This window comes from Ischnura elegans, chromosome 6, assembly GCF_921293095.1.
Source record: "Ischnura elegans chromosome 6, ioIscEleg1.1, whole genome shotgun sequence".
In the NCBI taxonomy this organism is placed as follows: Eukaryota; Metazoa; Arthropoda; class Insecta; order Odonata; family Coenagrionidae; genus Ischnura; species Ischnura elegans.
In genome coordinates, this window is record NC_060251.1 from 116,326,449 (window position 1) to 116,470,627 (window position 144,179).

General features: G+C 38.2%; 4 protein-coding genes across 7 annotated transcripts; 2 read left to right on the forward strand and 2 right to left on the reverse strand.

The window, feature by feature from the left end:
• The first annotated feature begins 2,719 nt into the window (after nucleotides 1-2,719).
• Nucleotides 2,720-37,662, forward strand: LOC124161565. Its single transcript, XM_046537947.1, has 6 exons — nucleotides 2,720-5,024; nucleotides 25,192-25,382; nucleotides 25,466-25,645; nucleotides 25,735-25,873; nucleotides 26,035-26,200; nucleotides 37,576-37,662. Exons 1-6 carry the CDS (start codon nucleotides 5,003-5,005, stop codon nucleotides 37,580-37,582), a joined length of 705 nt encoding a protein of 234 aa, XP_046393903.1. The 5' UTR covers nucleotides 2,720-5,002; the 3' UTR covers nucleotides 37,583-37,662.
• On the reverse strand, nucleotides 30,384-49,035 carry LOC124161563 (farnesol dehydrogenase-like). Of its 2 annotated transcripts, none has more exons than XM_046537941.1 (7): nucleotides 48,930-49,035; nucleotides 48,121-48,323; nucleotides 45,929-46,100; nucleotides 42,548-42,683; nucleotides 37,591-37,720; nucleotides 31,495-31,644; nucleotides 30,384-31,094 (listed from the first exon to the last, which is right to left on the reverse strand). In XM_046537941.1, the coding sequence occupies exons 2-7, from the start codon at nucleotides 48,250-48,252 to the stop codon at nucleotides 31,053-31,055; spliced, it is 762 nt and encodes a 253-aa protein (XP_046393897.1). In that variant the 5' UTR covers nucleotides 48,253-48,323; nucleotides 48,930-49,035; the 3' UTR covers nucleotides 30,384-31,052. The 2 variants fall into 2 exon arrangements, with proteins under 2 accessions (XP_046393897.1, XP_046393898.1); XM_046537942.1 differs by having other exon boundaries at nucleotides 48,121-48,326; nucleotides 48,930-49,017.
• A 2,567-nt stretch (nucleotides 49,036-51,602) lies between these two features.
• LOC124161564 (farnesol dehydrogenase-like) lies at nucleotides 51,603-68,112 on the reverse strand. Of its 3 annotated transcripts, none has more exons than XM_046537945.1 (7): nucleotides 67,113-68,112; nucleotides 65,574-65,768; nucleotides 61,895-62,066; nucleotides 56,612-56,747; nucleotides 54,602-54,683; nucleotides 53,638-53,787; nucleotides 51,603-51,733 (listed from the first exon to the last, which is right to left on the reverse strand). In XM_046537945.1, the coding sequence occupies exons 2-7, from the start codon at nucleotides 65,703-65,705 to the stop codon at nucleotides 51,692-51,694; spliced, it is 714 nt and encodes a 237-aa protein (XP_046393901.1). In that variant the 5' UTR covers nucleotides 65,706-65,768; nucleotides 67,113-68,112; the 3' UTR covers nucleotides 51,603-51,691. The 3 variants fall into 3 exon arrangements, with proteins under 3 accessions (XP_046393901.1, XP_046393899.1, XP_046393902.1); XM_046537943.1 differs by having other exon boundaries at nucleotides 54,602-54,731; nucleotides 67,113-68,111; XM_046537946.1 differs by lacking the exon at nucleotides 53,638-53,787 and having other exon boundaries at nucleotides 54,602-54,731.
• An 8,325-nt stretch (nucleotides 68,113-76,437) lies between these two features.
• Nucleotides 76,438-94,175, forward strand: LOC124161566 (farnesol dehydrogenase-like). Its single transcript, XM_046537948.1, has 7 exons — nucleotides 76,438-76,519; nucleotides 82,718-82,913; nucleotides 84,410-84,581; nucleotides 86,684-86,819; nucleotides 88,309-88,438; nucleotides 91,100-91,249; nucleotides 93,988-94,175. The coding sequence occupies exons 2-7, from the start codon at nucleotides 82,782-82,784 to the stop codon at nucleotides 94,024-94,026; spliced, it is 759 nt and encodes a 252-aa protein (XP_046393904.1). The 5' UTR covers nucleotides 76,438-76,519; nucleotides 82,718-82,781; the 3' UTR covers nucleotides 94,027-94,175.
• The last annotated feature ends 50,004 nt before the right edge of the window (nucleotides 94,176-144,179 follow it).

Consider the following 144,179-nt stretch of genomic DNA (forward strand, 5'->3'; position numbering starts at 1 on the left):
TGTTTCCTTCGATTCTGTAGGTACAGCAATACTACCACACATTATATAAGCATTGTTAACAACTTATCCAATATCGTTTATCTTAATCTAGCAATAAGTCGTAATTTCCGCAAATAAAAAGATTGAGAATGACGACAACAAACTGTGCCAATGAGTCTTCACTTGTTTTTACCCTTCTTTCATTGGTGGAGACACGTGAAACTTCGGATATATTCGGATTTTCCCTGTTTGGGAAGGAAGGGGAACCGTACCGACTGGTTTGAAACCGACGACCTTACAGAATCGCTGAAAGTGTCGTCGTCGGTGCGGAATCCGTTGTCGGTACGGTTTGATGTCCAGTCGGTGGGCTTGAAAGGGAAACCGACCGGTGCGGCACCGACGAAATACAGAATACGGCCCCAGGAGAGACTTCTGCGGATACCGGAATTATCTCTGGATAAAGAGCATCGAGATCTGCAAGGCAGCGGAGATGGGGAAACATCAGGCTGAGACCCTGCAAGGAACCAAACCCGTGATTGCAGTCACCAGGAAAGGGACGAGAGCTAAAGCATTGAAGGCTTCAGTGAGGCATACTGATAAGTACTTACCTAAGTCAGCAGTAAATGATGTCTATTTGTGTAAAAAGTGCAATTATATAAGCAGAAAAAAGGAGAATGTCGAGCATTTGGTATAATTTGCAATAGTTGTGGAAAGCAAAATCATTTTCCAATTGCATGTAAAGTTTGAAAATTGTATAATAATACTAAAGTAAAATCAGTTGACTTATCTGCCCAAGGTGTTGAACACGATATTGATGATTTTTTAAATGAAAGTGTTGTGAGCAGTTTAAGTATACAGATGATTCGAATGTCTGGTCTGAGATTATTAATGTTAATGGTGTAAGCGTCAAATTTAAACAAGTACCAGTGCTCAAATGAATGTTCTGCCTTACAGAGTACTGACACATTGTAAAAGTGATAATTTGATGAAGGTGGAATTGAAACCCACATCATCAATATTAGAATCATTTGATGGTCATAAAGTGAAGCCACTTGGAGTGGCAAGTCAAAACACCACGCAGAGGAATTTTCAAACGTTCTGGATTCCAGATTTGAGGTCCTCAACTGTAATATGCTGGGAAGGTTCATCAAGAAGTGCTCTTTTTACTGAACAGGATGAAAATGAACAGCTAAATCTACCTCTTTCATCATCATCACTGGTCAACAATCCTAGGATTGGTTTGACGCAGCTCTCCACTCAGTTCTCCTATCAGCTACTCTTTTCACTCCTACGTATTTCTTCTCTTTCACATCTCTCTTTACTTGTTCCATATATTTTGTTCGAGGTCTTCCTTTTCCATTCTTGCCTTCCACCTGTCCTTCGACGATTGTCTTCATCAGGCCATCATGTCTCAAGATGTGGCCTATAAGGTTGTTCCGTCTTCCTATTAAGGTTTTCATGAGGCTTCTCTTCTCTCCTACCCTTCTTAGGACTTCCTCGTTACTAACTCGGTCGATCCATTTGATTTTCATCATTCTTCTGTAGCACCACATTTCAAAGGCCTCTATCCTTGCTTTCTCCGCTGCGGTCATTGTCCATGCCTCACTTCCGTATAGGAGCATACTCCAGATGTAGGTTCTTATAAATTGTTTCTTTACTTCCATATTTAAGTTTCCCGCTGTAAGCAGGTATTTCTTCTGATGGAATGCTCTCTTTGCCTGGGCTATTCTGCTGACAATTTCTTTCTTGCTTCTCCCGTCACTAGTTATCTTGCTTCCCAAATTACCAAATTCATCCACCTCTATCAGTTTCTGTTTCCCTATTTTAATGTTAGTCTTGGCTTCTTCTCTTCTGCAGCATACTAATATCTTGGTTTTCTTCGTGCTTATTTTCAGTTGATATTTACCCATTACCCTACCCATATTAACCATAATATTTTTCAAATCCTTCTCTGTTTCTGCTATAACGGCTATGTCATCAGCAAATCTTATCACGCTAATTTTTTCTCTATGGATATCCACTCCCAATGATTTTCTTTGATTTCATTAATGGCTTTCTCATTGTAAACGTTGAAAATTACGGGTGACAATGTACAGCCTTGTCGCACTCCTTTCTTAATTCTTGCTTCTTCACAGCTGGGCCCTGATTTTATCACGGCTACTTGGTTTTTGTATAAACTGTGGATGATTCTTCAGTCATTGTAAAGAACCCCAATTTCTTTTAGGATTCCAAGTATTGTGCTCCAATCCACGTTGTCAAATGCCTTCTCTAAGTCCACGAATGCTATGAACGTTGGTTTGTTCTTTTCCTTTCTCTTCTCTATGTGCAGTCTAAGGGCCTTCTTTATAATATTGCTTCCCTTGTGCCTTTATTTTTTCTGAATCCAAATTGGTCCTCATCCAAATACTCTTCTGCCCTTCTTTTTATTCTTCTATAGATGATCCTTGTCAGTATCTTTGACGCATGTGTATTTAGGCTTATGGTCCTAAAATCTTCGCACTTCTCTGCTCTTTTCTTCTTAGGAATAGGGGTTGTAATGTTCCTCTCGAAGTCCTTTGGTATCTCACCTGTCGAATACATTCCACTAATGATATTTTACAGCTTGTTCGTCGTCTTCTCTCCTGCATTTTTAATTAGCTCTGCGGGAATATCATCAATGCCAGACGCTTTATTTATCTTGAGGTCTCTTACAGCCGCATCAAATTCTGATCTTAAAATTGGGGCTCCCAGGTCAGTTGGGGCTCCCTCTCGTTTTCGATAGCATTCGTTCTTAGGCTGCTTCCTTAATCTAAATTAATTAATGAACCAGAACTTAACAAAATCACTAACTCATGGAAAATAGGTGGTAAATTTTGCATTTTTTCACTTTAAAGTTATGAGAAAATGACTGAATGAGAAATACCTTTTTTTGTCATAACTTATCTTTTCCATCCACTTACAGAATTACCTGATAGAATTGTAATATTGGGTCTGACTGAAAGACCACATTGGAAATGGGGCCTCGAACCTGATTTTTTTTTTTTTAGAAGTTTGCGATGAAGATGGAGCAGCCTTAACTCTTGCAACTGAATGTCGGGTTGAGGGAAGAGCATTGGGGGTTTCACTCCCCACCAAAATTTTTTCCTTTACGGCAACTGCCGTTGATACATCTGTTGAGGAGAGCACTAGCCCAGAGCAATCCATCCTCAAATACTCCATTTTTCCAAATACATTGGAGTCCAGCTAATACAGACACATGCAACCCAAACATCTGCTTAATGAAAACGGCTCTAAGGCAAAATATTTTCAAAGAAAATTGACTTTTTCATTTACAGTATAGTTATTTTTTTAAATATTTAGGTGCTAAGCACAGTATAATAATTCTTTCATGTACTCATTTTAAATTATAGTGCATAATATAAACTACAAAATCCATACAATATTCAATATTTTATTTAAAGTCAATAACAGCACAGTGTTGTAAGTCATTAATTTAGAACAAGGGAAATAAAAAAATTAAATGAGTGAAATTAATGTCTATATGGAATTCTGATACTTGGGCCCACTTGCTATTAGGCATAAACTCAGTACATAATTGCCGTTTGTCTCAGTATCGGTAGACTCTAGGCCTATGTGTAGTTTTGCCACTGCCTCATTAGTTATATTCCGTATCTAATATCTGCAAAAAAAACTTTGAATTTAACTTTCAGCAAGATTCCAATGAAAAATATGTGTAGCTCGTTTAATGATGTGTACGATTTTCTAGTGTAGGAATTGCTAAGCTCCCCGGGAGAAAATTGCTGGCATCATACCTGTTGGGAGTGTAAGATGCCGTAGATAGACAAAACAAAAAAGTAAGCTTTTCTTACTTTTGAAAAGTATTAATGTAACTGTTATTTTCTCTTTCTTGTTCCATCTCTCCCTCCCATTGCTGGCCTGAGAAGCGTATGGATTCCCACATAACTTACTCACTCGTGTGGCCATGTGAACCCATGATGGTTTTTGGCCTTGCAAACAAACCGCATTCACTCACTCTTCTGTCATTTCTATTTCCAGTCCATATCTCTTTACATCCTTTGGCACTTGGTCTCACAAACGCAGTCTTGGTCAGTCACTTGTCTTATCAATTGGTGTACAGTTAACTGACTGTTTTATCATACCGGCTGTTAGTTGACTATTTAAAGATGGGAAAATATAGCGACTATAAAGAAATGGCCAGAAACAGGAAATAATGGAGACAGCGTTGGCGCAAGGGACCTGCCAACAGGCAAAACTCCAGATGATGATCCAATTTAAAAAAATTGCTTTTTATTGTTGCAATTATATCTGGCTCACTACATATAAATCTCTCTCAGTTATCTATTTATTTCTGATTCTTAAAACTACCCTTCCTTGGACTACCCTTCTTATACCCTTCAGCAAGGATAGATAGGAAGGTATTTTAGAACATTGGTGGGTAGGCCCTATCCTTCCTGGAGTGTAGGGTAAAGGTAGAGGAAGGGTTGGGCCAGTCTCAATGAAGAGTAAAGGAAGGATAGGACTAATATGAAAACTAAAAATCCATAAACTAATATGAAAACAAAAAAATTTCTAAGCAACTAAATTAAACGAATGGGGATGAGTTGTAACAGTGGTTTCTAAAATTACCCTTCATGTGGACTTGAATCCAGGACCCACACACTGTGAGAAGACGAAGTAGCACCTTAACACCCACGGCTACCAAGGTAGCCTTGCCTATATAGTTTCAGAAAATAGCTTCAGCATTCAAATCTCGAACATCACTCTCGCAATATCTCCTTGACAGCCACATAGAAACATTAGGTTCTTTTCACACAATTATGGTAACTACTTTTCCTTAAGGAACTTTTAAATATTTGTTGTGCAGTCCGTCTAGCTTTGCTATCAAAGGCTGCTTATGTTCTTTTACAGAGAAGAGGTTCCAAGGAAGGATGGACGAAGGATAGTTCTACACTTGCCTTACCGTTAATTGATTGTAGAGGAAGGGCAGTCGGATGGCAGGGGAAGGAGTCCCAATAGATGTTGGATGAAGGATAGACGAATAGTAGGTAAGTGAGGTAGTTCCCAGGAAGGGTAGATGGAAAGCAAAGAAGTTCCCAGGAAAGGGAGAAGAAGGTTTGTTCTTCCCTTCCCTTACCCTCCACTGAGTGTAGAGCGTGGGTTGAACAAGGGTAACTATATACCCACCATGATGGCTACTACCCTTCATTTACCTTTCTTTTACACACAATGAGGAAGTTTATTTTTATCATGTTGAAAAACCAATATGGAAAGTTTATATCAATTTCTTAAATTTAATTAATTGATATTCTTTAATAAACTTTACAAAAATTCTTAAATAAAATAAAATTAACTCTCTCGTTATTGCTATTCCAAATTGTTGATTGAAATTATCTTTTTGGAACTTGCTCATGGTAAAGGAAAGTAATGATAAATTTGTTATGTTTATTCAAATGTCTTCACCAATCGGTCTTGGAATTGGCATGTTGCAACTCTCCTGTCAGTTTGGTAGCCATGGGGGGGGACCTCCCCATAAGGCTTTAAAAGAAATGCTTAAAAACAAGAAAGATGGCCTCAATAAATAAAACAATAACATATATACTGTTTTTGAGTCCTTGAAAAACGAATTCCAACACCTATTCGTTCGGCAAAATATCTCTCTTAATTTGTCGTTTCTGTCGGACCCAGAAATGTAGTGGCGTTCTAACATCATATTATCAGTGTCACTGTTAAAGATATCCATTCTCAATTGCTCAAGCAATATAAGCTTGGCTCGTAGTCTTTGATCTCTAGCGGCTCCTAACGTAATGTGCTAAACATTTATATAAAGCTTCCTGCACACCCGTGGCAGTTTTTGACTAATCTCACAGTTTTCCTTTGTGTTTTATTAAGTTCAACAATTAAGTCTTTCTACACCACATCCCCTATCCTCGTTGCATATTTTTATATGGTCGGACGAGTGCAAAATACACAATACGCTTGACGAATGCTAACTTCTTCAGGGCTCTCAACAAATATTTTGTATGTGTGTTCCCAGCAATAGGTTCGAAGCCATCGTAACTCCTAGATACTTCACTTCATCTGTTGCCTTTATGTTTACCTCAAAAATTACCCGAAATGAAATATTCTGTTTTGGTTTTACAGATGGCTCTATTCCAATTTTTAAGGCTGCAAAAATTACTCTGTGATCACATATACCGTCTATGACATCAATTTGTTTTATCAACTTAGGATGGCTTACTGAATAATGGTGGAATTTTATTTCCTTTTGCGAGCTTGTCAACTACTTGTGCAAGTGAGTGATTTGCTAGTGCCTTTACTAAGATGTCGGTTTATATATTCCTTGATTTAGATTTTAGAGTGTAAGAATCAAAATTTATTGATAGGAGATTGATAAAGGAAATGCAAATATTTAATAAAGGGACCGGAAAATTGGCACTTCGTAAAATCGAGTTTCGTAATTTCAAACCTTTTCGTAAGTCACGAAAAAATGTTCTCTTTTGTTTCTTCCGCCGTTTTTTGTCTTTAGTGGTCTTATTTAAATGTTTTCGGTGGTTATTCTCGGTATAATTCACAGAAAAGGCTTTTTCGTATCGATTTATGCTGTGAAAGATTGTTAAATAATTATATCACCATAAAATTCCCATTTCTTGTTCGCACTTCAACATCAACGATCGCTTAAGAAATTCCCGACCAGTTTAGAAAACGTAATCAAATAATGAATTGCAAAGTTTATTATAAGAATTTAATGTTATAAAATTTGTGGTTAGGAGCGAATAACAACTATTAAGTACGCGTAAGATAGATATTTGTTTCTAGCACCCACGGAATTTTAGCGGCAGCCGGCCTAACCGCCATTTATGTCGCCCTCTATCGCTCAGTCATGAAAAAAAATAAAAACGAGGGCCTTAACCCGTTTCCAAAATAACCTTCGTAAGTTAATATTTCGAGTTACTCCGTATTTTCAGCTGAATGTGCTATCTTTTCAATTAGTTATTTTCATTGAGATTAAGTTACGATCATAAATTACGTAGGAAATCTTCTGGTGAATATTTGAAGTAAATTCTGTTTGAGTTCTCCGTCCGGATACTGTGCTCCATCATCTTTGCAGACGTTGCTACGAAAGACTTTATTCTTCATCAGGACCATATTCTTCATACCGGGTGTGAAGTGCTATGTTCATCTAGTATTTCTCTCTTCTTTTATGCCGACAGGAGCAAGGTTCCAACCGGAAAACGGCAGGAGAAACATCTTCCATTATCGGAGAAATAAAGAGAGAAACGTTATTATCCGCATTGATTGTTTTCCTACAAGAGAAGTTTCATCATTTCTCAATGTATGTGAAGTATTGGTTCACTTGCGTTATTCCCAGAAATGACACGCAAAAACCTTCACCTCATTTAGTTTTCGTGTTCGTTTCTCCGCTGTATTGAAAGTTATGCAAAGAATCATTGACATAGAGAAAAGATTTTCTTAGCTTTAGCACTAAAAATAGTCGCGCCAAAATCGTAAACAAATATAGTGTGGAAAGAGCAAAGAAAATAATTTCAATTGAAAAATCAGCAGAGAAGAAGAGAGACAATTATAAGCCCTGCACCATTTTCCCGATAGTGGAAGATACTTCTTCAGCCTCTCTCCGATTAATAACTTACCCCCGTTGCAGGTGAAGATGAACCATGCCCTTCTCCACAATCGGGGAACGTTCCCAGTGGGTGGGGTGAAAAAGAGTGGGATGGGATTTGCCTGAGGAAAAAAGTAGGGATGAGTCGATTCCACTTTTTTTCGATTCCGATTCCAATTTCGATTCCTTCAAATCGATTCTCGATTCCGATTCCGATTCCATCGATTCTTACTCCTTCTGACAGGTGGGATTTTGATTTATCTGTAGCATTGCTGCCATTAAAATTTAAGAATTGAATGGAATAAGATAACTAGGGATAGACGGATGCAGGATTTTTGGAGCCAGATCTTTCGAATCTTATATTTTCGAATCCTAATGCATTTTCAAATTCCTGCCGTTAAACAAAGTCATTATTCAAGTTTATTGGGGGTACATACAATCAATGGAATGCTTCTTAGATTTTCATTCACATTTCAATATTTTTATAAATTAAAAATTATTTTATGGGCTTTCATGTTTTTTTTGTACATCTTTACATACTCAGGGCCTAAACTGTTACGCTAGGGTTTGGAAATGAAAATAGGAAAAATCTTAGGGTGAACCACTGTCCAGTGGCGTAGCGAGAGGAATATAAATATAAAAACATAATTAATTTTCTTCATGATAGGAAACAAAATATTTAAAAATCATGAATTTACAAAAATGAAAAAAAATGAATCTTTGAAAAATGAAGTTTTTTCTATTATGAATGGCGTTAAAATTAGTTTGAAACCCTCTCCTTTGTACCCTGTTGTTTAAAAATTTTCCCCCTGGTTTTGGATCCCCCCTCAACAAAATTCCTGGCTACCCCCCTGCCATCAACTGAATTCCAATTTTCCTCACGCACGTTTCCCCCGAATTTTACTTACTCATCGCTTACGGACTTGTGTTTCATCCGAAAATGCTTCAGTATGGTGAGGTGGATTTAGCACATCCTTGCGATAATTTACGCCACAGTGCACGCACATGGCATTCATTGGTTCTCCTTATCTCAATGGAAATGTTTACTCACAATGAAAGACATTTTTATCGGCGTATCATTAAATTGAATTGCAACTGCGCAATTAGCAACACAATTAACAGTATTTAAAACGGCATTAACGTCATGTGCGACGAGGTGCTCAACCGCTCAGCATGAGGAAGAAGTGGGCAGCAGAAGCGCGTAAAGGAGAGGTGGAGGGGTGGCGTAGCTAGGAATTTCATTCCGGGGGGGTGGGGGGGATTCAAAACCATGGGGGAAATTTTTTGAAAAAACCAGGCACTAAATAATGGGTTTTAAACTAATTTTAACACTTTTTCTAATCGAAAAACTTAATTTGTTAAAGAAAAAATTTGTACATTCCTGATTTTTCAATATTTTGTTTTCTTTTGTGAAGGACAATAACTATGTTTTTATATTTCGGGGGGTGGGGTCCGGACCCTCCCCATGGCTACGCCACTGGGAAGGAGCACGTAAAGGAGAGGTGGAGAGGAAGGAGCACGCTCCCTCCGTATTTCGAACAACAAGGCTACAAAGGAGGGAGTCCGACGAAGAAATCAGATCTTGCTTCAGTGACGTCGTTGCCTTCAAAGCGAAGCCGGGCACGCTACGTGATATACAGTAAACTCTTGATTTTACGAAGCAGGATTTTACGAAGTTTTCGATTATACGAAGTGATATTGCGGTCCCGGTGAAAAGCCTATGCTAAATACATGGCGCTATTCGATTATACGAAGTTTCGATTATACGAAATTTTTTGAATTTACGAACCTCGGCTCGGTCCCTAGGAACAAATGGCATTCGTTTATACGAACTACGGCGAAAAATTTGTCAACAAAACTAGTTACGCCGGCGGAAGTAGCTAAAAAATCAGCGCTTCCAACTGTGGTCCATCAAAAGTGCGAAATCGTAAATGATAATGCAACTTTGGAGAGAAATGGGTCGCCAAAAACCTCACTGTGGGAATTTAGGGGGAGTAGGAGTTCAGTTAAAATATCGCGGCTGACATTATGCCCCTATTTACGTGCCTGTTCGTAAACATAGCATCGACAATAATTCGTAGTTTAACATGTCAGGAAGGTCGCGCGGAGTATTTCGTACACCCCTAATTAACCCTTTGCACTGCTGTGAACGTACTTCGAAGACTACTTGACTACTTTTCGCCGAAGCACTTCGAAGGGTCCCTAATCCGGGACCCTTTCCTCGACGAGCTCACCCTCGCTGGCCCCTGAAACTGGGCTATTTTTTAATGCATTACCTGACGCAACCCTAGGTTTCAAAGGGCAAAGGTGCCATGGGGGGAAAAAGAGTTAAGTGCGTGTTACTGTGGGGCTGTGCGTCAACCAAACGGGCACGGACAAAATAAGCCCGTTGTCATTGGGAAATTTGAAAGGCCACGGTGCTTAAAACATGTAAAATTGGAAGCCCTCCCCGGTTTTTACCATGCAAATAAAAACAGCTGGATGACCCGAGAAATTTTCCAGCAAACGGTTATACGTCTACAGAGAAAAATTGCTGGAGAGAACAGCAAAATTGTTTTAATAATGGATAATGCCACCGTTCATAAATACGTGGAAGATCTAAAATTGGCTAATGTTCGAGTCCTCTTTTTACCCCCGAACTCGACTAGCAAGTCCCAGCCCTTGGACCAAGGCATTATCCAAGATTTTAAAGTCCTGTACCGGAAGAAGCTTGAGCGGTATTACTTGCGATGGATCGTTATGTATACATTCATCTATTTTGCTCATGTGCGTTTCGATATCGATTTAGATATTTTTATTCATGATTATAATTCTTTCAAATCTATTTGCTACTTTTATGAATGGGAACAGAAATTAATAACATCCCGAAATGGACGTTGATACATGCAATCCACGCCATAATATCTTTTCGTGTATATATTGGCCTTTGTGAATGAACAACTTAAATATCTTAAGTATTGGGCTCTATTTACCGCCAAATTATATTTCAGGCTTCTCGTAATGAAGACGCACTTCCAAGTCTAACCATGAACTTTCTTCTCACGCGCTTCCCCGTTCTCCCATGCTGGGGTTCTGTCTTTCAAAAGCCTTTGTCCCTTCCCTCCTGCCGCCTTTGGCTGATCTTGCTGACACCCACCTTAAGCATCCCAAACCCCTCCTTCCCCAGCATTTCCCATTCACTCCCTCCCTAAGGTGACTGAGCTTGTGTGCGTCGCAAAAAAATACGGCCCCCAAAAGTAGACTGAGGCAGAGCTGAAGGCCATTTCCCCACCCTTCTTTGTCCTGCCCACTTCACCAGTCCTTGTGATGACCACACTTCTTCCCTCAGGAAATCCCCATCCCACTCTTATTCACCCCACCCACTGGGAACTTTCCCCGATTGTGGAGAAGGGCATGGTTCATCTTTACCTGCAACGGGGGGAAGTTATTAACCGGAGAGAGGCGGAAGAAGTATCTTCCACTATCGGGAAAATGGTGCCGCGCTTATAATTGTCTCTCTTCTTCTCAGCTGACTTTTCAATTGAAATTACTTTCTTTGCTCTTTCCACACTATATTTATTTACGATTATGGCGCGACTATTTTTTAGCGCTAAAACTAAGAAAATCTTTTCTCTATGTCAATGATCCTTTGCATAACTTTCAATACGGCGGAGAAAGGAACACGAAAACTAAATGAGGTGACGGTACAGGTTTTTGCGTGTCATTTTTTGGGAATTCACGCTAGTGAACCAATACTTAACCACGTTGAGAAATGATAAAACGTCTCTTGTAGGAAAACAATCAATGTGGATAATAACGTTTCTATCTATATTTCTCCGATACTGTAAGATGTTTCTCCTGTCGTTTTCCGGTTGGAACCTTGCTCCTGTCGGCATAAAAGGAGAGAAACATACTATATGAACAGGTCTCCTCACACCCGGTATGAAGAATACAGTCCTGATGAAGAATTAAGTCTTTTATGGCAACGTCTGCGAAGATGATGGAACACAGTAGTCGGACGGAGAACTCAAACAGAATTTACTTCAAATATTCGCCAGAAGATAATCACATCCTACGTTATTTATGATCGTAATTGAATCTCAGTGAAAATAGAGCACATTCTGCTGAAAATACGAAGTAACTCGAAATATTAACTTACGAAGGTTATTTTGGAAACGGGCTAAGACCCTTGTTTTCCTTTTTTTCTCGTCGCTGAGCGATAGAGGGCGACATAAATGGCGGTTAGGCCGGCTGCCGCTAAAATTCCGTGAGTGTCAGCAACAAATATCTATCTTTTGCATACTTAATAGTAGCTAGTGGCTCCTAACCACAAATTTATTACTGTAAATTCTTATAATAAACATTGAAATTCATTATTTGATTACGTTTTCTAAACTGGTCGGGAATTTCTTTAGCGATCGTTGATGTTGAAGTATGAACAAGAAATGGGCATTTTATGGTGGTTCAATTATTTAACGATTTTTCACATCATAAATCGATAGCAAAAAGCCTTTTCTATGAATTATACCGAGAATAACCACCGAAAACATTTAAATAAGACCACTAAAGACAAAAAACGGCGGAAGAAACAAAAGCGAACATTTTTCCGTGACTTATGAAAAAGGTTTGAATATACGAAACTCGATTTTACGAAGTGCCAATTTTCCGGTCCCACTGACTTCGTAAAATCAAGAGTTTACTGTATGTAGTTGGCGTTTCCAATCCGTCTCTAATTGTTCGAGGGGTTAATGCTGCGCTTGTTTCTTTGAAAATTATGCTGTTTGGACAATGTTGCATATCAGTAAAGTGTAATTGTAGAATTGTAGATAGAAAACTGAGTGGCCATCAATTAGCTGAAAAATAAACAGAAATATCGTCAGGAATGCGTCTCGTTTGGTCTAATTCCTTTTTAAATCCCGTGCATATCATCTAATTTTCGAAGCTATCAAGATATCTTCAGGCCCAGAAAGTCACTCTCCTAGCATTTGTCGTCTAGAAACGGAGAATTGAAGCAGGTAGGCCAAAAAAGGTCAGTTGGTGCGACGAGTTAGGGATGAAACAGGCTTCAATTGTTTTCGTGTGATTTGATATTTTCCTTAGAAGACAATGATTTTTGGTCCGTGTGATTTCGGATACGAAAAAAAAACAACAGAGGCACGGGCTGATGGACGGCCGAGGGTGGTTTTCTGAAATCTGCGATGTAGTTACTTTTGACGTGGTTATTATCCTACGGCGCTGAAATTCCTCCGATGATTGTTCAATCTCTTGGGAAGAGTCACACTATGTGCCAGTCGTATTTTGCCATTTTTATTTTCTGGCTGAAAATCCTGGCCACGGCTGAAATTCTAATCGCAACCTCTGCGAGAGCTTTCAAACAAAACGGTTCATGAGTTGGACAAGAATCGCATGCGACGACGCATTCGAAGAGAGAATCGGAACTCTTTCCACCCTGATGGGGCGTTGCATTCACTGAAGCTATCATTTAAAATTTCGGATCCAGATCCGATGTCTTCCGCGACTTTGGATCCGATGTATCCGATGAAGGGCAATATCCGCGGATATTTGGATCCGAGGTATCCGATCTGCCCATCCCTAGAAATAACAATAGCCGCGGTGGCTAAATTCTCGTTTGGCCGCGGTGGCTAAACAATAATGTAGCGTTCATTGCGTCCATACATACTGGAGCAGCCTGGCGGGTGCGCGGTGGCGGCCGAACGCAACCTGTCGAGTCCGCCCGGAGGCCGCGGCGGCTTGTGCCAAGCAAGTATCAACTTCCTCAAGGGTTGCATTGATGAAACTGGGCTATACAAACGCGAATGTGTCTAATTTCTTTATTATTGACGCTGACGCGTGTTAGTCTAAAACAGTTACTTACATAAAAAAACCCGCTCTCAGCGCGTATTTATAAGAAACTTTTTTCACAGGAAAACTCGCTCTCTGCACGTTTTTATTATCATCAGACTTCAAATATCATTCGAAAATAAAAAAATATATTTTGATCTATTTTATACTTTAAAATTGGTGGTCCAGATGAATGTGATTCTCCGAAATTCTCCGAATGTGATTCATAATAGCAATAATTTGATTTGCCGTGACCAGCGGTTAATAAAAGAGCGGAAAACGCATGCATTGCTTCCCGATCCCGAGGTTTCCAAATTTTTTTTCTCTGAGAGTTGCTCATGAACACGCGCCATTTCAGGGTTCGTCGGTTTGTCGCTCTTTCCGACATTTTCATGTTTCCGAGGCCGCTTAGGTATGTTCGTCGCAGCACCCGCGTGCCGGGCGTATCCTCCGCGCGGGCAAGGCCACAGCCACCTAGAGATAAGGCCCGTTCACAGGCGTGTGACGTCACTCATTGAAGTGCTACCGCCAGAGCATGGCAGAACAGAAGTATTGTGGTGCTGTCTGCGACGGTGGTTTAGCCGCCGAAGTGAAAAGATAATTGATACCTAATTTACTCAGTCAATAAGAAAATAGTCAGCGGGTTCCGAGAAAATACTGACACGCATCAACAAAAATATTTTTCAATCTCAAAGTTATTCGTTAATAATACGTCTTATGGCACGTAACATATAACTTCGCCGTTCTCAAGAAAAAACTATCTATAACTAATTCATAAATTGTCGTTGTGAACTAGAAGTACTACATAACAATATTATAATCTGAAATAACTATGTAGAGAAGGCTCTTTGCATCCAAAGAGCATTTATTATTCAACATAAAACCGTCTCGAAATTCGATAGCATAAAGTGGTGATGGCAAGTATTTGATTAAACCTTGTTGCACTCCATATACTTCCCTTGGATAAATAATTTCTTTCTGGCAGAGTAAAAGGTGTTCATACAAAGTCCCAAATGGATCTATTATTTAAGAGTGAATTCTTCTTTATTTTGACATTAAATTAGATATGCCCATGGGCTATGAAAATCTTAGCTTACCGTAGAGCCTGACGAAATAAGATTTTCAATGATAGTTACTTGTGAAATTTGGTATCGTTGACACATCTGCCATTATTACTCTCGAATGCATCAAAATGCAAGCCAAAATTTACGTATGGTCCAGCCTCGGCTAATAAAACGTACCCGTCCCAGGAGCTTAAGTATTTGAAATATTATTTGGGATGAGCAAAAGTTTCAATCCCACTTCATTAGATGTATCAATCTAATACAAAATTTGGAAGTCCTGCCATATCACCAGCATTCACATTTGTATAAAGAACACGACATCTCTTAAATCACAGCTCAGATCTTACTTAAAATGCATGAAGTAATCACCACAAGGAATTTTGGCGGCAGGAAAGAAAAAAAACAGAAGTAAAATACAAATATTTTGTATTTCCATTCGTCAATCAAAATAATACCTACAATTTTCTCTTATTACGATGAACTAATTTGGTGAAACAAATACTGGTATTTTCTTTTGAACAAAAATCATTTAAAAGAGCACTGGCAGAAGCCACAATAACTATCTTCAATAGTTTTTCAGATGAATGTCCATTGTCACATGAACCATTTATAAAAAACAAATCTACCATAGTCCTTTATGTCACTTCAACCACTATGACATTCTGTCTTCTAGATGACAGTTTCAAATGAAGTAATGGCACCCTCCTCCTATTACACTTCTAATTCAACACGAGTTATCTTCCCCATCTTCTCCCGCAAGGCCACAGGTTCTTTTCTGATGTCACTCGCTGAGAAGTGAAGATCACACGACTAAAATTAATAAATAAGAAAAAGTCATGAAAATTACAAAGTAGTTATTTCATATCCAATTTTTGGCATTTCTGCATGAGATACATCTAATGACTAGGCCAGTAAATATAGGAGATCATTATGTACCTTAAAGATTTTTTAAAATTTAAAACTAGACCGTGAGATAATTTCAGATGATGAAAGCCGGGCATAGATAAATTACGGTTCATTGCACCAATTGTAAGAGAAAAACGCAAATTTTCATTCACGGTTGTTCAGACACACCAATAACATAGTATAGCATAGTATAGAAACATACGTTTCTGACGCGACTTATGCATTTCTCATGATTAGATGCTATCCATGCAATTTATCAAGTAAATATCGTTGGTCTTACGGAATTATGTATAAGCTGAAATTAATTTGAACCCAAGAACCCTAGAAATTTATGTGCTTTACCCCCTAATATAAGTTACTACGCCAAAAATAAAAGACTGGTAGTTTCATGGAAAATACCTAAGCACATAAATTATCGCGTAGATAATTCGCATTGCTTTTCAACTATGAGTAACAAAAGTATAGTTAAATAAGCACTGTTTTGCTGAGTTTTTAGACGCATAACACAGCAGAGGGAAAGATAATAAAGAATATTCGATGCTATAAACTTGGCAGCTATATTATAATTCCCAAGAAACTCCTTCAACCTCACGTTTACTGAACGAAATAATACAAAAAATTCAGCTTAAATACAAGAATTTCCAATTGAAATGCCGCTTCTGTATTTAAATCACCACTTTTAGTACTGTCAACATCCCCAAGACACATCTACCTAGAAATTACATCCAAATAATTACAGCTAGAAAGAGTACATACCTTAATGTTTTCCGTCGAGGTGAAATTGTCTATTTTTATCCCCCATATACACTTCTTCTTCAGCTCAGGATCTTTTGGAAAGTTAAAAACTTGAACCTCGGGTCCACTCCTGTGGAGTTTTCTTCACATCCCGGCACTACACACGTGAAAGGAACTTTTTAACAAAAAGGCCTCACAAATACACGTTCATGAAGTCCAGCGAATGAAATTCAATAATAAAGGAAACTTCACTACCCTCAGAAACTTAAATTTTCACCAACTAACACCACAAAAGTCCCTAAAATGTGGTAAAACGTAACGTAAATACACTCGTAAACAAAGTGGTCTCCAACGGCAGCCGGAACAACACAGCACTTCTCGTGGTGACGTCAGAGCCTCAGCCGTCGCTTGTGACGGGGCCTTTTCTCTAGGTGGCTATGGCAAGGCTGACACCGCGGCCGCTTAGGTGTGTGGCAGCCTTTGTGCCCCAAACTTATAGTCTATACTCAAAACATTTATCTTCCTGGAATTGATGGAATCGGAATATTTGAGCGAGGGTCAGGGGATCACCTAGAGGTCTCAAATTTTTCAGGCCTTATTTTTGATCGGTCCCACAACTTTTTTTCATTGGGCCAGATGGATTTGAAAAAAATCGATTTTTCCGATCCGCCCTACTGTACATATGAACATACTTATTTATTTTTATCCTAAAGAACTCCACCTGCGTAACACAAATGTACTTGCATGTTGCATATGTTTGGAAATGTGCAGGGGTCGTTTCTGTTTTAGCTACATATTTATTTTATATATTTATTATTACATATTGCTACAAGTAGGCTATTGCCTAATTATATGAATAAATTAATAAAAAGTCTACCAATATTATAATTATGTTAAGAGATGGAAAATACTCCTGTATTATTTAAATAAATACTTCTTTAAAAAACTTTTTTTTAAACACGCTTTTATTTCGCTTGGAACAAGTAATAAAAAAATATTTCAAAAAATGGACTAAAAAGTAAACAATAAATTTTATATGAATAGTTCAAAGAACCTGGGTAATCCATAATATTTTCACTTATAAATTTTTGAAATGATAATTTAAAGAACCTGGGTAACCTATAATGTTTTCACTAAAAATAAAAGCGTGGGGGCCTCGCCATAACATATTACTCCATTACATAAAAATACTACTCCACTAAATTTCTATAACATTTATATCCGTGAGGCCCCCACGCTTTTATTTTTAGTGAAAACATTATAGATTACCCAGGTTCCTTGAATTATCATTTCAAAAATTTATTAGTGAAAATATTATGGATTACCCAGGTTCTTTGAACTATTCATATAAAAATTTATTGTTTACTTTTTAGTCCATTTTTTGAAATATTTTTTTATTACTTGTTCCAAGCGAAATAAAAGAGTGTTAAAAAAAATTTTTTTTTAAAGAAGTATTTATTTTCTACTTTTTAGTCTTCACATCTTGCAATCGTATACTTGACCACTTTCATAAGTTTTGTTTAACTATAAAAGCCCACCTCGTTGTATTTTTTTCGAAAAAATCCGCCATGTTGAAAATTCCGTATTTAAAATTAATATGTTTATAATGATCAAAATACACTCTTTAGATGTTCGAAAGTGGTAAAATATTGTATTGTCACCGGGAATACGACTTCCTGTTAAGTTTCAGATCGATTGGAAGTCAGAAAGTGGTCGAATTTTTGATTGCAAGATTTGAACTAAACATACAAACAGACAGAGTGAGTTAAATAAAAGCATGTAAAAATACATTAATTTTAATGCCATTCGACTAACAAATGAAGTTTGAACCAAAAAATACAATTACTTACACCCCTAATAAATCATTGTGACATCAACCGAGAATCAATCAACGCTTTCTCTTTAAAATTTTAGCATTTGTGTGGAAGATCTTAAAAAATATAGTCGTTCTACTCCATTCCTCTATGTAGGAAGGATTTTTTCAAAATGTGCATTTTCATGTGTATACAGTTACGATGGTATTGTGATGATAACATAACAATGACGTCATCAGCGTACATAACAGGCATTGATTATTGAAAGTCTAGGAGATGGTTTCAGAAGAAAGAAAGATCCTTACCATGTATCATAAAAACAAGTAAGCACTGTTGAACTCTCAGCTACACCACTAGAAACCCCTCGAGGTAAGACGTGAACCAATGAAGGGGGATAACTCTTATTTTCAATGTTCATAATTCTATTAGCAGTGCATCTGGATTAGCACCGTCAACAACTCACAATCACAAAAAACAGTTCTAAAGTGTTATTTTTAGCATTCATGGCGTTCAGCGACTGGATAAACTGGGAATTATGCAAAAGTATTCATGAATATTTGCTCCAACAGGGAATTTTAAAATATTTTGTTTCAAATTCATTTCAGATAAAACTTTTCCAGTCCAACACTCATTTTGTGGCCTAAAACGTGTTTGTCGTAATTTAAACGCAGTATCTTAGTGGAATTTTTACAGCCACATTGAAACGTGAGACTAGATGACAGAGTCGAAATGTACAGCATTCGTGACTCAAGTAAGATTTGAAAACATGAGGAATAGAATGGCGTCATTTACTTATGAGGTTGAAGCGGCGTTTTGGCTTGTATTGAATAAATTTAAATTTTAAATGCAATGAATGCTAAGTGACCTATTCCTTGTTCTTGTAAATATATTAGCATAATATAATGTAAAAGTATTGAAGTAATTTTGGGTGTTTTAAAATTCTTATCTATCACAGCAATCACCTAAGATTAACCTAAAATTGTGAAAAAATTCCTTGGAAAACAGATGAATCGTGCTTGAATTTTTTGCTTTGATTGGCTGCTGGACCCCCTGTCATCTTATGAGCGAAGCATGCAATTAATTTTCCCGAAACACAGCAGTGTATAATGCCTAAAAAGCCTGCTTACTGAGCAGTAGTGTGCAAAAAATAAGGTTATAACCTACTTACAACATTATCGGCGTCACAGCTTTTGGGAGCTTGGACAGCAATTTCCACTGTGACCATTTTTCCTTCCAACGTAACACTTGCTCATCCAATTAGCAATATTCTTATGAAAATATGTTCAGTTGAAATATACCTTATGCATCTAATCTATTGTATTCTTTGAAATTTCCTACAGGCATGGAAATCATATATTTTATTACAATCTACAAATATTAATCTTTGTATGATGGTGGTGTTTTTTTCTTGATTTCAGTTTATGCACTAAAATGTATTCAATGTAGAGGTTAACGGGCCCTGAAATTTTCGGGTCGGGCCTTTTCAAATCTCGGGTCAAAATCAGGTCAGGTCAAAAATCGCACGACTTAAATGCATCTCAAAAAATATTTTACTTTTCATTCTTTCATTATCTTTGGCAAAGTTTAAAAGATAATTTGGTCATTATTTGAGACATTTCTCTGTTTCTACTCTCACAGTCAGGAAGATTAGTTTTTGGGATGTATTAGCAACTGCAGGAAATACAGTTTGGTGTTTGTTTTACCCTTCATTCATCTCCCAACTTAGCATTGTATTTTTTTAAATCTATACATTGAGTCCTCGTTTAACGCCACTTACCGTTCCTGTAAAATGTGACGATAAGCGAAATGATGTTAATCGAAGCATAATATCCCATTAAAAGCAATGTAAAAAGTGAATAATGGCTTCTAGACCTCACAATTCCTACGCGAAAAAAATGTTAGCATATTATATCTGGGGCATTTTTTATGATGGAATGCCAAACTATTGCATAAATATGAGTTCCTGTCTTCATCGACGACAATAGCAGCGGTGACGTGAATCCTTCTCCATTTTTGTATCTTCCAACATTTGCTTTCCGGCTTCGCTATGGTGGTCGTCCGGGCGAGCATCGCCTGGGCATCATCATCGCTGAAACATCGTCGCAGTCACAGGAACCAAAATTATTGTGAACTCGGCAAAAAAAAGTGACGACAAAAACTCCGAGTTCTACACGGAAAAATGCCTTGAAATCACTTTTTAGGTTCCTGAAAACCATTATGTCAAGTAAAACCTTGCGCACCTACGCAAGGATTCATTTTGCAGAAATTTTTGCTAAAACTGTAATCGCAATTAAGAAAAAATACACGGTTTTACAATTTGCTTAGACTGACTATTACTGCCCACAAAACGAACAACCTGCAACGCCCGCCACTTCGCCTTTTTTTTCGCGTGAAATTTAAAAGACTTGACGTTATCGCGAAGCGTAGGTGCGATAAACCAATGACTGTCTCAAAATTTTCGTGACGTTATCGCGAAATGACGTTAAACGGGGTGACGTAGAACGAGGACTCACTGTATAGATAAAAGAAAGTCGAAAATGTTTTAGTTACATAATTTATAACTCGATAATGACTGCACCGATTTTGATGACACATATTTAATTTTTGGATTGGCGTCAGCCCCGGATAACAGAATAAATATTGAAACTGTGATGGGTTGGGCCGGTACGGCATACCCCCTAAAATCCAAACTCGTTATAAGCGTACGGGTTAAAGTAGTATTTTAAATCTGCAAAATAGAGCTCTACTGCAAATTTTGTAATGAATTTCAGAAAGAAAAATTGGAAATGATAATTTAATCTCTCAGGTTATCTCGTGGCACTACTTGGAACTAATATAAGAGTTGAAGGTTGACATTTCAATTGTGGCCTGATGAATAATACATGTTCGGCTGTTGGCAATTTTTGGTGAGTACTGCCTAAATTGATTTCCCAACCACAGAACTGCATTGAAATAAGGTGAAAGTTTGTGAAAAAAATTAATTTTGAACTTTGGAGTTGGTAACACTGGGAAAGCTGTCGAGTTGGTCAAAACTGTATGATTTGTTTTTTTTTTAACCAATTAAAGGAATGAGATTCATAACTATGTTAAAAATATTTTATTAACTAAAACATATTTAAAATATTGAAATAATATTAATCAAGCTAAGTCAAGTTGAGTCATCAACAAAAACGTCACTGCCATGTGTGTAAACCAGAGTTCCCACTCAATCTTGAAAACCTTAAAACCATGAATTTCGTATACCATGAAAAAAACTGGTAAAATCCGTGAATTTCGTCATACAACCTTAAAAATCTCTCAATCTTGATTTTTTGATCGTAGAACTACGATAGGTGAATTGAAAGAAAAATGGATATTTTGATCATATTTCAAGGTCAGTCACTCACAGACATGGCTACGGATTTAAATGGACAGGTATACACCCATGTCTCGTATAGAGCAAGGGATGCGTTCATTGGGGTCTTTGCGCTATACGAATTTGCGTTATACGAGAGCGTTTTAACATAAGGAAGATAGGGATGCGTTCCATAGGTAGCATAGGTCTTGGGTATTGAATTTCCTCTAAAACATCTATATTCCCATAAAAAGCCTTAGAAAACATTATTTCTATAAATATTTATAGTTTAAAACATCTTTAAAGATAGTATTCACGCATTCAAAGACTTTTATTCACGTTAAAAAAAATTCTTACGTGCTTTCGAAATTCCATCCTGTCGTGCGGGTGGGCTAACATCTGCTATCTCAGGGGATCGTAATGCGTTGCCGGCAGTTGACGATTTTTCAAACTAGTCTAAAAACAACTATTGTGTCACCCAGGCCCTTTTGTCGCTCATCGAAATGACAGGAAAATGCTACTTTAAATGCCATTTCATAGCTAGCGGAGTTTATGAATGATAAATCATTTTAATTTGAAGTCCTCCGAGTCATTAGCAGCTACGTGAAACAGTCTTTAAATGCCTTGAAACCTGACCCAGGTTTTCCTTCCCTGAAAATGAATGAATGAGAATGCATTCTTTTCCAAAAGAATATCGTCTCATCAACACTAAAAACTAGTTGAGGGGGAAAGGAGCCACTTTCAATAACAGCTTGGAGTTCATCAGAAAATGTTGTGGTGGCTGCGCTATCAACACTTGCAGATTCACCTGATATCGCCGCACTGAAAATACCTGCTTGCCGTTTAAATTCTGGAACCAACCGGAGCTTTCACTTAATGTCTCGGAGCGATTACCACTCTCGTCTTTTTGTACTGATTCACCATGAACTTTCCGTGTGTGTAGACCGCTTGGTTGAAGTTGGTGCGGCTGAGGTCACTGATATTTTAGCTTCGTCTTTATTCAGAATAAGGCATCGTGAGTTTAAACTTCCGCGCAATATCGCTTTGACGCTCTCCATTTTCAAAGCAATTGACCTCTCTCAAGTCCTCTTCTAGGTTTATAGTTTTTATTGATAAATTCTTGATTTTTCTACACGCATTCCTATTTTTTGCCATATTCTCTTGGTTTTTACTCTGTATGGCTCTATCTAAATCACCTTCCACTGCTGAACTGTATTCCTGAGACGCAGAAGGCCTAAGACTGCGGGGAGGGAACGAAGCCATTGTGTTTGAGACTCTATAGCGGACCCTTTTATGTGTTGATGCTATTCATGCTCAACTCGGCCACCGCTCCATTTCTCCCCCGTGAATACCGATGACCTTGAAGGCTTTAGCGTAGACTCTCTACCTGGAAGTCAATCGCCCGGTAACCTACGACGGCAAAAATACGTCTCAAATCGTATTGCTGAAAAAAAAACTCATTTCCACTAGCCCCACGCTTAATTAACGATCTAAATTATTTATTATCATTCTGTTAAGGAGACGAGATAAATCTTCGGTAGTCCGGCTATCTACACCCAATGACGAGTCATACTTTTGGCAATTGCGCAGCAATGAATTTCGATTAATATATAAACAAAAAAGAAGATTTGAGGCAAGAAATAATATTACTATGCGTAAATTGATAGAAATTTCGTGTGTACTTAGCGCAAGTTCACGTTTTATCACGAGAGCGTTTAAGATTTTTGATTAGGCTACACTGCATTGCAATGTTTCCCCGAGGAAGGTATTTGCGCTATATCGAAATTGCGCTAATCGAAATTGCGCTATACGAGACATGGGTGTATTTGAAGCGCAATTATTTGTCCGTGTGCCATGATGACACATTGACCTTAAGGCTGTACCAAAGCTAGAAGACTGGTCACTGGTAGTCATTAACACTTGCGAAAATTCAGACACTTCTTAACTTCCCTGGCACCCTGGTCCCTCCATTTTCCCACTCACAACCTTTAGCCGGAGCTGAATTTTGCAAACGATATGGGACGTCAGGAGAGATAGCACTTTCATTGCTGCTGTGTTTACATTCACGGTGTCTATCACGTTCGTTAAATTTGTAGTTAACCTGTGGCCGATGATTGCTACGTGATCAATATTTCTCCCTAAAATGGTTTATCTACAAACTGTGAATTTGAAGACATTTAGACCATGAAAACCTGGAAAAACTGTGAATTTTACGATTTAGATTGCGTGGGAACCCTGGTGTAAACAAATCTCCAAGCAATTGTTGACTATCAGTAAAAGCCATGTTCATGTCAATAAAGCGAGCAGATTGATTTGGAATTTTTGCGATTTTGTTCCATTGAAAGATGAGCTCATCAAAAAAGTGTGCCGAACCAAACATGATTGGGAAAGGCAATAATCACTGGTGGTTGAGTGAGCGAGCCATTTTGGTGGCTAAGAACAAAGATGTGGATGACTTAAACTTCATAAATTAGAATAAAGTCATTGGTATTCTGCAGTCACTCAAATTGACTGTGACTGTGAAACAAAGAAAAACGAAGTCACTAACCATCCACCTGAATTTTTAAACTTCTTCGACATGCCTGGCAGAACACCACACAATTTACAGCTGAAGGTGGGCTCAGTAGTCATGATGCTTCAAAACATAAACCAAACTATGAAATGGAACTCATTTAGTGGTAAAAAAAGCAATTTGTAAGCACGGCTTTCATTTAGTTTATTAAAAGCTGCGAGATGATGGAGAGCCACCTTGAAACGGACTTTGTCTGAAACCCAGCCATTAGCACGACTCCACAGACTAGGGCTGACGGCTGATAGGGGAGGTAGTCATAGTTGGGCAGCGGAATAGGAGTGTAAGGCTTGGGCTGAATAAAGTGAAGCTGCTTTGTGTGAGAATTTGGACTTGTTACCTGCTTTATTTCCCCCGAATCCTTTTACTGTCAACGAAGGAGACTTACAATTTATTGGTACTCAATGATGTTCAATTTGATTCATGCGGCTATATTGAAAGGAAAATTCAAAGATGAGGAAGTTCTCATTTGAGGATTCCCATGACCTCAACCGATATGCACTTGGCAAGTTTAACTTTGAGTTTAAGTGAATTCAACTTCCAATTCATGTTGCATTCATGATTATTATTATTATATGAATAAAGTTTCTTCTCCTGACCTTCCTTATTATTACAACAATATAGTGTTTATGATCTTGGAGTATAGGTCATGATAAATAAAATACACATTTGGCCAACGTTTCGGAGATTTATTCTCCTTCCTCAGGGCTCTTAATTATAATGACAGCTGAAGGTGGGCTCAGTAGTCATGATGCTTCAAAACATAAACCAAACTATGAAATGGAACTCATTTAGTGGTAAAAAAAACAATTTGTAAGCACGGCTTTCATTAAGATTGAGATCAAAACAAACAGAAAATTGGCCCTATAGGGCTTTACTTTTACGTTTTACATAGGGATAGCACTTTTTGACCCCAAAAAACTCAATTGAGGGTCCTTAGTACTTAGGGCCCTTGGGGCACGGGTTGCCGTTATTTTAAAGTAACCAAATTTTAACACGTGAATATAGATCTCATTTGTATCATTTTGAGACCAGGAAAACATAACTTTTCGCAATTCTGAAAAATAAGGGCCGGCCTAGTAGTCAGTCTTCTGTGAAATCTGTAGTTTTAATACAAATTCTAGTAATACAAATGAACGTAGAGGACAGAAGGTCAAAAGGATAATTCCTTTCATAGCCATTCTACTCCAGCCTTCTCTACTTTCATACATATCCTATTAGTAGAACAAAGATTAGGAATTATATTGTACTCAGGGGCTTTGTGAGGATTGGTGATTCCTTTAAGGTTAGCACAAACTCCTTATTTCTAAGTTTCTACCCATTTAATTTCTTCCACTTGATGTGTTTTTCAGGTGCTAAGAAGATCTCCTATCACCGAAGGGAGGTGATGCTGGAGTTCATGCTGGCAAATGCTGACCTGGCTTGTGGCCGAATTAGTGGGCCACAGGCAGGATTGAGGAGGTCTGAGCTGTGGAGGGAACTTGCAGATCTCCTCAATTCCTGCCCCACTGGAGGGAGCAAAACCCCAGAGAAATGGTCTAGGGTAAACTTCAACACTGCATTAATCGAACTGTGGTTCTATCACCACGTAAAGGTATTTAAATGGTATTTCCTGTTTTATCATAGTCATGGATGGACTGGAGATCAAACACGAAGCAGAAGGCCATGAAAATAAGGAGGTCGGCCCAGCAGACAGGGGGAGGGCCATCAACTGTCGTGCCACTGACTGCCCTCGAAGAAAAGCTAATTGCTTTTATCGGGGAAATGGCAGTCAGTGGCATTCCGGGAATTGTAGACCCCCTAGAGGTGAGGCACCATGTCATTTATCGTAGCAGTGAAGGTAATATCCAATTGATAAATTATGGTGTAAGTTTGCTTACTTTATCGCATTTCAGATTGTGACAGTTATGCCCGATGGGAGCTTGCCATTTTTCATTGAGGAGGGAGAGGCGTCAACATCAGCTTCCACCGTAGATGGTTCTACCCCGTCCACCTCGGGAATGCCTCCTCCTGCAAAAAAGAGGAGGATTTGTGGTGAGTGATGGTTCAATTGTCAGTATAAAGACTTCTAAAATTTATGTCATGTACCATAATATTGATACCCATTGATTAGAGTTAATATTTGGGCAAATTACCTGACAGCAGCTTCAGTGATAAGGTTGCTCATGTGAGAATTTTATTTTCCTTCTCTTTAGATGCTGATCTCGATGAAAAGGAGGAGAGGGCCCTGGCTGCAAGTGAGGCTATGGCAGATGATATTCAAAGAATAGCATCTGCTGTAGAGGTTGTAGCAAGGAATTCGGAGGAGACGAGGAAAACATTAGAGAGCCTCACCTCTTCTGTAAAGGAGATGAAGGAAATGTAAGTACAGTGGAACCTCGATTTATCGTTTTTCAGGGGGATGGATGAAAAAAACGATGAATGCGGGGAAGTTTGTCCGGGTTGCCTATGTCCCAGGAAACGCTGGATTTTTGCGAATTATTTTTATTTATTTATTTTATTTTTATTTTATTCTCAAACCACCGGATACAGCTCTTATTGGCCATTTTACACCGGGGTGTTCAACAAATGTAACAAGTAAACGTACACAAACGACCATGCCCTGGACCGGGGAAACCTACCCAGGCGGGACTCGAACCCGCGACCTCTTGTTTGGCAGGCGAGAACGTTACCCCGCCGCCACCGAGGCCGGCGGACATTCATTAATGACATTATGACATTCATTAATGGATTTAAAAAAGATTTTAGCTGATTACAGGAATACTATATCTTTATCGAAACACTTAGGTCATATTGTTGATTCGGATTATATCTCTTTCAAATATCCTGAAGGAACACGCCGCTTTGCTAAAAAATGTTTGCACTCCACTCGAATTTTCACTGCTATTTCACTGTAAAAATTCTTATCTATCAAATGCCATTTCAAGTACACGTATTTACGAGATAAATGTGCATGTTATGCCTCAAACAATTGATTTCACCGTGAGTGATTGGTTATGAGATGGATCAAGAAGGCCAAAAATCTATCTAAATTAATGATGAAAAGTTTAAAATTCCACGAAACTGTCTGTTTAAGGTAACATGATTTTAGGAATGCCAGTTTTGTAAGACTTACCAAATGAGGTCAATGCCTTATTTTTGTTTGAAGCACACGACTTATTTTATTAAACTGCTATCACAAAAACATGGTGAATGATTAACATATATGTAAAAGCAATACCTAGCAACCTAACAACCAAACAAGGTTTCCATGGCAACCGTATCCTGCAACGTATACAATCGTAGTATACATCGTGCTTATTCATGGCCCACATCAAACTCCCGCATCGGTTAAGTAATCTATAGACTCGAAACAGACAGATTTTATAAGTCTACAATTTTTTGTGTGCTCTTAGGAATATATATTAATAAGTCTCATAAGAAGAAGCCTCAACTTCTTGGAACCATTTATGTCAAATACCATGCTGAAAACGCCAAAAAATTAGCAGAACATTACTTAACAAAGAGTTATATATTATTTCCAAAAAATTCTTATAAGAATTTCTTAAATAATTATCAAATGCCAACATAAGTTATGGTGACTTAAATGCCTGCCGGATAAAAACCTAAAAGTTATGCAACCTGCGCAACATTCTTATAGAATTCTATAAGAAATGCAAAGTTCTAATAAGAATTTCTGTAAGAGTTATAGTATCTTATAAGAATTTCTGTAAGACTTATAGAATCCTACAAGAATTCTGTAAGACTTATAGAAATCTATTTCCGTGAACCTCCAAAATTTTCCTCTCTCTTATCTTACCCCCTTCCCTTCCCGCATGGTTTCGTAAAGTCTATGACACAGGTCTGAGCCAACAGCACGTGAGAAGGAGAAGTCCTCTGCCAGGCGTACGTTCTCCTTCTTCCTCACTCCTCCCCCCCCTCTTGGTCGCTTCCTCCTTTCCCTCGGATGCTGGGCATCGGGCGCGGATGACTAGGCACACAGGCAAGCGTGGGGTGCGTGATGGTCAAAGGGCGCCTAGAATATTCGAGAGAAACCTTCCCCTCCTTTCCCTTTTTCTTTATTTCCTAAGCTGATGACCCCTCTTCGAGGGAGATAAAAGGGAAAGTCAATTTGGGAGAGGAATTTTGCGACGACTGGGAGGCTGCAGTCAGACGAAGGGTTAGTCCATGGGGAGTGGGACCGTTAGCACGGGATTCGACTCATCTGAGGGAGACAAATAACCAGTGAGAGCTGCCTAGCACCAATCTTTAAAATGTAAGAATAAAACTTTGTGTTACTCTCGAGGGAATGAGGTCTCTCTTTCCGCTGATCTAACTCCCCTGTTCTTAACCCAAGTTCGAGTCGGACGCCCTCCTACGAGGGCGGCACGACATTTGAGTTGAGTTGAGTAATTGAGTTTCACGGGGAAATGGTATGATTATGGGTGTCAACCGAAATTTACATTCATGATGATGAGATTTATAAAAATTCTAACTCTTCAGAGCTATTCCTCGCTTCTGGAAAGACCTTGCTTCAAAATATTGAAGAAATGTGGATCACACTGCTCTCATCACCTCACCACGGACATTTTTTTAAGACTGCTAAAATGCGACCCAATAAAGTGGCAACAGATATCAGCCTTGCATGTGTATGGGATGGAATTGGGCCTCCCTCTAGGCAGTCCTCATGACCACCACTCAACATTTTGTTCATTTGGCGGTCTGATCCTCAACTGTTTTGAGAAGGAAATTTTGGATTTTGCAACCAGTGGACCACTTTAGCCCATTGGAGACAAATTTCTGTTTATCATTGGATTATTAGCAGATATCCTCTTTTCTAGATGATTGCTGTGTTGTTGTAATCTCTGGAGTTCACAGGAGTGGGGAATTCTGAAACTGCATTCCATCAGTTAAATTTAGGCATATAAAGTTAAGTCGAGAATATTAACTGTGGTTAAGTGAAAGTTAATTATACACCTCTACTAATTTATAAAAGTAATGTTATCTTTCAACTTAAGCTGCTTGGATTGATGCAATCATTTTTCAATTGGAGTTTCAACTCAAATCAATTATTTGAGAGTTCACTTTGTGGAATATGATGACCTGATATGTACATAGATTCAAAAATAAACTTTGTCATACTTCATAGAGTATTTATTTTTCAAATAAAGGGAACCAATGTCGCAAGCAATAAACTCCAGTTTGGCTTCATTAACATATGCTGAACAGCCAATACATTGAGCTCTTAAAGATGAATGCACATATATTCCAGCTCCTCCACGTTTTCTTCACTAACCTTCCTGGAAAATGCATAATCAGAAAAAGCATGTCTTATTTGGTTGTTGGTTTAAGCCAGGTCTCACTCACACCAATTACCTGCATATTGTTAGTGAAATAAAACAATTTGAAATCTTTGATGTGAGTGGGAAGCGAATAAGCACTTACAAGGGATACATATATATTTGACAAGTCAGAGGAGGATTTTGTATTGAGTTTGAGTGGAGAATTGGTTTTCACATCATGGGCCCTGGTATCAGTTATTTGCACACAAGATGAATCTCTTATAAAAAAAACTTCTAACTCTTTTTCAGTATTAATTACTGTTACAGGACAGCCCTCTGATTTCTTAGCTAGAATATTACCATTTCTAACCCAAACAAACTTCGATTTACCTTTCTGTTTTAGATCTCTGGTGGACGTGAAAACCCTTCTGTTAAATGGGGTGAGGGCCTTGTCAATGTAAATTAACTTTACGTTTTGCATTGAGTCAGAGGACCACCCCATATCTCTGCTGTTTAAGTATTTCCTCATCTGCCATTTGGAAATGAGTTCATTTCTTTTACGTTGCCTAGTGAAGCGTACGATGATAGGTGGTGGGTGAGGAGGAATGGGGGTCGCATTGTGAGGTCGTGGCCTGAATATGCAATCTATATCCTCCACAGTTAAGGGCACATTAGGAGTTGAACTAATTTTCAACACTATACTTTCAAAGCTTTCGTCAATCGTTAAAAGACACACCTCTTATTTCTACACTATTTTTCAAAAGTTCTTGTTCTTGTTTTTTCAACCTTTTTACAAGGTTATGCACATTATCTTGAAGTGTATTTGCTAGTACTTACCTTGGCTGATAATTGTCCATTGCATACACCATAGACACTTTGAGGATCTATCTTGAAGTACAGCTTAAAAACAGTGAATGCTGAGCGTTAAAATCTAAACAGTTTCAATAACCTTACCACATAGCAGTTAATCCAGATCCCGACATGCAGAGACAAACCCTGCTGTGCAATTGAAGAATCAATTAAATTTCCAGCTTGGCAAAGATATTTCAAAGTTACCAAATATACACTGTGATAAATCATCAAACAATGCTTAGATGTGAGTTACTTAGCGTGACTTTGCTGAACACCCATTTGAAACTCCTACTAAATGTAAAATTTTGTCAAAAAACAATATCCCCCATTTCGTATTTGCATTGTAAGAATAGATCAAAGATATTCATTAATATTATGGAAATTAATAGAAAAATATCGTAATAACATATTACATGTATAGTTTTTTATTTCGTAATAATCCATCTTTAACTTCACCATCTACTTCATTTAGAAGATTTTTAAAGAAAATTGAAGATGGGCATTTTTATGGAAATTTGCTCAAATTTGAGCCTCTCTATCTCAGTTACGGGTGTGAATCATGTCAAATGAGGTACATTTTAATAAATTTCAATCATTTTTGACTTAGCATGCGAAATTTCAAATTTCTAACCCAAAAAAAGCCAATTTGTAATTTTTTACTGCTTTTTCCGATTTCCAGCCCCCCTGTGTGATGTGGCCAATTGAGGTCTCCTGTCTTCTTCCTTGGGACTTAAGAACACTCCTCTTTTTATTCACTATTCTGAGAAATTGCTCACTCCATCGATACGTTTCAATCATTACAAATTTCTTAGAAGATAAGTCGACCGATCAGTGCTCTATGATAAAGGACTCTTGAAAAAGCTATCAAGCAGTTCCTAAATTTCCCGCTTAAAAATTAACATGCACATGATCTCGTGCTTTCAGAGCTACTTTGTACGTTTTAGTCTTAGAATTTAAAATGCTTTGTGTTTATTTTTTAAATTTATTAATGAGAATATTTATTTTTTGTTGGATAAATATTGAAATTGATGAAATATTTATCCAAGTAGCAGTCTCTCCCAACAATAAATGAAATCTTGCTTTGATCCTTGGATTGATCCTCAGGCTTCCTCTCCAACAGGTCGGACGATAATTTCAGCAATCTACATCGGAAAAAGAAAATGAATGTATTTGATGATACTTTTACAATATGTATGGGGAACATTAATATGTACTTGGATAAATTTATTATTAATTATGGCTTGGATTAAATCGGATTTAAGCAGTAAATAAAACGCATGAGTTGAAATATGGTGCTTGATCTCCTGCAGACACATACATGAGTTAAGAGCATTTACTTTCAGAGTTACTTTACACCAGCGTAGTTCTTGTACTGGGCAAAGGAGTAAATGCTGAATTTGTCTATTTAGTTTCGATCAACTATGATTTCCACTTGAAAGTATAAAACCGAGAGTAATGTTGGTATTTCAGTCTTAACTGGCTTATCTTATTCATTTACTACTTAACATTTATTCGCCATTCGCTAATGCCGAACATATTTACCTGGACATCGGCGGGTGCCGCTAATGAGTGAATTACTGAGTTTGTGACGTCATCCGTCCTTAGGATGGGACTATTGGCCATGATCTCGTTGCGGTTAGGAACTTCGATTCCGTCCATAATGTTGGTCAGCACAAATCCTGGACTGATGCTCTGCAGGGAGAAAGGAAAAATCATAGGTATGGGGCATATTGTGCCTGTTGTAGTGGAATTGCAGGAAAAAAGGTTTGCAGGTATCATTCAGAAAAAAGGATTTAAACGGGATTTCGATTACTAAGAGATTTAGTGTTTTTGACACTTGGGTTATTTATTCCAGCTTTGATATAGTTTGCATCTGTGCCCCCTTCATGACACGTGGTCAAATTTAATAGAACACCACTCAGCAAGGATAAATTCTAGCACTAAGTTCTTTTCAGGATATAACATGAAATTAGTTTTGTCACCAATTAACACCCTATTCGGATCAGAGAGGATATGACACTTGTTTTGTTCTTTAACCACTCATCTGGGTATTAAATTTTCCCATGTCCAACCCGTGGTGGGTATTTAATTTTACACTAAGCCCAATTTCTATTTTTCTTGTAGGAAGATAAAGCACCAACATTTCAATATTTTTGTTCACTATAAAACCAATATGTTCAGCATCGGTTTGAAATTTTGAACATTTTTGGTTTGAAAATTAAATTTAATAATAAACATTAATTGTTAAAAAAAGTTACAAAGGAGAATAATGATCTATTTCGTTCAAGTGATGAATACATTGGCGTAGAATGAATACTAACTATTTTTTGTCTGCTTAGTGGTGCCAAAATGTTTATAAAGATGTCAACAAGTAAATTGCAGCGTTAGAAATTTTGCCAATTCAAGGGGCAAAGTAGGCAATCGCACATTACAACCAAATTTTTTTTTTACTCTTTCCTCTTCTATGATAAAAGAAAATTTTAAATGATTACAAGTCTTCATTTCTGCTAAAAACACTTCATATTTTACAATACCATCGAATAAAAACTACAAAAAATGTAATTGTTTGAAGTAAACAAGATGAGAAATGAAATTATAAATAATTAGGATGGTAAATCATGACCATTGTTATAAATTGGCTGACCATCTGATATTCTAGTGCAGCTATCTCACAAAAGAACATTTATTTAAAAATCAATGAATGTGTATTTTTAGAAATCACTTTGAACGTTATATAATTTGAAGCATAGAGCAGGACATAGAACAGAACAATCAGGACACAAATATTTTGTTTCCTTCCTTTTTCCCTCTTTGAAGCACACAACACATCTTTTTATATGGGGAACTTTGTGGCTGTTGGGGGGACAGTATCAAAAAAATCTCTCTCGGTAAGGCGAGAAGGCTTAGGGGATTTAGATGGCCTTCCCTGGAGTACTAGGACCTCTACTCTATACTTTGCAATCAGTATTTCAGCAAGTAAGATTAGAAAAACTTGTCGACTCAATTTCCCCTTGTTCTTTTTGTAAATCGCATAAGCATTCAGTAATGCTAAGTCTATCAAGTGCCGAAATATTTTTGATAGTATTTTGTTGGTCGATTTATAGCAATTTTTTTACATGTTCATGAGTCGATCGCTTCCATCAACCCCACCCATAATTTTATTGTAATCTGGTACCGCAATTGGTTTCACCACTTTTTTACCCAATTTTTTCCGTTTTGCACGTTTCAGTTTCATGAAATAATAATAATAAAATGCCTTTATTCGGGCGAGGTTGAGACTGAAAAGTCCCCTCTTCCACCTGAAATGTGGTCACCATTACCACATCTCCTTCATCCTTCCACTTCATCACCATCTGTATCCCACTAAATGCCGCCACCATTTCTCCTTTCTTCAATTTGGCAGATTTTACAGATTTAGGAAATTCTTTCCTATTTGACAGAATCGCCCCAACCACATCCGTTCTATTCTCGGATAACTTGTCCATTAATGTAACAATGTCAAGTGCACCAATTGTCTAAATATATAGTATGCCCTTACCTATAAGATCATCGACTGCAGCATGTACGATCCTGGCGCTGAAATTTTATCCTTTATATTTGTCGGCATACATTGTGTCCTTTCCCGTATAAATAAAAAAAATTCCTTGCGTAGCGTGACTCACTTTCATATAGCACAAAAAATTTTATATCAAATTTACTCCACTTTGATAGTATGTACTGCTTCCAAGAGATCATACCCATCCACATCAGATGGGATTCATCGACAACAATAGCCTGATTGGGCGAGTGAATTGATGAAAATTTATTTTTCAAAAACTGAAGAACTGGCTCAATTTAAAAAAACATCCTATTGCTGATATCAGCATTGAAAGTTTTGTTATCCACAAAATGTAAAAATTTCAGAGGGAGAAGGAACCTTTTTCACTAAAATCTTTAGGAAAAAAGGGAGTAGCGATGCTTCCTCTTTTACTAAAATATATCGCATAATCGGGTTTCAGTACAATACCCTGTAGTATAAAAACTCATTGCAACACTCTTATTTCATTCCCAGTTGTCTCAACCGATCTCCGTGCCCTAGAGCGTGGCTTCAAGTTAACATTTGCCACAAGAACTTGCTGAGCATAAGTATTCGTCTGCTCAATTATCATAGTGTACAGATTCTCATCCACAAATAATTCATAGCAATTTGGGATGTCATTCTCAGCCTCAATATCCACATTCAATCCAGATTTACGTGAGAAACTGAACTTCTCTCGCAATTCCTCTCGAGCACTCCTCACGTAAGGATACCCAGGTTGATTGGTAACCTTCACCTCCAAAAGATCGTCGTTTTCATCACTTTCGCTGTCACTTACATTAGTGTTGACGTAATCGTCATCCAGATACTCAGACGCACTTTCATCTTTGCTCTCTTCTAAAATGTGAGCCATTTCATCTGCACTAGGTTCAGATTGCTTTCTTTTATTCGATGAAACCATATTAGAAAACGTGAGCAAACTTGATAGAAATTATTCCTATTCCAAAAGCGAGAGAACTTCAAAACATTTATAAAACATTCACTTGTCATTCACACTACAAATCCCCAAAACCGCGAAAAACCTTCTAATCCAATGCTCAAAGACAACTGAGGACTATTTAGGGAGCTAAAGATATCCAATTCAGTTACCCTGCTCATAGAGAATAACTGAGCAGACCACCATCTGCGAAGGGTAGAGAAACAATAATTCCTTTCGGAAAAAACACGCTGCTAGGTAGAGAAGAGTACGCAATAAAATGAGTCTTTCTTGTTACTCAAGCCGTCGAGATAGCATTCAATTTTCCTTGCCAAGGAAAGAGGCAGTATTTGTATACAAGTAAAGGATTTGTAACACGTTCCTTTCCGCCGTATTTTCGCCGAATTCACCCACTGGAGCGCCGCTTCAGTCATTATGACCAACGCGGAGGGTGCTTATCTTGAGAGAAGGTTAGATTACAACACTCAGTCTCTCAGTTTGGCAACTTCGTTCCCAGATGGTTGCGCAAGCTAATCGTATTCATAACACTTTATAGTTTATCCTGATCTACGGTATGCTACAAGTGGCAAAAAAAGTTCAATCAAAGCGACCAAAGCTGTGTTAAAAGAATGGCATCGGTAATTATGACCGAAGCAGCAAGGAGCGTTTACTAATAGCAAAGATTTCAATAAAATACATGCAGGAGAGTGAAAATAATAGATACATTCGCAAGTAAATCGGAGAAAATAAAGGTATAAAAATACGTCAAGGGGCAATTAGAATGCAACCCGCAATGCAGATACAGAGCTACGCTACGAGACACATAAGTACATAAAAAAATGTCTGAAGTATCATATACCGGGCAGAAAGTGACCTCAATGGAGCCATCTACGAGTTGCAGTAGGTGTGTGATGAAATATCACAGCATATCTATTGTAAATGAACATTAAATCGGCGTGGCGTATATATACGGCATACCCATTGAGGGTTAAACCCCTCATGACGAATATATACGGCATACCCAGATGAGTGGTTAAGAATGTCCCTCACAGGTTTAAACATGTCTCTGATATGATATCGCTCAGGCATGCACTTGCATCAGTTACTCCTTCAAGTGAACGGTAAGAAATTTCAGGGTGTCTGGGTAAAAAGTCATGATACCACTTATTTCCAGGAGTAGGTATTGCCCTTAAAAGTATTTCCGCGATTATTTTTCTCGAATTCTTTGACATTATCAATTATCGATTATTTTGCTCGGAATTCTTTGAAATTATTAATTTGACTATATCCAATTATTGGCACCCATTTTTTTAGTTATCGGCACCCATGCCAAGTACTGGTTGCACTCATTTCCATCCAAAATTTAAAATATGCATTTATTCTAACAAGGAATTTGGCGAACAAAAGAAATATATAAGTGCAGTTGTTGAAATTTCCAATACTTGGCACCCCATGCCAATCAGTGGAAATTAACAATATTTACATACCAGTGATTGGCACCCCATAAAAATCAATTTTAATTACGATAACAGGCTCTTACAAGGGGAGACCACGAAAGTTGCTCCGCCTTTTTCAATGCCGTATTTTTTATGGCCTTCGGAATGGTGAACACATCCCTGAACTAGTAGTGGTTCCGTTGAATGGGCCTTAGTTTGGCTGTAATTAATTAATTTTCATGCGGTACTTTTCACAAGCTGCCTATAGTTTCATGATATCGCTCCTTCATCTGGAGGGTCAGGTGGAGTAGTGGTTAGCGTTCACAGCTACCGCTACAAATGTTGTTGGTCGCCGCGAGCCTTTAATGGCATGTGCTCTAGAAAGAGTGGTTTCCATTTTTAATGTGGAAGTTGATCAGTATAAGCAATGAAAAAATTTACATTTTGGCGCACACCAACCCTTGCTAGTGTAGTCGTCGTATCTCCGTGTTTGAAATGACACTGCTTAAATATCTAACACCATTATGGTGATAAAAAAATAGTCTCATGTCTATGCTTGTCGGAATTAAAATTAATTAAAAAGTTGACGCCATATGATCACAACGGAGACAAGAAAATATATAGTCATCACGGAGCCTTGAACCCTGGTCCCCTGGGTGGTAGCTGTGAACGCTAACCACTACTCCACCTGACCCTCCAGCTGAAGGAGCGATATCATGAAACTATAGTCAGCTTGTGAAAAGTACCGCATGAAAATTAATTAATTACAGCCAAACTAAGGCCCATTCAACGGAACCACTACTAGTTCAGGGATGTGTTCACCATTCCGAAGGCCATAAAAAATACGGCATTGAAAAAGGCGGAGCAACTTTCGTGGTCTCCCCTTGTTAGTAAAAAACTCACTCATTGAGGTATTACTATCATCACAAATATCTAAGTTTCATACTATTTAATGGCATGATATTGATAAAAAACACATCCAGATGAAGTTATATTCTTAATTTTCCGCAAAGGAAACCTCCAATTTCTCCAAAGAAAATGCAGCGCTTGGTGATATGGTCCGCAGAAACTTCTCAAATGATGTAAGGTGGACGGAACCACTGATACATATATTGAGTAAAACTACTTTGCTTCTAAATACAGAAGCATCAATAATGCAATGCTTCTCTGGCTCTTAATATCACACAATTTATTTCCGAGTGCCAACAACTGGGGGGGTGCCTGGTTGGGAGGCCTGAGGATGACCCCCAAGTTGGAGCCTGAAACGTTGGCCATTATGGATAAATACACCTGGTGGGGATTCCAAAAAGAGTTTACCCATATTGTTAATTATGTTCGTAATCCTCCCCAAAAATAGCTTCCTCTGGCTATTATTATTAGTATAGTTATTATTTTGCATTTTTTGGAATTAATTCGATAGTTCTTGTTGAATTGCACTTTATTAAAATCACTTTAATGTAAAAGTTTGGAGCAGTGGAGAAAATTAATAATATTATAAAAGTCAACTTGCAAGCCAAATGGTCTTGGAAATATCACACTGTTGTTGGAACAGTATTTTTTTCATTAAAATGTTTATAATTCAAAATCAAAGGCAAAATGAATCTGTCATTCAGATTAATATTTTCATAAGCATTGTTTTTGAAGGAGAACGTGATTTATCAAAGTCACATACTAACAAAGTATTTGTCTTTCAGGAGATAGATGCTCACCGTGACCCGTATCTTGGACTTGGCTTCGACAAGTTCTCGTCGAAGACCTTCGGTCAACACTGTCACAGCATGCTTTGTGGCATTATAGAAGTGTATCCCAAGTCTGCGGGATATGAAGTGTCCAAGAACACTGTGGGATGGAGAGGAAAATCAGACACATTATTATTATTATTGCTATAGTTTCATCAGGGATTTCAAATACAAGGTAGTATTATCGTGAGGTACAATGAAGTCAATTCACTTTCCTACAATCAGAGTTGATACCCTAGTGGTTATCATCTATTCATCTATGATGGAAAAACATGATTTATGTCAAAAGTGATAAATATTCGTTTACAATCTTTCAGTTGTCGACATACATCATTAAGGAAATGATATCTATTCATTTTCATATGATATCTATTAGGGATGAGTCGATTCCACTTTTTTTTCGATTCCGATTCCAATTCCGATTCCTTCAAATCGATTCCCGATTCTCGATTCCGATTCCATCGATTCTTATTCCTTCTAACAGGTGGGATTTTAATTTATCTGTAGCATTGCTGTCATTAAAATTTAAGAATTGAATGGAATAAAATAACTAGGGATGGACAGATCCAGGATTTTTGGAGCCAGATCTTTTGAATCAGATATTTTTGAATCCAAAGGCATTTTCAAAGTCCTGTCATTAAACAAAGTCATTATTCAAGTTTATTCTGGGTACATACAATCAATGGAATGATTTTTAGATTTTCATACACATTTTAATATCTTTATAAATTAAAAATAATTTTATGGGATTTCAAGTTGTTTTTTAAAAACATCTTTACATACTCAGGGCCTAAACTGTTACGCTTGGGTTTGGAAATGAAAATAGGAAAAATCTTAGGATGAACCACTGACCAGTGGCGTAGCGAGAGGACTCCCCAAAATATAAAAACACAATTACTTTCCTTCATAAAAGGAACCAAAATATTTAAAAATCATGAATTTACAAAAATGAAAAAAAATGTATATTTGCAAAATGAATTTTTTTCTTTTATGAAGGGTGTTAATTTTAGTTTGAAACCCTCTCCTTTGTACCCTGTTGTTTAAAAATTTGCCCCTGGTTTTGGACCCTCCCTTAACAAAATTCCTGGCTACCCTCTGCCATCGACTGAATTCAAATTTTCCTCACGCACGTTTCCCCCGAATTTTACTTTCTCATCGCATACAGACTTGTGTTTCACCCGAAAATGCTTCAGTATGGTGAGGTGGATTTAGCACATCTTCGCGATAATTTACGCCACAGTGCACGCACACGGTTCGGTTCGGAGTCAGATTTTGCTTCAGTGACGTCGTTGCCTTCAAATCGAAGCCGGGCGCACTACGTGATATATGTAGTTGGCATTTCCAATCCGTCTCTAATTGTTTGAGGGGTTAATGCTGCGCTTGTTTCTTTGAAAATTGTGCTGTTTGGACAATGTTGCATATCAGTAAAGTCTAATTGTAGAATTGTACAAAGAAACCTGAGTGGCATTCAATTAGAGCTGAAAAATAAACAGAAATATCGTCAGGAATGCGTCTCGTTTGGTCTAATTCTTTTTTAAATCTCGTGCATGTCATCTTATTGCCGAAGCTATCAAGATATCTTCGGGCCCAGAAGTCACTCTCCTAGCATTTTTCGTCTAGAAACGGAGAATTGAAGCAGGTAGGCCAAAAAAGGTCAGTTGGTGAGACGAGGTAGGGATGAAACACGCTTCAATTGTTTTCATGTGATTTGATATTTTCCTTAGAAGACAATGATTTATGATCCGTTGGATTTCGGATACGAAAAAACAACAATAGAGGCACGGGCTGATGGACGGCCGAAGGTGGTTTTCTGAAATCCGCGACGTAGTTACTTTTGACGTGGTTATTATCCTACGGCGCTGAGATTCCCCCGATGATTGTTCAATATCTTGGGAAGAGTCACACTATGTGCCAGTCGTATTTTGCCTTTTTTATTTTCTGGCTGAAAATCCTGGCCACGGCTGAAATTCTAATCGCAACCTCTGCGAGAGCTTTCAAACAAAACGGTTCATGAGTAGGACAAGAATCGCATGCGACGGCGCATTCGAAGAGGGAATCGGAACTCTTTCCACCCTGATGGAGCGTTGCATTCACTGAAACTATTATTTAAAATTTCGGATCCAGATCCGATGTCTTCCGCGACTTTGGATCCGATGAAGGGCAATATCCGCAGATATTTGGGTCCGAGGTATCCGATCCGACCATCCCTAAAAATATCAGTAGCCGCGGTGGCTAAACAATGATGTAGCGTTCATTGCGTCCATACACACTAGAGCAGCCTGGCGGGTGCGCGGTGGCGGCCGAAGGCAACCTGTCGAGTCCGCCCGGAGGCCGCGGCGGCTTATGCCAAGCAAGTATCTACTTTCCCAAGGGTTGCATTGATGAAACTGGGCTATACAAACGCGAATGTGTCTAAATTTTTTATTATTGACGCAGACGCGTGTGAGTCTAAAAAAAGTTACATTTATAAAAAACCCGCTCTCAGCGCGTATTTATAAGAAACTTTTTTCACAGGAAAACTCGCTCTCTGCACGTTTTTATTATCATCAGACTTCCAATACCATTCGAAATTAAAAAAAAAATATATTTCGATATATTATACTTTAAAATTGGTGGTCCAGATGAATCCTCCGAATGTGATTCATAATGCCACTCTTGCCGACATTTTCATGTTTCCGAGGCCTCTTAGGCATGTTCGTCGCAGCACCCGCGTGCCGGGCGTATCCTCCGCGCGGGCAAGGCTGACACCGCGGTCGCTTAGGTGTGTGGCAGCCTTTATGCCCCAAACTTATAGTCTATGCTCAAAACATTTATCTTCCTGGAATCGATGGAATCGGAATCGACTTTAGGCGATCGATTCTCGATTCCGATTCCGTTCCTGAGAATCGGTGGAATCGAGAATCGACATTTGGAATCGACTCATCCCTAATATCTATTCATATCTATTTCTAGGGATTCGAAGCATTCATATTTTATTAGGGAGTCAAAGCTTTCATATTTAAGATGTAAACCTGTGTCACTACCATGAGATATTTTACTAGTTACCTATGATTGTTAACATTTTTAAAAATTTTACCTGTAATTGTTGAGAATACTTGCCCTCAAATTTTCAAGAATACAGCGTATGCTTTTCAAAATAAAATGACGAGAATTAAATGCTACCACTGGTCGAATGTGCCTTCTGGCAAGGAAGGCAATGAAGCAAAGCAATTATCAAATAGATGAAAAAAGAAGAAATACAAGGACACAATTCATACGCCTGTTGACACAGCAGTGGGAGAATTCCATTTAGATCTGTGTGTATTCTATTAGTGTTATTAGTAGTATCGCAGAATACAGCGAATATTTTTATGAAATATTTTTTTTGTATTCATAATGTGACATTGTTTCTTAAATGAAATCTCACCGTTACTCATTTGAGTTAGTGTTTAAAATATGGCAAATAGGCTTCCTAAAGCTAAAATTCTTGCTTCTAAGATGTTCCCACTTGTCCAATCTTTATTCCTTTGAATCTTTTTTGATTTTCTTGGTGGCTCTTTTAAGCATATGGTTGTGTCTATCGCGGCCATAGTTAATTGTTTTTCCTGTAGTGTGGCGTCTAATAGTGTCTTGGTCGGTAATTTTGTATATATTATGTTGGTTTTGATCTGTGTGTTTGTCGGTTTTAAGCCACCTTTGAGGGGTGGTAGATATAGGATGGTTCAGGCTATTTTGATCGGTCTCCAGTGCCAAATGAAGCTTTTACTCGTTACTTTTAATTACTCGTCCAAATGACATACAAATAAACTTGCTCCGAGAGTGATACAGTCTGTGCATTTATTGTCTAATTTACACAAGAATTAAATGTTCTTACACCTATATTACTCTAGCAAAACATCCACACATATCAACACACATTAAATGAAGTGGTATTATTTCATGAGAGTCAAATAATTAATAAAAAACAGCATCATAACAGATCACCATTTGCAACCGGAATGACTTTCCGGCACCTATGGCCCAATCGACTTCTATCCTGTCGGATAGCCGTCCTTGAGTCGATAGGAAGCAAGTCTGAAATGCACGGGTTGCCTTGCCGATAGTAAGTGATGTAGAATCTGCATCAAGTCTCCCGGATTGCTCGGAAAGGGAGACTCTGAAACACCCTTGTGGAGACTAAAACATCGTGGGCGAAAAGCGCTGACTGGATTTTGCATGATCTACTTTTCCTGAATCCATGTTGAGTTCTCATTAACAAGTTTTGTGAATCTAGATGTTTCATTACTGAGCACACCACAAAGTGTTCAAGGACTTTGCATGAGATGGACGTTAAAGATATTGGTCTGTAAGTAGATGGCTGTTCCGTGTCTGCGCTTTTGAATATTGGCATTAAATTAGCAATTTTCTAGTCATTTGGTACTTCGTGTTGCTTGATGGAATTACTGAATATTAACTGCAAGGATGGGGCAATTTCTGAGGCTAGCTCGAGAGCTCGAAGCTATATGCGAGAAGGGATTTCGTCTGGACTAGGTGATTTATTTGGACTGAGTGATTTCAATACATTTTCTATTCCGTGCGAGTTAATGTCAATAGGCAGCATCTTTCATATGGAGAGATTAACAACTGTCTGGGATGAGTTCTTAAAAGGCTCTGTGAACACGCTTTTACAGGATTTGAACCCAGATCTCCTGGTTGCCGAATTTTGGCTACCTGGCCATAGAGGACCTGATGGAGATGGAGATGTTAACTCCTTGTTCGTGAAACCAAGCCTAAAATTCGCCATGGAGCAATAATACTTTGTGGTGTAATGCACCTGACCAAAAATTGGGGGAATCAGTTTCAAATTGTGGCTAACTATATCATTTATTCATTTCAAATTTTACCATTGGTGTATGTCTATTCTGGTGAAAAAAATCCCAGGGACAATGTAAGTACCTTAGGTACCTGCCTGTTAATGTTGATAATGTGTCCGTCAACAATTCCTTTCTCCCGCATCAGTTTGATTGCTTCGTTTGAACACATGACCACTCCCATCACGTTGGTATTGAGGCACGCCTGAACTCTTTTGTACTCCTCCCGGTCCACTGTTAAAAAAAAAACATTGAAATTAAATGGATTTAATGAGTGTGAAACAATTCACTCTGTTACGTACATTAATTTTAGTATCTATGACAGAAAAATATTTTTGGAAAGAGAAAATATTTATTCTGCCGGAACTTAAAAACAAACACATATCTTCATGAATTCATTCTATGATGCAGGGGAACAACATGAACTGATCTAAACACTCTTCTCGGGATACTGCGCGGGTAAGATTATATGAGAGCGCCGACGAGAATATCACGAGACGACGCCAATGAGTAGCCGTGAGAATGGGTAGTGAGTCGGTACCCGAAATGTCGGCGCTCTCATATAATCTTACCCACGCGGTATGCCGAGAAGAGTTTTTACATGCCTGGAAAGTGTAAAATCTTATATAACGTGAACTGATGCTCCACTGCTTCAAAGCGTTGCATCAAAATAATTCTGGCATTTGAATAAATTTGTTACTTATTGCTGGTTTGAAAACATTGCCAATTGAAGCGATATGCCTCGTCAAGAAAATACCTAAAAATGTCTTTTAATAAGAACATCACATGATGTGCAATTTTTGGAATGCCATGCAAATATTAACAATGTTAATTTTCTGATAAATTTTCAGGTGGACCATTTGACGCTGAAATAGTTAGAGACCAAGGGCATACCCAGGATCAAAACTAGAGGGGGGGGGGCAGCCGTGGTCATTCAAGTTGTGACACAGAAAAGGTTAAGGAGACCAAAACAGGGATTTATTATTTTCTAAATGATTTGCTCGGAAAAAATATATTTATTTTAAATACATGTTTTATGCTAATATCACTTTCCTTCCATTAAAATAAAATTGTTCAAAAATTTTGTTTTGAACTAAATTTTCCTTTGCTTCTGGTGGTGGGGCAGTGGTGCAGTGAGGGGGGGCTTAGGGGATAAACCTCCCCCCTCCAGAGCTCAGACATTTTTAAAAGTTTAATCCATTTTACTTAAGTGGATTACTTACAGAATGAAATAAATATTAATAAAATATCCCTCCAAAAGCGGTAAAACTCACCATTTAGAACCATATCGTGAAATTTTTCTAAGGGAGTGATCCAGCACCTCCCGCTTACCCTGGCAGATATGCAATACCCCACACCACTTACTATACAGTAAAACCTCAATGTAGTGAACCTCTTTACATCATTATACTTCATACCAACACTATGGTCCCGTCAGATTTACATGTAAATTTATAGGCAAACCTCTTTGTAGTGAACCTCGTTATCCCATGAAACCTCCACTTATCATACCAAGGAGAGACCCCTAAGACTGCCTGACTACCTCTGCAAATTGTACTGAGACAACTAGGGACCATTAATGCAGCTGCTATTACGTACATGGAATGACATTTTCAGCAATAAATGTTTCACACTTATTGTTTTTCTTTTACACCTTTAATATGCTGTAATTTTCACATTGACCATTAGTTATGGCCATTTTGTTCCATATGAGGGCGTACCTAACAGTAAATAAGAAAAAAGATATTCAACTGTCCTAATCATTTTAAGTGACTGATGAATGAAGAGAGAATCACATCGTTTCCTCTCAAATCATGGGAAAAATCACGCAATAGCGCTCCCTTTGTGCTATCATTAAACAATAAATATATGTTCACTAATGCATGCATTTTTATTCAAATGCATGACTATAATGGTTTAAAAGAGAGTAGTGCCTTTCATTTCCAAAGGATATGAACAAATGATGCATATCACTAAAACCTCTCTATAGTGAACCTCCATACATCAAATTGCCCAAATTTTGGTCCCCTCTATTACGATGTAAAGAGGTTTTACTGTATTAGTTGCACTTAAAACCCCCCCTAGCCTTAATTCTTAGCTGCGCCCCTGGAGGCAGCTGCCCCTCGCTGGGTACGCCCATGTTTGAGACGTTGATGAAACTAACCATTTTCTAATATGTATAGAAAATATAGTTCATAACACAACAAATTTCAAATGATATCCTTTGGGAGGGGTTGGGTCAAAACGTGAAAGTGCATTTTATGTTTTGACCAAACCCCTACGAATTTGATCTCCATGACCTGATTAAGACTGATAATATTATCATTCCCTCTCTCCCTTTGTTGGATCTATAAGGCTCGACATTACATGAGGGGGTGAGAAACTAAGAAGTAAAAGTGATTTTTTTTTATTATGATAGTTACATTCAGAAATTCGATAATGAAAACAAATGAGATGAACTTAATTTTTAGCTGTGAATTTGATTTTCCACTCGATGTCAGCACAGAAGAGAGAGACACTTTTATCCCTTGGCCACCAAGTTTTTGTACATTTTGTCCATCAATTTCTATAACTAACACAATTTAGAAAAAAAATCACTTATACCCCTAGACTTTAGAACCCCCTTCTCTCCCCGTATATGTGATCTATCTGTCTTGAAAATGACACTATAGCCGTTGAAAGTAGTTATTACCAATATGAAGTTGGTAGAACTGTACTTTGTGTTTGCTTTGTTTTAGGATGGGTTCCCTAGAATTGTTGGCTATCATAAGTCCTCGCTATTCACATTTGTGCACGTAGACATACGTTTCTTGCGTATTGTTGGCCATGAAAGGAGCTAAATCTAATTAAATCTAGTTATGTTTGGTCTGATCAGTTTGTAACAGACCTGATACACTTTGATGGGCCTTGATATAATTGCAGATCTGACCTCGTTTAAATTGATGAAATTATGCGCTGGGACTAGTCAGGAATTATGTCAAATTAAATCTGATAAAATTAGTTCAGATTTCATTTTAGGTATTCTTTACGAGACCAGATCAACTGTGATTATTTAATATAAGGCTTGATTTGATTCCTGACCAGACCTGATACATTCGCTAGTGGGGTAGCCAGGAATTTCGCTCGGGAGGGGGTCCAAAACTATGGGGGAAAATATTTGAAAATCAGGGTACTAAGTAGAGGGATTTAAACTAATTTGAACACTTTTCATAATCGAAAAAATTTCATTTGTCAAAGAAATCTTAAGTGAAATCACGATTTATCAATATTTTGTGTTGTTTTATGATGGAAAGTAATAGTGTATTAATATTTCAGGGGGGTCCAGACCCCCACCTAGATACGCCACTGTACAATAGATATGCTTGATATATTTTCTGATAAGATCAGATCATATCATATCTGGCCTGAAGTAATTATATCAAACTATTAATACCTGATCAAGTTGGCTCAGAAATTTACATATGTATATAATTACGCACTATTTGACAGAAGTGAATAGGTTCCTATTCCAGCATTGTTGACGAGAACATGCACGCCCCCGAGGTTCTTGCGGACCCAGTCGAAAGCTTCAGCGACGTCATCCTCTTTGCCAACGTCAGCCTTCACTGCGAACAGTTTCCCCTTGCGTCCAGTGAGGCTATTGGACAGATCCTACGAATTAAATAAAACAAAACTTTATAGCTAAAATGCATTGGCAGTTCAGTCTCAGAAATGCTAAACATAAATACCCCGATGAAAAATTTGTACACAATTTCTATACGGGATGTGTACAATTTATACAATTTGCGTAGATTATTAATACATTTGTATTGTCCGTATAAAATGTGTATATTCTATACAGTGTACACAATTTCCATACAGGATGTGTACAACTTACACATTTAGTTAAAATTTCTGTACAGTTGTATAGCCTGTATAAAATGTGCACATTTTGTGTAAATTTCTGTACAGTTTTATAGCCTGTATAAAATTTGTACATTGTATACAGTGTACACATTTTATATACACTTTCACAGCCTGTATAGAAATTTATAAATTGTGTACATGGTATACAATTGACACAAGTGTACGCAATGCACACTAACCAATGCAAAAGGTTCAGTTTAAAATCCGTACTAAAAGCAGTTACTTCTATGATAACGATAAAACTGGAAGGTTGATTATAAGGTGCTACTAATATGTACTTAATCAACATTTTAACACGTTGCGTACGGATCATGAGAATCTTTGTTTTTCCTGAGCCATGCGTCAAGGACGGATAACGAGGATTCTCGTTTTTGCCGTTGACTCCTTTTATTTGCCAATATAATTTAATTATATCATGGTGAGACAAAACTCAATACTATTCCACAAACTTTTATTATCTGTCAACCAGTTTCGACGTTTATACCGTCATTATCAAGACTAACAGAGCAATAGCGTACAACGTCCATCCTTATGTACCCAACAATAGTGTGAGGGAAGGCTCAGGGGTTGGGCATTGTTGGTTGAATTGGAGGGTAATTGGTCGGATAAATCCACGTTTTCCGGCGCTATTTTTGGAAGTTCGCCTCATGGTCTCAATGCTTCCAGCTATCAGCCGCTGTGGCGTAAGGACTATCTCTTTCCTATCTGAAAGTCGGCTGTTAAATGTATGCTTAACAACCGTTCGAATTTCCCAGTACGGCTCTGAAAACACGACAATCTTAAAGTAAAATAATGATATATCAGACTGCACTTCTAAAGTTGCTTAGTTTAACTCTGACACGAAAGGTAATTACTTTCAGCCGTAGCTTTGAAGGCTCTTTTTTCCGTAACAGAAGACCGTAATGTAAATTAATTATAACAATTAAAGGATTCCTTACAGTAGGGTGGTTTCCTATTTTATAATTGCCTAAATCGAAAGATTATTACTCCTGAAGTACGTATTTCACGATTTTGGATTTTTAAATGACGATATCTATTTTTCGCGATTAAACGAAAAGTGAAAATATTCAAGCGCGCGAAAATGCGGCGGCTAAGTATGAATGTTGGGAAAGGCTCGTGTGACGTCATTCTGGTTCTTGCTGCCGCTGTGTGAGGCCACCTTGGTGCGGGGCATATGAGCGCCGCTACGATGCAGGCTGCTAGCAGGCAACTGAATACCCTGCTAGCAGGTAGCGCTTGGCTTGAATAAGGATTACTAATAAATACCCTATCAAACGAAGGAAACTATCCGACCTTCGGCAATTTTAATAGGTGATTATGAAGACATGTTTCCCTGAGTTCTGTGCCTCATGCATGCAATGGTAATCTCAGACGATGTAAAACTCCTATCTACTCTTATCGAAACTAGGTCCCTGTGACGTCATGTGGAGTGGCATCGCATGGGCGCCAATATGGCCTATTTCGAATGAGGTTAAAATTGACCCTTGCCATTCGTCTAAACCGGTATTTCTAAAACCAAATAACTTGTATATAAAGAATACACTAATGGTGGGTAAGGAATCGCAATCAATGCCTTTCGTTTTCTTTGATGAAGGAAACTACCCTATTGGAATTATTTCTAAAATATAAATAATTAATGTTCTGCTGTTTTGTCTTGCTAACATTTGTCGATCGATTATCATTAGGTTTTTTCCTACTTTTCATGATCATAATCTCCTTCATGATTTCCTTCGATGATTGATATGAGGTGTAATCCTCTTCTCACCTGCACCAATTCCATCCGTCGCGCCAGTCCAACCACGATCATTCCCCGCTCCACCAACTCCGTCGCTATGCTCTTCCCGATGCCGGAACTCGCGCCCGTGACAACCGCCACTTTACCCTCCCAACGGTCCATCTCTCAGTGGCGTGAATGTCTATCAATTTACAATAAGTGATGCTATGTAAGAGGTGATGGACGTTGTGATCCTGCTTAAGAAGGATAAAAGGATCAATCAGTTGAAATTGAAAGTAGAGGCTGCATGGTAAACATGCGTTAATTCCAAGAAAAAATATTCACCAAAAACACTAACCGCGCACTTAAATGGGTTTAAGAAATCAGCCACTGAGGTCGCTGACGGACAGAGAGACCCAAATTTCACTGGGTGCTTTCCATTCATGCGACTCATGCGTCGACTAGTGATGACTCGCGGTAACTGTTTATAACTCTTCAATTCCTTCGCGTAACGGTTTGTTGACTTGTGTCACAACAGTCGCCGACACACACAGAATGGAACACGAAAATCGCGATGCAAGTCGACTTGTGTCGATGAATGGAAAGCACTCACTGAGAAACAAGGTATAACTAAGAACGTTTAGCGAAATTTACATTCGTGGTGATATGAAATTCCTAATTCACATATTTTCATTGTTATGCTTTAAATATTGAGACTAATTGGATCGCTCTACTTTCAGCGCTGCACCGCGGACATTTTTGAAAACCGATTACAATCCGCTGTAAATTGGGACATGAATCAAACTTCAACGGGACGGACTGGTGTATCCACATATACATGCTGTCCTCTTGGGCTTTACCTTCTCTTGCGTTGCGTGAAGTTCCCAGTGGAAGAGGAATCAGCGAGGCAGCCGCTCGGCTCCCGTCCCGATCTAATCTGAGTGTCAGAGCGACTCGCCGCGCCCCCACTCCACCAATTGCCCTCTTCCTCCGATTACGACTGCTTAAAAGCCTATTATCACCACAGATATATAAACTCTTTCACTGAACCACCACCATAGCAGCGACAGTGGTGGGATTAAGGAGTTCTACCACGGATATGCGATGGGAAACTATTTTAATGCTTCAACTCGCAGTGAATATGTTTAATTACCCTACCCATGACATGCCGAAATATGTTTGTCGTTTGATGAATAATTCTCGGGTTTGCTGCCAGGTTAATGCCTTTATACAAGACGACGTTTCGGGAGACGATTCGTCTCCCATCCTCAAGGCTGTGTTACTTTATGGAAGTCCGAGTGAAATTATTAAATCTTCTATATTATTTCTACAGTATAAATACCTTTTTCTCAACTTATACGCAACCAAAATCTACAAATAAGGTACCAAAATGCACAGATTTATCAGAGAATGTGCGACGGCATATCTTACTTCCTAAATATTGCTATTGTTTCCTAAAATTGGTTTTTAAATAATTAAAACAAAAAAAACAAAGACCGGTATATATTCCTGACGTTAATGGCGCACAAACTGATACATTTGTTCATTTGCAACAATATCTCGCATTCTTCAAATAACTTTTATCAAAATGCGGCTAATTCCACCTTCAAGTCTCCTGTTGATACGTAAGTATGAGTCATCATGTGCGTTTAACGGAGGATAGTGTTATTACTTCCAATGTTATGTTTAAAGAGGTCCTCTGACCTCAATATGTACATGAACATTCCAATTAAATTTGTACATAAGACCATACCTTTTTTTCATCATTTTAAAATTAGAAACGCGCCTCTGTCCCTCTGTGGACGTGCATTGAAAAGAGCGGGGGAAGCCCGCTGTGAGCTGGCGCATCACGCTCGTATGAAATTATTTATACAAGTCCACGTTGGACTTCCTTAAAGTAAAACAGCCTTGGGGATGGGAGACAAATCGTCTCCCTAAACGTCGGCTTGTATAAAAGCATTAACCTGGATGAGAACCCGAGAAATATTTGTCAGAAGTATTCTCCAGGAATAATTAAAATCGTTTATCTTTGTGGTTTGGATGCTTGCTGGACCAAATAACAATAGTCATCAATATAAATGAACCTATCCCTGGAAAAATTGAAGTACCAAATTTCTCTGATCCAATAATGGAAAATAATTGATTGGATAGAGTAATTAAATCACTTAGTACGTTCCATGCTTTATAAATATATGTATTGACTCCGACCATGATTTAGATATATCATTATGAAGGTCCGTGATTCAAATTTAAGTACCGAAATCATGATCGGTGGTTGTAAACATAAATTGTGAAATGCATTAATTTATTCTTTTCTCTACATCGCGGTCCTTGAAAGAGAAGATGGAAACCTTACATAGTATTGAGTGGCATTGCGGACCGGTCAAAACGAACGGTTCTGGGATTAAGGGAGTTCGACGAACAACTCGTAAGTTAATGAATTATTCATAGAGAACTAATAAGCCATTAAAAAGTAGGGGTCGCTGAATTCCAACTCACTACAATGAAGGATGTTGAAACTTGAAATATCAGAGAAATAATTTTCCTCGCCGTTTAAAAATGCTCGGCTACGTTGCCATGGTTGTGAGACTTAAATGGTGGAGGTAAGCGTTATGTAACATATATATTTCTCTTGTGGCCCATAATTATCTCCATTCGTTGGTCTATGTGCGGCATTCGAGTTGTAAACATTCGGAGTCATTGGTTGGAATGCGTTTACTTGTTGATAAACGAATTCTTATCGCGACTGAAGTTACTTTGGAGCGCGACTGTTGGCCCCAACGCGTGGAGGTTTTTGTAATGTTCGTGTGTGATGGATAAAAAGCAGTTCCTCTGTTGACCTTGCTCTTAACATTCATCGACCAAAAAGCTCAAAGCTTTCTTAAGGTTTCTTTCATAAGTAGTTTATAACCTTCTCTAAAACTTTTTGGGCGTTATAATGAATTTAAGTCAGCTTTAACCTTCCTCATAAGCTAAGGTACGTTTAATTAAGTTTAAGAGTTTGTTACAGTAATTACCTAAGATAACTTTTCAAAACTCAGTTAAGTATTGTGCACTTGCGTTCCACAGCAACTTTCTGCAAGCCGTTGACTTAATCCGTAGACCATTTTTATGCTTCTACTTCCAAACAATAGTCACCTCCATGCCCTTCAGTTACTCCTCCACTGGGCGATATCATAGCAGTCTCTCTTCTTTTGCAAGTCACCTTCTTGAGCGACCACTATACTTTGATCCCAGTGGTGGAATTTTGTGTTTATTTTTTCCATTGATTTGATGTTCTCCCAGTATATTGAGGGAAGACATTTTAAACATGACGAAAACAATTATTTGGCTTGAAAAATGAAATTAGTCTCTCCCTTACAATGCAACAGTTCTTCTCAATGTAAGAGTGGCGACACGTAGTGCTTAACTTTTTCTTCCTCACCATCATATCGGGAAGGGGGTCAGGGGTCGGGCACGTTATGGATAATAAATTTTTAAATAAAATTTTCTTGTTTGGTATATATTTGGTATAAATTTCATTCTTATAAGTATTTAATGTTGATGTTATTTTATTCAGAGATAAGAAAACAAGAGTAGAGGTCAAATCCTTTTTCCGGTCGGTCATCCTCCATCATCTGCATCAGGCATCCTCTCCCACAGGTCTTACCGTGATTTCTGCGATCTAAAATGGAATAATCAAAGGATAGTTAGAGATTATTGGTCAGGCACTAAATTTTACGAATAACATACTTTTCCAGTTTGATTCTTTTTTATCTCGCGTAAATTATTTGAGATTGTTAATAAATAAAAATGCACTCTTGTGAAATTGATTTTTCTAGATTCGCCGGCGAATGCTCTTCGTCTTTGATCGAAAACTACTTCTCAGATATGTGATTCGGGTCACTGAATTCTTCCTGCCATTTGAATCTTCAAGAGGAAGAGTTGTATCCCTCGAGAAAAATATTATTTACCCCTCATCTGGACCCCAACTTTTTAGTCAAGTACTGTGACCACTTACGGTGGCATCATTCCGAAGTAAATGGTTTCAGTCTTTAGCTGCTGGAAATCTAATATATCTCTCTACAGTCCCGAGCTTAGCGCTTTGATTAAAAAAAGCCATTATTGCTAATGAAAATCCACCATAAGAAGTCACATGAAACTAATCCACTTGACAAATATTCTTATCAACTTTATTCAAGCCTAAATTTTCGAAAACTGACGTCCTAGCGTGTTGAATTCAGGACCCAACTATGTATAATGAACAGTCTTGCCAAATCAATAATTTTATTTATTTTTACGGCAATTATTGTGGAAGTTGTTCTGAATTTATATTATTTAACTCTAAGACCGTGTATTTAACTATAAGTTTAACGATCGTTGATTTCGTTTACTTATTTTTTCACCTAGCAACAATTTTTCTTTGTTTTTAAAAGATATAATATGGACAATGCGTGGTATACATTGACTTTGAGGCATTTTAAATTGTATATATATTCTACGCTTACCTCCAAAAAATGGTTTGTCAAGATACTAGGAGAAATTTTAAGGAAGGGTACGATATTGATTTGGTTGGAAAGCGTTAGTAAAATTGACTGATGATTTTTAACAAATGAAAATTTGTAGTCCAATTCATTGTTATTGTCATTCCATTCAATTTTATTACTATTAAAGTAATAGCTTTTTTACTGCAGATTGGAGACTACGGAGGTTGGGTCTAATTTGGGAGAACCTAGTTTGTATCGAGGTTATGACAAAGGATTTTGTGAGTGGAATAAACCAATAAAACTTTGTGGAAAGGGACCAAGATATTTCATTCCAAATTATGAAAAATTGTATAATGGAATAATAGGTTTTGAAATTTTCAAATAATATTTTATCTTAGATTAAAATCGACTTATCTTTCTATTTTTTTATGAGAAGAGGATATTTTGATGTAATAGGGTAGTTTCCTTCATCAAAGAAAACGAAAGGCATTGATTGCGATTCGTTACCCACCATTAGTGTATTCATAATGTACAAATTATTTGGTTTTAGAAATCCCAGTTTTGACGAATGTTTATAATAATTTTAATCTCATTTGAAAAAGACCAGATTGGTGTCCATGCGATGCCATTCCGCGTGACTTCACAGGGACCTAGTTTCGATACGAGTAGATAGGAGTTTTACAATTGTCTGAGATTACCAATGCATGCATGAGGCACAGAGCTCAGGGAAACATGTCTTAATAATCACCTATTAAAATTGCCTATATGTAGTCGGAAAGTTTCCTTCGTTTGATAAGGTATTAATAATCCTTTATAAAGCCAAGCGCTACCTGGTAGCAGCCTGCATCGTATTTGCGCTCATAGCCTTGCACCAAGGTGGCCTCACACGGCGGTAGCCAGAACCCGAATTACGTCACTCGGGCTTTTCCCATATTTCATACTAAGCCGTCGCGTTTTCGCGCGCTTGAATATTTTCACTTATCATTCAATCGCGAAAAATAGATATCGTCATTTAAAAATCTAAGCGTGAAATACTTACTCCAGGAGTTATAATCTTTCGATTTTGGCAATTTAAAAAAATAATAGGAAACCACCCTATTACCTGGACATCAGCTGGCGCTGATAAAGCGTGCATCACTGATCTTTTGACGTCATCTGTCGTGATGATGGGTCTAGTGGCCAGGGACTCCTCGTAATTCGGCATTCCAACTGTTTTTAAGATGTCTGTGCGAACTAGCCCAGGACTTATGCTCTGAAACCAGATGAGGAAAATTTATGAAAGCAGTTTAGATTTCTATGAGTGCAATTGATGTTCCGATGATGGATTTAGATGAGGGTTGCGCATTCAGACGTGGAATTGCAACTCTTTAAAACTTTTCGGAAGATGGAAGGTCAAGTTAATTGTCACCGCTAAAAATATATTTTTTATATTCAGCCGCTATCTCGTGCAATTTTAAAATAAGAAAACACCAAAGTTCCCACCCACCTGTCTTAAGCTGTATACTTCATTTGGTTATCTGTGCTTTCACGTCAATTATGCAGAAGCATGTTCATCATTTGGCATTTATCGGTCCACTGCATTGATCAACCTCATTTGTTGCGTTGCCCGTAAGAAAGCTTCTTAAATATATCTCCAAAGTTTCCGTAAATCGAGGCTATCGAAGTAATCTGGATGCACGTTTGAATTTTCGTGGGCATATTTGCCATAAGAACCGTTTCTACTTCTGTAAATTTCTACTTCAGCCTTGCTAGTACAATGTGGCATACGGGGTGATCTACAACGTCCCCTGGCTTCCCCTGTCAACAAGTATTAGGAATCCATAGCGCCCTTTTCATGAATCTCAATGGCTTTCACTAAGCATGCACACGGAATTAAGTTGCCTAATTACAACGCTACGTACTTCCAGCATCTAGGATAATGCATAAATGCATATGAATTTCATCGTTTAACAAGTTATTTACACATGGAATTTAATGTAATCTGTACTGTATTATCATTCAGTTCGTCTTTGCTGGTTGATTAAAAAAAGTAAATAACTTTATCATAGTCGTATAGATATACTCACCGTGACCCTTATCATAGACTTTGCTTCCGCAAGCTCCCGTCGAAGTCCTTCTGTCAAGACCGTTACGGCATATCTCGATGCACTGTAAACGTGTAAACCACATCTTCGGGTTATGAAGTGTCCAAGAACGCTAAAGTGGGAAGCAAGCGATAACATTAACCTCATTTGGTACGTTAATCAGAGAAATGAGCATATTCATGAATGAGAAACATGTCAATTACGTTTTCACGGAATAATATCTAAGGTCATTGCTCAATACATTTTTTTCACCAAAATATGTGACGGTTTTTATCGGTTACATAGCTTTGCCCCATTTGTGTAATATAAAGTTTACGAATAATTTTCATTGTGAAATAATGATGTGTCTGATTACAGGTGGTTATTTTTATAATGTGATGCAAAAAGCATAGGATTTTGATAAAGTTCTATGAACTTCGAAATGGAAGTATATGCTATTGAAATCAGATATTTATGCAAATAAGATCGAGAGGTTGACAATCGTTAAAGGCTTCTTCATTTTTCATACTCTTTTGGCATATATAGTCGATGAGGAAGTGCGAATAATAACATTCACGTTGCTATGAGAGGGACTTAACTTCCCCCCTTAACCCTAAAAATAAAAAGATCTCATCGAAACAATCCTACCTATTCAAAATACAGCAATAAAATGTTTTAATGTATTTTTAAAAAGTTATTAAGTTTAGTAGCTAATTCGCATAACCAACGGATTCTAAGTTTTTTTTTTAAATATCGTGCAATGAAACCTGGTGTGGTGTGAATTCAATGGATCCATCCATGTGCAAAGGAAAGAGAGGGGGATTTTTACTTGACCAATTGCTTCCATTGACAGTAGTGATACACAATTTTTAGGATTCCATGTTCGCATCGCCTTTGGTCACTTTCATCACGTGCACTCTAGTTTGTATTTACGGTGATGGGATCATAAACCCTAGATTAAGGATAAAGGTAGAGACGGCGCGGCGGGTAGAAAAGTCTTCAGTACACAGTATTCATATTTTTCAGGTGACATGAGAAATATAAACAACAATGGGCTACTGAGAAAAAAAATTAGATCATATCAAAATGAAATACCATGCAATGAAATATTTTCTACATTACTCCCTCAATGGTCACTAAGCTTCTCTTGATTAATTTTTTCGGCACCCAAACGAACAGCAAAAGCGCATCATTTCGCTAATCGTATGTAAGTCACGTGACTCAATTCCACGTCACAATAGGGTAGTTTCCTTCATCAAATAAAACGAAAGGCATTGATTGTGATTTGTTTACCATCATCAGTGTATTCATAATGAACAAATTATTTGGTTTTAGAAATACCGGTTTAGACGAATGGCAATGGTCAATTTAAACTGCATTTGAAAAAGGCCAGATTGGCGCCCATGCGATTCCACTCCACGCGACGTCACAGGGACCTAGTTTCGATACGAGTAGTCTGGAGTTTTACATCGTCTGAGATTACCAATGCATGAATGAGGCACAGAGCTCAGGGAAACGTCTTAATAATCACCTATTAAAACTGGCTAAGGTCGGAAAGTATTCTTCGTTTGATAAGGTATTAATAAACCTTATTTAAGCCAAGCGCTACCTAGTAGCAGCCTGTGTTGTAGCTGCGCTCATATCCTCGCCCCAAGGTCACCTCACAATGCGGCAGCGGGAACCAGAACGACGTTACACGGAGTTTTCCCAGCATTCATATTTAGCCGTCGCGTTTTCGCGCGCTTGAAAATTATCACTTTCCATTTAATCGCGAAAAATAGATATCGTCATTTAAAAATCTAAAAGCGTGAAATACGCACTCCAGGAGTAATAATATTTCAATTTAGGCAATAAAAAAATAATAGGAAACCACCCTATTGAGACTTTGGGTATTTGTTGGGACCAAAGCAGTGATGTCTCCCGCCCTCTACTAATATATTCTCTAGTATACGATAACCCCAGCGGCGAGGGGAATTACCTGAGTGAGTGGAAGAATTGCGTAGAAGGAATTACCTGTTTATGTTGATGATATGTCCATCGTCTATGCCATTTTCCCGCATCAACTTGAGCGCTTCACTCGAACACATGACCATGCCCATCACGTTGGTGCCGAAGCACGTCTGGACTTTCTCATACTGCTCCCGGTCCACTGATCGGAAGAAAATGGAAGTGAAACTAACCTGGAGCGCTTTTTAACAACTTATGTTTAAGTCAATATAATTAGAGATGCGTGAAAATCGCAAATGCGATAAATGCGATGTGCGCAAATAAATGCGACATAGATGCGATGACTGGACTTTTACGATATTTTTACGCAAATTTGCCTTTTCGGTGGCAAAATTCGTACATTTGTGCAGAGCGCAGTTTAAATGCTCCGCCGACACTCAACGCTTAAAGCATGTGAGCGACTGGCCAGCTGATAGTTGGCTGGGACTCTACGTGACCGCGGACTACAAGTGGGCGCGGGCAAGCTACACCTCCGCCACTATATGTCTTATTCCTTAATTTATGATTGTTCTACAAGATAATTATTTCAAATATTCTGTATTTTGTCATATATCTGTGTTTCACTACATTTTATCGTCATCTACGAAAATAAAAAAATAGACGCTACAAAATGCGATAAACTGTTATTGAAAGTGCGATAGAATAAAAATGAAAGTGCGATTTTCTCGTATCTCTAATTATAATCGAAAGATAATGATTTTAGTACAAAGGAAAGCCACGTCATCCGGACAAGAATTGCACTAGGCGAACAGGGAGCGGTTCACACATATTACAGGTATTAAGCCTGGAGCAGCTAAAAAATCGGAGGCTATGTGCTAGGCTTAGATTGTCTGTGCTATTAAAAAATTATATCTTTCAGAGTGACACAGAGAACATCATATTTAAACCTCAATACATTTCCAGTTCTGTAAGAAACAATAAAATTAAAGAGATATTTCGGCCTACGGATAAGAATAGGATTCCGTTTTTCTATCGAGCAATAAATACTTCGGTAAATACTAGGTGGGACTCAGTAGTCAAATATCTCCAAAGCGTATCTTTTTGCAGACGGCTGGCGTAATAACACCCTCGTCCACGGGCCTATTGGCAGTTGGGGAGGAGGGTGTTAGCAGTATTTAGATGCACAGTGTACACCTATCAGACGATGACTGGGTTGGGATCTAGGGGATTTTTGAAATGCACGTAGGATCATAAATTATCCGGGAGAGTGCATTTTTTAGTTGAAATGCAATTAACCTCTTCCAATTCGATCAATTTTCCGAACATCGTGCTCCTATCCTCTATTTATTTTTTTTTGTTGTTCTCTTTTATATGGTAGGTAAGGAAATGAAATTTTGTAATTTGTAATAATCGTACAACCGTGAAATAAAATGCGATTTTTAAACATGGAGAACACAGCTATCGCTACTCGAATAAAATCATTTTAATCCTATCAATGCATCATGTTTCATTGAATATGAATTATTCCTGTATGCTATGAATGTTTTAACATTGCTAAGCTTTGTTATAAATTTATTCATATTATTTCATATAAATAGTGCTAAAATTATGAGAATCCGATGATGAGATACACTCGTCATTGCGCGGTTTGGCATCGCAAGTTCATGACGAGCTACACTCGACATTACAGCGCAAGGGGTTCAGTCAGCATTATGTAACTTATTGGCCCTGTGGGAAGAGCGCTTCAGAGTCTTTTAATGGATATGTGGCCATTTCAAACACGAGTGATTTAATGAATAAACTTTACTCGGGTTTGCGTGCGGGTAAGGAAATCTAAGGTAGCCTACGTTTCGGGTTCCGTCTCGTCACCCATTCTTAATAAGAGTGATTTCTTTGAACGCCGCTAAGCAAAAACATTCGGCACCTGTGAGATGATCCCATAAAAGTAACTGACTCGTATTTTTTGTTTCACCCGCTTGTACCCAGGGAGAGAGTGCTATTAGGACTTATACAGCTTCTACACGGGCATAAACAACCCATATAATTCGTTTATCTTTCCCAAAAATATTATTTGCTACCTTCTAAACATGGGCGTAACCAGCAAGGGGCAGGTGGGGGCAGCTTCCCCCCCTAGAAGCAAAAATCGCAGAAGTCTTAAAGCAAAATCAGTAGTGAATTGAAACGAAAGTATTCAACAAATTTTATTTAAACCTACGAAAAATGATTTAAATGAGTGTAAGATATGTAACTAAAATAAAACTATTTTTTCAAGGAAATAATCTCATAAAACCCATGGCTTGCCGCCCCTAGATCATGGCTTGCCCTCCCCTAGTTATGATCCTGGGTACGCACTTGCTTCTAAACACAAAGTTAGTTAGCGCAACATCGTTTTCTTAATTTTTTTTGTTGAGAAAAGTATATGACATCGACTTCGCGTAAATCTCTCGATGGAGAGTTCTTTCTGAAAGTAATGATTGTCATGTATTAGACATAACCCTTCCCCGTCCCGCCAAAAAATAAATTTCTGGATACGCAGATCATGGGGACATAATGTTTATGATAAAACAAACGAATTAAAAGGAAATGTGTTTTATTACTATGTAGCCAATATTTGCAAAATTCCGATGTGTAATGCCGATAATAAATGCCAGGAATAAAACTTTCGTGTAAATGCCGAAATAATTGCTTCCGTGAATCATAATACCTCGAGATCTTAGGTCACCATTGAGAGATTTTTGTCACATCCGATCTATTTACAGGTGTGGAGAAGAAGAGCTAACTTTCAGTCACATGCAAATGAAGGGGACGTTGACATTTTGGATATACCGGAAAGATCAAAGCGAATGATATAAAAGAAACTTGTCAAGGTGGCTGGAAACTTAATGGACTTGGCTATGCAAACGCTTCAACATAACAAATTTCGAATCCGTCGTGCGTGAAGAAAGTACGAAATTCATTTTTTCCACATATGAGGTTGGTACAAATATGAGAAAGTGGTCGTGTGACTACAGCTTTCGTGAACTCAGTAATTCTTATTTTAGTAATTTTGGCTCTTTGCCTACTTCGGACTGAGCTATACCCTCGCTTAAGAAGAACAAACTTTACGTTGTACCTTTGTGTGAGTGATATCTACAAACTACCCCGTAAGTCGCCTAAAAGGCGTGTGGCAGGGGTGTTAGGTCACAAGCCGTCAACACATAAAAAGCAAATGCCCAAAAAATTACGACCGGCATTTATTAAAATCCTTGATGGTTCGGCGGAAAAACGAATTCCCACATCTACCCATTCTGAAAAATATCTCTCTTAATTTATCGCTTCTGTCGGACCTGGAAATATTAGTAAAGGAAGATTCTTTACATAGATCGTAAGGCATAAATTAAAAACTAATTGTATTTCTATTAGGGATGGTCGGATCGGATGCCTCGGATCCAAATATCCGCGGATATTGACCTTCTTTGGATACATTGGATCCAAAGTCGCGGAAGACATCGGATCTGGATCCGAAATTTTAAATAATAGCTTCAGTGAATGCAATAAGGGTGGAAAGAGTTCCAATTCTATCTTCGAATGCGTCATCGCACGCGATTCTTGTCCTATTCATGAACCGTTTTGTTTGAAAGCTCTTGCAGAGGTTACATAGCAGAATTTCAGCCGTGGAAAATAAAAATGGCAAAATACGGCTGGCACGTAGGGTGACTTTTCCCAAGAGATTGAACAATCATCGGGAGAATCTCAGCGACAGGAATTTGAAAATTCATTTCGATCCGAAAATATCCGATCCGAAAGATCCGGCTCGGAAAATTCAAAGATCCGATCCGAATCCGGATTCGAAAAAAATCCTGGATCCGTCCATTCTTAATTTCTATGAAAACAAATGTTTTCCCATGTAAGTAATATGCTTTCCGAAACTTCTACTGCTAGCAGGAGACCATACCAAAAACAAGGTTGAAGGGCTCCGCACTTCAACAGTGCTATAAAACGACCCATCACTCTTCAGGCTTTTAAATAGGTATGGGAGGCTGGGAAGTGGATGCAATAGATTATGAACGGGTCTTGCCTGGAAAGAGAGTTCGTTTGTTAATAAAAGAGCTCGTTTCCCCTTCGTTAAGCGCACGATTCTCCGTTGCAGTGTATGGATTACACTCAAAGAAAGAAGCCCTTCAGTTCAGAAGCTTACAGTGCACAGCGATTGCATGATAAGTGTCATTCGTGGCAATATTTATAAAATTTAATTTCAGGTGATTCTTTTCTATCGCAATAATACCTATTATCCAGATATGAAAGTGAATGTGGCCATATCGCATCCACACGCTTGCCGCATCGCCGTACTCTCGAAAAAACGATGTAAAATTCGGGGTTGCAAGTTGGTGCAAGATTTCACTTTAGATTCGCAATGTAGAAGCTTTGTAAAACGACGTGGTATAAGTCACTTGGTGGAAACAGGCTCCGCCATTTTGTTGTATATCTATAGTTAATGATAAAACCAAATCTTTAAAAACCGTCCAAATGGAAGAAAAAGAAGTCTTAATTAAGATGAAATAAATTTTTTCAATTTAACTATTCATGAATCCAACACGAGGATAAAGTTGGCATTTTTCAGAAAAAATCGTGGTTAGCAGTTTTTCGCTAAATGTTCAACTTTGGCCTCGAATGTATTGTCAACGTGAAGACACAGGATAAAAATAATCTGGCAAGTTATGCAAAATTTCTTTGAAAATGTGTATGCGAAGTTTCAACTTCCTAGCTAAAAAAAATCGATTTTGAGGTTTCGGTGAACTTTTTTCGATTCTACCTCACTGTGCGGCAGCCCATTAACAGGAGGAATCAGCAACCCCTATCGACCGGTTTTATTTTTCTTTCCCGACGAATTATTCCATGAAAACTGTCGCTATCATCTTCATATTTTCCCTTTGAAGTTGTAGTGCGGAAACTTGTTATCATTTATGTCCGTATCTAAATAATGAAAATCTTATACTGAGCATTTTCCTGGGGTGAAATTTTATAATTTTTTTTATTTAGTTAAATATGACTTAGTAAAAATATCAGTGAAAATGTGATTTACACTTAGTTTGTGTGCCCTGGATATTTCAAGATATTATAGTATCTTTTACTCGATAAATAATCCGTAAAATAAGGCTAGTTACTGCTAATTATGCGGGAATACATATTCTGAAAGACAAGAGGTTTTTCGGTCTCATTTACGTGATCGGGCTAAGAAAAACGCCATTAGTATGTCAGCGATTATTCTGACGTGGTCGCAAACTATACTGTTTGTCCAAGAGTTACTTGAGGTGGGAGCATAAAGTGATGAAATATAAGTTTTGGAAAAGAAGTAATTTTGATGCTTACTATTTGTCAGAGGTGAGTACGCTCCCATTCCGGCATTGTTTACGAGAACATGCACGCCACCTAGGTTCTTGCGGACCCAATCGAAAGCTTCAACGACGTCATCCTCTTTCCTGACGTCTGCCTTCACTGCGAACAGTTTTCCCTTGCGGTCAGCGAGGCTCCTGGACAGATCCTGGAGTCATTGATTATAAAAAGAAATCGATTTAGTGAAATAGATCTACAGGATGAACAATGAGAATGTTCTAATTAAAGGAAGAAAGAAGAAAACCGTAAAAAAGAGACAAAATTACTAAATCGGCCATATCTTTAGGCATGTTGGCCTGATGAGGACAATCATCGAGGGATAAGTGGACGGCAAGAACGGTAAGGGAAGAAAAAAAAACATTAAAATAACACGACAAGACATGCGTAAGTAATCTTAGGATTCAAACTTTATGTTTCACGACCCCTTATTATATATATATATTTTTTTTTTAGATCACGAGATGTGGGTCAATTGTAAATATTATTTATTTTTTCCAAACTTTGCCAACGTTTCGGACATTATATTTGTCCATCCTCAGGGCTTTTGCTTTAGATGTGATATCTATTTCCGGACTTTTATCTCCCATATTCCTCTTGCTTGGCGTAGTCCTTCCTGTTGAAAATGGTTTTCAATCTCTTCTGATTTAACTCTCCTCTGGCATGAAATCTCCTTTTTTATCCTGGGTGAAGTGAATTGATGAACAACTGGACAGCTTCTCTTCCTTGTATAATTCAAACTTTATGTTTCACGACCCCTTATTATATATATATATATTTTTTTTTTTTAGATCACGAGATGTGGGTCAATTGTAAATATTATTTATTTTTTCCAAACTTTGCCAACGTTTCGGACATTATATTTGTCCATCCTCAGGGCTTTTGCTTTAGATGTGATATCTATTTCCGGACTTTTATCTCCCATATTCCTCACGTATTTATATTTACGTTGGCAAAGTTTGGAAAAAATAAATAATATTTACAATTGACCCACATCTCGTGATCTAAAAAAAAAAAAATATATATATATATATATAATAAGGGGTCGTGAAACATAAAGTTTGAATTATACAAGGAAGAGAAGCTGTCCAGTTGTTCATCAATTCACTTCACCCAGGATAAAAAAGGAGATTTCATGCCAGAGGAGAGTTAAATCAGAAGAGATTGAAAACCATTTTCAACAGGAAGGACTACGCCAAGCAAGAGGAATATGGGAGATAAAAGTCCGGAAATAGATATCACATCTAAAGCAAAAGCCCTGAGGATGGACAAATATAATGTCCGAAACGTTGGCAAAGTTTGGAAAAAATAAATAATATTTACAATTGACCCACATCTCGTGATCTAAAAAAAAAAAAATATATAATCTTAGGATTGTTGACCAGTTATGATGACGATGTTTCAGGTGAAGATTTCTGTTCGAGAGGAATCCATACATAAAATATAAAAGATTAAAAACGTGGTTTCCGTGAGTTCATTCATACTATAGCAATAGTTTGATTAGTAAATGGAACCTATTTTTTTCTCCCTATCTCCAGTTTTTATCTCCCAGAGGATCTTGTTTCCCGTATCCTTCTTGCTTTGTCATCTTCATTTACATAATACCCTGTGAGGGGTTTTTGGCAGGAGATGATCAATCATCAGGATGCAGTATCTCCTCATGCACACCATGGCCATAAAATATTGCGCATAATAATTATAAAATATATGTCCACATTCATGCAAAGGCAAGACTTACCAACTGTTTACAGTTCCTGTAGCAAATTCATAACTGAGGTTAGAGAAATGGAAAAATAAAAACACACAATGATTGGTCTTAAAGATTGACAATATTAATTTTGTTTGTCGGTTCACTGTAGCTATCCTTACGAGGGAAGAATGACATTTAAATCTCTCTGTTTTCCAATGACATTGCTATTTTATTCTCGTGATCACGTCTACCATATTACAACGGTAAGCGAAGGATATGTTTCCCGTCGTCTGAGAAAATATTTACTCCTAATTTACTAAGTAAATTGAACCTATACTTTGCTCTACGCTCCTAGAAATATGTCTATCTTAACTCACCTAACATATTGGAAACACTACACTTTTTTGTCGTAACAACTTATCACGACTCAGGCCGCACTGCGCTGTGTGTACTGTGTCCTAAATACTTTCACGTGCGCTCTTTTCCGGCAGTTTTTCTTTTCTTTTGTTTCTCACCTCAGGGGCGCAGCTAGGAATTTAGGCTGGGGGGGGGGGGGGTGAGGTGCAACTAGTACCGGGGTGTGTGGGGGTATGGAATACCCACCAGGATAAGTGGTAGGTGCGAGATTAATAAATTGCGGACATTTAAGATAAATGGTTCAAAATTGTGAGTTTTACGGCTTTCTGAAGGATAATCTATTAATCCTTATACTTCACATTAGTAATATCAATCCAATTAAGAAAAATGGATTAAACTTAAAAATTTCTCTGAGCTCAACGGGGGGTTTTATCCCCCAAAACCACCCCCTCGCTGCGCCACTGTCATTTCGTGGCCACTCCACCATGTCTTTTCTCGGCATTGAATGATCTGTGGTGTCCCCTATTTCTCCATACCTATACTTCTTCGTTTCTCACCCTACCCGTACATTTTTTCTTCAGCATCCTGCTCCAATAACAGGTTTCGAAGTCCTCTATTATTTTACTGATCGCATTTTTATAATGGTCCTAGCTCCTCAACCATAGAGTAGCATGCGTAGGTAATACAATTTGTATGATACTTAGTTCGTTTTATATTACTTAGTGACGGAGAATTTTAAATACCTGCATTATCTAATTACATCATTATAATTTCTGTAGATTGGATAGAAAATTAGCATATATATTTTTTGGAAGTAAGGCAGAATAATATTATAAAAACCACAATGATATTATGTAGCCTAATTTAATCAAATCAAATTACTCACTGATAAAGTCATAATTATTCTATATTATATAGGGTGTCGTATTTATCTTGACCACCCGAAATAACCTTTTCGTTCAGATGTAAATTCAAAAATGTCTCAAGCAAATGTCCATTAGCCGTCGGGGGGACATTAATTAGCATGATTGCCTTCCTTGTAGCTTTGTTATTTACAAGGGCATGAACAGCGGTATGTCTGTTTAAAATGGCACCCTATATTTTTTTCCGGCAATTCATTTCCTCTCCTAAAGACTTATTCAAAAATGTAGCACAGTGGACCACTAACATAAACACAGTGTTATGAAAAATGACTGACTCAATAGCACTTAGTGCAGGTAGGCGGGTATTGGAACTACTCCACCACTCATTCATAAAAAATATAGGGTGCCATTTAAAAAAGACATACCACTCTTCAAATCTTTGTAGAAACAAAGATACAAGGAAGGCAGTCATGCAGATTAATGTCCCCCTGACGGCTAATGAACATTTGCTTGACACAGTTTTGAATTTGCATCTGGACAAAAAGTTATTTCGGATGGTCAAGATAAATAGGACACCCTGTATACCAGCATATAAATTCGTGGATACACGGGTGTGCTGATGATTAAAAAACCTCCAGGTATACATTTGCAAGGGTTAAAGTCTTTTATTACTTTTCCAATGGTCTAAATTACGAGTCATGATTTCCTTCGTTGATTGCAAACTACCTTGGGCTAATCCTCTTCTCACCTGCACCAATTCCACCCTGCGTGCCAATCCAACCACGATCATTCCCCGCTCCACCAACTCCGTCGCTATGCTCTTCCCGATGCCGGAACTCGCGCCCGTGACAACCGCCACTCTGCCCTCCCAACGGTCCATCTCTCAGTGGCGCGAATGTTTTTCAGGAGCAGTGCGAGGTGCTGGTTCAGCTGCGATAGGTACCTGCATGCAAGAAAAGAACAGGAAGGGCTGACGGCAGCAACTATTTTATTTTTAATAAATGTCACCTCATTGAGGAGGTTTTCAGTTTTAAGCTGCAATGCAGGGCGACAGAATTTTAATAATACACATGGATCCATTTTTTTAGTTATTTTCTCTTAGGTGCCTTTGAAATTTTGGTAGTTAGGTGGCCGTTGAAATTAATTTTAGTGGGGAATTACTCGTGAATTTTATTTAGGGTGATCCCACTGAAATAAATTCCACTCCACTGCTTCACTTGAAAAGAGGATTGCATGAAAAATGTGGAATACCCGTTCATTTTCTTGATAACCAATAGATTGACTCTCAAGCGAAAAACTCTTTGGAGCCTCACATCCCACTCTGCATCAGTCGAAGCGGTTAATGAAGTAGCGCTTCTCATCGATCTTAGGTTGAAATGAACGGATGATCTGACTCTGTGGTCATGGTGTACCGTATGCTATGTTATGTTTTGGTGGTTCAATACTTCGATTGGAGTTCAACTCAAGTCTTCCCTGTGTAGTACTTACTTCCAAGTTCTTATAATTGCCTATGATGATAAGTCTTTGCAAGGAATTCGCATGTTGACGACCCCGAGGAACTTGCCGTCTTCACTGCCGCGAACGACACCCAGTGTACGAGCGCTGCAGTCGTACATTGGTAAGTTCTTCATTACGTCCCCTTGAGTTGAGTTACACTTTTTAGTAGTTGAGTTGAGTTAGCACTTGAGTGACAGTCGCGCCAACGGTTGACGGTGAACACAAAGGACGATGAAACCGAATCATAGATGGACTTAAGAAAGGTCTCGGGAGATTTTTTATTATTTCTCTGAGATTATAATTTTTTAGTTCAAAATACAGTTGAGTAATTGATAGCCAAGTTCTTCGCATTATTTTCTTGCGGGCGAACATAAAAATTCCCATAAACTTAAAATACTAATCTAATATCGTTAGTGATATTTTTTTCATTATGATGCAGATGTGAATGTTTTTGGTTACACAGCTGAAATTGAAAGCATTGAAACATATAATTTTTTCATTTGAACACAGGATTGCATAAAAAATGTGGAAAACCTGTTCATTTTCCTGATAGCCTATAGATTGACTTAAAAGAGAAAAACTCTTTGGAGGCACTCATACCACTCCGCATCAACCGAAGTGGTTCATGAACTAGCTCTTCTCCTCGGTCTTAGGTTTAAATGAACGGATGATCCAATCCGATGGCCATAATGTAGTGCATGCTGTGGTGGTCCAATACTTCGATTGGAGTTCAGCCCAAGTCTTCCCTGTGTCGTACCATAGAGTAAGTATATTCTATGGTCGTACTTACTTCTAAGTTCTTGTATGTTGCGTTAGGGGATGCGTTCCTCCCGCGAGAGTCGAGTGGGGAATCCGTGGACGTGATGTGCTCCAAAGCGCACTGAGTCCCACCGCTAAATTTCCTCTCTCCACTTCAACCCCTCGTCTGCTTCGGCAAGATTCCTCCGAGATATGGACTCGATGTCATTCGCGCAAAAAGATAAAACGGATGTCCTCGAAAAAAAATCAGAATGCTAGTAAACAGAGGGAGAGAAGGGGCTTTGTACTACGCTTAACAAGGAATGTAAGAATTAGGAAAATTCCACGAAGTAAAAAAAAACATCTGCCTTGCCCGTAAACCCGGTCGGTGCAAAAGATTCATCCTTGCGAATGGTAGACTGACCTTTCACCAAAAATTGCACGTATTGAATGCTCACCTTATTAAAGAGTCACGATATAGTGGAAACTTTCGGCTGGGTCCGCAAGAACCTCGGTGGCGTACATGTTCTCGTCAACAATGCTGGAATGGGAGTGAGCACACTTCTGACAAATTGTAAGCATCAAAATGACGTCATTTAATTAAATAATTTTTTAACACTTCATTCTCTATCGTCGAGCCACTCTTGGATAAACTCGGTCAATGGTAATGATATTTCGGTTCCATTGATCGGGTTCAAAATATTTCAATGTGTTCATAAAAGTTGCTTATCGAGTCGCTGAGGGGCAAAGCGATCCGAATTTTACGGACAAATGAGGTGCTATTAATGTCGCTAACCGAAAATTATATTCGCGTTGATGTGATCTAGCATATTCATGACTGACCAACGTTATTCCTCACAATGCTTGTGAATGTTATTGAGTAATTAATGAGAGTAAATGGATGGAAGTACACTGATCTGTGATCACGATGCGAACGTTTATCAAAAGTCGATTAAAATGCGCCCTTAGTTTCGAAGATAATCAACTTTCCAAGGGACGGACTGGTGCGGGCTCCTTTACTTATTCCCTTTGATGGATACTTTGTGGTCGGAGCTAGGAGAACATATCGATGGCTAAGTTCTAGCAACACGTATCTCAAGAATAGAACATTTTCAGGAAAGCAAAAAAAAACGATTAATTTCTTTTACTTGCACACTGAAATTAAAAACCAAAAGTTCAAAAACTGAAAAGAAGCATTCATTTGCAAATAAGGAGTTGTTCTTTGCTTGTATTTTATTTTTTTTAAAGCTATTACACTTTGTTTAAGATACCCGTCTCAAAGCGGCCGATTTTCAGATACGTGTTGTAAGAACTTAGCCATCGATATTCATTGCATTCTTATACTTCTCGCCCGACCTGACAAAAGTTTGAGTCCTTATTCTGTTGGCCTTGCGTTCGAGTCACCAACGTCGCGATAAGGATGCGTTTATCAAAGAGTAAACACGTTCCAAACGAAGTTTTCAAATGTTTACCTCGCAAATGCTGCATATTGACCAAAGAATTGTCGATGATTATCTAACAGGTGAGTGATTCATTTTACATTATACTCACCGCTGCCATGAAAATTCCATCCAATGTCGCCGGGGAAGGAGTCCACAGTTAAAAATACCCCTCCATCCATAAATCCATAAATGCAGAAGAGATACAAGTTTAGATAGCATATATTTCCTCGTGAAATTCAGACCGCTCTATCGTCCGCGGGACGAGTGGGGGCTTTTGTAAAGTAACATAAATTTAAACGATTTTAATTTTTAATGAATGAATGGTGAGTACTTCTGACGAATATTTCTCGGGTTTGCATCCAGGTTAATGCTTTTATACAAGCCGACGTTGGACTTACATATAGTAACACAACCTTGAGGATGGGAGACAAGTCGTCTCCCGAAACGTCGGCTTGTATAAAAGCCGAGAAATATTTGTCAGAACATAATTTTACTTTGGGTAACAGCTCATTTAGTGGATGCCTGATGAATCTTTGATTTCAATATTCGTGGTCACTTACTCAACGAATAGGTTGGTTTATATAGGTGATATTAGAGCTCACTTCTAAATTAACCACTGGCGAGGGAATATCACACATTCAGGGGAGGGAGGCCAGTTCCTTTCTCTGGAAACGGAAATACGAGGCACAGGTTTATTTTCGTTCCAGCACGAAATAAAAATTATCAAGGAGTTAAGTTTTGACCCGAGACGAAACATTACTCCCAGGAACGAAACTAAATTGATCGAAACTCCGCTGCTCGTAGTTGTTTCGATTTTTCGAGTTGAGTGGAGGGGGATAAGGGAGAATAGTTTCGACCCATTGCGTTTGACATACGTGTAGAGAAGTTAAAACATTGAGCTTTAAAATCAAATGGCGAGTTTGCGTTCACCATTCTCCTGTTAGTGGTAAAAATATGAGTGGCCCATCCACCTAATGAAGGTAGGCCGAACCTCTACTTCATTCTACCATACTTCGCACTCGGTGTGCGGGTCGTAACTAAACCGTTCGAAGGTGAACACATGGTCCCTATGGTGCGTAACGTTATGCACGTTTCGTTTCGTCCCAGGGTTTAAGTTTATTTTTGACCCGAAGTAGTTTTGACTCCGATTTCGTTTCGACCTCCTCCCACGGCTTAATTCCATTTCGTTTCCACGTTTCAATCCTTGGAACAAAACTCTTGAAATTTTACTGTTTTTGTCTTTCGCTTAGTTTCCATTGCCATCCCTAGTTTCAAGGAAATTTCAACCAAATTCTAGGAAATAACCGTGGACTATGCCGATAAAGGCGAATTGTTTTTTCTCCAGGGAATTTCGCACTTAGACATGCACGAGCGAGCGAAGGTATTTTAGTTTTCAATAATATGTAGACACCCACGTGACCTATTTTACTGACAATATATTATACTCGTAGGTAAAAACTTGAAGGATATGCACACAATGCAATCTTCAGCCTTTGCTATCAGGCCGCAGTGCCATTTAAATTCCCTAAGATGAAATATATTTTAAATATCAACTCTTTTATTATACAGGACTAATTTGTGAGGATTTTTTTTTCGAATATCGCAATAGCAAAAAAAGATACCATAATTCCATTTCAAATTATTTGATTTACAAGCAAGGTTTCGCGGCTGAACCACATTATCATGTCATGATTAAATCACCTCCGGTCAATTCGATTATCACCCGAAGGTGCTCAGCTAAAGTGAAAAATCCGTATCAAATATATGGCTTCACGTGAAAAATGTTCTTTGTTAGTTTGTTCATTGGATTGTTTGCTGGTCTTTCCGGGCAGTGTCTTGATACTAAAATTTCGACCACTTCCGGATCGGCTAGAGTAATGTGACAGGGCTCATTTACAGTAACTTGAAAATCGTTAATCAGTACAGATACATTTTCTTAAGACATTTTGAAAACTGTCTACAAGATTCATGCAGGAGGATCTATTGAATTTTTCCCAATAATTTAAAGTTAAATTATAGCATTTCTTTGGCACTTTGGCGGAAGTATGCGCATGGGAAGAATGAGTCAGCTCACGCGTTAAGACGTCGACATATGCCATTCGGTACAGTCATAATGAAAAAGTAACGATTACTTGCAGAGCGCGCAATGAGTAGATTACGAGTGAAAATTAAATTATTTCAAATGTAGTGATTATAAGTAAAAAATACCTGAAATGTAATCGTTACCAATAACTGAGCTATTTTAAGTAATTAACTCCCCAACTCTGGAAAATAAGTGGAGAGACGTGAGATTAATTGACATTCGTGCGGCTTAATCAGGGGGTGACCTCTGCCATTATATTTATCAAAACCATTATTCGACTTGAACCATCGAATTAGTGAGCAGAAGACACATGGCAACTTTATCGAGCAGTTGATTAGAATGCACTAATAAAAAAACAGCATTAAAGGTCGTTAGAGTTATTGTAGTGTTGCTGTACGTATTTCAGATGAGATTTGGACGCAAACGGAGAGAGAGGCTGCCTCGCTTCTTTGTCCCGAGGGACTTGTCGCAGCACAGAGAAGGTGCGTTTAGGTATAATAGGGTTAAATGGAACGAGACTACTAGGGCGGGCTCGCAAGGATATTCTCGCGGGGGCAGGGTCTATAAGGGCGAGGCTTCTCACCTCTGCACCGCAGAAGGGGGAGGACAGGAAGGAGACGCCGCGCCGCACAGTGGTCCCAAATCGAAAGAAGCTGGCAAAAGTCATTTTTGCGACTTTTTACGGGGAAGTTTTGAATTATGTATTCGGATTCTACAGGATATGGCCTACAATATTTCGTACCTGATAGTTCTGCGTGATTGTTATGTTGACCTGTGCAACCCGTCAAACATGGGCATGTTTAGCCTAAAACGCCCGACCCGTTGAAATAGTCGATTTTAGGGAAATTCAACTTAATAAATGACTATTTTAATTTCATGGAATTCATCTGTCAATTTTAATACGGTAAGTGTGAATATTTTTACACAATATTATGGTAAGATTTCTTCGTTTCAGAATTTCTTATGACAAAATTCAATAATTTATAATGTTAGCTATTTTTGGGCCTATTTTTGGTAAAATGTGTCGATATAGTTTTGTGCTCCTCCGTGCTCCCCGAACATTCCTATGCAGAATTCTTTGGAAAAGTGTGTACAACAAGGTGAAGGAAAAAATCTTGTCTATACTCGCCTATCCGACATCTAGAGGAGGGACATCTAGAAGTTGAGCGGTGCACCGCTCCACTGAGGGCGGCTGGCCGGCGGAAGACCGAATGGCATTATCGCTCAAATATTTCTGTATCGGTAGTCGAACCTGCATGATGTATAATTAGCATAATTCTACATCTTGTGAGATTACATACATCAAGTATTTCACCCCTATCGTGTGCACAATTCTCGTTTGTGCACTCACCTTCAAATATTCATGAAACCAATGAAGGCCGCACAGTGGTCCCAAATAGAAAAAAGCCGGCCAAAATTAATAACATCGTAATTTTACCTAAATTAGAATCAAAATTTGCTGATTTCAATCGTCTGAATCTGATTTTGGCATTATTTTTACGCTATCTCCTCATTTTAGCATTTTTTGAGCTGTTATTATTTAAACAATTTTTAGAAAATCTCGATGTAGATGTCATTGCGATTGGCGATAACGTGCTGTTAATGGAGAACTTAAAATAGTTTAATTTTAAAGTAAAAGATATAAATTGTAGTTAAAAGCCATGATAGAACTTACGACATGAAATTGTCCAGATTATAGACAAAACACCGGAAATTATGAGTAAACATTGAATAAAAGATATAAAAGCTTAAATAGACTACCCTCTGAGGTTCCGGCGTATCCTGAAATTTGAATGCCAAACATATGCAAACCAAGAGCTTTAATTATCTGGACAGGAGAAGTTTCTCGAGTTAGCAGTGTTAAAACAGTTCGGAGCACAGCACTTGTTCACTAAGAAAATCATTAAATAAAACTGAGTGGGAAATATTCGCCACATCCATGCAATGGCTCTGGTGAGGGAGGCCGTCGTCCTCATTCCGTCATTTAAAAAAAATGCACTTGCAAGATGCACGCACCCTTGGTGGGTTTAGACGAATATTTCCCTCCGCATTCCATCCTATCTACGTCTACGAGCAGTTGAAGTGATCCTGTGAACAATTCTTGGCGGCAAGGGGATTAGGGAGCATTTATTTCTCTTAGCGCCAAGACCTTATTGCGGAATAACGTGCTGACAACGCTGTACAGCATGTAAGGGATCTTTTCTCAATAAAAATATGAGGAAAGTTTAGCAGAGAAAATTATCTAGTGGTAACTGTAAGTTTCTCACATGGTGACTTATGTAGTCGCTTTTGATCACTCATAAATTTTCTCATTAAGAGCGTGACAACCGGCCCACAGTGGGCCAAAATCCAAAAAAGCTGGCCAAAAATCGAAAAATTATGTAAAAGATGGTGACAATTGGGTTTCTTCCCCTTTTAGAACCTTAGAGAGCTGGATCGAGCCAATGCTAGGGTTTATGATGATTTGTGGCAATGATCTCCTATAAAAACTGCTCTTCTCAAAACTATGTGAACTCAGCTATGCCACGGGTCGTGGCTATGCAGGCTTATGATCGCCGCATTTTCCCTGAATAGAAGTTATGAAATTCAGGTTTTTCCTTACTAATTTAAAAAAGAAGAAAATACCAGAAGAAAGTAAAACGTTGATATGACCGGTGGGTTTTATTTGGACTGAGAAATGATAGAATCTTAAATTATAATTATCTCCGTAGTACCTGGATAAATAGAAAAGGTAATAGTCACTTAAGTAGCTCCCATATATTATGACGTCGATATTTTTTGGCCGCGCCCGTGTATGTTGTTGAAAAAGATCCACTTCCGGTTTCGCCAGATATTCTGCTGGCGTCCTCTGGTGAAGGATATCTAGAAGCTCGTGGGTCCTCTTTTAAATAGATAAGAAGTAACTAGAGATTTCCAAGCACGATGAAATTAGTCTTTCCCTCGTGTAGTTTGAAAGAAAACGCCATCATTGCTTTCGGTAATAATCGGGTACGTAATAAGGGGCCTAGATACTGCAAATCTATTCCTAGCAATACATATTACATATTATTGAATGGTTTACTCGAATTGTTATTATTATCCACCAAATGAAAAAGTATTATTATTGCGGCATTTTCAGATTTTCACAGAATATTCGTAGTAAGAACCGCAATACGTGGCCTAAATGAAGATTTCTCTTAAGATGTTTGCTTGCAAATACTATTATCTCCAGTTTTTATGTATTGATTTTTAGCTCGGGTACATCATATTGAAAAATTATGCTATTGGATTCAGCTCAGAAGATAGTATAATGAGGAAGTTATGGGTTGATTATTTCTGTTTCCACATTCATTTTTATTTCGGCAACGGAGGCCCTACCCCAATGACCCAAAAAGGACACGTGTCAGCAAAATCTTTCCTCGTGCCTTCCCCATCTTTTTGATGTACCGATGGCACTCCCCAAAAAGCTATTCCTAGTTCTTACAAGCGGACTAACTAAATCTTACTATCACCCCTCGCTTCATCTCCGTACCCCCTCCAACCTTTGAACAGCCGGCAGGAGTGGTGCACGTCAAGAGACACCCTAACACACCGTCGGAAAATATTCTCGAAAGCGGAGTGCCACCCATCTCAAGCACCTGCAGTGAAGGGAATACATAATGGTATGTGAAAACAATTTTTTTAAATGCCTGATGGTTGCGGGTGGTCGTATGGGAAGAAAGGCATTGGAGCTGAAAGCAAGAAACGAGCAGAGGAATTCGTGACGAGAATAGTAGCTTGAATAGAAAATGTAGAAATTATTCAATATTCTATAGCAAAGCAAATTACAAGGGTCTTTAATGGGGACGAATTTTGGGGTTTCTAATTTGTCTCCGCACATGGCCAATCGGAGTAATGAGCCAACATTTACCTTTATTTTTGATATAATCCGAATTTTTCTGGATTTCAAATGTTTATCTCGCAAACGCTGCGTATTGACCGAGGTAGTGGAGATGATTATCTAACAGGTGAGTGATTTTCGTTACATAAAGCTTAACGGTGCCGTGCTGTTTTCAGCCAAGGTCGCCGGGAAAAGAGTCCAGAGGTTCAAGTGCCTCTCCATAAATGTTAAAGAGGGATAAAATTCCAGTATATCCAGTCCCTTCTACATTAGGGTTATTGATGCTGTCACATCTTGCGCATTTTAGTTGATTTAAAAAAAGTCCGCTTTTGAATAAAAGTTGAATCTTTCCCATGATAGTTTCATTTCCACGCGGGCGTTTGTCGGTGTTCTTGCTCGTAACTTCCACCGTACCTATCGCCTCTTATTATACCAATCCATCCTATGCTGCATGCGATTTCATGATTGCGCAGTGAAGATAAGGTCTCATGTGGATTCGTCCGGTTATTCTAGGAAATAACCGTGGACGTCCCCGTAAAAGGCAAATGACTCCGCGGAATTTTCGCAATCGAATGTGCAAAAGCGGAGTTGAAGGTGACGTCACCTGTATTCCCTCGAATAGCTCTTGTAAAAATTCGCCAGAGAGGTTTCCTTCGGTTGGAAATGCGTTTGAAACTAGACTGGGCGAGAGTAGCGCAAGGTGATTTGGGAATGAGTGAAGAAGCCAATGCCATACAGGTCGCCGTGTTGCTTGCCCGCCGGTGATCAGATCGAAAATGACCCATGATGAGCACGGGCGGCTTTGCAGGTTTGCGGGTGGAAACAGAGCGATTCTATTTCTAGAGTGTCCGATGTCTTGACGCGGGATTTGATTACGGGACGTTTCAATCAGTATTAAATATAATAAGGCGATTAAAATGTGAGCGCGTCTTTTCGCCTGGTATAGTGAGATGGATTGTCTTCAATGGTCTTCTGTTTTGGGTTGGGCATGCGAATGTAATTAAAAAACTCATATTCATCAGCGCGTAGCTCCGTAAATGTGGTCACCAAAGCTGCTTTTAATGTTCTTCGTTGCATTCAAAAACTCCTTTCACGGGCATTTTCCTTCCGTTTTCCCTGACCTGGTATTCAGCGATTTCTTGGATTGCACTTGGCAGCACGGCGTTCTTCCACCTTGGCGCCTTCCATCCTGCACACAGCTGACATGGTGCCGGACGTGGGCGGTTTTCGTTCGCGTCGAATGTGAACGGCGGACGGTCCGCTCTCCGCGCGCGGACCGTCCGCGTCAATGTGAAACGGGCACAAGGTCGCTATTACATAAAGCCTGAGAATCAGTCGATGCTATTTTCCGTCCCTCTGAACCATAGCTCCAGCGATAGGTTTTCCAAAAGAGTGATTCACCGCATGATCGGATCTGATATGAAAAACAGATTTAGTATACATTCCCGCATTTGCTGTTCCATAGCAGAAAATACGAATTAAATATCCGATCGTTTATGTTATTTAGTCTAATTAGGACGAAAATGCACATGAAAACGAACTTATCGAAAAAATAAAAGTTTTATGCGTATATGTATATGTATACCTGCGAAAAATGTATGATAGTGGAGATATTTTTTTAATGCGATGACGTATAAATCTTTACTTCTTCATTTTAAATATAGTAAAAATACCCTTAGCGTGAGAATCATTCGATACTATTTTCCGTCCCTCTGAACGATAGCTCGAGTGATAAGTTTTCAGGGACCATAAGAGGGATAGCTAGACCCATCATTTTCTGGAACACACGTTCTTTCCCAACGTCCCTTTCCCGATGGCTTATTCCGCCTTTAAAGCTGTTATTTGATTTAAAGCCAGGAGAGAGATGGCCGCTTTATCGAGCAGTTGGTTAGAATGCATTAACAAAAAAAAACAGTATTGAAGGTCGTCGGAGAAGATGTAGAGGGGGGGGAAGAGGAGGGAGGTAAGATTTTCTCGTGGCTGTGCGTATTTCAGATAAGATTCGGACGCAAACGGAGAGGGAGGCTGCCTCGCTGCTTCGTCCCGAGGGAACTTGTCGCACGAACACGGAGAAGGTAAGTCTAGGTAAAATAGGGCTGTCAGAGTTCCTCATATGCGTGCTACGATCCAAAGCTCGTATTTCAAATCTTCAAGATTTATCATTTAGCCCCGTGATTCAACCCCACCTAGAAAAAAATTGACTTTTTACGATTCCTTTGTTCTTCAGTTGTTTACCTTTGGGTAATTCATTGTGTACCTGCGGTTTAAAACACTTCAGTGCCTCTTTCAACTCCAATTGAAAGGGAACTTGAGAGTTGAACGCCTGACAACGCAAGAGTTATTTCCCATCTTGGTAAACATTTCCTGCGACCTTTTACTGGCACACTGACATTTGAATTCTTACGTTCTGTTTAATTTTCCCCTTTGTCTCTTGGACAGGCTTAATTCCCGAATTCGAACTTATCGACATCCACCACAGTTTAACGAATTAAAGTAACTGAAGTTAGTTTTGAATTAGAGTACGTGATTTATACGAATAAATGTTAAAAGGTTACTTTTTTGAAAAGTAACCATTAATGTGTTAGGATATAGCTATATTTTTAACGATTGATTTTGCTCTTTAACCTTGTAATCGTTAGTTTGCTATGATCTCTATGATATTTAACAAAGTGATTCGTTCTTTCCAACGTTTTGCTATCCACCAATTATTTCATTATTGTCTTATTTATGATTTCCTACCAGTTTTGTTATCATTTTAAAGTACCTTGAAAATATAAATGAAGTATTGAAACCACTTTGATAATTAAATCATTTTGGAATGGAGCATGGTAAACTTTTAAGTGTAATGGACTTGGACGGAGTGACGGCCGAATTTCTCTGCATGAATCAACCCGATAATTAGTTTGGATACGTCAAGGTAGAGCTTCTCCGAGGCTAAGCTACAGGTGTGTGTGTGAGAGTTACTTATTCCAGATAGGAGGTCAAAAGGAATTTTGTATGGAAGAGGCCTCAGCACATTCCGAACAATTTTCATGTCGCAATTATGGAGCATTTTCATTGTTTTTAAAAAATATCCATAACGCGGCAATGAGGGGTAAACCCCACCTCATAGCTCAGGGGGGGCATAGCTCATAGAAATTTTTAAGTTAAATCTATTTTACTTAATTGGATTAATATTGCTTGTAGAATAGTGTGAGGATTAACAAATTATCCCTCAGAAGGCCATAAAACTCAACATTTTTGACCATTTATCTCAATTTATTTCCTGGCGGAGGGCCCCGCACCTCCCGCTTACCCTTGCGGGTATACCACACCCCCAGTCCCCCGAGTATTAGTTGCGCCCCCCCTCCCTAGCCTATATTCCTAGCTGCGCCCCTGGTCAAGTTAAAGTTTCGTTGAACGACTCAAATTATAGTTTCTTTCCCCGCGAAATTCGTTTTCATTCCACGTCAGCGTAGGGAGTGGCGACTTCTGTAAACCCATGAGCAGCTGATGATCGGACCCGCAGAGGCCGACTTGAGAGCCCTCTCTTATCGCAGTATTCGTACTAAAGGAGCCAGTTCTCTTCCGTGGACCGCGACGCGACGGAAGATGATGTCCGATGTCTTAACGCGGGATTTGAATACGGGACGCTTCAATCAGCAGCCAAACGAGTTAATCCATAAGCCCCGCGAGAGAAACGGCTCAATTAAAGGGTTCACTTACGCGGGAACGGATCAATTTAATCGTGTTTAATTGTCGTTTCCTCAAACAGTGAATGACTCATTGAACGTTTGATTCGAAGATCCAATAGCTCTCCGAATTATGTCATCGCCAATTGGAACCACAGAGAAACCTGCCCAGCAGATCGGGACCTCCAAACACGGCAGTCTACTAAATATTACTAATAGAAATAATAACGCAGAATTCGTTTGTGAGGATTGTACTTTTTGCAATACTCAAACTCTTGCGTAAAGTCAAAGTACTTTTTGAGCCCATTGCCCATTCGCATTTCATTGTAAATGAACCGTTTTTCTTCCATTCTGATTCCCACGTTGGTAACTGTTAAACCGCCTCACGTGGCCAAACCACCGAGCTATTCTCTGGCGCTCATCCGCACTCACCTTTCTTCTCTTATTCTTCCACTCACCTTGTCTCTTTCCCTATGCTTTGGCTTTGTCTTAAACGCCTTCCTGCTAGCGCTAGGTCTCCAAGGCCTTTAATCTCTTCTGAAAAATGTTTCCTACGGTCCGAGATTGTTAGCATTAGAGCCCCACTGCCCGTAAGGATGTTCTCGCGGACTTTTCCTGCTATCCAGTCGTACACCCATGAATACTGCGAAAGAGGATCCTCAATTCAGCCTCTAAATGTGTTGTCAACCACCGCGCATTTCAATGGGTTTACGAAAGTCGCCACTCGCGTCGCTGACGGACAAATTGATCCTATTTTGAAGGGGAAGCAAGGTATAATCAGCGATTATAACCGAATTTTATTTATATAATTTCGGTGATAATATACTTTTCAGTGTTATTCCTCGCAATTAAAAACATTATACTGCAAAATATTGGAAAAAATTGGATCGCATTGCACTCATCACATCACTGCGGACATTTTTGAAAACCGATTAAAATGCGACCGAAGTGGCAACAGAAATCAGCCTAATATTTGAATTGGAATTGGGCCTCCTCTATGATGCAGTGCCCTTGCGTGCGTCCTTGCAGCATAGCGGTGGCCTCTGTGCAGTGAATGCCGCCTTAGCTTGGGCTATTCGATGCTCGGTGTCTGCGTTGCTTCTTCCGTATCAGATAACGGTGCTCCCAACGGGGAGGTGAGCGACTCCAACTTGACTCCTTTTATGCGAACAACATTCTCTCACTTCTGAATACAAGAAGCTTGTAAGTTTCCTCCTTATTTATTTTCATATTGTATTGCTGAGATCTGTTACCCCTCCGTATGATCCTTCTGATATGCGGGTATTTGCAAGGAATTGATTTTTGAGAAGGATTTGGTGCTTTACCGGCGAATGCTGTTGATAAAGTCTTCAAAGAGGAAATCAACCGGATAAGGATGGACATTGCTCCCTATAATAACGTTTCAATGGCCTTCTCTGCTATCGTCTTCAGGGCGAATGATGGACCTGGTTATTGCCGGGCTTATATACGCCGTTGGGGAGGTCAGGGGCCGTATTCTGTAACTCGAAACCGATCGGTGCGGCACCGATTCGTCGGGTGCGACGTCACACCGACTCTCGGTAAGAAGTCGTACGATTCTGTACGAACCCGATCGGTGCGGCATCGACGAGAGGACGGGAGATCGTCGGTAGCCGTACCGACAGCAAAAAGGTGTCGATACTGCCACCGACTAGTGGGTTTCATGAACTCCCCGGTGCGCACTGTACGTTTTATTTTGTTTTTACCCCATCACCGAGTAAATAATGAGGTTTTCTGCAATGTTATCTTTTTCTGCCCCTTCGAATACGCCTCTACAATTCACTGTGTCATCATCTATATCAATTACCTTGACAGAAATATAAGATAATGGTTAATAAATATGAGGTTTGCTAACATATAATGACTTTCTCTCATTTATGTTACCAATTTCACTCGCTTGTAATAGGCTTTATTTCTCTCTATCATCATTTATTTGCTTCTTTGACATAAAAAAGATATTTCTGATTAAATATGAGTTTTGTCGCAATGTTATCACTTTATATCACTCTGAATAGGCGACTGTTATTTCACTCAATCATCAATTTGGCGTTTCTCTCGGCATAGAAATAAGATCTTTTTATTTAAGTATGAAGTTTGCCACAACGGTATCAGTTTCTTTCATTTGTAACAGGCAACTATATTTCATTTCATCGTCAGCCATTGATTCCCTTGACGATAAAAGAAGGTATTTGTTAATAAGTATGAGGTTTACCGCAATATTATCATTTTCTCTCACTTGGAATGCGCAACTTATACATATGTATTTCACCCAATCACAATTTCTTTACTTCCTCGTCATTACACTTCTTTTAATTAGACCCAGCTCCATATTTTTATAACAATTTCCTAACTTGTTCCTCTAATATGACATTTACATTTGAATCCTACGTTCACGTTCCATGGTATGCTATTTTCGTCTGCTACGGTGCCAATGGCATAACCTTCCGTTGATAACATTTAGACGGAACTTACTTAATGACAACTATATTACCAAATCATGAATAAAAGCATTATACGGAACCAATATTTAAAAAAAGAAACTACGATCTCAAGGATAGTTTCAACAATTCATTCCGGCAACAACAATCTCCATCACATACAAACTTTATTGTGATGTTGTAATACTGTTTCCTTCGATTCTGTAGGTACAGCATTACTACTACACAATATATAATCATTGTTAACAACTTATCCAATATCGAATAAGTATACCGGGACTAGCCACGGTGATAACTTTTACGGGAGTCCCCCGCAATGCACAATTGTGCGAAAATTGTCCATACCACCTTGTCCGGTATAGTCCACAAATTTCCACAGGGAATAATGACGCCTCGGTAGCTTAACTGGCTAAAGCACTCGGCCGGAAATCGAGGGATCCGGGTTCGTATCCCGGTCAAGGCGAATGATTTTTTCCCTGTGGATTTTTCGCACAATTATCCAATATCGTTTATCTTAATCTAGCAATAAGTCGTAATTTCCGCAAATAAAAAGATTGAGAATGACGACAACAAACTGTGCCAATGCGTCTTCACTTGTTTTTACCCTTCTTTCATTGGTGGAGACACGTGAAACTTCGGATATATTCGGATTTTCCCTGTTTGGGAAGGAGAGGTAACCGTACCGACTGGTTTGAAACCGACGACCTTGCAGAATCGCTGAAAGTGTCGTCGTCGGTGCGGAATCCGTTGTCGTTACGGTTTGATGCCCAGTCGGTGGGCTTGAAAGGGAAACCGACCGGTGCGGCACCGACGAAATACAGAATACGGCCCCAGGTCGTCTATGATTGGTCAGTTTTTTTAGGTTTCTTTCCTTCTCTCAGCTTACTCATTCTTTTTATCATGGGATTCCACGATTTTCTGAGGTTGAAACCCGTGTATCCATTCATATTATTATTTTCGATTATTATTTGAATGGCCTCTTTTGTGAGACGGTCCCAATATCCCTTTGCCTTACAGAGGATTTTTGTTTCATTGAACTTGATGGTATGATTGACTTTAATGCAGTGCAGTGGTCGGCTAAGTCAGATTTCTCTGGATATCCAAGCCCAATACACCGTTTGTGCTCTGATATCGTGGTGTCAATTGTTCTTGATTTTTGAGAATTTGCATTGCCTGGTGAAATAAATATCTCGACTGTCGCAAATGTCAATCTGCGAGTTAATGCAGTTCCTCTCTTATGTTCCGCGCTTTGAATATACGCCGAATTCTGACGATAAAAATTCAAACGCGTCGCATCGCCTTCCTCCACGACAAGAAGAGTTCGCGCATCTTCGTCGCTTAGGATGTGATTCCTGGGTGTTGCATGTGAATCATTGGACCTTTTCCCTGAGTAAGGGGCTTGTTAAGGGGTAAACGTTGAGGGAAGAGAAAATGAGAAGGATTTTCGTCATATTGAACACTTCATCTCTTTATAGGCATTACGCAATGAAACCTTTGTTCCTCCGCGGAATATTTTATTAAAACACGACCATTATTTCAACGGTCGACCTCATCTTCTGGTCACCTCAATATGAAGTTTATCGTCGGTACCATGGCCGTGTTTTATTTAAAAATTCTGTGGATAAACAAAGTTGAAATATATTCACCCAAAATGTTCAGCAAATTCCACGAAGTATCCCTGGAAACCACCAACTATATTAAGGCCGTTTTACACGGTACACGGAATTGCGCAATCTGATGCACGAGCGAAGGCGCAATGAAAATTGCGTCGTGTAAAGCGGTGGATTGCTAGAACGCATGCGAGAATGCGTGGACGTGAGACGGAAAAATAGCCCCTGTTCTAATTTCATTCATGCATTCGCGCAATTCCACGCCATTTTAGAAATCAATGCAGCTATAACCTGCGCAATTCCGTGCTCCGTGTAAAACGGTCTTTACGTAAGGAGTATTCAATGAACACCATTCGATTGACCGGCGTGACTTACACTGGGCGCTTTACGTCTGTAAATCTTTTACCTTTCAAAACCTAAACCTTTTTGCAATGGTTTATGTTTTTGGTGAATATTTTATTGGTATCTAAGTATGATTTCCATCCAGTCTCCATTTACAATTTCAACTAACTGTACCTCTTTTCCTTCTTCAACAGGTCGAAACTTACACTATCTCCTTGTATACATCACAAATCTGATAGACATTCGCGCCACTGAGAGATGGACCGTTGGGAGGGTAGAGTGGCGGTAGTCACGGGCGCGAGTTCCGGCATCGGGAAGAGCATAGCGACGGAGTTGGTGGAGCGGGGAATGATCGTGGTTGGATTGGCACGCAGGGTGGAATTGGTGCAGGTGAGAAGAGGATTAGCCCAAGGTAGTTTGCAATCATCGAAGGAAATTATGACTCGTAATTTAGACCATTGGAAAAGTAAGAAAAGACTTTAACCCTTGCGAATGTATACCTGGAGGTTTTTTAATCATCAGCATTTAATCATTTAATAATCATGCTTATATGGTCTAAGGTCCTGAAAGTTCGACGTCATTTGTACTGGTACGACCACAACGGAATACAGTGAACCACTTCTTCGCGATTTAAATTGATGCTGCTGAGTTTTCCTAGTACATATTTAAAAAGTCTTTTCTTGGTTTTAGTGACAGTGTTTTTGCCAAAAAAATTTTGGTTAGCACTCAAAATTCAATTTTTTCCGTTATCGTTAAAATTCACAAGGTTGTCAGCTTTCAATGGCTTTCAAACGCAAACTAAACGACGAAACTAGCTCAAAATTTCACAGCTGATTATTAACAGATGGCAACTGACGGGGTAATTGTTGTTTTTATATTTCAGCTCAGCTCAGCGGCGATGCCACCATTCTTATGCCTTTCCTCTCCTCCTGCGGTTAAACAGTCCCCGACTAGTGGTTCCAACCTCAGTAGTTAACTCTGTGGGAGAATGAAAAAGTCACGGATTTATCAAACAAACCTGGTAAATGGTTGTCACATCTATATTTGCATATTTTCATTGATAAACACGGTGGTGTTTTGGCGTTCACGGCAGCGAACGCTTTGTTCACCCAAAGAGTGATTTTTTTGGAGGTAGACACTCGTATAGGTTATTAAAGAACATTCGTACATGGTCGTACATTCGTACATTGCGGCGGCGTACAGTGCAAGTGGTCTGAAACCGAAACAGCTTAGGAATGCATGGTTATTAAAGAATTAAAATGTTAGAAAAACCATCTAAATGGAGGAGAAAATGCTGATTTTGTTCAACTCTGACGTCATATATATTTTTAACGCGGAGATAAAAGAAACAATAAATTGCGCAAAGTATGCATACGTTATTTGAGAATGTTTTTGCGAAGTTTAAACATCTTATCTAAAGAAACGTTTTTGAGGTATTTGTCGGCTTTTGTTTCTATTTCAGCTCAGTATGCGGCGATGCCACCATTCTTATGCCTTTCCTCTCCTCCTGTGGTTAAACAGTCCCCGACTAGTGGTTCCAACCTCAGAAGTGTATCTTTAAGAAGCCAACAATCATAGGGTGTCCATCCAATTGTCTGAGCCTATGTAAATATATTAAATTATAACTGTAATTTTTGGATGTATGTTAGCACAGGAATATAGTTTTTTCATTGACAGTCGTTGGTAAAGTTTGAGTGCAAATTTTGAATATTTTAGCGAAAATGGCGCATAATTCCCACCAATTATACTACACAACCGAGGTTGGACAACTAAGGAAGAGAATGTGAACCAAGGCCCTTGTAAGATGAGCAAAAAATTTGTGGAGTTGTTGAAAATCGAACGCTGGTGACTGAGTCTGATTGTTTCTTCACCGTTCATAACTCCAGGATCTGTCCAAGAGCCTCGCTGGCCGAAAGGGAAAACTTCACGCAGTGAAGGCTGACGTCGGCAAAGAGGATGACGTCGTTGAAGCTTTCGACTGGGTCCGCAAGAACCTCGGCGGCGTGCATGTTCTCGTCAACAATGCTGGAATCGCACCGCATGCACCGCTGTCAAACTGTACGTAACAGTCTCATTGCTGAATCACACGGTAATAGAACTTGTACAAGTCTGAATATATGAGGGAGTTTCCGTCGCCCATTTCGCGACTCGAAGGAAACAAGGGAAGGTACCCGAGTGGCACAACCAGATCGCGTTCCGACTAATAAGGGTGATAGAAAATGAAATTTAAAGATTTTTTAGCTCTAGCGTCAAAATGGTCTAATTATTCGAGATATAATCGATAAAGAGTACTGGTAAAAGGCCTAAATTAATGTATTACATGAGTAAAGCAATATCATGACAATATGGCCCTCAACGCCAACCACCTTCTTGGAGCCTATGAACGGACTGAATAAGTAAATATGAATGAGGCCATAGTGTCAGTATATTGCGGAATCGTTGTACCACTAGGTGTATTGATGTCGGTTCTGCGAAAAGTCTTTCGAAAAATAATGGCCATTGTGTGCTTAAGAACAAAATCTTATCTTCCATATTTCCATTTTAAATTACCTTTTCAAGTTTCGGTCCCTCCACATTTCAAATGACGCGCGTGCCTCTTTTAATTCCATCTCCTCCCCTCCCCCTCCCTTGATCTTCCCGTTTCCATGGTTTTTTTCCCAGTGCCTATCTTCTACATACATCACTAGAGTCCCCCTCATATCTCTGGTTTTACCCCCCATTTCCTTTGTTGTTTGTTTTCCTACTCTCCTTGTCTGTGTACCACCTCTTCCTTAAATCCTCCCCCACTTCTTCCTCATGTCTATAAATGTCACGTTCTCATCTCCTATGATGCACCATGTGATGACTTTGTGAAACGATATGCCTTCAGTTATGCCCTCCCTAAATGAATCTCCAAAAGGGTAGTTTCCTTCATCAAATAAAACAAAAGGCATTGATTGCGATCCGTTTCCCACCATTAGTGTATTCATAATATACAAATTATTTGGTTTTAGAAATACCGGTTTACACGAATGCTAATGGTCAATTTTAACCTCATTCGAAAAAAGCAAGATTGGCGCCAATGCGATTGAACTCCACGTGACGTCACAGGGACCTAGTTTCTATACGAGTAAATAGGAGTTTTACGTCGTCTGAGATTACCAATGCATGCATGAAGCACAGAGCTCAGGGAAATATTAATTAATCTTAATAATCAGTCTTAATAATGACCTATGAAAACTTCCAATGGTCGGAAAGTTTTCTTCGTTTGATAAGGTATTAATAATCCTTACGCCAAGCGCTACCTGCTAGCAGGGTACTCTACTACCTTCTGGCAGCCAGCATCGCAGCGGCGCACAATATACTCGCGCCAAGGTAACCAGAATGACGTTACACTGGCTTTTCCCATCATTCCTACTTAGCCGTCGCGTTTTCGCGCGCTTGAAAATTTTCTCTTTTCAATTGATTTCGAAAAATAGATATCAACATTTAAAAATCTAAAAGCGTGAAATACGTACTCCAGGAGTAATAATCTTTCGATTTTGGCAATAAAAAAATGATAGGAAACCACCCTATTGTGGAAGAGTGAATTTACATTTATTTTCAAAATTACACAGCGAATTTTGAACGCATTTTGTTTGGTGTCATTCCCTGTAAGTCAGTACCTTGTGATTAAGATGAGCGAGGATTGTCCCGTGCATTATAGCGCGTTTCGTCCTGGAAATCCTCTACTCGCTGGAGCTGGACAATGTGCCATGCATGGGATAGTCATTAGGGAGAGAGCATGGGCAAAACTTGGGAAGGAAACAACTCACTTTGCGGGAAAAAATATAATCTCTTTAAAAGATCAGTGCCGAATTCAAAAAACCGACACAAAAAACTTTTCCTCGTTATTAAAATTCCTTGAATGGAGATATTTACCACCAAAATTCTTCATGTCCTTCCCCAGAAAATTTTAATGTTTTTCTAAAGGTCAAGGAAGAAGATGCAAATTTACTTTTAGTTTATATTTTTTAATGTTTTGATAACTTCTTTTATATTAACTCCTGGTAATGTACCCAATTTTCACTATGTTTATCATAATAATACATACGCTGGTTCTGCGTTACATAACGCGATGACCTCGAAATCTGAGGTATGCCTTTTCGTTCAATTTGTTCAATTTCCAACCCTTCATGCAGTGGACAGGGAGCGGTACAAAGCAGTTCAAACTTGCCTCGACACCAACGTGATGGGAGTGATCATGTGCTCGAACGAAGCGATCAAGCTCATGCGGGAAAATGGCATCGATGACGGACACATCATCAACATCAACAGGTATTCTCGTCTTCTTACACCGACATAATACATAATATCATTGCCGTGCCAAGTGGTCTGACTTCCGAGAAAGAATCACTTGCTGGCCATAACAGAATTCGATGGAATTTTGTGCAAATAATTACACTTATTTTGTGTGATTATTGGTAAACAATTAGGCTTACATATGCAATACACTCTGAAGTATGATAATTTGTTTCATATTATGTCGCGGTGTTCCGCATAGTGAGGTGGCATTTCTGGCAGTTCAGGAGGTCGGTCGTACTGATATTCAATGTGCTACGAATTTTTCTGTTCTAAATAAGGAAATTAGGAAGTCAATATCAGTGAATTCATGTGATCCAGCCAAATTGTTGCAAAAAGCAAATAAAACGAATGCGTCAAATAAATTTAAATGCATATATGAAAAAATATGTGTGATCCTGGTGATATTTTGTATGATATCGTATGCTTACACATTTTAAACAGTGTGAACGTCGTTATTTTCATTACTTGACGAATTAAACAACAATAAATTACTTGCATACATTATTTGGATCACTTTTTACTATTGAACTTAATACGTCATATATAAAATTTCAAACTGGTTATTTTATTTGGCACATATTGAAACAAGTATAAAGAGAATCTGAAAATTTTCAGCTAAAAGTAAAAACCCTCCTTACTAAAGTGCTCATAGACAGTAGCTTCTTCAGGGCTTAGCCATCTAGTGCACAAACAACAATACATGTAGAATATAACCAATGAGAGCACATGTAATTGTAGACCGATTATACGATGTGATAAAATTTTTGACTGATTTTTCAGTGCTGGCATGCTTTGAAATTTTATGGCGTCTTGACATTAGTGATTTAATTATTTAGATACCGTGTGACCGAGTCTTACCTCACCATATGCACTATATACTTTAGTGTAGTTATAGGGAATACTATACCTTAAACCATAGCCTTCTCTTTTTTTCAAATCTGTTTATATTTTTAATTGAAATAATTCTCTGCCATTTGAGTACACTGACATCAATTATAATTTCTCTAGGATTGTACATTTTTTCATGTTTCGTCCACCTGCTTCATCACCCAGATCTTTTCCTTAGAAATTCATGAGAACAAAATTATTTAGTTTTGGAAGAATTTTACTCTTGTCGATCACTTTTACAGTAAAAACACCCCAAGAGATTAAATTCGAATTATTTTCAGGGTACAGGTGGTTCTCTGATGAATTCGTGCGAGTTAAAATGATTTATCATCCCAGGATGTAAGGTCATTGAAAGGGGGACCAATTTGGGTGCTCAAAGCGATAACTCTCGTTGTTTATAGAACATATGTCTACACTGACGACGTCATAAATGGCCAAACGGTTTAATGAACCACTAATTACCACTATTGTTAATAGAACCCGATTTTTTTCTGGATTTACTATTTGAACACAAAAAATGTCTGCAAACTTAACTATAAAACTAACAGATTTCTTCACTTTTCGGTTGTGACAGCATTCTTGGGCACTTCATCCACACAAGAACCGGCATTCACGTGTACAACGCCACCAAGCACGCAGTGACGGTACTAACGGAGGGACTTCGAAGGGAACTTTTGGAAGCCAAGTCCAAGATAAGGGTGACGGTTAGTGTTTCACTCTTAAATCTCACTCCAATAAAGCACTATTAATACCGAGGCTATTAAGTTACACTGAGTATGACATGTGATATTGACGAATGTATGCTTTGTCAATAATTGCCATTTTTACTAGTTACTATACAGATGTATTTGAGCAAAATTATAATAACCCTCCACGTATTCTTTGGCCAGATTGGCGCCCATGCGATGCCACTCCACGTGTCGTCACAGGAACCTAGATTCTATACGAGTAGTCAGGAGTTTTACATCTTCTGGGATTACCAATACATGCGTGAGCCACAGAGCTCAGGGAGACATTTCTTAATAATCACCTATTAAAATTGCCTAAGGTCGGAAAGTTTCCTTAGTATGATAGGGTATAAATAACCCTTACTAAAGCAAGCTCTACCCGCTAGCAGGGTACTCTAAGCTACCGCCATGCTCGGCAGCAAGAAGCCTGCATCGTAGCGGCGTTCATAGCGGCCTCGTACCCAGGTGGCCTCACACAGAAGCAGCCAGACGTCACACGGGCTTTTCCCAGCATTCATACGTAGCCGTCGAGTTTTCGCGCGCTTGAAAGTTTTCAATTTTCATTTAATCGCGAAAAACATACATCGTCATCAAATATAAAAGCGTGAAATACGTACCACTGGAGCAATAATCTTATATTTAGACAATAAAAAATAATAGGAAACCACCCCATTATAGCCTCCAGGGAGCATATAGGTACCGACTGTGGATGAATATACATTCCCGGGAATAAAACTGAACAAATCCGATGTCCTCCGCTGGCAGTAGGTATGGATAAATTTAAAATAGTAATTGGAATGGGAAACCTGCAATTGTTTTGATTCTGAAGAGAGCCCGCGGTACAGAACCTCGGTGCAGTTGCTACCATAGCAACGGACGTTCATACCCAAGTAGCAAAATCTTATGCAAAAATTAATTTAAAATATATTGTGAGAACATTTGAAATGACTTAACATAATTTTGAAAATATATTAGCTCTCTCTGTTTCCTTGTTACAAATCTTTTTTTCATTATTTCAAAATGATTTTAACATAAATTTAAAATATGTCCTACTCTAGAAGGAGCTATGAATTATAATTTTTTCAATTGTTTTAAAAACCGTTGTAAATAATTCAGCCTCCTTTTAAAATGATTAATTGTTGTACTAATATGATATAAGTAAACACGTTTGAAATTACCTACGAACTGTGCCAGAAACAGTAAAAAAATGTTTTCCCACCTAACAACTATGACACCATCATTATATTTTTGCATGCGTGAATATTTCGCATGAAGCAGTACAAGCATCGTGAGAATTAAAGAATCTCATTATCTGTATGTTTACACTGAATTCCCACCATCTCTCGAGACATTTTTTAAACATTCAAATCAGATGTCCGTGTTTGGATTATAAGACGTACGTAATTTTAGATGTGACCAACTCAGGTCTTATCCTTTTTTAGTATGCAATGAAGCACATAATGAGAGTGTTTTCAGACGTTGCTTGATTGCATTCTCGGATCATTCAATGTCCATTTTCCATTATATGCCTTCATTTTGGGACATTTTTCCCGTAAATTCATTATTTAAAATTTTAGTAATCTTATGGAAAACTCCGAAAAAATATCGCTTTGTGGATTTCAAGAAGTCCTGAAAACAGCAAAATTCTAACTCACTTTTGAAAAAAGGGAATCATTTTTGGTAGAAAAAGTCTCCAAACTCATCTGTATTACTTGTTTTATGTAAAGCTACTTGTCAGTTATTCACATTCGCCTCAAAAGAATAAGAATTTTTATACTGGTCTATTTTATCACATTGATATACGCCTGTGCCAATGAGAATTTATATGAGTGTTTTAAAATTATTTAAAAATAATTACCTAATTATTTCAAAATTATGTTAAAATGATTTCAAATTTATATTGAAAACGATTTTAAAATTATGTTAAAATGACTTTAACATAATTTTAAAATGATTAGAAAATAATTATCAAATTATTTTAAAATTATTTTAAAATGCGAGTAAAATAATTTTGAAATTGTTTTAAAATAATATTCACATAATTATTTTTCCGTGAAATTAATAAAGGAACATTTTATTCCAAAAATAAGCCATTACTTCCTACATATCCATGTACACACCGTCAACAAAATGAGATCAAATGGTACAAGACTTAAAAAGAGCAACGCTTAATACATTATTTTAAAATGATTTTAAAATCTTGAAAAAGTCATGAATTTAGCCATCATGCGATATTTCGATTTTAAAATTATTTGCAAAAATTTTAAAATCATTTTTCAATATTCTTTTTCTACTTGGGTTACAGTCTTCACTCAAGTTTAGTCACCCCCCCCCCACCTCCCAAACTTAAGTTTAGTTCTGATCGCTGTACTTTTGACTTAAATGCAGTTTCGCCCTTGCGTTTAATTACATCGCGTTCGTACTATTACGATTTATATCCTCATCTTGCTTTCGCAAACAAAAATAGTGAAATGCTGGCGATTCTCACTTTCATTTTCATTTTATTACCGCCCAAGGTCGAAAACAGTCGTGAAACCATGCGTATCTAATTGTACTTTCTTCATTTGAAATCTACTTTGCTCGTAATAACCGTCTGAATTCAGCGTACAAATCAAACTTTCCATATTGTGTCCACAGAGCATCAGCCCAGGATTAGTCCGGACAAACATCGCAGAATCGAGTGGCAGGCCAAACGCAAAGGAGTTTATGGCCAACAGACCCATCATAAGGGCGGATGACGTCACCAGCTCGGTTATCCACGCGTTGGCAGCGCCCCCTGATGTTCAGGTAGAGAAAGACTTTCGATCCAAGAGGAGGAGGAGGGGGGATAGCAGTGGACGTGAAATTATGTTTCAATTTTTTTTCTTCTTATCCTGACCTCATTACTTAACGGTAAAATAATTCCTGGAGTATAGGTCAAATGTATATGATGCAAAAAAGTTGTTAGCCAACGTTTAAATAAATGTTAAAAAGAGTTTTTTCATATTTACAATAAACTAATTAAAAAATATATATATAAGAAGAGAATACACAAAAAAAAATTTGACGTTAAAAAAATAAATATGTTAAAATTTGTTGTGTATTCTCTTCTTATATGTTTTTTTAAAAATTGTAATACTGCAAATAAAAAAAAACTCTTTCGTAACATTTATTTATGTAAAAATATTGTATATCATTGTATTTTATATTGTTCTCATGTTTTCAATCACAACCCTGATAATAGTTTATGTTTTTACTTCGGGCGCATTTTAATCTGTTTTCAAAAATATCCGCAGCGTGGCGTTGAGAGCAAAGCGGTCCCTTTATTCCCAATGCATATTTCCTGTATAATATTTACATTTGTGAGAAATAAAAGGGAAGCATTTAATCCATCGCATCATTAAGGGTATACATATATATAAAACCTTGGTTCATTTCTTCGTGAAACTGGGATCGCTCTGTCCGTCAGCGACGCCGGTGGCGATTTTTGTAAAGTCATTATATTGAGCGATCACACGAGCAAGCGATTGAGCGATTACACTTCTATGCACTGCTAGTGACATGACACCTAGTGACCGAATTCCTCTATTACAACATTCGCGACTTATTCGCTGTATTAAGAAATTCCTGTACCTAATTAAGGTCCGTTATGGAAGAAAATCAATATATAATCGCTGACTGGACGCCATCTATCATTCTTCTTTTGAACTATAACAGTAAAGTCGTCGCCTCCCAAACCGATGGTCGCTGGTTTGAATTCCGCCTGGGTAGGTTGCCCAACCTAGGGCATTGTTGTTTGTGAAAGACGTTATTACATGCCATTTCCCCCGATGTAATATACCGTAAATGGGCTGTTTTCGGGGTGATGGAGATAAGTTTTTAAAAATATATAAAAAAAATTGCCGGCACTATGTATTTAAGGCATGTTAAAAGATACAGTTTACGGCGTAATGCGGAGGAAATCTTTGAAATTTAACGTATTGAAAGCACTTTTCTATTTCCATGGACCCTTTTTTTCGGCAAATAATGCCATAACCGTGGAAATGGCATTATACACCGAAACCTGGGTCGGTAGAAATGCAGAACTATGGAAATAGACAAAGTGTTTTCAGCATGTTAAGTAATGATGAGTCGTTTCTTAGTCACATCGGTGTCTATTCCGTAGTTAACTTCTCAATTTTCTATTGAATTCACGTAATTTTTCATTCCGAGACGTCTTCTTTCTTTACTCATGGTTAGAAGTAACAAAACAGGAACGCAAAGCGCATCAAAAAAAAAAAAGAATACAACGCCTCCCCGCATTCCAAAGTTTCACAGAAATTTCCGGTTAAGTCATAATCGACCACACCACACGCTTGTCTTCGCGTTAATTTGTTTGCAAAAAAACGCCGCCGTTGTCGCTCGGATTGATGGAATCTCACGCGAAGTGCTCCTTTCGCGTGATTTATTCGCTAATTGATCGTAAAAAGCGGCCTTTAATGCGCGTTGAAAGATGCCACCTTTCTGAAAAACGTGAAATGAGTTTTGGCGCTCAATTGAATCTATTTACTTCGTAGCTCCGGTCATCATCGTCCATTTCTTCCCGTTCCTTCCTCTCATTCCACATTATTTCTCATTCCTACACGCAATATGATCCCTCGCATATTCGTCGAACTATTCGCGAAAAAAGATCGACGGCTTAAAAATCACGTGGCACACTGCCTTGACAATGCGCCTTCCCATGCTCCTTTGTTTAGAGGCAAGCCACATTTGTCTTCTAGCTTGAATGTGCCTTCAAAATGCTCTTCGAGGACTCAATTCAAAATTTGCTTACCCCTGTTATCCCGTTAAATCTTAAGTAGCATAATTGTTTGTAGAAACCCATTTCAAGTAGGTACGTAGTTCAGTTGCAAAACAGGAAAATACTTTTACCGAGCCCAATGCTGTTAGTATAAACTTTATCCCCTCAAGAAATGAATGGAATAAATTGCTTCGTTTGGCTCGTTGTTGTTTGCACTCCTCTGAGCGATCAATTTGAGCTTTCAATTTCTTAAAAAAGTCGTTTTATGACCGCCTACGAATTTGACATTTACTTTATTACTATTTTATTTGTATATAAATGCATTTAAGCGGTGGCGCAGCGAGGGAGGAATTTGGGGGATAACCCCCCTCCCCCCAGAGCTCAGATAAATTTTTTATTTTAATCCATTTTACTTGATTGGATTGATATTACTAATAGAATAGTGTAAGGATTAATAAAATATCCCTCAGGAAGCCGTAAAACTCACCATTTTGAACCATTTATCTTAAACTCCCGCAATTTATTAATCTCGTACCTACCTTTCATCCTGGTGGGTATTCCATACCCCCACACACCCCGGTTTTGGTTGCACCTAAACCCCCCCCCCCCCCCCAGGCTTAATTCCTGGCTGCGCCCCTGCATTTAAGCATCTATGCTCGGTCAATTGTGATAATTGCAGACATAGGTAAATTGAAGACATGTTTCAAGTTATAGGTAAGTGACGAGCGTTGTGATAATGCATTTTCATTTATTTCAATCGTTTTAGATTGCTGAAGTCATCGTTCGACCGGTTGGAGAACCATGAGAGCATACGTGTATCTGCATGAAATTATGGCCGAGGTCGGAAAGCGGTATCTTCCACTTCCTTTGAAGAAAATTCCTCTGCTTTATCATTTCTACTAAAATCAATCATGGATGAAGTTAATAATTAAAATTAAAATATTTTCAAAGACATTCACTTTGTAATTAGGAATTTAGTTTTTTAAATAATCAATAAATTGCTTGGGAGTAAAAATTTCAAACATTAACGAAAATTTATTACGATGAATATATCATTGTGTTAAGATTAACCAATGAAACGAAAAAACGGGATGTTTCCATTAAATAGATTTAAAAATTTCAAGAGAATACAGAAAAAAATTCCAAATATGAGTGATACATGGAGGGAATCATTTTATTCAGCTACCGATTACTTGTAATAATTCACAGGTTGGCTAAAAATTAGTAGTGACCTATGAGGTCTAAGGAATTAATTTTGAAAACGTAATTAATTCTCAATTCACGCGAAAAGCAATATGCTCGCTCAGTTTATATCCAATTCGGATAGAAATTGACCGAGCAAATAGGGTGGTTTCCTTTTATTTTTTTATTGCCTAAATCGAAAGATTATTACACCTGGAGTACGTATTTCACGCTATTGGATTTTTAAATGACGATATCTACTATTCGCGATTAAATGAAATGTGAATATTTTCAAGCGCGCGAAAACGCGACGCGTAAGTATGAATGCCGGGAAATCTCTCCGTGAGACTTATTTCTGGTTCCCGCTGCCCCCCTGTGAGGTGACCTTGAGGCGAGGCTTAGCGCTGACACGACGCAGGCTGCTAGCGGCTAGCTGAGTACCCTGCTGGCTGGTAGCGCTTGTCTTAAATAAGGATTATTAATACCTTATCAAATGAAGAAAACTTTCCGACCTTAGCCAGTTTTAATAAGTGATTATTAAGACATGTTTCCCTGAGCTCTACGCCTCATGCATGCATTGGTAACCTCAGACGATGTATAACTCCTGTCTTCTCGTATAGAAACTAGGTCCCTGTGACGTCACGTGGAGTGGCATCGCATGGGCGCCATCTGGCCGTTTTCAAATGAGGATAAAAATGGACCATTGCCATTCGTCTAAACCGGTATTTCTAAAACGAAATAATTTGTATATTATGAATACACTAATGGTGGGTAACGAATCGCAATCAATGCTTTTCGTTTTCTTTGATGAAGGAAACAACCCTATTATCTTAAAATGGCTAATAATCTCTGTTAGTGTTCCTTCCATCATCAATTCACTAAAATAGCCGATACCGGTTTGAATTTTCCTTAGGCAGTGTCTGCCTAATATCACAAAACAGTAATGCTATCGTCTGCAATTTCATATTCAGAAACTAGAGTGATTACATTTGATAAAGAGACGTACTAGGAAATGTATGGTATGAAGGCAAAAAGTAGGACGGCAGAATCAATAAGGTGAAGATCGATATGTTAAATCTATGTTGGTAAGCGTAACAAACGGAGTCAGCTTGACGATTTAAGCTCGATTGGTAAACGTAGTGATTGGAGGTAGGATATCCCCAGCGGAGAGGAACTAAAAGTGGAATATCTGAAGAGCTAGGAATACAAGCCTTGTAAGAGAAGAAGGATTTCATTCGGACTTACTTAGTAGCCTGGCACGTAGTTAGGGGTCTTCAAATCCCCTCCCCTCAACATTTTCCCTTTTTTCTGATACATCTGTTGAGGAGACCAACGTCCAACTAGTCAAAGGGCATCTATCCTATGACACTTCATTTTCCGAAATAGTGGTTGGATTTCATGTCTGCCAATAACCAACGATGGATTCCACTTCCAGTGCCGTTCAAACGAACTACATGACCGATTCAATGGAATGAATGATTTCCTGATGTGAACGAAACATCAATAGACGCATACAACCCAAACTCCAATCCAATAACCCCTGAAGAAAAATTCTGTTTGCGTGCCTGAATGGATCATGTTTCTCTATTTTAGAGAGGCATAGACGATGAACTCTGCAGAGAAATGAAGGTAGGAAGCTTTTCAAATGTGGTGTTGTTGAGGAATGGTGAATATAACAATGTTGGGTCGTGTGAGTTATGTGCATGTTCTATGCTCAATGGGGCGAGCAAAAAGAAACGAGCCGCAGCAAAACACTGGCGGGATGGTAATATTGTGTTGTGTGCATCGAGATGTGCGTCCTATCGGGTACCTAGGATCCTGACTAAAGCCCTAGTTCAGGGGGCTTTAGGGTGCGATTCATAGACGACACTGAAATTGCTCACTTAACAAAGTCTCTCTTTACGGTAAAGTGAGACTTTAGCTAAAGTTCGATGCAGAGTCGTTTCAAGGATCTCACTTTATAAAGTGGCACTTTAGCTCCTAAAGTCTCGATCATGCATTGAAATTTTGAGTGTTGGCAATGAACGCTGCGAAAAAGTGAAGAAAAAGATGACACACGATTTTAAATGCGTACTTGTTTACAATTGTTTCTAGCGACTGGGTTTTCGTGTTGTATTTTGCTAAGATTTTATTAAGCTGCATTTTCTCGTTTTCTCATATTATGTGCGAATGTAAATTAATACTGCATCATTGAAACCTTTTCCCCACTACCTTTTTTGTACGTTAATGACAGAGTTAGCTGAATAAAAGCTCACTTTTAATTAGCTTCGTGCATTGGTAATGCCCTTCGATGTTTCCAGCGATGTAAATATTCAAATGATGATATTTTCACGACATTTTCTATGATTAACTGCAAACGGTTGTTAGGACTACATGCTAGGCGAAGTTTGATGGTGTACTTTCATTGAAGGTGGGTGAAATAGTGAAATTCTCTCGCGTTAACTTGAAACTGTACCAATTATTTGAAGATGTACCGATCAGTGGTTATCTCAGTTGGACGCATATTTTGAAAGAGGTATGGGTGTTTGCTGAATTATTTTCTGCTTACCAATATCTTAATTCTTAGAATGTTGAGCTAAGGCGTTATATACTATACTAGAGAAATGGACATTCAAGAATACCCACATCATCAAAACCAATGAATGAATGGCCACACAATGAAACATTTTGAATGTGAGAATGGATTTATATCAATAAATATCTCTTTGTCTGCTTCAAATGATGCCTCGACATATGTGAATACCTAACCCGAGTATCCATTCACGAATTTTGTAGTAAAAAATGTCAATGAAGTCTGTGATGCTGTGTAAATGAAATTTCATAACAATCCTACATCCTCGAGAAAACATTGCTTTGCTGCAGATAATATGATTGTGAAGGAAAGTATGTTTTAATTTTTTTGCTGCTTTTCATGACGAGATCTTATATCATCATTATAAACATTCAAATGCATAGTCGAAAAAGGAAACAAACTCGACTCAATATAGTTTCAAAATCACAGAAACATGTTAAACGTGATATGGAGGCATACGGCAAGAGTACATTATGCTAAATTTCAATAAAAACGCTTAAAATGCAATGCAAGGTATAGAAGCTAGCATTTGGCTGACCAAACGACATGAAAATCAAGTCTTCGCGTACGAAGGCTATTGACGCCAATGTAAACAGAATTTTGCTATCATATTCAAGTATCTTAGGAAAATCATGGAACATAAACGCATAAATAACAGAAGAACTTAACAATTAGCTTGTGTACAAATGCAACATAAATTATGCCAACATGTCCAACCACTTACTGTGTTGTAATTATCACACGACCGATAGAGTTAAACTTCAAAATATAAGAAATGGGTCATCTCCATCAATACCGACACGATATATTTTCAGGGAAAAGACATATATTACGTGTCTGGTTATTTCTTGAAACACGCCACTCTGCTGTTGTGTTCTCACCAAAAAATTAGTTCCTATTCATTTCCGTAACCCAAATATCTTCATATTTCAACTTCAGTAACAGCCGGTGCCGCCATATTTATTTATCCGTAAAGGACACTTTAGCCCTAAAGTGAGCTCCGGTTGGGCACTTTACGGTAAAGTGACGATTCGGCCATTTTTCTTCTAAAGTGGCGTTTATGAAACGGAAAAAGCAGACTTTAGCCCGGCTAAAGTATACTTTAGCCTAAAGTGCCGTCTATGAATCGCACCCTTAGTCATGGTCCTCTTTTGAAGCCAGTTCAGAGCTGTGGCCAGTAGAGGCGCCACTAGGTGAAGAGCCCATTGGGAGCATAACGTTGCCACGTTGCTTTGCCTAGCATTGGATTTTGTTGGCAATCTTCTATATTATTTCTACTGTATAGAAACCTTTTTCTCTACCACGCAACCAAAGATACCTTTTTCTACGCAACCAAACTCTACGAATGAGGTACAAAAATGCACAGAATTTGTCAGAGAACATGCGACGGCATATCTTACTTCCAAAATATTGCTATTGTTTCCTAAAATTGGTTTTTAAATAATTAAAACAAAAACGGCAAATATTCCTGACGTAAATAGCGCACAAACTGATACATTTGTTCATTTGCAACAATATCTCGCATTTTTCAAACAACTTTTATCAAAATGCGGCTGATTCCACATTCAAGTCTCCTGTTGATACGTAAGTATGAGTCATCATGTGCGTTAAATAGAGGAAAGTGTAGTTACTTCCAATGTTGTGTTTAAAGAGGTCCTCTGACCTCAATTTGTACATGAACATTACAATTAAATTTGTGCATAAGACCCTGCCTTTTTTTCTACATATTAAAATTAGAAACGCGCCTATCCCTCTGTGGACCTGCATTGAAAAGAGCGGGGGAAGACCGCTGGGAGCGGGCGCAGCAAGCTCGTAGATACTGAATTTAATGTGAAGACCGTCTATATAATGCGTTATTTGTAATGCAAATAACATCCAAATTAAATCCTCGAGTTAAGGTGTATCCTATGGAATGCAATTATTTAATTAGGCGGAGAAATGGGATAGCTATAAGGGTGAATGAAAACGGGAACGAAATTATTATATTCGCTTCAGCACTGTGGTGAATTAGGAGTCAACATAAATTAATAAAAGGAAGGAAAACGTACCACCTTTAATTGTGGTCGAAATAGGATAATGGCTCCGATAACCAATAAAATTATACCAGGTACAGACACTTCTCAAAATTTAAAGCAAGGAAATAAGCAACCATGAATCATGCGCGTACCCAGAGGGGGGCAGCCCCCCCCCCCTGAAACAAATATAGCAATTTTTTTAAAGGAAAGGTCTGATTTGAAACGAAAGTTTTTCACAAATTTTATTTTAACATACGACAAATGATATTAGAGTAAGACATGCCACTAAAATAAAAGTAATTGTTTTCATGCAAATAATTTTAAAAACTAATGAAGTGCTATTATAATTTTCTTAAAATATTGGTTTCATTCACCCTATCCGTGCATCTTGAACGATCATAGCTTGCCTCCACTCCCTAGTTTTGATCCTGGGTAAGCGCTTGCCAGGAACTCAATTAATAATACCATCGAGTTGTAAACTATTAGCCCAAATCGATGGGCAATGCGAAGCTATTGTTAATTGCAAAATCGGGCCTAAGGAATAGTGGTATGGAGGTGGAAAAAAAAGTGGCCAAATTTTAAGAAGTGATACAACCTGGACTCGTTTAAAAGGATTAAAGAAAGATAACGAACTGAAGGGTGATTTAATCGCTGTTCCCAAGTAGAGAGTACCCATAAATGTTCCCAGCATTGTGCCCAGAAACTCCATGTACCAGGGAGGAAAGGGGAACCTACCTTTAAAAGGAAAATATTGCAGTCCAAAAGGGAGAGCCTTTAAGCTAGTAATCCGTCACAAAAAAGACCGACTGAGCTCGAGGTATGCCTTCTCTAAAAAACTAACACTAAATATCAGCTGATGTTGGGCCACTAGAAACTAAATCGAAGTGGATAACTAGGGCTGGCAACTGATAAGCAACGGAGCTGTGGCAAGGCGAAACTGAAAATGAGTTCTAAGACGCGGGTAAGGAGTTGTAGAAGACCCTAGCTCCTTTGCAAAAGTTAGGCAAGGAAAACAAACCTGTCTAGAGACATAAGAAAAACCAAAGCTTAAAATATAGGAGTTATTCGAAGATGAGATCTTAGCTCATGCCGAGAAATTCATTCCTTGTCCTGGTTGGTTTGTGCAGGCCGAAGCAAGGGCAAGAGGTGGGAGCCAGGGGTGCCGACTTACAAAAAATATTGGGGGGCCCAGACCGGGGACCTTGCCCCGGTAAATTTTATAAGTAGTAAATTGTAAGTTTTTTAAGCAATTAAGGAGAGTCATATGATCAATATTAGAACCCTAATCACTCGAATCACGATATATGGACACTCCGGGGAAAATTGACAAGCCTGACACATTTTTTCCTCATATCTATAAAGAATTTTGGGGGGGCTCGGGCCCCCTCAGGCCCCATTGAGTCGGCGCCACTGGTGGGAGCTTAAAGGTTAGGAGGTTGAATGGTATGTATTGGTATATGGGCACTTTACTCGAGCAGAGAGGTTCAGATCCAGTTGGCCCTGTCTGTTGGCCCTCATTGATATGACCGGTTAAGCCCAACTTCGCAGTACCTCTTTTTCGGGCGAGTCAGGGCCTGTAGACTGGATCCTGTATCTTCATTACAACTTTCAAATCCTAATATATGTTCTACGCATTTAATAGATCATCTATATTCGTTTCTTCCGCAGAAATCACAACAAAATCATGCGATTTACCACCGGTACCTTGAATCTCTCTGAATGCGACATGATTTCCCTATCGATATAAAAATGTAAACAATTGTAAATCATGTAATAACTATACCAAAAATATTAATAAAAATGTATACGGTACAAAACTGCAACAGTTAAAATTAAAAATATTTCTTCTCTAGCGTAATTTATTACGATATTCCAGACGTCGTCCGAGGAAATGCCCCCAGTCCCGCGTCTCAACGGCTCTCGTTTGTTAACTTCATGGAACAAGAAGGGCATTATTGTCAAAAAGCGCAAGTAGGCGCAAAATGTGATAAAAATATCTATAACTAAATGGACGTTTCCACATGTCTTTGAAGGTTTCACAATCCTATCTCGACATATATTTTTTATAAGTCAATTTAAACATTTGAAGTCCAAAAAAACGGGGTTTTAAAGACTGAGAGATTACCATTTGAAATATAGTATTTAAAAGCAATTTTATTTGAAGAAAAATCACTCCAAATAATACTACATACCGATGTCTATAAGATTCCGTTAGAAATTCTTGTTCCTTGCGTTTTTGCTATCTAGCAGGTACGTGTTAATGCTAGCGAGTACGCCTCCGTCTGGGTGTAGGCGGAGGGTAGGCAATATCAACGCGTGATTTTGCAGCTGAATAACATTATTTTAACTGATACAAACGTTGTAAAAGTTACGAATCATAATTAAGCATTTACTTGCGGATATCGCTACAACTACGGCGACTTTATTTTTAAAAGTTGCAAAACCGCTAGATTAGCGATTGGGACCACTGTGCGACAGTCTTAACTAGGTCCGACTCAAGACATTATCTAAATAATTGAATGGATGAAGTAAATTTGATTCGAATTGTCTTCATTAGGGAGTACTGTATATAAATAAAAATTAAAAGAAGGCGTATCTTTATATTTGGCAAAACACGATTTTCCATTGTAACTTTTATTACAAGTTTTAAAAATCGGAAATTTTAAGGGAATGCTAAAATTTTCTAAATAAAGCACTGGTACAAGAAGTATTCTTTGTTCTTAAATGAAATTGATGCTCGAAAATCTTTCTTCATAGACGCTTCGTTTAAATTGCGGTTAGGGGGGCTCGTAACCCGGCGTTAGGTACAGAGTGATCGATTATTCCTATGGTGAATTTAAGTATACCGGGACTAGCCACGGTGATAACTTTTACGGAAGTCACCCGCAATGCACAATTGTGCGAAAAATCCACAGAGAAAAAATCATTCGCCTTGACCGGGATTCGAACCCGGATCCCTCAATTTCCGGCCGAGTGCTTTAGCCAGTTAAGCTACCGAGGCGTCATTCTTCTCTGTGGAAATTTGTGGACTATACCGGACAAGGTGGTATGGACTGCTGAGCATATTATGCGACGAGCAGTCCAAATCGTGCGCACGGCGCCACAGCCGGAGAGTAAAGTCCGAACTTTGAACACATATAGGTGTTCTCTCTTTGACGAATTTAAGTATAGCCGGGACTTGTCGTCTAGTTTGTGAGAATGAGCCGTCGCTGAAGTGGTTGGCACCCCTTCATAAATTACGATTTCACTTGAATGAGCATGAAAATAAATTTTTTCACTCACGTCATCTCGATTAGTCTCGTGAATTTCTGCTCCGCCGGCATACTCCCTTAAGGTTTCCGCAAATTTTCTTCTCACTTCATGCTCAAATCCGTGACAGCAGCCCCGATGAAAACCAGGATCAATGCCCAGAAAACCGCTCAGTCCAGCGTCACTGTAAAATAACACAGAAGAGAACGACAGGAATAAGGTTTTTGGAAATTGATTTACCTGTTAATAATCGTATGAATACAATGGTTAGAGTAAGTGCTAAGTTTTATCGTCATCTGCATCACATCCTGAGAATATATTGATATAAATATTCAATATACAAATGACAACAAATCGTTCACAACTAACCAATTTGGATTAATTTCTCCAGAGTACGCCTTATGTCCACCAAAGAGTCAAGTCTCTGCATCCATGTATCAATTGGGACGTCACACCGATGTTGATGAAGTTCAGGATGGTGTCCGTTGGTGTACAACTGTTGCGCTAACAGCGCGGAAGTAATTTGAAATGACGCACGAGAACGACTCATAGTCAGGTGACGGATAACATGACCGTTAAGCTGGGGTGGGGGTGGAGATGACATGGTACCGTTGACAGTTGGTCGAATAGAGCATTGAAACCGTCGGAAAGTGAAAAGGGCCCTGAGGACTGAAACTGCAATGGAAGAAAGTTGTTTTGGAAAACTAAATTATTTTAAATGAATTTTTATATAATATTACATTTTAAAATTAATTTAAATGGAATCATATATATTCATTTAACGCTTAAACTCTATTTTTATTGTTTTTACGAAAATATATCGGACTTATTTATCGTGACGTCATAGACGTCCTTCAATCACGAGACTGTTCGGTGTCGGAGCTTCGATCCTCGTCATTTTGTTGGAGACCGGCGTCGAGTTAAGAGGTAAGTGAACAAGCCATTTACGATTATGTTATCGTTTTCCCATTACTCACCTTCGCAATTACCTTTTATTCGAGGGTTTAAGATACCTACAAGTAAATTTGCCACGAGTAATGCCGATATTTATTCAATAGTTCTATACTTCATTAGGTTTTATTCCGCCTATAATTATGCATTACCCTTTGCAAAGTACCTCAAGGTTTGAAGGTAGGGTTCTTGTGATATCTTCACCAGTGATATGTATGCTTTTATTGTTGCTGACAAAGATATGACGATAGTGAGGATATTTTGTTTTAGATTTCCAATCCGTCCCCGAATGTCACCGCTTATTCGCTTTCGGTAGTCCGATTGCTTGTGTGATACGAGATACGTCTAAATTGTTTCTTATCGATTGCGATATCTAGTGCTTTGGTTTTGGTAATGTCGCATGCGTATCGGATGATCGTAAATTGTCCCTTTGGTCATACTGTGATCCTAATGTCACATAGGCGGATTCTCCTTAATTTTACTTGAATTGAGTGCCAGTGAACATAGTAGTATCTATTCCAACGTTGGCTGAAAGCGATTCTGATCGAGTTTTCACGTCTTTGTTGCTCTTGCCGCAAGAATATTATGAAAAAAAACTTCAGGACCTTATCACCATTATAATGTACTTTTTGTAAGACTGTGCCACTAGACCGCAGGTTGCCTTGAGTAATGGAGAGAACCTCCGGGATTCTTTCTTAATATTTCGCTTTGAGAGTTGAAAGTAGACGCCTCTCATTTGCGTAATCGACAAATGCTTGTAACCACTTGAACTTATCCCTATTATTCGGTAATTCCGTCTGAATTCAAACAACCGTGGCCTTTCACTTTTCCTCTTAAATTTTCCTCATCTCGGCCGTTGATTTACATGGCAAGGAAAGATGGTAATCTTTTCACACCTACGTATTTCTTCTATTTCACATCCTTCATTACTTGCTCCATATATTTTGTTCGAGGTCTTCCTATTCCGTTCTTGCCTTCAACTTGTCCCTCGACGATTGTCTTCATCAGGCCATCATGTCTCAAGATGTGGCCTATAAGGTTGTTCCATCTTCTTGCTAAGGTTTCCATAAGGCTTCTCTTCTCTTCCACTATTCTTAGGACTTCCTCGTTACTAACTTGGTCGATCCATTTGATTTTCATCTATACTACCTTAACTGTACAAACTAACAATTTAACTAACAGGTTAACTATACAATTTAACACCACCCCATAAACTATATTTCCATAAGCCCCAATTTCTGAACTAATTTTTCATGTTTCGGTTTGGTCAATGGCTTTGTTAAGATGTCCGCTGTCATATCCTGGGTATTTAAGTAATTCAGTTTAACAACATTTGATTTGACAGCTTCCCTCACAAAGTGATGACGAATGTCAATGTGTTTCGTTCTACTATGAAACATCTGATTCATACACAATTTTTGGGCCGACTGGTTGTCATTGAACAGCTCAACTGTTTTCTCTTCCCCCAAAATACTTTTATACAGGCTGTGAAGGAACATACACTCTTTTGCTGCTTCGGAGAGAGCCATGTATTCTGCCTCTGTGCTTGACAAGGCAACAGTCCTTTGTTTTCGGCTCTCCCATGAAACGGCAGCACCTGCCAATTTAAAGGCAAACCCTGTGCAGTATTTTCGGTCACACTTATCACCAGCCCAGTCCGCATCCACAAAACCAACAACACTTTCACCTGTTTTCTTGAACACTAAGGCATGATTCAATGTACCCTTTAAATATCGTAGCACACGCTTGGCACTTTTCCAGTGTTCCAACCCAAAACAAGTATTGTATCTACTTAGGATTCCAACAGCATGCAAAATATCTGGCCTAGTACACACAGCTAAATACAACAAAATGGCCCCTTTCCACTGTCTTACTAACGGAAAGTAAATTGGCCGACAAATTGGGAACATGAACGGCACTGGATATAGCCGTCAGAGCACCGTTTTGGCCACGTAAGGGAACTAAAACATCCCCCGTCCCTGCAGTAAGCAATTTCTCATTGTTTCCTATTGTCACTTCTCTTGGCACAACATCACTGACATAGTTTGTAAGTGAGTCTCTGCTATTGGTCATATGCGTAGTAGCACCTGAGTCCACATACCAATTATTTTCCTGCAGTTTAACTGATAGGGCAGTTAAAAGAGAAGAGTTCCTGCTGTTCTCACCTGCCTTGCACCTGTGGTTCTGTCCGTTTCTTCCCTTTGGAGTTGGCTCTTTCCCGTTGTTTTTCTACCGCTCAGGACAGTCCTTGGAAAAATGCCCAACCTGGTGACACTTAAAACACTTAAAGGATCTCTTATTGCCTCTTACAGCGTTTGTTGACAGGAAGGCAGATTCATCACGGGATGTTAACCCTTCACATTCCCGTCGAAGATTCTCCTGGAGAAGTTTCGACTTGACGAGTTCACTAGAGATCTTAACCGATGCACTTTCGAGGGCCATTATCATGGGGCTAAACCTCGATGGTAAACCATTTAACAGTACCACGGCCAAGAACTCATCTTCCAGAGGAGCACCAATATCAGACAGCTGCTGAGCGACCGACATAGTTTTCGTAACATATTCTTCCATGCTGGAAAAGCTATCAAATTTCAGCCCGAACAGCATCCGAAGAAACCCAAGGCGCCTGGTCAGGCCCCTATCCTCGTAGGCGTTTTTCAAATTCGCCCATGCTTCCCTCGCCGTCGTCGCATTCCTCACATGCGCGTACGCCACCGGTTTCACCATTAGGCATATTTTGGCCCGAGCTCTCCTCTCCTTCGCCGCGTCCGTATTTACAACTGCACCCGATGCGTCCGTTTTGATGCAGTCCCACAGGTCTTCATGCATCAAATACATTTCCATTGCGAATTTCCAATTGCTATAATTGGACATGCCTTCCAACTTTTCGATCGCTGGTAGCGAACCGTTCTCCACCTGGCTCATCGTGAACTTTGTATTGAAAAGTAGAAACGTTCAAACACAAACACACACCGCCAAAAAAAAAACGTGGTTAACCGGAGGTGTCCAAAAAATTTGAAAAATAACGCGAAACTCGACGCGTATCGCAAAAATATCTCGCCGAATAGTTTGCTGGGCCCATAACCTATTAGAATATGGATAATTCGGGCAAGGTTATCATCGTAGAAATGAGATCTTTGCAGATACTTGCACACTCGCCTTTAATTGTACCATCGCATCATGGAAGACATATACGGACATACAGAGAGCAGTTAGTACGCACGAATACATATCAGAGTGCGCCACATGCATAAGACAAAAAAACAAAACAAAATACACATGAAACTAACCAGCAGACAAACAACGGAAATATAGGTTAACTATACAATTTAACAATATACTTATGTTTACAAATGTTTGGTTTGCCAATCTGTGGACTTCCTGGGACGAACCAGAGTGTGGCAATAGTTGTGCATGTTTGGCAAGCCTAACTATGGCTTGCCGCATGACAACCACAGTCTGGCCATAATATGGCAAGCTGTGGCTAGCCATAGCCATAGTCGCCACAGGTAAACCACAATTCGGCCACAGTGTGGCCATAATTGATGTGTTGACCATGTATGCATGTTTCACTGTAAAATAAGTGACTAGGTAAGTTTTTAGCACATCCACCGATGTGGATATTCAGGCCTGCATGAATTTTTGGCTGGTGCTAAGGGCAGAGAAGGAAAGAGGCAAAAAAGGAGACAGTAAAAAACTGCTGTCTTATCATTTAATTCATATAATAGAGTGTTATTAGATATTGTATCAACCTTAAAAGTTTTTTTTTAATTCTTACTGTCTACATGAAAGAAATGTATTTTTTATGAGTGGGTGACATGTGATTTCACTTTCATATGGGAATATGTATTATATTAGTGTTTTCCATTTCTACTTTGCTTGGATAAATTTTTTCTCTGTTTTGTTGGCATGACGGAGTCTTTGGTTTCACTCTAAATCAGCGTTTCCCAACCAGTGGGTTGCGACCCACTAGTGGGTCACGGGCGGAATTGAAGTGGGTCGCGGCGTGGCTCTTGAAAATGTACCAAATTTAACTGATTCACCAGATAATTTTAATTTTATGTATGTGTCATATTTATTATTTTTTTAACATAAAAAATCTTGGTGCAATGCTTGCCTATTACTTTGAAACAAAAACTATAGCGTATTAAATTTTTGTTGTATATAAATACCAATTAAGTGTACAATATGTATACATACGTATTTTGTATGTGTGTAAAGTGTAATCATGGGTGGGGTAGGTGTGGGTCGCGAAAATGGAAAAAATTAAAAGGTGGGTCGCTAGACATAAAGGGTTGGGAACCACTGCTCTAAATCAAAACTTTAATTAGCAGAACTTAAGGTACTTTAAGGTGATTCATCTTGTTGTATACATGGCCCTATTTTAACTGACAATGTTGGACCAGCAACCACCAAAAAAATATGTCCATCAGCAATTGCAATAAAACATTTGGAATGAAAACTCTGAAAATTAATTTGTGAGACTTCTGTGCTCACTTCTACATATTTCACAAAATACAGAATTAATGTTAATTCGGAAAGCAAATAAATAGCATGAAATTTCTTTCAAATGGCTTTGTGCACCATTGGCAGGCAATCGGGAAAGAATTGCATAGGATGTGGAAAGCAAAATGTTTTTCTGGTTCTATCTAATCTAGGTTATCCACATCTCTCTCTTCCCATCTCTACGTTCTCTAAAAAAATCTAATAATTTAATAATCTATTATGTAATATAATTTAATATTATCATGTATTAAAGGTTTTAATAGATGATAATTTTCCATGACATTTCTTCCCTGTATAAATGTCACCTGCTAGATATAGGTATTTTAGGCAGTCACATATAATTCCTAATAGTAAAACGAAATGTATTTCCCAGAATTAAAGATGATATTCTCAGGCTGGAAATTACTCTTTTCTACTTTCCTCCCACCCATGAGAATTCCATTGCTGCCTCATCTGTAAAAATTCTTCTCAAAAGTGCCAATGTGACACCTTTGACTCCATATCCTCCATAATTCTGCAGTCTTTTGTGCTGAAAACAACAGAATGAAGGTATGTAATAATTAAAAAGGGAAAACCACCAGTACCTCTTAAAAACTGAAAAGAATTAGATAATGCAAAAAGTTTATAATAAACGCTTTTTTCCTTGTATAACGCATAGTGCAATTTAATTTTAAATTAAATGCTTAAATAGTTATACAATTAAAAAGTGTTCCACCGAAGTTTCGGAAACATATTGAATCATATGAATTGTGAGGATGTGGTCAAAAATAGTCACTATCAGTTTGTGCAGGCTTGAGGCATAGATAATGAAAGATTGGCTGCCAAACAGAACTTTTCAACCATTGGCCTCCACCTGAGTATTTGGGGATTTATGCATATTGTGTTATTATATATATCATTAGTTATTGTGTGAATGAATAAAAAAATAGAGTGGGTAAGAGGATAAAGATATCAAATCTTTTTGAATCAGAACGGAGACTCAACCTGGCAATAGGTGTCATTAGTTAGTTGAGTATGGGTTGTAAGGTTATGGGCGTAGGTCATATTTTCTCTATTGGCTCATGCTGACTTTTTCCATTACCAGGACTGTGCATTCAAATAATAATATTAACTGTTGATGATTATTTAAAGGTAAAAGTTGCAGCTTAGTACTTTGAGTCTCCAATCTATTTCAAATCAAGGTGGCAATAGTATTAGCAAAGAGTAAAGGAAATATATTATACATTTATTTTAAGCATTAAGCTGTATCATGCGTTATAACATCCTCTTGCCAGATAATCTCGGACAGACTTTTTCTCCAATTCCAACTCCAATACTGCCACACCTGTGGCATCTAATGGGAAACTATTCCATAAGGTCTCATCTTCATTCTTCTCTTTTACTGTACTAATTCCTTCTCTATTATTCATTTCAGCACTGATTTCTTTTACTTCCTCGATCAGGATATTTAAATTGTACTTCCTTTCTGATAAACCCCTCTCGACTTCTTTTCAGATTGTCGTAAAATCTGAAAAAATGCAATGTTATTTGCTTCACTACATAAATATTCATTCGGAAGATTTTTAATGTCAAGCTCATAATAACACCAGGGAATGATATGTTACATTACAGGAAAAGGAAAGAGTAGCTAGTTTACATGAATGCTATATCCTTTTTAAGCGCTTGAAAGTCATTCATACCTGTATCAGAATGTGAATTTGAAACAGGACATAATTATTGTCCTTTGAGGCCATCATCAGCCAGCATAATATTGGCTGGACTCTTCGTAACCCTATAGGGCACTGCCGACGGAGTAGGAGGTGAGGGGAGGGTATCCTCTAGGGATTCTTCATCATCCTTTGATTGGCATCTTGCAAGTTTATTTTATTTTTCTGTATGAGGCATCCTCGTCTGAATCCGGATTTGATGTCCCTTATGATGCGGGTAATTTTCTTTTTGGCTTTCTCGAAGGAATCTGCAACGTTATCAATGAATAGATAAATGCTCTAAAATATTAAATAACTAAAAATATAGCTGTTCAAATGTGTAAATGACTGGGTACAATCTACTCAAGAATGATTACTATAATTTAAGGTAGTGACTCACCATATTTTCCAAGGATCCTATACCTACTTATATCTACTCCAGGTATCCTCATCAACGCATTCCTTTTTATAAATGCTCCTGTTTACCCTGTCCCTCGACTTGTACGGAGGCCACCAGCAGTCACACGTGCTTTTGAGCACCGGTGATTCATCTGCTATCCATTTTAATGGTACAACCTCAGCTTCTCGGGTTTCTACACATTCACCCAACAGATACATCTTCCTTCATTAAGGAAACAAATTTGAAGAAAAGTTCCATCAGCTATTTCTTAGTTTGCACAAACTCTCAACTCAACTTATAATTTAGGATCATAATTATTTTATTTTTATTTAAATAATAATTTTAAGCCATTAAAGCTTATAAATATTGTTTATTAGTTTGTATGTCTTATTACAAGATGTAATGGAAGCATAAACCATAGAATTAAGGAATGCAAAAGGCAATAAAATATCATGTAAATATCATACATTGTGCAACAAGGAATAATTAGCAATAAGGCAATGGTGCCCTTTCAAGTAATGTGGAATGCAGTTTAATACTTGGAGATTATTTCACTCAGTGGCCGCATGCTTTCATGCTGGACATTTTTCTTACAAAATATACGGCCCCTGAGCTGCTTGATAGAAATGGGTTTGAAAATACATCGCTCTTCTCCAAAAACTCTCTTCCAATCACATAAGTAATCTGGTCAGTGCTGGAGATTATATTCTCAACTTTAATAATCTCACCACTCTGTAAACCAAATATGCTATCTCCCTTTTTCGTGACACCCAGTTTATACACCCCATTTATGTACGCTTTTCTAAACTGATAAAAAACTGAGAGATCAAGAATAGGTCCATTGGAATGTTCAGAGTTTTTAATGACACTGCTTTCAACTGACCTTATTAAACCTGTTTGCTTCATTACAATATTTTCAGCATACCTTCTACTTACAATTAGCTGATGCAGAGGTTTATCACTTTTCCTATTTTTTTAAGATATGTAAATGGTTCTCACATTTAAATCCACTGAAACTGTCCAAATTGCCGTGATTATGTACATCTTCTGCAAGGTGTAAGATTCCATGAATATTATGTGACATACAATGGGTGCCATATACATATTATTTTAAATGTTTTCACGAAATATTGTAAAAGGGAGTTTGAATATTTAGTAGAGAAGGTTCAATACCACTGCGGCACAGGATTCTTACAGCACCTTGAAGACTAAGGAAATTTTTTAAGATTCTGGAATCAACCACGTTGAACAAAACTACATAGCCTGTGTACAAAAAAAAACTGTCTGAATTCAGCAGCCTTCCATAATTTCACATATCGAAGTTATCTTGGTTGCCTTGAAAACTCACTAGGAGTATATTTCTTCAGACTTTCTAATGTTGTGACATCTCTTCAATTTTTCGTGAGGGCAAGCGAAATTTCTCTGATCTCCACATCTCCTGATTTCCATAGCATTAATAGTTTTTTCATGACACCTAAGCAGACTAAATGCATATAATCAAATGGTATGTTAAGAACCATATGAAAATTTGGAAGGGACGTAAATACACTCTGCCCAGGCAGGTGGTATTCATCATCTACCTGTTCCCTGAAATCCTCATCAGTTTTTTTACCTTCTATTACTTTTTCATCAGGAAAACATACCCTGCCATTAAAATATTAATATTTAATATTTAACACAAAAGCTTTAGCCGGTGCATCACAAATAATATTTTTTATTCTCAGGGTGAAATATTTTCCATTATAGTCTATTCCCTTACAAAACAAATCCAAGAATTCAGTCACGAATGGGCATAGAAATTCATCAACATCCTGAGGTTTAGTACACCCATAAATGCACCAATTACAAAAACTTCATGGTGATTAATCAATGAACAAATGTTAGGCCATAATGAACAACCTGATGATTTTGTTAGTGGTAAACCATCAATATTCACATTAAGATCAATTTGAGTATTAATCTGATGTGATCCATAGAATTCAAGCAAAGGGAGCAGTCCGTTACAGATGCCAAAATGTGCACAGTGACCTGGTGATACAGGAATACATAGTAATGGTGGATATGGGTGTGTGTAGTAACGAACGACTATCACTAGGCAAATTAGAACAACACTTATGTTTCTTCAATTTTTTCAACAATTTGGTTACACTGAATATATGACTAATACCACACTCAATTGCCCATTCTGCTAATTCAGTCCTAATATCAAAAGTACTGGAACTGCTATCTTCATCACACACTTTAACACATCCGTTACTTTCATTGCACGATGAGCTTGGATCAAAAGAAACGATGCCAATACCACTTTCACTGCTAGAACTAGATTTGTCTCTAGACTTTTCTATTCATCAAAATTTTCTGAATCTTTAGCATCGATTGTGGAAACATGATCACTTTCACTGACAATTGCTTCCTGGGGCTTTAGTAGATGCATCGGTATTAATTTCCATGGATATTAACCTACGCAAATGTCTGCCACTCAGCGGCACAGCGAGGGGGGGGGTGAAATATGAGGTTTGGGGGTTAAAACTCTCCCCAAGAGCTCAGAGAAATATTTAAGTCTAATCCATTTTACTTAGTTGGATTGATATTACTAATAGAATAGTGTATGGATTAATAAAATATCCCTCAGAAATCCGTAAAACTCGACATTTTGAACCGTTTATCATAAAATTCCGCAAGTTATTCATCTCGCATTTATACTGCTTATCCTGGAGGGTATTCCACGCCACCACACACCCCGGTATTAGTTGCACCTAAACCTCCGGGGGTAATATTTTAGTGTAAAATACAAGTTTGATTATGTAGCTCTTACTTTGTTTAGATATGATTTAACAATATTTAACAACCCAGGACTCACCGCGGGCAGGTGGCTGCACTTTGAGTTCCACCCACACCCTCCATCCATCCAACCAATAAGGGTTACTGCTATTTACAACCCAGACGGCACAGGAAGTTTTCGTACCTAAATACGAGGGTGGACAATCAAGATACAAAAATCGCGCTTAGGAAGTTACTTAGAAGGTTTTGTTTCTTTATTTCCTTTAATGACGAAAAAAGATGCAAGAGGACTGGCAAATTCATATGCATCGATAAAATTGTATCTCATCGATAAAACTGTATTCGGTCTGGGACTATTTTCTTTCGCGGGTGGTGCCATCTGGTGCCATCGTGCCATATCCTCCTTGAAAGATCACATGCCTTCACAAGCTGGCACAAGCCGTTGGAGATCGCATCGTTTACGTCACGTCTCACCACATTTCAGGGATTTTTGTGGTTAAGTTTGTGAAAAATAGTGTCTGGTAATGGTGAAGTTTCCCTTATTCTTTGATTTCATTCTCTGGGCTTCAGAAACGTGTTTGTGAGATATTTTTGTTAAAATGCCTTCCGTGTGTGTAATGTCGGGATGTAATGGAAACTCCGGGACATACCAAGTTTTTAGCTTTCCAAAATATCCTGAGTTGAAGAAGAAGTGCATTTGGGCGATAAGAAGAAAACATTTCACCCCTACGAAAAACTGTGAGGTATGTACTCTTTCTCGCTGTAATTATTTGGATGTAATTTTAAGTTAGAAGTGGCTTCGGGATGTTGATGCATCAACATCCCGAACTATTCAGTACTGAAGTACTATAGTACTATTCAGTACTAAAAATGGTGATTCAAAATATTGTAGCAGCAATTCTTTTGAAAATTCTTGCATTTTAGTTGTCTTTTTTGTATTAATTCATTCGGTAAATGTGTGGTTAAAGGAGAAACTAGGAATAAGCTGCCAAGTTTATAGGATCGAATATTGCTTCTTAGCTTGCCCTATGGTGTATTACACACTGGGTTTCATCATTTCAAATTATCTTATGCTATAGTTTAAAACAATAAAAATATCAGGCATAAAAATATTTACTATATTTACGAGCCTAGTAATTTGATTTCTCAGGCAGAAATACCAAAAATTGGAAATGATTTGACCTAATAAGTTACTTGGTATTTTATTATTTATTAATTTTAGGTGTGTGAGCTTCACATCGCACCTTGTGATATCAGAAAATAATCTGTGGCCTTGGACGAGAAGACGAGGAGAAAATTCTTGCTGAATTGAAGGTGCCCAGATTGGAGGAAGGTACCATTGCTTCACTGGTACCTGTTGCCAAGAAGACAGACATTGTGGCAGAAGTGACATATTTGTGGATTTGATTTGTGCAAGTTGGTGCAGTGATAGTGGACGTTCATCGGAGAAAGTATTGACGATAGTTTGTATGTATCGACCAGTCCTCTTTTAAATAATTTTTTATTCGAAAGAGAATAAGAGTAATTGTTTCGCTAAATTAGATGTGGGATAGAAGAGAAAATTGGAAATATTATTGTGGTTGACAATAGAAAATACATAGTATATGTATTGTATTTCTGTGGGTTTTTTCTTTCCTGCCTCTTTATAATTTCTTGCGGTGGTGACTTCATGCAAAGTAAGTATAAAATCGGAGGTGTGATCTAAGAGATAACATGTTTTATTTTACAAGTGTTTATGCTGGTGATTTGGCAGGACTTTCATATTTTTAATAGGTTGATACATTTACTGCAGTGACCTAGGGACTTTTACTCATCTCAAATAATTTTTCAAATACTTTAGCGCCTGATATGGGTAAGTTTTAGTAGCTGAGACTGAACTATACGTTAATTTTTGCTTGCATTTTGATGAATTCGATCATACTAATAGCAGATGTGTCAGCAATCCTGTTTCATCGGCAATTTTTATTTAAAAATTTTATTTCGTCAGGCTTTAGGGTAAGCTTTTTAATGCTCGTGGGCTATGTGATGTCTTATTTAGTGTCAAAATTAATAAGAATTTACTCTCATTAACATCTCAAGGTTTCCAAGTAAGTACGAGCCACTTAAGAATGCTGGGGGTGCGTGAATTAGCCATGAGAATCTCATTTTTCGCAGAGTTATTTTAGTGGCCGAGTAAGTTTTGTAAGTTCTCAATGGGTAAATAATACTATATCATGAATTCTAATTACCATGAAAAACTCACAACCGACAAAAACTTTGTCGGTCGTGAGTCTTTCATGGTAATTAGAATTGATGATATGGTGTTATTTACCTATTGAGAACTTACAATTCATAATGATTCGTATCAAGGTTCTCGCTACGGTCGGTACTTATCGATTGTGTTGCGTTCGATACATTTTTCGATCGTGCGAGTTACGATATATCTAATTTCGACCTAATCGATTGAGATTAGCCTGAGTGCCGTGTTCCTGCGCGCTTCGTATCCAATCGTACGTGCTTAGTAGCGGACATTCACATGCTGCGTACGCGCTTCGTCGACAGGCCGCGAACGGAAATTATCCATTGACGAAAAGCGACGGAGCGGCATAGTATCCCCTTAGTCAATGGGTACTATGTACATACGAATTAGATACGGAGGGTTCTGTGCCGTCTGGGAATATTTATATTTGCTGCACTTCTTTAAAATTTTAGCTTTTAAAAGCTACTCTGTTCTGGGATTTAGTGGTGAAGTCTGGTAGAATGGACCTTGATTTGAATTTAACCCTAATAAATTCATCTCTGGATCGATAACCACAAAGCTTAAGGGATGCCTCCGTACCCATTTCACAAACTGCTCGACTGCATGCGTGTGACGTGGGAAGTTTTTAATATCCCAATCTTGTTTATCGCCTTATTCAAAGAAGGAAGCTATTTATTCATTGGTAATTCTCCGAAGAGGAGGTGGAGTAGATATTTCGACTTCATTCCAGTCAATCAATTCTATATAGTAAGTTACTTCGAAGTTCATGGTAGGAGTAATTTAGTTTAAGATAGGTTTGCCTTTTGGTTAAGTCTGTCTGGCCTTTAATACTCTTTTTAACCCTAGCTCTCTAATGTGCATTCTGTGCATCAAAAACCATCGCCATCAATACGTTCCCTGGGTGATCAAACTTCCGTTCAATAACTGGGAAAACTGCCTTCTTTTAATATTCAGTCAAGAGAGGTTTCCATTGCTCTGTTCACACGAACAGGCCCCAGTGGTACATTTTATTTCTAACCAAACAGGCGTGTAAGATTTAAAATAAAAGCAACTAAGTCTTTAAGAGCATCTAAGGGGTTTTCAGCACTTACTCACGTAAAGTCGGGGAATCTCGATTTGCATAGGCAAGTCATATAGCATGTGAAATAGGTCCAGGATCAGAAGCGATTGCTTGACTAATGTCAATAAGGTATCTTTTATACTAGCTCAAAATATATCTTTGTAGAATTTTACATTCAATTGTTTGGAAATGCAGCATTGGAAGCTTTCCATAACCATTCAGATTAGTCCCATTGGCCTACTATATGATTTTTGGCGACTTGTTTCACCTAAACTACTAAATTGCTAAATACTGAAAAATATGACACAAAAGTAATTCAATGAAATGAAGTAAACAAACTGCCCACTGCAGCGAGCGTCCAGTCTGTTCTACGAGCTTTATTATAGTGCCACCTATCCATCCAATGATGGTGTTGGAGCCATTACAGCAAACTAACTCTAAGTAATATAATGATCCACCTTGATGAGAGAGATAAGATAATATTAGTCCAGGAAATGAAGCATTTTGGCTTGCAATTTTTTCAAACTGAATCGATTTTCTTGAAATTTTCACAATAAGTAGGGAATATACCAAGAATCAAAATCTATATCATGCCGACGGGCGCTTTTACCCTGGGGGTGGTTACCACCCCATATCGGGGGTGGAAAATTGTAATTATATTTTGACCACAGGACTCAATAGAAAAAGAAATTATAAGAATAAAATGTTCTTTCCATTTTTTGCATAAAATTAATATTTTTCGAGTTATTTGCGATTGAAAGTAACAGTTTTTTGACGAAAAATATCAACGATTTTAATCGATTATAGGCAAATAACTTGAAAAGTGTTCATTTGATTTGGAAATTGTTAATTACAAAACTGTAGCTCGTAGAAAAGTAAATAAAAATCTTATTTTATATTTCCTTTATGACCAATTCGGACCGAGCTACAACTTGTTGATGGTTATCTATTGTTTGTCATTCGCTAAATTTGAAAGATTCAATACCAAATAGCGGGAAAAATGTATTTTTAGAGGAAAACTTATGCAATCTGTTTAAAAGTGTTTTTAAAAAACTTTCTTATGATGAGAAAAAAAATTTTTATCATGAAATTTGAGCGAGTTATGATTTAAAATATGATCAGTCCCTACTTTTTTCTACGAAAAAATCAGTGAAAACAACTCCTTATTACCACACTAGACAAAATTGATCAATGCCCTTCAGAATTTCTCTTTATTTAAGTATTGTTAATTGATCCTAGAAGTTTTTTAAATTTAAAATTCTAAATTTTGAAAAAATTGGAGGAAAAAGTGAAAAGTAATTTTCTACAATTTCGTTAAAATGCTCTTTTTTCAAAATGACTCCAAAAAAACTGGAGATATGAAAAAAATGCTAAAGTAATAAATTGTAGCTTCTTTATTTTAAAATATTTTGGTATGTTTTAATTTTCCATACAATAGATATTTGGTGAGATATATATAAATAACACCTCTATTTCCAAGGGAGCTCCACCTTATTTAGACCCTTAAATCCCTCCCCTTTCAAAATTAATGGCTTGAAAAAAATTTAATTCACATTACCTCGTAGTCAGTAAAAACCCTACAAAATACAATTTAAATGAACTTTCTATCATAAAAAATAAAGGAACTATGTTTGAAATACCAATCAAATTTATTTTTGAAAAATTCGAAATCTACAATACAGAGCATAACATTCCTCATAATCAGCATACACTTTGTGTACTTTACATTGGAAGCTAACGATACACTCAAATTTGCTACAAAATAAACACACATACCCATAAGATGTATATATACATACACATATGTGAGTATGTGAGCTCTCGCTGGAAGCCATACAGTCTCCGTTTGATAGTGGTTCATGTAATGTCCACATAAATGTATTTATTTGTTTATGTTACCATGACGAAGTTTGTTATGTTTATCCTATTGTTATACCTTTTCAGTGCTGTGATTAAAATCATGAGAGAAAATAGTGAATACACAATAAAAGGAGTAAGAAAGTGAATAAGAAGATACAATGTGATGAATAATTTATATTTATAGGGTAAATAATTTTTTTTACATCAACCCCCAATTATTGATTATTATGGGTTGAAACGCCGTAAAATTATTTCCAAAAAAAAAATAATTATACAAATAATTTAAACTAAATTTTACCCGTATTTAGCTTTAAAATATAATGTTTTAAGTTTTAGCTTTTAGGGGTTAGTTTTCACCCCTAAAAAGTATAAGGCACCCTTCGGCATAATATAGATTTTGAAGTAGGGGGTATAATTAGTCTAATCCCAAATATTTATGCAAATCGATTTGGTTGGAAAAAAAATTTTAAAGGAGGTATGATTAGTATAATCACAAATTTTTATGCAAATCGATTCAGTTTGAAAATTCTTTTCTACATTAATCCCCAATAAGGGTTGATTATTATGGATTGAAACACCTTAAAATAATTATCCAAACATTAAAAAAATAATTATACAAATAATTTAAACTAAATTTTACACGTCTTTAGCTGTAAAATGTAATGTTTTAAGTTTTAACTTTTAGGGGTAGTTTTCACCCCTAAAAATAAAAAGCGCCCTTCGGCATAATATAGATTTTGAAGTAGGGGGTATAATTAGTCTAATCCCAAATTTTTATGCAAATCGATTCAGTTTGAAAAAATTGCAAGGTTTTTCACTTTTATAAGCTTCATTTCCTGGACTATATGGAGACCGCCATATCTTTAGCAGACCCGGAGCTTGGAGAAACATGACTCACACACACAGAAGCCGGTTCTTTTATTAGAGAATGGTGTTCCTCTTTAACTGTCCGACACTACTCCTTCGATTCAATCACTTCTTTTACTATGGTAATGTCTATCCTTCTGTCAAAGTATAACCCGTGTGGTTCACCAAAATAAAGATGGATTTGCTGTTAATCGCTTATAGTATTTTTCTTTTCCCTTCTAAATTTACATCGGCCAATGAACTTAGAGAAGTATATCCTTCAGTTATAACGCCAATGTCTACAAGTACACTTGATGCAATAGCAGCAGCTGTACGTTCGGACTCCCCATATTGATCACAATTCAAAGATGTACATTGTAATTTTACCCTCATTTGCCATGACGATTTATTTTTTTGGATGTACTAGGCATGTAATCTTCCTAGCCTAAAAATTTCTCCATGATTGTTGAACTTTGCCCTGTGTCATTTAAAACCTCAGCATCCTCACTTTCGGTTTAAACAGTGTTAACATGCTGCCTTTTTATTTTTATTTTAAAAATTTGCCTTAAGTAATTACACAACTCAGAAAAATCGGCTAAATAGCAAAATTTACACATTTTTAATGACCTTGTGCGATCGGAAATAACTGTTTAAAACCATAAATATGTATATATTAATAATAACTTATACTATTTGTAATCATTTTTTGTTGTAGCGTTAAAGGATATTAATTTCATTTTATTTTTTTACGACGAAAAAAAATCAATTTTTTTCATTTTTTCAGGTGCTTTGCGGGATCGGAAGATGACGTCCGATTTTAATAATTCTTTTTTTGTTTTTCTTGTACTAACGTATCGCAACTTTTCCGCGCTATAGCGTTACGAAATTTGTAACTTGAGATTTTTCGCACCACCCTACCCCACACCTCCCACTTACCCTAGCGGGTTTTCCATAATCCCCACACCTCCCGGTATTAGTTGCGCCTAAACCCCACCCCCTTGCCATAATTGATACCTGCTCCTACCTGCTCCCCTAAATGTCAGTAATTGTAAACCTGTGCGTGCCGACAGTGTCACGAAAAAAATGAAATCCACGATATCCAGGAAAGCTTAAGTTCAGGACTCAGTAGGCTTACACGGTCTCTTCTCTGTCACATTAACAAGTTTTGAGGTGATTAAAGTCCTTCAATGAGGGCTGGGAAGACGTTCACGTCCACAAAGGCAAGAATAAACAAATCAAAAATGAAATCAGTGCTCATTGACTTTTTCGACAGCAAAGAAGTGGTCCCTAAGGCATTTTCTTATCAAGGACAGGAAGTTAACGATGTCTATTACATGGATGTGCTAGAAAGATGGCGAAAAACGATCATCAGGACGAGAAAATACATCTCCGCTTCAAGACAAATCCATCTCGAAAACGCTCCCTACCGTAATGCGCTACGAGACCGCGAGTTAATCCTGGCCGAACACTATAGGTTCAAACTCTCCAACCCCATCCCTCCTGTAGTCCTTAGGTCGCACCATCAGACATTTTTATGTTCCCTCGCATTGAGGCAGCCGTCAAAAGGGCCCATTTTTTCGGCCATAGGAGAGATCTAATTAGCCGTGACGAAGACCTTGCGAGAGGTGTCCGAAGTAGCCATTCCGGGCGCGTACCGGGTATGGCAGAGTCGCCGGAAAAAATGTGTGGAGGACCAAGGACAGTTCTTTGACGACTTATAAGTATTTGTGCAATCAAGGCCGTTTTTCGCGGGGCACAGGTTAGAACTACGTTAATTTCTCTTTATAGCGCGGAATTGCGCGAATGTGCGAACGAAATTAAAACTAAAGTTTATATCACTTATGAATTACAGTAAACAATATTATAAAAGTGTAGAGTGTAATTAATGCAGTGCACCTTTTCGATCACACGTCCGATTGAGCAATTGCGCGCCGCGTATAAAACGGCCAAAAGTAATTGGATAACACCCTGTATATGCGATGCATATTTACTAAAATAGCATTAACTCACTTTGAGAAGTAGGATCCCAGTGAAAGATACGGAAGAAACGGCACGTGCTCGTACGCGTGTCGTGCGTGGCAAATACTCGTACGAGTATCACGTTTGCTTTGCCCACAGCAGCCTCTAACCGTAAACACCAACAATTATTTAAGTTTCATGCAACGAACGTATAACATTCACAACAAACGTAAACATGACAGTGGAGGCAATAGTTGCTAATGACAACAATCCCAGGGAGACATGGATGAATCCACCTCGAATCTACGTCGATGTGGTCGATGTCGATTTTGTCCAATCGACGAGTTTTCGACGTGTTCAGACGAGTCAGGGTGTTGATTGGTGGAGGGGGGGGCATAGCAATGTAATGTTGAAGTCTTAAAATTAACCGAGAGACGCTATTAAAACATATCTGGCAAAAATAAGAAAGATAAAATTAAATAATTATTTTGTTAATTTACATACATTAGCTTCAATTACGGAGAAAAATCGTTGATTCGTTTTCATTCAGTAACTTGACTGGAAGCGCGTGGCGTTCAAGCTTGAAGCCTGTTGCTGTGGAAGGTATATTAATATATCCTTATACTTTATCATGCCTAGAATATTCTTGTGTCGCACAGTGGGGACCAGGGAGTTCGGACCTCCCCTACCCCCTGGAAATATTAAAACACGTTTACCTTGCTTCATAAAAGAAAATAAATCATTAATTTTTAAATTTGGGTGGGGGCAGGAGTCCGGCCCCCCCTTAAAAATAAAAACACATTTACTTTGATTCATAAAAGAAAAAAAAATCATTAATTTTTAAATTTTGGGGGAGGGGTCCAGGAGTCTGGACCGCACCTGAAAAATAAAAACACATCAATTTGGCTTCATAAAATAAAAAAAATGAAAATCATCAAATTTTATATTTCGTTTGGGGGGGTCCGCACCCCTTTTTGTGATAGCAGTTTATTAAAATAAGTCGTGTGTTTCTAACAAAAATAAGGCGTTGACCTCATTTGGTAAGTCTTACAAAACTGGCATTCCTAAAATCATGTTACCAAGCAAGGTTTCCATGTGAACCATTTCCTGCAACGTATGCAATCGTAGTATACATCGTGGTTATTCATAGCCCATATCGAGCTTCCATCGGTTAAGTGGTCTGTAGACTCTCCCCCCGCCCCCTCCCCCGAAATCCGAACTGTAAAAACACATTCACTTTGCCTCATAAAAGGAAAAATTTTTAAAATCATCAATTTTTATATTTCGGGGGGGTCCAGTAAGACCGGATCTCCTCCCCCCAAGAAATAAAAAAAAACATATCTTGTATATTATTAAAGATATTTATTAAAGTATCCGAGACATTGAAGATATCTTCTAGACATCTAGCAGATATTTAAAATATCCAAGACATTGAAGATATTTTCTAGATATCTAGAAGATATTTTGTGCTGTGTGGGTAATGTAATGCCTTTTTGACTAGTCGCTTATGTTGCACTTGAGGGGTAATTCAGGTCCTAATTAAGGATCAAAGTTTCAATCATTAATGCATGTTTTCTAAGGCATAAACTAGTAAGTAAAAAATAGCACACATTTTTCAAGCTTTTTAAAAGAACTAATTCCTGATTAGTCATAGGAATAATGTAAATATTTCAAAACCTACTAGTAGACTGTCTTAATATGATAAAATTCGCTAAGCATTAAATTTTAAATGAACACTGAGAGAATAAGACGTACACAAAAAAAAGAGTATGAGAATATACCTAATTATTTGAAAAAGAGGAATTATTAAGTTGCATACGTTCGCGGTATATATTCCCCCGGGCCCATATTAACTAGGGCCTACTACGAAGCCATTGCCAAAAAATTTCAAGGTGAAACCGAGGGTATTCAGCAAGTACTTCGCTATGAAGAAATACAGAACACGACCGGCTAAGTGAGAGTGAGGCGTACTAGATATATCGAAAGTTCCTTAGGTGATGCTCACGTTCGGAGGAACAGGGAATTGGCCAACTTCCCTCAGGCCCAATGCTTTCCAAAACTTCCAATGTACCGTACAATTAATCGCGGAGCAAACAAGCAATCCCGTGCCCACTCTGTGTGCAACCAAATTTTTGGTTCTTTACTTTTAGGCGAAACTTTCCATTCCTCTTCTCCTTACGGTCGCCTACGTGACTGAACACACGCAATAAATGGCTGTGCTATAGGTAGTAGATTATTAATAATTTATTTTTGAAATTATGCATTACAATCAAACGATCATGAAATATTGAGAATGTTAATAAAATTTTGACAGGAAGCATGCATTTTCGTTTGGTTCTGTGTCAGGGCGAATGCGATATTTTCTCCGCGAATTCCGCATTCGCATACTGTCGGAAAATAACGAAAAATTGGCAATCCTCAGTGTATATGAAGAGTAGGGTCGTCGTCCACTCTTAAAACCCGAAACAGCAGTTTCAGTAAAAGAATTCGGTTGATTATAGCTAAGAATAATTGTATTTGACGACAAAAAAACGTTCACTAGTGTGTCAAAGACAACGTAAAAGCATGCACAAATTCGTGAGGCGCAATAATGTTTTCAAACCTCAAGTTTAAAAGTGATATTTAATGGCAAATAGTCAATTATAATGTTATCTCTAATATTGTATATGTATTGTGCAGCATAATATATACGTTTTCATTCTCAATTACGTATACTATAAAGAATTATTTTCCCAAGTCGGTCTCTCGATGTGTTGTCACGCAGTGCGCATTTAAATGCCTTTACAAAAGTCTTCACTCGTGTCGCTAAGGAACAAATCGAGTTTCAGGGGAAAAATAAGGTGTAATTAGGATATTTACGTTGATGAAGATGCGATGTGTCAAATCCATAACTTTTCAACGCCATTGCCCATAATGATAAACATTATACTGCAAATTATTGGAATATAATAACTGGATCGCATTGCACTCAACATCGTGCCGCGGACATTTATTAAACCGATTAAAATGCGAGCGAAGCACAAACAGCAATCTGCCTCCTATGTGATGGAATTTGGTATGCCTCCTCTAAGCAGTGTCCTCGGTATCAATAATCCAATCGAGGTTCATCTCAGGGCTGTGACATTCGCCCATTCAGGGTAAGGGGGGGGGGGGATTGCTATCCCTAGGCCACCTTCTGCTTCGAGCATTACAGGTATTGTTAGCGGGGGAGGTGTCCCTATGCTTCACTCTAGATTAGAACCAATGACTCTTCGAATGGAATTCCGAATGCTCCACCCTCTGGCACTCCAAGCACACCTTACGTCACGCATTAAAGTAATCTTTCGTTTTCAATTTTTACCCTATCCGATTTTGTTAGTTCTAATGGGAGGATGTCATAAGTACTAAATAAAATCAAATTCTATCTTAAAATCCAAATTGAAACTTCATCGAAAGAGAGCTTTAACTTGGCAACATACTTATCTCGGTCAATGCATTTGACCCTCAGGCGTTATGGAGGTTTATGGTATATATCACGCGATAATAGCTTTCCTGGAAAAAGATAAGTGATTTCAATGCCTTGAAGAAAATACCTTTGATTCGATGTTTAACCTCATGTGCACTCACGATAGACATGTTGTTCGTGTTTTTTGTTTCATCTTATCCATGCTTCTTCTTGAAGGTCGTTTTCCTCCTCAATACTAAATTAAAATGTGATCACATTTTAACTTTGCTTATTTGTCATTAAAATTGACGATCATGAAATTGTCTCACCTAGTTGTCAATTCAATAACACATAAGCCTTCGTTGCTGATAAAAATTATAGAGTGACAGAAAAAAAGGATATTGTAAGCCTTAGATGTTTCATTTGTGGCACTTATTTCTTACCCGGTTATTACTAAGATGTAACCCGAGATTTCCTTAATAATTTCCTCGGCTGCTGGCTGCGGGGATTACCCTACTCAACGGGTGTTGGAAAGTGAATCTATTAAAGCAAATGATTGATATAAAAGCTATAACTAACCACAAACCCCTTTTACGTGAGATACGTTTTCAAAAAATTTCACAATTGGAAACCTACTACACTAAAGGCGGAGTTCTTTAACAACTGTACGACATGCATTGAGTTAATGAATTTTAAAAATGGCGAAGAGAATGTTTATAATTTATTCTTAAGGTTACATTCTTGCGTCTGGTGATCTGCTAACTAAAGTGGTTTCATACTCAGTGTTACCGGAATCAAATACTAGTTATACACAGTTATACTACCGGATACCAGTACCTGTAGGAGGAGATTTTTCAAAGATTGCACCTTGCTTGCCGTAGCACTTTTCAGGAGGGCGTTTGTAACACATCACTCTGTTCTTCGGATGTTATGACAAGCCGCCATTACAATGAACACTTACCATAATGGCCAACGTGATAGAACAACTTTATCTTTACCTCTTAATTCTCTCTGCTGCTGCTGCTGCTCCATCGACGCTGACGTTTTGTCTTTATTTATTACTAAATCATTGTTATACATATGCTTAAATCAAGGAAGTAATTCTAATGGGTGGTTACAAAATGCTAATGGTACAAATTTTGGCATCGACATAAATTATTGCATGACAATTTTCAACATCAAAGTTGGGCATTGCCCCAAAACTGAGCCACGAACCTCATTTAATAAGTTATAATAGATAAGTACAACAAGATCCTCGCTATAGAATCCATTCGTCGTCAAGCCTTGCCAATAAGTTATTAATATTTAATACATTTATAAATGACAATGTGGCGGACATAGTTAAATCAAAATCATCTGGAACTCTCTTCTTCCGTGATGCCTTGTGATCTGGTAATCGTCCGAAACTTTATGGAAGCCGATAAAACCCCCAAATAGACCACCGTGTCCTCATCAGGGCTGGTGAATAGATGACGTAGAGTGCCCGCTGTGTTGTCTTGCGATGCTGTCTCGTTGTCCTCTGCATTGTTGGTACAGCGAATTTCATGGTGATTCTGTTTGTGAGGTGCTGTATTTTAAATAAATCGGAATTAGTCCACTACAGTATAACATAACAAATTTACCGCCAGACTAGAAAATTGCAAGCGTTACAAACGGCATTCAAAAAGGGAAACAGACGTGACCCAGGCATCTACAGTCAAATTTCATTAACCTCGAATATAGACAAGATACTTGGGCATTACGTCTCGAGCAATATCATGACTTTCTTGGACAGAGTAAACTTCCTCCGTGACTGTCAGCACGGATTCCGAGAAGGTAGATTATGCGATACACGGCTCGCGCTCTTTCTTCAAGATGTTTTAAAATCTGGTGAATCGAAAAGACAAGTTGATGCACTATTTCTAGATTTTATGAAAGCTTTCGACACGGTACCTCACAACAAACTTTTATAAAATTCCAGTCATGCCGATTAAACGAAACAGGGGTAAACCAGATTCACGACTTTCCCAGTGGTTCGTACACAAAAAGTAGTTCTTGACGAAATTGGCTCTAAAGTAGTAAAATTTACATAATGTGATCCACATGGAAGGGTAATCGGCCCCATTTTTTTCATTGAATATATTAATGATCTCTGCTCCCGCATTAGAAATAAAATACCGTTATTTTCTGACGACCTTGTCATCTACAGCGAAATTAGTGATCACTCTGCCTATGAAATTCTTTCATCGGACTTAAACAACGTACATTCGAGGAGCCAAGAGTATGGACTCGAACTTAAGCTAAGCAAATGCATGACGGTACATTTCTTGCGGAATTCGTCCAAATATAACCATGTTTATGCCGTGGATGGTGTTAAGATAAAGGCATTAGACGAGGTGAAGTACCTGGGTGCTACGTCGAACATCTCGTGGGGAACACATATAAGGAATATTTGCGGCATATCCATGAAGAAATTAGGATTCGTCAAGCGTATTGTGGGAAGATTTTCGGATGAGAAAGTAAAAGAAAGGTGCTATTTCGCACTCGTCTAACGGTACCTTGAATATGCAGCGAGCGTATGGGATCCGGTGCAGAAAGACTTAATCCGCGCACTGAAAAAAATACAAAGGAAGGCTGCCGGTTTTTTTCAAATCTGCTACGGGCGTACAGACAGCGTTACCCAGATGTAAAGCGAATTAGGCTGGTAGCCGCTGGAGACTCGTAGGCAGCGCGCTGGGCTTATATTGCGTGAACAGTTGAGAATGGGTATCTTTAAGAGCGACACGGAGAACATAATATTAGAGCCGCAATATATTTCCTGGTCCGATAGAAGCGATAAATTAAGAGGTATTTTTTTCCGAACGGATAGAGATGGAGTTCGTTTTTCCCCCGAACCATAAAGGACTTTCATGAACGCTAGTCCCAACTTCGTTAGTGCACTTCATTTTTTTGTGTAAACGGATCCTAATCCCTGCACTAAATCCTAAATCCTAACACCGCCTGCCACACGCCTTTTGGGCGGCTTGCGGGGTACTATGTAGGTAAAGATGAACATTTCTTCATGTTTGAAAAACTCGTTTTATTTATTTATAGCCTAGTCAATAAGGCTCAGGTCATTGAGATAATTTACAATATGTATTTGAATTCAATGGTGGAGAAGAGTTCCCACAAGTTATCATTGCCAAATCAATTGTTTTATGGTCACACGCCCGTTTTCAGGAAGTAATTGAACATTTATTAGGCGATTGAATCATGTATCCTCTTAACTAATAGACTTAGTAATTTCAGAAGAAAAGATTGAAAAGATGCTGCTGAAAAAAAGTAGGAGGGAAATACATGGTGCATAAAGGACGAAAGATGAAATTAAATGATTTAATAAAGTAGGCTTTATGCTATTTCAAATTGGAATTTTAAGTATTTCATGTTATCGCAATTTGACTAAGTGGCGAAGAAATTTCTTTCAGAAACATGTGGCAAATATTAACTTCGACGATATCGTGAATGTTGGATTAATTTTATCTCGAGCAAGATAACATACATGACATTCTTTAATGGCTTGAAGTCCATTGAAGAATTACTAATGAAATGTTAATTCAAACGTATGAAAGGAAGTTACCTTAAATTTTAAGATTAAGTAGAGCTCAGGTAGTATGAGAATCATCGAAGACTATCTGAAATTATAATTTGATGAAAACAAAGATTTCTCCTCATCCGTCCGCCTTCCCAATGGACATCACCCGCTCATTCCAGGAACACACCGACTTATCTCTGACCCCCTAGACCATCGCAAGCCGCGCTGTCTTGGACTTGGGCCACAGATGTTCTCTCGGTTGGATATGGGGAGATAGCAGGTTCACTTTGGCGACCACTGACTCGGATGCAGGATCTGGGGAAAGGAGAAGGCAGAAATTGATAGGTGGCTCTGCTCCGCAAGCCCTTCCATTCTTTTGGACGCTAAGTGCAATTTCAATCTATTGCATGGGTCGTTTGAGTAATCAGTAAGGGTACTGCCCGCAGTGGGTAACTCGGCGTCCTCCTTATCATCCTATCTTATCTGTATTATCAGTCATCTGAGAGCATAAGTTGTCCGTTTAAGGCGAGTAGCAAGCCTCATTAGTAAGATCACAGCCATTGATTCTCTCGCTTAGTGAGAACTATGGAGTGATAACAACGAAACTTGATGAATTGAAATTTCTTGTCCTTTATGCCGATACAAGAGAACTTTTTACAGTTAAGCATTGGTGGCATTCAAAGTCAACAAGCAAACAAATGAAATTCACGCGATCCTTCAACAATCGAAATATTATGTTTCTCTGTTTTGGGACGAATATAGCGAGTTACTTTTTCAATTCATTTTGGCAGGTTTAACGATAAATTCAAATGATTGGTGTAAAAAACAAGCTGATTGCGCGGATCCATTCAAAATAAAATGAGAGACGTGCTGAATTTTGTGAGTGTTCTGATACATGACAACGCCCGTCCTCTAAGCGCTGGTGCACCCTCAATGTTCTTTGAGTTTCAATGGGACGTTTACAACCACTCTCTGTGCAAAAATGAACTGGTAATTTTCGACTTACATATTTCACCAGAATGACGATTTGACTAGGAAAAAGCGTTTAAAAGCGAACGATTAGATTCAGGATGCCGGCATTCGCAGCAATGATCTATGAAGAACATCAATCGCCTGGACGGCAACGCCGAAAGTTAAGCAAAAGCATTCTTATATTAAGGACTCGCTTTGCTCGCTGGGGGGGGTCTACCCCCCCGAAAAAGGCCTGCGGCCTGTTACGCTCACTGTGGGAGGTCTTACACTTTTTGTTTGCTACTTATTACTTAAGGATCGTTTACTTTTAAGCGGGCTAGCTTAGGTATATGCAATATTTCCACTTTCACGTAAAACGAGCGCATGGTACGTAGGCTACAATATGAATGTAAATATTTATAAAGAGAAACGTTTTTCTGAGGGGCTAAAAAAGTAAAATAAATTTCTACGAGTTTCTCTAACTTATTCAATTCAAATACAAAAAACGTTGAGACCACGTTCCACTGTAACACCCAATGCATACGTAATATCATAACATAACGACTTTACGTATTACAATGAAAAACACGTTTATTAATTATTTTCCACAAAACTCAACCAAATTCTTGATATACGAATAAGATGTAACAGCTTTTCCCCTTCGTAAGCGAATTACGTAGGGACTGAATATCAATATCTAGAAACAAATGCGCCTTAGCATGAATTGGGGCTAGTATGACGAATTTTATCGTAATATAATTTATCCTGATCGCGAATGATTTCACTTCAGAAATACCTCTATTTAAAGTTTTAATGAATCGGGATACACAAATATCTCAGCTTTAATATCCAACGCAATGCGCAATAAATCTGGTGAGTAACGGATCACAGCCTTCGGTGTACGAGACATTGTGAATGTCAAGATTTCGATAATTTTCACAGTTGAATAACTTAGTCACTCAAGGAAACGTGATTTTCGCAAGGCAAATAATTGAATAAGAAATACCTTTATTTGCACTTATCTTCCATTTTGTATTATTCACTGCCTATTCACTCCTGCAGCTCACGGATAACATTGTACATTAAAAAGGACATTAACGGAAAAAGAACGTAAACAAAAATAAAAAGTTATCACCATCACAAAAAATGAAAATATAATCATTTTTACCTACCTATATTATGTAAGACTTGTTTAAAAGTCTTTCTACTACAATCGTGTATCGCCAACAAGATACGAACTATAGTCAACAGCAGGAATCATATTTCTAAAATGGCATTTAGGGCACTTGTTACCTTTGAAATTAATAACCACCACACTTTCGATGTAGTGTACCAAAAACAACAACGAATTTCCTACCTTATATTTCTCCGCTTTTCATTTGAATGCGCTTTGATTTAAACAGATGTTTGTTCTTGCGGAAAGAAGACGCAAAGAAATAGATACTTCAAATATGCACAGAATATTAAGTCAAATCTGGAAGATCAAAAAGAAAGATAGAACATACAGAACACAAATGAAAATATTCAGGCATAAAATATTAGCCATTATTTTTAAACTAACTATACTTGAGGTGGTTTGTTTCCCGGGGGATCAGAGGACTACCAACCTCGACACCTACCGCCATCCCCACGACCTCCACCCAGGTATGGAGTTTACTCGCTGCGCTGCGCGCGCTCGTTAAGGGGCTCCGCCCCTTAAAAACCCCGGTTCCGGCTTCGCCGTATGCAGATTTCTATACCACAGTTCATGCTACGAAAATGAATTGACATTTGGATGGAAGTTAATCCCGTGAAACATTATTGATCAGTTGAACCATTGAAACTTAATAAAATAATCGAATTGTGACTTATCATGAAAAACATATATCACAAGCTCCTCTTGTGTATAATGATTAAGAACTTCTACTTGGTCCTTATGCTTAGTAATAGGAAACATAAAAACGCGAAAGAAAATGTGTTAATGTATTTTATAAAAGAAAAAAGAACATGTTTTAATTCTTCTACATCAACATAATACTCGGCGAGCCATTTTTAGGGTGTTTGTCAAGGGGGTGATTAATCACCAACTTGCAGTATGCAAGAGAACCACCGCATGAACACCGCACGGACATAGTAATATTTCGCGTAATAGCAAAATATTCATGCGATTCGGTTCATTGATTCACGTTTTATCTCGAACTTGTAAATTCATCGCTTTAAAACAGTTAAATTAACATAAGAGCTGACTGTGCGACTATTCACAGTAAAACGAACCTTGTGAACAATGCATGTGACGTAACGAGAGGAATGTATAGGGTCTCTTTTGTGGCGCTCCCTTTCCCCCATCCCCTTTCTTCTCCTTCAATACCTCCCCTTAACAACCAGCTCTCCACCCTACGACGCGCCAACCGAACCTCTCCCGAACGCCTCAAAATCGGGCCAACAATTTTGACTCTGACTTGAGCTATTTGTTCACGGCAACCTCCCCTGATATCCTTAGTGATTCCCCGACCTCCATTACCTCTCAGAACTGTCAGTAAGAAGCAGTGCGTCACTTTGGGTGTTCCCCCCATTCTTTCATACCTAGTTAAGTTTTAGTCTCACAGCAGTTCAGTTAGGGTAAGGAGGTGTATCCTCCGTCGCTGAAGTGTACGGGGAAGTTTTATTCTCGTAAATAACCTATTAATACATGATAACCTACTATTTAAGTCTTACTAGTAGATAAATTTGTTCAAGAATATAATATTCCTTGGCACTATGATTTGGTCATGTTTATTGGAGTTTTTGTACCCACATTCTTGGCATAGACTTCACATTCCTTTCGAGTATGATGATTAAGAACTCCTTTTTTTCGTCAGTACCGAATTTTTACTGTTATTGCTTAAATCTACTTTCTATTTTTTACAGTTTACTAGAGCTGGAGTGAACAATTCCATTAATTCATTGAATGACACTGCAATCCTTACATCATGGTGTCAGCGGTATCTTCAGCCCTTTGCCTCAACGCTTGGATAATTATCATTTGTTCTTCATTATCATGGAAGCAGTGTGCATGTCTCATGGAATTATGTGAAGTTACATAAATGTGTTACTCATCGTCATGAGCGAGTGTTCATTCAGCTAAAGAGTGAAGTGAAAGTGTCTAGGGTTCAACAAATAATTCATTGTCAGTGTTGTGTTCACTGTGAAGTGCAGGTGAATATAAGTATTTTGGAGTGTCGCCGTTGTAAAGCTGATCTCTGTCGCCGATGGACCCGGCAGCAAGTAAAAGGTAGGGTGTCTTCTTCTCTTGCAGTTTTATTCAACATGGAGGTTTAATAGTGTTTGCAGCAAATTCTTTAAAACAAAATTGATTTAGTTCCATTTTTTTCTGCTGGGAAGGAAAATTCTTTGACCCAATTCGTGGGGTCTCAATGTAAATAAAAAATACTCTTTGAATGTCGGAGCTATCGTTTCTTGTAGTATAGCGGTATAAAAAAAAAAGGATTTTCAATTTAGTGCAATCGGTATGAAATGCTATTATTGCTATTTCGCCATCGCGTGACCTGGCCACCAGTTTTCACAGGCTCGAAGAGGTTAATGTACGATCCCTTGGAATGAATAATTAACTTCGTAATGCTCTTATGCTTTAATTTTGCACCCTATAATCTTAGTCGCTGATATGCCACTCCTAAAAATTTTTAATCTATTTAAGTGTCTGAAAGCTCAAGCAGTGCCGTGTAGCCATTGTTCTCAAAAAAGTATTTGCTCAGTATAAACAGGGTCTAGCTTGTTAAAGTGGGATAGGAGTTTGGTTGGAAGAAGTGGATAAGCTTCTTTTCCACTTCCTACTGCGCTGTTATCGCATGACCGCGCAAACCTGCCTGAAGTATTAACCGCGCAACGCATGGAATGTGGATTTGACCGCATCTTTATCCAATGTCACCCCTAATGGTGATATCTGGATAATTTTATCAGTTTTAAGATTGTTTTTTTTTCTATCTCTTACCTGTACAGAATGACTTAAAAGAATGTACCACTATCGCTCGACCGAATACATCTTCTAAATTATGGTCATATTTCTTGCTCTATCTTTTTATCGACATATTACTTGCTATATCCTAAAGCTAAACTTAGCCGTTTTTCAGGCTATATGTCTTCAATTGATCCCTAGCATACTGTCTAAATCTCTAACGTGACACGAGCGTACCCATTATTTCTGCCCCATATACTTCGTTCGTTTGTTTATCCAAGATAAAACCCTCCCCATTTATTCTTCGTCACCTTGTCAACGGAAAAATCGAAACCGTTTGAGAGCGGAATTAAACCACGAGACCTATCCTGTTGTACTGCCTTATCTCGTCAGTTGCCAAAGAATATTCAATTAAATTGATCGAATATTTTGTCTGCTTCCTCATGTCTAAAAGAATAGGGCGGACGAAGGGTATCTCTTCAGCTTCCGTTCAATAAGACTATTATTATTAAATTACACAATACTTCTAACCAAACCTCGTTAGCAAAGTCTGAACGACAAATTCAGAAATATTCCCATGCTGAAACGGGTTGATTCAAATCCATAAACTCAATTAATTACTCTTTATCGATTAAAAATCATTCTAGTGGAGGTGACCAAGGTTGAAATCGGCGAGTGCTGAAGCTGAAATTCATTGATTTTTTCCATATACCTCTTTTTGCTGTTTACAAGAATTTAATTATCGAATATGAGGCTTCGTTGGTCTGTTGCGAAATCTCCTTCACTTAACCTTCTCCTATCACATAACCTCTTATAAGCTTAGTCTTAGTGGCGCCTAAAATGCACAATTTATTCTACCTGAAAACGGTTTAAATTCGGGTAAAATTACACCAAAATTTGTATTAATTTAATATATGTTTAAACCTACTCAAGATGCCAGTTTTGATATCATCAAAGAAGAATAAAATTAACCGTATCAAATATAATTAATGTGAGTCGTTACAAACTGATTAATTCAATTGATGAAAGGCTAACGATATGACTTACCTCGTGTAAGATTCCGCGATGAAGACCAAGAATGTTGTCTGTCTTCACGGAGAGAAATCAATTTCAACTGTCCGTCCTTGTGCTTTCCTTAGAAGTAGTAACTTTCGAAGTGACTTATATCTTCAGTTGGTTCGTAATGAACCATTTAGCAATGTCTTTGTATAAAGACTACAGCACCTGGTTACTCCACCAATACATGGCCCAAGTTGAGCTTGGCTGTCAGGGAGACGAATCTGCGTATGACCAGAAAAAAATAAATGCTACCATGTTATTTTTATATTTCAATCAAGAGCTATTAATTTCTTCGGCGTACACGTGACAAAATAATGAAACAATTATTCAGGCTTAACGACACTATTCTAAGGCCAAGAAAGGTGGGATAACTACTAACTAACGCCATTATAAATGAACAAATGTTAAAACGATCATATAAGTTAGCATCCTTAATCGATATCTGTGGCATAGTGAAAGAAGATGATCACATTGCGGAGTTAATTGAATATCACAGTTCATATCGAAGATTGAAGATATTCGAAGCAATTGGAAGAACTTTATTTGGCACTGTATAGGGTTCATTGTTTATCCTCGACCAGTTAAAATGATGAGTAATAATGTTTGGGGGTCATTTGAAAGTTTTTCTGCGATTAAACACAGGGCACCAATTATGAGTATATCGAATAACACATTCGCAGCTGGCATACAGCTGGCAAATAAGCAGAATATTTCCGTTTCATAGAATCCTTATCAGCGAAATAATACGTAGATCCGAAGGAGTATTAATCTAAGCAATGCATACGACCTTCATTGAATTGAAGCTACTGATACTCAGTGTGGTTTTTATATTTAAATATTTGATAAATTTGATACATCGATGACAAATTATGGATCGTAAAGGAGAGATTTTTTATGCACTAAAGGGAACACATACATACTTATCCCTTACGTACTAATCGCATAGTGTGATTAGCGCTGCTCTTATCGCTCGCTAACTCACTACATATCTCCGCTATTCACTGTCGTATGCAATAAGTTTACATGATGAGCTACATTAGTGACATGTTAATGCTTGAGGACAATCGTGATTAAAAATTACTTTCTCTGTTCACCATTTAATGGAAATTACTTGTGTTCACTTACCTTAGCCAATACCGCTGTATTTAGTTTCATTATATCCCTTGATATGTAGCATGTAGTAATCGCTCTCCATCCTCGTTTCTGCATAATGAGACGGTGACTTCAACGAACGAAGAAAAGGCTGAAACAGTCCAGGAAATTAATTTAACAAATTTAAAACATTCAGAAGAGTGAATATGTCGAAAGTGCGGTTGGGGTGTGCTTTCTCCGTGAGCAGGGGGAAGGGGAGGTGCTTCTTTGCGGGCCACAATTGAATGCGGACCGTTGACACCCTGCTATACTGTTTTTCGTAATGCGATGACGTGTTTTGCAAACGTACCTAATGGCCTTCGCAGATGAATAGAATATTCTGGAACATTGATCACGTGTGTTTCGACCGTTGGCCGCTTGAGAAATTCGCGCTATTTTTGTATAACAGCGGCATCATAAGAAAGAATCTTATTGGCTGATCGTTTTATTGATTTTCCGCGTGATATATTTGTTATTTATAATATAGAATCTGACCGTTTTAATTGATTTATTTTATTAAAAAAAATTCAAATGACTGAACATACAGAATATTCAGCGGCTTTTTCGGTTTTTCGTTGCCTAAAAATATGATTCGGTTCGAAATTTACGTGACGTCACAGGCACACGTGACATTGCTGACGGAGTATTGGAACACCCCCTCCCCCTGTATCTGGACTTCAGTTCGCGGCAAGCTCTCTTGGGGTAAAGAGGTGAGTACCTTACCTACTTCTTTGGTGAATCCTTTTCATATTTAATTAAATGCACTTTCAATTCATTCTTTGAAGTGTAGGATACTTCGAAAATACAATTTGTACCACTTCATTCAGAAATCGTAATCAGAGTGGCATCTTTTTTGAGTGACAATATATATTACGTCGACAGTCTTCACATCCCAACTTTTATTAACTTATGTGTGAAATGTGCCTCGATGTTAATATTAGTGTCGGAAAAGTTTTTTAAAAGAACGATAGTGATAGGGAAATATCCTCAACGATTAAAACCGTCCTGTTTTTCTCTTGTGATCTAAGAAATTAAATTTTTTGATATTTTGTGAAAAGTATTTCATCCATGGACTAAATCCCGTACTTTGTTTGTTGCCAGAGCAAATATTCGATAATTCAACGCGTTTGACCCTTGATTGAGTACGTAATAATTGTTTCCGAGTGTACTCGGAACATCAAATATAACGGCTTGATTGTAGTAATTATTATCTTTTCGGCAATCCGGTAGCTTACTTTTAGTACTTCAGCAGATTAGTTACATTTTTGACGAATGTCAAAATGATGAATTTTATCGCAGTGACTGTAAGTATAAGGTATTACAAGCAGACGTAGAACTCTGTATTTCATGCCAGCCACGCTGCTTCGTTGTTGATTGTTAAAGAACGTGAAACTTAAAAATGAAGCTCCTAACCGCGATTTATTTAGTTATTAGCCATCAGGAAACCTTATTAATCCTTTAAAATTTTCACCTTTTGGGATCTGAATAGCGAGTTATTCCACATTGTTAAAGTTTCAACGAGGTATTTTAAAAAGTCCTTGATATTTGAACCTAGGAAATTGCAATTAAGTTATTTCGTTAATAAAAGCACCTGCCACTCCGAAACCGCTCCGCAATAAATGATCATATAATTTTGATGATGAGGAACAGTGAAAGAATATTGGAGGTCTTAATTGGACTTACAGCACTTCACTTGGCAATTAATTTTTTCCACTTACTTCACCTTCATGTAAGCAAAATCTTTAAATTATGCTCCGTGTAAAGTGTATATTTTATTGCGTGACTATTGCCAAACATTAATGCGAACTTTTTCTTTTCAGGTCCTCGAATGAATTAAGGGTAACGGGTCAGTTCCGTGAAACGGTTGGGGTTAAATGGGGCATTGCGATGAGGTTTCAAGGAAGAGGAACACTGAAGAAATATGGTGAGTCACTTTCATTCTTTTCATTTGATAGGCCTATTGAGTATTCCCATATATAGATGTTCGGCTTCTATTTGTATCTATTAGTAGCGAAATAAGAACTAAATCCTGTACGGTGCGCAAAAATTAATTTATTCTGTGATAATTTTCATGACGGTATTTCCTATTTTAAAATAGCGTACTATGTCACGAATTCTCAGCTGTTTACTGGTATGAATATCCGTGACTATGACGGCGAATAGGAATTAAAGCTGTTTTAATTTTACGTAGTTCAGGTGAATTTTGAGAGGTTCATTTTAACATTTAAGCAATTCACGGTCTCTCAAATGCTCTTTCTTATCCTTCATTTTTGGTTTCTTAAATACGAAATCAGACGTCTTACTTTTCCGCTTTTAACAACCTCTTGTCAATCGAAGATTGACTTCATTAGGCCATAAAGATCAGTTTTTCAAGATATGCTCGATTACGATGGTGTGTATTCTACTTGAAGCATTGACTAGGCCTTCAATTCTCTCCCACTCTTCTGAGGAATCCCGCAGTCCTCACTCGAACGATCCATTTTATTTTCATACAGCCGAATACCCACCAGTTTATTCACTGATGTCATTACCCATGATTCATTGCCATATATAGAAGCATACTCGAATTGTGGGTTCTGATAAAATATTTCCAAACTTCATGATAAAATTTCCTGCTTTTATAAGCAAACTGATAATATATTTTTTCTGAAAAGTATTTTTGCCCTGGGCTATTCTACTCATTATTTCTCTTTTGTTTCTACACTTGCTTATTCTACCTCCGAAATATATAAACTGGTCGACCTCTTCCGTTGTTTCTTTCCCTAGTTTAATACTATTCTTAACTTCCTGTCGTTTGCTACACTCTAATATTTGATGGTGATTTTCAGACGGCATTGGTCGTTGTTCTGCCCATCTTTGCCAGAATTTTCTTTCTATTTTACGAATATTATAAGCGTGTGATGATTTTTCCTCGTGGATATTCATCCATGTAAACTCCCAATTTTTTGTTTGATGTAATCGGTACCTATTTGCATCTTAAACTTCGTCATTAAATTCACCTAGTTTAATTACATTTTCTTCACCTCTAATCTCCATGATTATTCCCGCGGTATCTTGATTCACTTACTCCACTTCTGATTTTCTTAGCAATTTTTTAGGTTTACAAACATTCGGTGATGCAGTAGTTATGGGTTTTGCTTTATATCTTAACCATTACCTACCTTTCATCATACACTTAGTGGCTTTTTAATTGGCGATTTTGATAAGCATTATACTTATTCCAGCATTAATATTTAGCGATTCTTCGTGTATTAGTCTGTAGCTTACACTTTACAAGTCTCCCACTTCGGGCAACTGTATTTCGCCGATTCGTAGCTATGACATAAAGGGATAGTTGTGGTGGTCGACCCTAGCCTTCTACGTCGCAGTATTTTAATCACTTAATTGATATTACGGCGCCTGTAGTGACAAAGGCATCGAATTTTTTAATAATGCTCTCGGATGTTTTGTTAAAACGCTTTCTATCATTTCTTCCGTCATGGTGTAGCGGAGTCCAACCTAATAACACTTTACCGCCCCTCTAACAAAATGATAGCGATAATCACTGTGCCAATGAAAAAAACTTCTGGCTATGTCGCTGCGTCAAATTTCGGGTGGCCCTAACATTTCCCGACGAATGATGGTCGCCTTCTCAAGTGAAACAGATGAAGTAGAAATTTTTAATCATATATATTTATTGGTATTCGTTTCAGGGGGGAATAGGAGTTGAAGGAGTAGGTTATTGAGCGTTTTTCCGAATTACGGTTTGACAAGTACGAATTATTTTAAGGCCGGTGTCTCTGTTAAGATTGTTCTTCTCCTCTTTTTTTATTTCAATGGTTTCTCTGACGAGTCTTTATTGAAAGCCTTTCACATAAGCGACAATTTCTGTTCCTTTAATGTCTATTGCGTGGCCCAGCGCTGCGTTTTCGGTTGCCGCGGACTTAGTTGACTACCCCAGTTGAATTGCTCTCTCGTGCTCCTCCTGGCGTGTTCTAACTGATCTGCCAATGTAGTTCTTCCCACAGGTGTGACAAGGGATCCGGTAGACTCCTTCGACTTGTAGTGAAGCTCTATTTTTGAGGGTTTAAAGAGATTTTTTTATCTGCACGTGAGGAGAGAAGATTGTCATTCTCTGAAATGTTCTTAGGATATTTCCAAACATGTTCTTAGGATGTTTCCAAATCTACTCCATCATGATGCATGGTGAACGTGAAGCAAACTACGGCTTTACAATCATCCATTTTCCGTTATCATGTCTGCACCTCCTCATTTTTCCTGCGTTTATTTGGATTAAATAGACTACTCGGTGGCCTTTATAATGCATTTGTCCATTGTCCCAAAAACTTTATTACGTCATATGCAGAATAAGAACTCCATCAATAACATTACCTTTTGCAAGTACTCATCCTGTGTAGCCTAACATTTGTTTTGGTTGCCATAGAGATTTTACTCGCGCCCTGATTGATTATAGAAATTTACCATCTGATGAGAAGTAACAACTTCTGACTAATTAGTTTCTTTGTAGATCTCATTAGTTGTACTTAAATTTTGTGAAGCATAATATATCTGATGATAGTGAATCCGCTCATTGATTGGATTCACTGCTATCACCGGCTCGTTAACTAAAACTCACCTCTTATGTGCTTGTTATCTCCCTCATATACTCACATAGGTTGCAATTAATAACCTAAACTTCATCGTCACACAATATCATATTATGATGCATTTCACCGTCAATTGGTCATCCTTATTCGTTCACTTATATGAAACAAAATTTTTCCGAAACTGCTGCCAAAGATCTCTATAGTTTGTAAAGTTCAGTCTGATTCATGAATCCGGAATCACACCATCATTTTTCCATCCCTTATATTGACAGGTTAAGCGATAGGTTTTCAGGGACCAAAATAGTCATCGCTCACTGATCCATCATTTATTATGAATCTCGCGGTCATTCTCACAGTTCCTTTTTCCATCGCTTATTACGTCACTTTCCGTATCTGTAATTCTCATTCAATTCAGGTCAAAGATTGGCATTAAAATCTCCGTAAGCGGCCGACCGTTCTGATTGGCTGATGATTGAGCCAATGAACCCTTTAATTCTGTCCAGGAATAATTCTAAGAGTCTCATCCTAAAAAGGCTTGCTTGCCTCCATGAAAACAAAAAACGTGAGCAAACGTTCGTAGTTGGCCTTTTTTCCCAATTCAAAACTGGTGCGACCCTCGAAGTATCCTTGAGACGGTTTCTTGGCAAATGAAAGGTGCGCATCCCCAATCCCAGATGCCATGCATGTGTGTCACTTTAATTTGTAGAAGAAAAGATATTTCTCGGTAATTACCTAATATCGTCTCCACTGAAATGTAGACCGTTTGCTAATCGAATGCAGTGAAGGTACAGTCGCTTTCAAAAGTCGGTCCACATACCCGGTGCAGCCGTCTCTGTTATTCTCCGAAGTCGACCTTCGCGTATTGCTTCCGCGTTCCTTGTCCGCTGTGGACCGATTTGACTTGATTTGGTTGTGCAAATGGTGCAAATTGACTACTTTAACCCTCGCCAAGAGGCTCAAGCATGATTTCAGAGGTAAGAAGCCCCCGTGAACCCTCACTCCCCCACAGCCAAACACTTCCACCGTCGAAGAAAGAGGAGAAGAATTTAAGGTGTTTTCCGGCCAGTGATCTATCGCGCGAGGAACAGAGTGGAACATATGATTAGTTAGGTTAAACTGAAACTGTACATTTATTACATATAAATCATTCTGAACATTTCGAGCATAATACTCCAATATTTCTTCTTCTTATCGTTTTCTGAGAGAAAAGTAAATTCTCGCGTATACGCCAGTTTTAATATTGTCGTTTGCGTCACCGTTACCATCCATGCTCGCGTTCACCCGTGTCGGCGGCGAAGGACTTCCATTAATTTTCAAATATTTATAAGTGAAATAGCAATTACTCCCTAAGTTTAAGTGTATTCGAAATACATGTAGTGCATTTTGAATACCGCAACTTATTCCCATCCTATATATAGAAAATTAAAAGTATTTTAATTTTTTTACGTGGTAAAAACTACCAATAAGGCATTTTTTTATAAGGGAAGATTATTTTTCCATTATATTTTTCAGATCAGATTGCCTTGTATCGCTTCTAAGATAATGACCGAAAGTTGGATATTCCGGCCTGTACATTAGGGTGTTGCTTATTTTTTATTTTTTTCTCGGATTTTTGATTTCTACCTCTTAAAATATGCTATGGGGGTGCAGAATGGATATCCTAAAAATTTCAGCTCAATTGTTTAACATTTAGAGGTCGCTCAAAGAGCATAAATGCAATAACATTAAATTTTCACGATTTTTTAAAGTAACATCATTTTCAGGGGTAACGCACGATTTTGCAGTTCTTTGGGACCAAAATTTGCACCATTTTAACGTCCGCTTATCAGTTTTCCAGGAATACAATACTTTTCCGCGAGCTACAGCAGCGCGTCACACCCCTGAAGGCGAGCTGGTCGCTCGCAGGCCTCATTCACAGTCAGCGACCGTCATTGTTTTACGCAATGCGTAATACGCACCCGTCGCGCCCTCCCAAACGAGAGTCGGTGGAAGAAGGGAGGAGTTACCTGTATTGTTTTACATTGTTATAAATTCATAAGACTTTCGTTGAGATTAAGCAGAATAGATGGAACCATGGAGAATGATGTTTAGAGACAACTATGTGCATAGGCGGATCCAGGGGGGGGGGGGGGGGCACGGGGGCACGTGCCCCCCCCAGACCCTCAAAAATATGCAAGATTTTTAATACGGTCCCATTATGAGTGCGTTCGTTTTGTATTACGAGGTATCGTTGTGCCCCACCCAGAACAAAATCCTGGATCCGCCCCTGACTATGTGTATGTTTTCTTACCCGAGTTAGCGTGTTTCACACCCCCTTTAATCTCATCGCAGTTGGATTTTGAATGGCGTGGAGTAAATTTTCGGAGTCGAGACGCTATTGATAAAAAAAATGTAGTTTATCGCGCGCAAGTCTATTGAAGTATTCCTAATCGGCATCCCAGCAGCTATAGCCGCTTGTTTCGCGAAAAATAAGCTGCCTTTGATTCGCGAAGTGCTGCAGGTGTTCTATCACCACCACTTAACCCTGAAACAGGGAGTGTGTGCAAATACGAGACTAACGATGAGGTTCGTGGTTCCATTCCGGACCATTATGTCGAGAATTCAAATTATTCAATAAATACGTGGAATATATAAAATAGAGACACTGTGCACAGTGTGCAGTGAGCTGTAATAATTCAAGATTTATTTTTGACGGCGACCTATGCAACAGCTAAAGAATGGCATGGAATTGAATTTAAAATTGGATCAGTCGTTTGATATTGCCGCGGTAAATGCTCTGGGAGTTATTCAAAATGATGTGGATAAAGTGCTCTTGAAAATACAGAGGCAACCAGGATACCTGCTTCAAAAGATACTAAGTTAGCACTTAGAGAGTTTTCAAAATATTTTTCTATCTGAAAAACTTCCTTACAATTATTACTTTCAAGTTTCTGCTAGCACCAAAAAACTAATCTCCCACATCATAGACAAATGCACATTATATGAATTGCATTTTAAACTGGCTGATTGGGGTGGACTTGGTTTACCGGGACAGCTACAACGCGCCTTTGGCTTGCCAAATAATGAGATCCTTATCTAGCACTTAATAGAGAGTAAGGAGTAAGAGAAGTCGGCGCGTCGAGTGGAGAGGAAGAGAAGATATGACGAGTAGATAGAAGAGAAGATAGATGGGTAGGAAAATCCTAATTACACCCCAAACTGCACTGATCTTTGATGCATTGGGCATTAGTGCGAGAGGAGCGGCAACGGTTCTTGTTGCTACTATGTTGTGGTAACAGGGATTACTATCTTCTAAAGGAAATATTTACTAATTCGGTGAATCAAGAAAGTAGATATTATTTTGCATATTACGTCATTAAATGGTTCTATAGATCTCATGGCCGATTGATGAATTAAAGACAACATTAAAGATTTCATAACTCACCGGAACTGCCAGTGGCCGGGCCACTGCTGAGATTGTTCACGACTGCGTTGAAGAGTAGAGATTAGCGAACGTAATAAAACATTTTCAATTGATTCGACAAGCGTAAATAGAGTTAACTAGCTTTCATATCTTAGGTTCTCAGTCTATCATATTTTTTTGGATTCTTAACATTAAAAGTTCTTTTTTTATCATTAATTTGGTTCGAAGAACAGTGATGTAGTTATTTTAAAGGATAAACTACAGCAAACACTCGGTATGAAAAACGCCAACATAGTATTCGACTCCACCTTTCTTCCGCCGACTTTCGCTAGGGAAGGCGCGAAGGGGCGTAAGGCAATGACGGTCGCTGACTGTGAATGCGGCCTGCGAGCGACCAGCTCGCCTTCAGGGGTGTGACGCGCTGCTGTAGCTCGCGGAAAAGTATTTTATTCCTGGAAAACTGTTGAGCGGACGTTAAAATGGTGCGAATTTTGGTCCTAAAGAACTGCAAAATCGTGCGTTACCCCTGAAAATGATGTTACTTAAAAGAATCGGGAAAATTTAATGTTATTGCATTTATGCTTTTTGAGCGACCTCTAAATGTTAAACAATTGAGCTGAAATTTTTAGGATATCCATTCTGCACCCCCTTAGCATATTTTAAGAGGTAGAAATCAAAAATCCGAGAAAAAATAAAAAATAAGCAACACCCTACTGTACATACATGTCGAAGGCCACGGTCGAAACATCGCCAAAATTGCTACATGTGATTGTAATTTGCCTGTTTGGCCCCAACACCTGTGAAATTGCCGAACTCTTTTTGGTGGCTGCTATGTCCGAAATCGTAAATATTTAAAGGATGAGAATATTTGTTCAATTGATTGCCTCTTCATTGTTTTCAAGTTTCCTTTAATTAATGCTTCCGCTGTTTCCTTAATTATGGAAAATGTATTTATATTAACTATAAAAACATTCGAACTTTCGATGAACTTCAAAATATGGGTTAAATACTTACTGATACCTTGAACATATTAAGATTTTTTAAAAATATTTGCTTGGGGAAATATAAGTTACGACTGGAATAAATATCATACCAAAGAAAATGTAATAATTTAGTGCTTATAAGGATTTTTGATTTCTTGTGTCATGAGACACGTAGAAAAATGTAGGATAATATTTATCCCAAGAAAATGCTAATGCGCCAATCGGAGTGTCTAATTTACTTGAAAATAGAGCAATATGCATAGATGGTGTTTTGTAATAATATGTTAAAGCGATAAGCTATAAGTTTATTTTGTAGGCAACTTTTAGAACACCCTTTCAGGCATGAATTCCGATTTTCGTTTCTTCTTTATATGTGTATTGAGGCGCAGATACATTTCGGTATTTTTGAGCACAAGGCAGACTACTCAGACCATTTATCTCACAATACAATCAGCGTGAGTATTGCGTGACTGAGAACGTATTCTTCGCCTTGTGTTCTGGCACTGAGAGTCAGGGAAGTCGGGAAGAATTTCGGAATAGTGACGAATGCCTCGGTAGGACTTACGCGGACGCTGAGTGTAAGTCAAACTGTCCCTTTCAAGGCACAGAATTCATAGGCAACACCCGAAGTTCGA

Bases quoted from the DNA above. Each gene is read 5' to 3' on its own strand.
- LOC124161566 (XM_046537948.1), top strand. From the start codon at position 82,782: ATGGACCGTTGGGAGGGTAGAGTGGCGGTAGTCACGGGCGCGAGTTCC. The intron at 82,914-84,409 runs GTGAGAAGAGGA...TCATAACTCCAG, and splicing joins GCAGGGTGGAATTGGTGCAG to GATCTGTCCAAGAGCCTCGC. The intron at 84,582-86,683 runs GTACGTAACAGT...CCCTTCATGCAG, and splicing joins GCATGCACCGCTGTCAAACT to TGGACAGGGAGCGGTACAAA.
- LOC124161565 (XM_046537947.1), top strand. From the start codon at position 5,003: ATGAAGGATAGACGAATAGTAG. The intron at 25,646-25,734 runs GTGAGGCACCAT...ATCGCATTTCAG, and splicing joins GAATTGTAGACCCCCTAGAG to ATTGTGACAGTTATGCCCGA. The intron at 25,874-26,034 runs GTGAGTGATGGT...CCTTCTCTTTAG, and splicing joins AAAAAAGAGGAGGATTTGTG to ATGCTGATCTCGATGAAAAG.
- LOC124161563 (XM_046537941.1), bottom strand. From the start codon at position 48,252: ATGGACCGTTGGGAGGGTAAAGTGGCGGTTGTCACGGGCGCGAGTTCC. The intron at 31,645-37,590 runs GTGAGCATCTAT...TTCTCCCTGCAG, and splicing joins AGTCCAAGATACGGGTCACG to AGCATCAGTCCAGGATTTGT. The intron at 31,095-31,494 runs GTAAATATGTTC...TTTCCGATGTAG, and splicing joins CGGCACCCGCCGATGTCCAG to ATTGCTGAAATTATCGTCCG.
- LOC124161564 (XM_046537943.1), bottom strand. From the start codon at position 65,705: ATGGACCGTTGGGAGGGCAGAGTGGCGGTTGTCACGGGCGCGAGTTCC. The intron at 54,732-56,611 runs GTAATTCCTTCT...TTCCCACTTTAG, and splicing joins CATATCATCAACATAAACAG to CGTTCTTGGACACTTCATAA. The intron at 51,734-53,637 runs GTAATAGGGTGG...ATTCCATTTTAG, and splicing joins CAGCGCCAGCTGATGTCCAG to ATCGCAGAAATCACGGTAAG.